This window comes from Salvia hispanica, chromosome 2, assembly GCF_023119035.1.
Source record: "Salvia hispanica cultivar TCC Black 2014 chromosome 2, UniMelb_Shisp_WGS_1.0, whole genome shotgun sequence".
NCBI classification, from domain to species: domain Eukaryota; kingdom Viridiplantae; phylum Streptophyta; class Magnoliopsida; order Lamiales; family Lamiaceae; genus Salvia; species Salvia hispanica.
Genome location: NC_062966.1, coordinates 12,867,802 through 13,009,137, shown reverse-complemented (window position 1 = coordinate 13,009,137; position 141,336 = coordinate 12,867,802). Strand labels below are relative to the sequence as shown.

The following is a 141,336-nucleotide window of genomic DNA, read 5'->3' as shown; positions in this document are numbered from 1 at the left end:
AAATAAACTCTGCCACTCAAATGGACGAATCATAGGGATGACGGACAACACCACAGCTGATAGAATACCCTTGTACAGAAACAAGAAAACAAAAGGTAGTTACTTCTTTAAAATGAGCAAAGGAGAACTCTAAGTTTTATCAATTTCAAGGGGAGAAATAGTACCAGGTTTGGGCACATCATAACAATTTGTTTCTCCAACAATACACCAGTGATCAAGGTAAGGATCTAGACAAGGAAACTCATCAGACTCAAGGAATTTCATAAACAGCATTAAACTTAACAAACATTTCGCAGTAAATCTAGCCAATTCTCATTGGAGATATCTTATTAGTATTAAAGGTAGTATAAGTGCTTAGAGTAATTCTGCTAGAAGTTTTCTGTAATTAGCATTTCCTTTGCAGAACATCGTCTTCCGGCATGATCTGAGGATCAGTAACGGTATCCTATAAAACAAAGCATTGCTCCTTCATGGAACATAGATGGAAAGTACTAAACAGTACGAACAAGTTAAGCACTAAAGAAAGGCCAGATCTTTTCCATTAAATTCAAGGAACTGGAGATGCATTTCTTCATCTCTGAAAATAAATATTGGTTCTAGAAAAGAATGACACATGTAGGTCTTGCAACATGAGAAAATTTGAATATTACAGAATGCTACTCTAGCTGCAATGAAGTCAGCAGTTTTTACCAATCATCTCTTTCCACTTAGCACCATAGCAAAAGGATCAATAAAACTATCATGTTAAAACTTCTTTTCATATCAAATTTTACTACACAATGGTTGTAAATATTCTAGTGTGAACATATTTGACTGTGTTGGAAGTTTCAATAGCTGAACCAAGTATTCCAAAATATTTGTGTAGCTCACTGTCGAGCATCTGGACGTGGGTAATTTTGTTGGATGTTCAAATCAATAATTGGAGTGTTCAGGGTTGTTCTACTCAGAAATCAGAATGCTCACTTAAATATATTTCATGTTTAAGATAACATTTTTTTATAAGGTATACTTCAAACACACATTCAAATTTATCGAAAACGTAATCGTAAAGATTGAAAGTTTAAAAGGAATTACACTGTCAAGAGAAAGAACTCGACATATTGTAGATATTGACCATAGAGAGAGTGAAGAAGCTTCCTCGGCATTAGCTAATTTTAACTTGACCTTCAAAATTAGAAAGTATTAGTAAGAATGGTTTTCTAATGCACAGGGAAGGTATCACTAAAAGCTGGATAATCATTTGACAATCTAACCTCAGAATCATCCTTCGAAACTTTCGTTATTTTATCAATATACTTATCAGAGTATCCAAGGTCAGAAGCGGAGAAACGTCGAAACTCAATGGGTTGCATATGCTCCAGCGGCTGAAAATTGATTTTGCTTCCTCTTTCAGGAAGATTAAGACGATGATAGCCACAAACTATCTGTAGCAAATCATTCTTATTTTCCTGACATAGAGATTTCAGAAACACCTGACTTGAGCATGAGAAGTCACGAAATGGCAATCTAAATACAAGATATATAGCTTAGGAAGCGTTCCTGAAGGCATTATAAACTCACCCTTGACCATTCCATTATCACATCATCAGTTGGATCTTCATCCTGGCTAGTGGAACCATCATCTGACGCCATACTTCTAGCTGGACTGCCAAAACAAAGTATATTTAAGAAAAAAATATTGAGAAAAACAAAAGATGGTAATTTTGTTTGAACTAACTCAAAATTTGGACAAATAATATTGTAGACAGGTGGGTGCATAATTTTATGGAAAACCCAAGTAAATTGTTCTGTCACCTAAATAAGGATTCGAGACTCCGAATGCTTGTTACTGATTGGTTTCCCGAATTCGCAGATGGACTATCAAAGTTCTTGCTAGCAGATGGACTATCAAAGTTCTTGCTACTATCCTTATCCAAATCCTTCATTTGGCAATTCTCTGATGCATCACTGGCCGTAGCACTCCTAGGAGAATTTTGACACCTTGATGATGCCTCCTTATCAGATATCATGCCTGCTGCTGCAGCAGCAAGAGTTGCTGCATGTTTAACAGGGATTGCAGAGGCCATCCAGTTTGTGTCACTTGCAGAACCAGGAGGCTTCGCATTTAAATGCTGTTTTTGCATAGATTGAGGAGGTTCAGTGGTAGCAAGAGCCATTTCTTCAACAAAGTTAGTAATCCGATTCAGACGATCTTGTGCAACCATGCTGCATACAGGCCACGGAACATGAAAATAATTACATAGTGGAGGTAAACAGAATCAAGAGTTGGATGTCCATTAAGTTACATAAGACTTCCGAGACAGAAAAATCCAGAAAGTTGTTAACACACATACCTGTTCAGTATCTGATAATGTAATCCGAACAGCGGCACCTTTGTCAAGATACAATAACAACGTGGAGCAGCAATCAACCACCTGCTGCCGACAGAATTTGGTTGAGGAAGAGGTGATCGAGACCCATATATGGCAGGTGGCCTCTGAACAATCTCTTGAACTCGCAAGCAAACACCATAAAGTGTTGCATTGCCTGCTACCTGCATTAGGCACAAAGAACGTCTTCATAAAACCTTGGCACACTCTAATACTAGGATATAGAGTCTGTAGTGGAGGAAATTTAAAAGAATAGTATTTGAGAAGAAACACTAATAGTATAATAATTCTTCTGTCCGTTCGAAACAAGCAATGGTAGGAGAGAAAATAAACTTGGACTTGCCTTTAGTGAAAATATAAATGAGAAATCATCTCTGGTCAAGTGTTCCTGAGGACAAATCAAACCAAACAAATAAATTTTGTTTCGTCATAGCAGAAGACGAATAACAAGTCATAAATTCAATTATTCGAAGGGAAAATCTAAATTCTTAAGTGCTAAGGAGAGTGCATATGAATGTATTTGGTGCATACCTGTCCATAAACAAGCCCATTCAACTCACTTAATGATGGTGATCTCTCCAGTACACGAGCCTAGGTGAAAAAAAGGGTAGATATTAGGCAACATAGTTAGAAACTAAACGAAATCGCACAACCAAAATAAGAAACTCCAGCAACTTGACTCGATGGGTTATTTGCAAATAAGTTCTTTACTTTCAAGGTCTAACATCTTATAAATTTTTTTTGGAATATGCAGGTATTTTATCTTCAAATAAGCAAAATCACATATGCACAGCAAAACCAACATAAAGGCTGGTTGAACATTTTGAAGTAGATATATCGACTTCCTTAGGAAATAGAAAAATAACTCCCAAACTGCATCTCAACAGTGGCAACCAACAAGAAATGTCTGTCAGCGCAGCCAAAGGTCTATATTGGTTTATTAAATGCACAAGAACTATTATGTCAGAACGTTAACGAAAATCTTTCATGTACAACAACATATTATGTACTCCAAACAACAATTGTATTCTTATTGGAAAGTATTGCTCTAATACAGAATGCGACTCAAAACAAAGATATTGATGTACTCCTCAATACATATATTAAGAGAACAGCCAGAGTTACAGACCAAGTTCATACAAGTGTGACCATAAATAAATGAATAAAACAAAGTTACCAAAAGTAAAGTGTACGACTGTCAAAGTGTTACATGTATTGAGTGACTTCAGTCATATCCGTAGTTCAAAATATTCCAAAAACTTAAGAAATCTTATGTCCATATTTAGAGGAGTTTGAGAAATCACATACCTTAACCCCTGAAGGAAAGCAAAATGCAGCAAGATCCTGTAATTGCAAATCCAACTTCTTTCTAGGAGGATACATAAAGAGCACCTATTGGATACAAATTGGAAAAAAAATTCATCACCCTAAATACAGTTTCACTCAGTAAAGCCAACACTAAGCACAATCAGTTTCTGAGTGAAGCATATAGGTTCACTGGATAGACGATACTTTGCATAAAATTTGTATGGTTACATCTACTGAGGGGGAGCTTCTAAAGTAGCATCAGATCAAAACCAAAGAAAAATGTATTCTCTGCGTAGACTACAAAAAAAGAGCAATCCAAACCCAGAACCATACATGAAATCGGTGGTGCTCATGTAGCATACTACAATTACTTGGATATTATTAAAGATTTTGTTACCATCCGTAAGCAACCAACCTGAGGTTCCATCATTGGGAATTTGGGGGGTCGAAGTGGCCGCATGTTGAATTCGCTTGTTTCAATTTTTTTCATTTGTTGCTCGAATTTCTTTCCTCTTATATATGCATCCTCAACAAACTCAAGCTTGGCATCTGGTTGGAGCCCCACAACAACAAAGTGTTCAAAAAGCGAGGATGGCTCTTGATACATGTCAGTACCCTACATTTAAACTCGTGTGATGTATCCTCAATCTTGACAAGAAGCAATCATGCACCAATAAGTACCGAATTACCAGTAAAGCCAACTACCAGGCATACACAAATATTATTATTGTAATCAAGATGGAAATATACAAGAGAACCATTGACACCATTATAGAGAAAATGGCTTTATGATTAAAACTTGTCCCTTCCAACATTATGCCTGACTAAGAGCTTTAAAATTCTGATAGTATAATTTTTCCTCAGACTAGAAACAGATCCAGAAGGCACAAAGAATGTATGAGTATGAGAACTTGCGGCTATAACTAAATTACATAAAATAACAAATTACGGAAATCCTGTTGATAGTATGGATAATTAGCAAATAATGTTGCAATGCCATAATAAGTAAAGGTAAAAAAAGTGAGAGAGGGATGAAGAGACCATAAAATTTTCAAGAAGTAGAGTGGAGTATGTTGACAACTAGACTAACAATGGTGCGAGGCTACATACCAATGCTTTAGAGTTGAGCTGATACCACTGCCTTTTCTGATTAGCCAGAATCTCAGGATCGAAAGATGAATACTGGCTATCATCACGTGAACAACGGCCACCCAAGTGCAAAGCCCTTTGCATATGGCCCTTCAGTCTTTGGAAATTACTGGAGCTACCGCTTGGATTATGACTTGAAGTGACTATTTCACTTCGTGCACGCCTATGCCTTGGTACTGCCTGCAAAGTTGGAGTATTAGCTGGACAGGCATGATGCCATGCCTCACCTGCCATTCTGACTGCCTCCTTGGACAACTGCTGCAACACCTCAATTGGTGATGGTGGTTCAGACCAGTCATCCTGAACAGCATCATTTTCTTTCACCCCCATTTCCACAATGATTTTGCCTCTAGTATGCAGTTATTATGAAGCAAGCATTCTCTACCATTGTTTCATACTTATGTCTTCAAAACTCAAACAAATTCCTCATCACAGAACTGCCCAGCCACAAAATTCTCAACATCCGAACAACTGATGATCATCCTTATTGTAAACGTTTTAGCAAGATCAATGTTTCACAATTAGGTGTGCATTGATTGCCCTGTTGCCAAGAAAAAGAAAAAGGTTGATCTTTACAGTCTCTGGAATCAATTAATTGCACAAGCTTTAGGGAAAAATATTAGGTTTAGCAAATTTTCATCCTGCTCGTACATTTATCATAAATCCAAATGATCATGACATCTCTCTCTCTCTGGTAATTCAAAAAGGACAGCATCAAATAAGAGATCTACGAAATTAGAAAAAAAAAATGCACGTAATTTCCCTGTTCATTCCACATCATTGCTTGTGGTGACATTTGGCTACATTTGAGTGTGTATTTCTCCTACGCTCAAAAAAGGCATCCATTGAATCCACAAAAAATGAATACGCAGTGGTGAAGAATGGCGATCTCTGTACCTTTTAGATCGTTCTAATTTTGGAATTCGGTTGTTGACGAATGGTTTCATTCTGCATATGTCATTTGATGCAAGTGTGTTTGCGCGCGAGAGAGAGAGCATGCAGAAGAGGGAGGTTATTTATGCGAAATGCAGAATTGCCTGAAACTCAAACTACATACATATTTGCAAGAAAAATATACATTACTACAGTACTGCTACCTCCGTCTCCCAAAATTTGTTACACTTTGACCCGACACGGGTTTTAAGAAATGTAATGGAAAGTGAGTTGAAAAAGTTGGTGGGATGTGGGTCCTACTTTTAAAGTATTAGTTTTATAATAAAATGTGAGTATGAATGAGTTAGTGGAATATGGAGTCCACTATCAAAAATGGTAAAAGTGAAGTGTATCAAATTTTCAGGGACGGACCAAAATAGTAAACTGTATCAAATTTTCAGGGACGGAGGTAGTACTATATAAATATAAGAGTAATAGGGAGATAATCAAAATTAGCATGTGTTTAAATCCAGAAATGCAGCTCAAATCTTGGCCTTAGGATTAGATGATATAATGGTTAATAATTAACCAAAAACACGGAAGGTCATAATTAAGTAGTTTTAGGTCATATTATAAGATTTAGGTTTATGTCATGTTAAGATCATTTTAGGTCATGCTTTGTTAGCATGACCTAAAAATAAACTAACTATGACCTAGATATGCCCTACGTATGACTTTGTTCTGCGTTTCTGTATTTAAATCTTGTCTTCATAGATCAAAACCCGTGGAGTAATATACGTAAACATTTATATAAGTGTAACTATACGTGTGCTTCAGTCTTGTTTGCATGTACGTATGTATTTTATATACCATAGATATTAGCATTATTAGGGACGTCAATCTAGCCAGAAATCCACAGGGCGACCCAAATTATCCGGTAAAATCATAGGGTTAGGGCTGAAAAATCGCAATCCATATTCAGAAGCGGGCTACACGGGCTAACCCCTTCGGGTCGACGGGTTATGCGGGCTGATAAAAATATAATTAAATTTTAGATTATATACTTATACGAAGTATATTTGGTAATATCAATATTAAATACAACATTGATATGAAAAATATATGGTAATTATGTCTTCTTTCTTAAATTGAAAGCTAGGGTTATATGAAATGCACGGTTTCCATTTAATTGTAGTCAGATTCGTATGTGCTATTAATTAAATGATATATTTTTTCTATTTTGTTTCAATTTTCAATTGTTATTATTTTCTTTCTCTTGATCACTTTGATAATACTTTACTATTTGCGACAATCTGCTTTTTAATAATTTAGAATATTGGATTGAATAGAAAGTGGAGTAACATATAAGATTACTATTGACCCGAATAGCCCGTGGGTTAGCTCGAAACCCGAAGATTTAGGGTTAGGGCCGAAAATTTTTAACCCGAAAAATTCACAGTCCAAAAAACCCGCACCCAAATAGCCCGACAACCTAAGTGGATTGGCCCGAACCCGAGCGGGTTAGCCCAATTGACATCCCTAAGTATTAGTATAGGATGAGTCATGGCGTGATCAATTGCTAACTCAATATTTAAATGCTACTACTATTAATTTCAAACTATAAGATTTATAGAGATCTTTTTTTTTCGAACTCCAATATAAAGGAGGAAATTACAAATAATGTCAAGAGGGTTCGAACTCGGCATATCTAAGCTCCTTGCTGCTAGGACAAAGGCTCTGAACTTTACAGAGATCTAGTGGTCTATAAATTGTCATGTGTAATTTCGTTTTATTATTATTTAAATTTAAAAAGATATTATATGAAAACTATCAAAATTAAGGTTTTGGATTAAAATGTCAATATAGTATATTAAACATATCAATATGATTCATTGAATATGTCAACACAATTTCATATTGACATTGTATAAAGTTTATAAACATTACATTGACATATTATGATAACTATATTGACATCAATATGTCTCTTGAAAAATATGAAAATTCAAGAATATTTTTCAAATTTTGATAACAGAACATATGTAAGTGAGATCTTGTTAGAATCATTATAAAATTATCTTTAATTTGATATATGTTATGTAAAAGAATAATTCAAATTGAGATAGTTATAAACATTTAAAATTTTAGGACATCTTTTAAAAATTAGTTATAATTAACTTTTTGTTAATTGATATTATTACCTAAAATGGTCATTTTTTGATCTTGTGCTTAATATAATGGTAACCTTTTTTCTTCTTCTTTTTACTTTATCATTTATGTCCCACTATCCATCACACAATTTCAACTATTTTTTCTCTTTCACTCTTACTTTACTAATTACATATTAAAATTTCACTCTTACTTTACTAATTACATATTAAAACTCGTGCCAACCCTAAAAGGTTTATTTATTTCTATAGGACGGAGGGAGTACATTCTATTGATACTCATAACTGAATAATCTTGTGCTTGATTTAATGATCCAGTCTATCATTTAGTCGTAGTTAGCAATATAACAAACCCGTATTTATAAAATACATGGTCGTTTTTTATTTTAGGATTTGAACGATATACGGTGACATGACCTCATCGTTTGGAATTTGGATCTTGTACAATATGTTGCTAATTTTTTTTGGACAAAACTGTTAAAAGTTAACAGTCAGCACTAAAAGATTTTACTGATATGTTGAGGACCAATTTACTGATATGTTCTCAAGACTAAAAAACACCCATTTTTTTTTTTTAAATAATTGAATTCAAAACAAAAAAAAATAATATATTATTGAATAAATCGTCGATACAATTGTAACAATCTTGATTCAAGATGAACTAAGAACATTTAAATTTGTAGAATCCTGCCTAAAAATGAGCACTTGGCCATAGGACCAGATCCTGCTCGCTCCTCCTGATGGCGGTGAGGTTTAGGGGAATGCACAAAAGGTGTTTGAGTTATAGTGCGAGGCATCAGTGTCGACAAATGCCTTGCAAATATCAAGTAGGTCTAGGTCACCCTTGAATCTTGCTCCGAAAGTTTAAGGTCCTGCTGAACAACGAACATGGTTAACTACATTCAACGAAATCACACATCAAAATTGCCAAATTTGTAGAAGGGGGAAGTGAAAAGGGGAAGACAGCAAAAGCAATGAGGGCTGAAACACAAACACAGAGCTAAGTACCTGTTGAACAAGGTCAGCTCTGGACAAAGGCTTAAGCTGGCTGCTTTGCATATGGGAAAGTAACTGAACTACAGTATCAAGATGAGGCAGACTGCAACAATAATTCTTAAGTGTCATGCAAAGGAAAGAAGAAAAAGAATAATTAATTAAACTGTAGAAGTAATAAAAATTCCAGTGATAACATTGTTGTTGGTTTCTGTTACTTCAATGGAAATGTTAGTCATTGCTACCAAAAATGTCGGATACAATCATATACCGCTGATGCACACAATATGAGAGGATACAGAGCTATATAATAGTTATAACTTCCACTCTAATGAGAATCTGCTAGACAATAAAATGCAATGTGTTCAAGCTTGGCAATGACTAGTTTAATCAGCATAACTCATCTGCCTACGAAAACAAAGAAAAGGAAGCTACCTTGGTTTTTAATGAATCAACAATTTAACCTCATGTTTGTGTGTACCATGTACGCCAGCCATTTGAGATTTTTTAATGAACACTTTTATAACTCAGGATAGGTCTCTAAATGGTAGCTGTACACACATTTATATTATAACCAATATTTCATCTAATAAAGTTTCACTCCTAAACTCAATGTAAAGCCTAAACAGACATCATTGACGTGTTAAACTGCCAAAAGGAGTTCTGTTTAGAACATGTTGCAGAAGCCCAATCACCACACATAATAAGGACCATGTACAAAAGCGCCAAAATGACTCTGCATGAATGAGGTCTTGTTTAGAATTTGATAGATCAAGAACACAAATCATATGAGAATGTTCAACTATTAGCGACCAACAATACACATGTCGGTGTTATATTGTGCTCCGTGGAGCATTACACTTATGTCATTTCTGTTAAGCCTCAAACAAATTCTTGACTTTCATTCATCCCTGGAGGTATGGGTGTATCGAACCAATCTGGAATACATCTTGCTACTTAGTTGTACATATGACATCACAAACACTAATCTCTTTGCCATATTACCAAAGTGGATGTTCAGAACTATTTTCCATACCCTCTCTGATGTGGTTTTGGGAATGAGCCAAGAGCTTTGTCAGTACCCCCATTCCCCTTAAATTTGGCATTTTAATGTCACGTAGTCGGACCTCATACATATAATATATTTCCTTCTCAGTCTCTTTCACTCATTTCTTGATCTTTTATATCCTTAGAAACATAATCAGATGTGAACCGAACAAACATAAGTGATTCTAAAATAGTAACATGTTCTATTAATGAAAGAACAGACTGAAGAAAGAGAAGTGGTTCTAAAGTGGCAAAATAGAGCTTTCAAACAATAAAAATGACTAAAGAAAGAGAAATAATTTTAAACTATCAAAGCAGACCATTGCAATCCTCTTTCAACATGTGTGTCCAGAGATGAAACAACTTGAGGCATCTGCTCCAATACCTGCATCAAATTCAAATAATCTAGGTATATTCTATAATGATCTCATTCAGATTCAAGTTCAGCTTAAGAAAATGCACTTACTGACTCTGTGTTTTTTATGGTGGAGGTCATAGACAGAAGATTTCTTGGGAGCTTCATCAGTTGAGCCTGAGAAGGTCTATAGGTTTTTACATTTGAATTTTAATAAATCTATAGCCAAGATCTCGAAACAATTTCACGTGAGAGAGCACAAGCACAGATTCACTAAAAGTTTAGTTATTGATTCAAACAAGGGCAAATCAGAAATTGAGAGAGAGAGACTGACGCGAGAGGGGGAGGACTGGAGCATGAGATGAAGAAGATTGGAGGTGGACTGTACAGACTGCGAGATTTGATCAGCCACAATTTTGGGTGATCCTTCTCTCCTGCCGCCGCCGCCGCCGGTCGCAGCCATCGGAGATGAGGGTGTGGTGGAAGGAATTGTATTTGACGGTGAGACCGTTCTGTGTTATTTGAATTACAATTAGTAGTATAGTTACGTATATTTAATTCTTTTTAATTGCAACTGTTCCGTGTATATATGAATTAGGGGCGGGTAAACGGTCGGTTCGGTTAATAATCTAACTAATTTGTCGATTAATCGATCCTAAGTCAAAAAACTAACTGAAATCGACTCGATCTCTAGTTCGATTACTTAACTAACCGATTCGGTTAGAGCCGATCGATTATCGATTAGAACCAAAATAACCGAATGATTCAAAGTCCAACACTTCAACTTTTAAATTTTCAATTTTCATCTATTATTATTATTGTTATTTCTACTTCCTAGTAATACATAAATTTGTTTAGGCACTTCAAAAGTTTAAACGTTATACAATCTAAAAAAATTTCGACGATAAACAAGTGAAGGGGTATCCTATTTTTAAAATAATGTTTAGGCATTTTATTGAATTTGAGATATTATAAATGAAAGTGACATAAATTAAAATAGACTTTGACAAAATTTGGAAGTAAATTACATTTTTTTTCTATTGTGACCTCACATAAAGAAGTGCAAAATCAATGTAATATAGATATGAAATTTTAAAAGTATAAAAATATTATACGATTTATTTATTAAAAATATGATCGAATTTAATTTCGGTTGTCGGTTATAACCGATAACCGACTTTGAGAAAGAAAAAAAAACCGGTACGGGCCCGTGAATTAACACCGAAAACATTTTACCCACCCCTAATATGAGTTGTCTTTATTGAAAATTTTGTTATACAAATATCACAATACAATAACGTTTGTTTTTTTAGTTTGGAATTGTGCATTTTTCTTTTCTATTCGAGTTGTTTCATTGTTGCTCGCTATTTTTTGTTTCATTCTAATCCAATTTCGCATACAAACACCAAAATTCACAAATTCGCACACAAACCATGACATCGAAAAATTCAAGAACTAAAGAAATAAGAGTGAACTGTAAGGTCGTGTGGAATAAAAGTACAACATATTAAATCCCAATTGAACCTGAGTAATTTAATATCCATCCCTGACAATTGCATGTTGAAGATACCCGATAACAAACGGGCAGGAGTTAGTAGGACTGTCAAAAAGAATAATGGATATTGGATACCAATATCCATTACTTTTTTCAACAACCCTACTAATTTTTGTAGAAAAGAATAAGAAAAATACCCAAGATAGGTTGGATGGCTTGAAATGAAATATGACTTAAGATAGTGCGCCAGAGTAAGTATAATTTATTTATTACACTATCAATTTACATATAATGAAACGAGTAAAGGGCATTAACAGAAAAATAATTAAGAATCAAAATCAGGATTAAACAAGGAGCTTAAAACTTAAAATCCTACTTCCGACAATCAATCATCAATCATAAGTACAGATCTATAGACGAACAATTAGGGAAACAGACCCTAGTAATTCTCCAAAAAGAAATAAATAGGGGACAAAAAAGAAGAAGGCATTAACAAAACAACCATTCAGAATATACACGCCAAAAAGAGGATACAACCTGATATTTACAAGCAAAAAAATGTGAATTTGTTGCTATTGCACAAAATCTGCATATGCACAAGACTACTCAGTGAAGTTATCACATTCTGCTCTATTGGAACAACACGGCCCCCATATGCGTACTGTATTATCATCACTTGCTGAAGCTAACATTTTGGGTCGCCTCGGGTTCCAGCTGACGGAATTTACAGTCTTCAAATGGCCAGACAGGATCTCGAGTGGGTCAGAACTTCTTCGGTTCCATATGTAGACCTGTTAACACACATTTTTAGTTACATCGCCTATCAGGGATAATGAGAAGTGTGTGTTAGGTGATTTATAGCTTAGATAGATGAAAATAATATAGGCTAATCCAACCACATACTATGATGGAATGAATAATTATGAGTTTGCTTGATTGTTTAGTCCTTCAAAATATTCGGTTAAACGTATTTGTTAATCTAATCTATCATCCAAAGCAAGCATTTTGATAAAACTTTGTAAAAGAGATGTCCAAGTACCTTGGAATCTTCACTGCCACTGGCAATGAACATACTGTTCAAACCCCCAAAGCAGGAACGAATGACATATTTCTGTTGCATGTGGCCGTTGTACTTGCGTGGTTTAATCCATTTTGTGGTAACGTCCCACAAGTGAATTTCTTGGCTATTAAGGTTGACGATCAGGTAGTTGCTATCTCCAGATACCGAAAGGGAGGTGATAGAGTGCTCCTCAGAAATAACACGTTCAGCATTGGTTGCCAAATTCAATATCCTTATCTCTTTGTCGGAGAAAATGCTGATGAGATTTTCCCCATCTGGAGTCACAGCAATATCAAGGACCTTTGGCATCCGCATACCTTTCCATGCCTTAATCTCATTACCTTCACAGTCCCACATGTAAATGCCCTTCTTAGGATCTGAACTGCCACAGACGAGGCGCTTGGAATCAGGAAACCAAGCACAACAACTAACAACAAAACCATCGCCACCAAATGTGTGCCTACATATGCCAGTTTCCACATCCCAAAGTTTAAGAACTTCCCTATTTCCGCAAGTGAGCAGCATGGTGTTATCTGGACTCCATGCCAAAAATGAAACTGGTTTTTCGTGGCTACGTAACACGAATCTCAGGGTTACTCTATTATCATCCTGCACCTGGGAGAAATATATTACAAGCGCACTCAGAAACAACATATGTGTAACAAGGTTTGATACATTGGTAAACAATAGATGAATGAGATTACAAACAGAAGATTACATTTCAATGTAGAAAGCATTAACTTGTAATTAAAAAGAAAAAAAGATACAACTGGCAACTACTGTTGAAGTTTCTTAACAGATAATATAACAAAGAGAGGATGGCAAGAAAGGTCGAAACATTTCATAAACTCCAGAATATCCTCTTCCTCTTACCTTACATGGCTTGCAGTTATCATGTTTAACTCAAGGTTATTCAGAGAGGAAGAATTTATTTGTTTATGAGATCAGCATTAGGTCTCCATCTATCTGTTAGACATATTACAGCATTAATGTAGCAGAATAAACACAATTCTCCACTCACAGAACAATAGTAGTAAAGCATCAAAACAGGAACCCACTAATATTTCTGGAGCTATCGAGCTTAGCATGTTTGCCTCACCTGATTTGGCAGTTGGAGTCACTCAAGCCTCTAAGAGATTAAGTGACCAACTTCACCAGAAGGCATGCTTAACAAAGGTTAAACTTCCTGAACAAGGGAAAAGAAGCCGCAAACATGGAGCAACTGTCAGTTCCCTAAACTCTGGACACGAGAACATATCATGAAATTTGTAAATCCAATACATCACCAGTCTATATGGTTTTCCATTTCAAGCAGTTGCTAGGACATTCAAAGTGATGAATAAAAGAGTTGATCCTTGTGAAGAAACATTTTTTCCAGTAAAAAGAACACAGCCTCCTGCAAGATATTCTAGCATCCTTGATAGAGAACATACATTGCACCATGCACCACAGCCACAATGCATCTTTATGCCATGGTTCTGCATGAACTTATAAATGATAACTATATTGAATTAAGTGCGTTGACAACTTAACATTTTCCTATTTTAGTTAAACTCCACTCAAAATATTATCAAAAAAATACCAACAACACAAAATAAATGTGCACACAAGACAATACTGTTGTTCTTCTAAACCTTTACTCCCTAATGAACAGGTGTGGAGTTTCACGGAGCCACTGAAAAAGTCAGAAGACTCAGGCGGCGGATTTATTTGATTGAAAATATTAACTAGATCTACAAAGATAAGTAATAGTTTGGGAGTGATGGTATGTTAGGCAGAAGAAAGCTTATATGTCGCCCCACCCAATCTTTTATACTATCACTTATCGAGGTAATAAGCATACACCACAATGCAACAGGACAATAATGCTCATAAGTTGTGTTCAGACATTATTCTTTACTATGTTGGAACCAATATATAATTTGGCAAGAACACATCTGAAGTGTCATCAAAACATAAACCCAATTCATCATCTAAGATATAGAGCTAATATCATCATCCAATCGAAGAATGAACATAATTACATTGAGAGATAAACAAGCTCTTGAAACACAAGATAAACCATACAGGGATTACTTATAGGGGCTATAAGTCCAACAAGCAACAAATGTGTACAACTTCTTCAGAGGTACTGAGGCCTGAGGTGCAGACATTTGTTTCAAATTCTGATTAGACTATTACATCTTCAATCCATTTATAAATAGTAACATTGTAATCATAGTTTTCTAAATTAACTCAGTTAAAATTAAAATAAGTTAATAAGTCTACTAACAGACTAATATTACTACTCTTTAGTAAACTGATTAGCATCTTCTCATGCTCACTGAAATTATATTACTAACACAAAGAATAAAGGATTGGAACTATTGCTTCAGCATATTGCACGACAATATCTATACTCCAATTCTCCAATACAAACAGCTTATCCATTACTGAAAAACAAGTTTCAGGGGCTGACAAAGATATAATCCTGGATAGATTTTATCTAATGTGAAAATGAATCTGTGAATGAATATGACAATTTTTAATTCACCTATGTAAGGACAGGTGCCAATAAACTCCCAAGAAACCAAAACATATAGTTAAATGTAAAGAAAGAAGATACAAATAGTGGACAGCCTTCCAATAAACTTAGCTTGAAATGACCATTTTCTTCAACTCTTAGTTTGGTTCATTCATCTTTAAGAATTACAGAAGCCTGAGTGCTCAAGACAAATTTTTGGTATAGAAGGTATACAAATAATAACCTGAAACTAAATTGGGCTTCCATAATGTGTTCTGCTTTTACAGTTTTTTCTTTCTTCTTTCCCCCAGTTTGTGACTTTTACTAAAATTAATTCGTCTTAAAATTATAATTGTCCTCTTCTGTCTTTTATTGATGAATCATTTTGAAATTCAGAATTACAATTGCATCAATTACTCGTCTACTAAATTCAATTTTTTTTCCTATTTAAATTTATTATTGTAAATAGTTAAATACTACTACAGTGACATTTATTGAAGACCCCAGATTTATATCTCAAAAGGTGAATGCATATTGCAAAGTTTTTTATAAAATAGAGGAATGTGCTTACTATGATGACACCAGCTTTATATCTAAAATAAAATGATGAGGAATCAGATCAACAAGCGCATACTCCATCATAGACAAATCAAATTCAACAATATGGGCTGAAGAAAATAATTACATACCATGTAAATGAGAGAGACTATACTATAGTTTAGAACCCTCAGGATTTATTTGAAAAAATAGTAATTGCATAACATGCTATTTGCTCGTATATAAATACACATCAGCAACAATACCCTATCAAAAAATATTGAAAGGAAGACATAAATACCGTATACCTTCCATATGATGGCTGTGCAATCTCTTGATGATGATGCCAAATACTCTCCGTTGTTTGAAAACTGAACAGACCATACTTCATGTTGATGATTAGTCAATATCTGAACAAAGATAAAGAATAGACATACAAGTTACAAACTGAAAGCAAGCAGGCTCATTAGGGCAACCCTCATTCGCCTCACACATAAAAAATTACTACAATTTTGGAGTCTACTGCTCATTGTTTGTCATGAATTAACATTACAATCCCTCGAGTTTATATTTCTGACATTGATAGAGGAACAATCCACAAAGCCACTTCAGAGAGAGAGCGAGAGCAGTTAACTTCATAAATGGAATTTAATATATAGTACTATACTAAACATACAAAACCCACTATATTTTAGAAAAAGAGCAATAAGTTCAAAACTAAGTCTTAAGTGCTTAAAGACGGGAATCTTTCAGTTTGCAGCAAAAGACAGTATAAGATTACCTGAGTGGTCTCCGTTGGAAACTGATCTCGATCACAATGGTGGTCTCTATACAGTGATACTGAACCAGATGAAGTGTGGTAAACGCAACTATCAACCCAAGCAGAAATAGCCATTTCGACCAAATGTTCCAGCCTTCTCTCAGGTAGTGTAATTGGTGGTGGTAAAACTTTTTCCAGATTTGAGATCAATTTTTTTCGCAAGTCCTGAACTGAATCACTATCAATACAACCCAGCCTCAATCCCTTCAAAGAGAGGAGTTCATAAGAAAGTCTGTGAACTATTTCTGCGCCAATTTTCAAAGATGAAAACTGTTTCCGCATCATGTCCAACGCCAGAGATATGTTCCCACAATCCAAACATTCCAACAAGCATTGCTCAAGAACGAGGAAAGATACTGAAGCTCTTGTCTCATCATCCAAACCATTTATTTTGTGAAGACACTCAATGCAATCACCCCAATTTCCATCTAAAATGAGTGATTCCAATAATTCAAATTCGGGGGACTTACATGTAATACTGGACTCAGATTCCAAACAGGCGGCAGACTTGCTATAACCTAGAGCATATAAACATTGAATAATGATTCGTACCAACTCCTGCGTCTTAATCAGGCCTCTTGGACCAATCACATCATCTCCTATATCATCCAATGTCTCCATAACAGCTGACAACTCCAAAATACATAAAAATGCACTATAGATCCTCCATCTCTTTTAGCCACCTTGTGATCAATTTCAACTCAATGTGGTCACAGAAGGGCAATGAATGTGTCTGTACATTGGCTTCACATAAATACCATTCAGCACATGATCAGAGAATACATGCAGGGAAATACACTATGAAATATATCACTCCCTCCATCCACCATTAAATGTCTCATATTGTCATTTTAGGATGTCCGTCATTAGATGTCTCATTTCACTTTTACTATTACTGGTAATGAGACTTCACAATCATTTAGGTCATTTTACTTACATTTTATTATAAATTACACTATAAAAGTAGGACAGACATTCCACTACCATCCACTTTTCTTTTACATTTCTTAACATCTGCGTGGAGTCAAAGTGGAACATTTATTCAATGGATGGAAGGAGTCTGTAATAGTAAATATTATTACGTGATGTTAACCAAAAATCATAGCAGCCATAATTTTACATGAAAATGGAGCACAGATGAGGCTGGCAGCCTGGCACCACCAAATGCAATATGCACTGCATATCAGTCATGGCCAACGATTACTCCTGCTATCCCAAAATATTGAAGAGATTTTTTATATGCTCAGCAAACAACTGTTATATGATAAATACTGCGATCTCCATATCTCCCTATTTGACAACCATATCTATTTCTCGCAAAACCCAACACAAAAGGCTACGGGAAAATTGATAAACCCATAGAGTAACTTCCTAGATACAGCAATTGCACACCAATTCATGAAGTAAAACCAAAAATTTGGGCTAACCTACCAAAACAATCAACAGAAATAAATAAAAAAAACTTAAAAATCATAATGAAAACTACCTGTCATGGATGTTCCAAGCGATTGATAGTGGAATTCAGGCAACGAATTTAGGGTTTGATCGAAACTCGCAGAAATCAATGGGGGTAAACAATTGTGATGTGATCAGTGATAACTGATAAGTGAGGAGCAGGCAGCAGCTATCCAAATCAATCCCATCGACGCATTTCTCTTGATTTTTTTTTATTTCTTTCTCAACTTATTTTCACTTCAATTTATAATTATTATAGGTATTTGAATGCATGCTTAAATTATGGTTATGTTTGGATAATTTCATAAATGGAGTGCGATATTTATATCATTTATTAAAATGGAAAGTATGGAAATAGTGAAACTGTTAAATATATTCGAATCAACCAACTAAATATTAAAAATTACTGTTGTTGGTTTGTTTTTGCTTTTCTAATAAATTTGATACTGTGATCTGGGTTTGGTGGGGAGTGATCAATTGCTAATTAATCATTTAATTGTTAACTATAACTAATTTAAGGTCACATGATTTTAAAAAACGGGTGGCCTACAATTTGCCACATGTAATTTTCGTTTTTATTAATTAAATTAAAAAAGATAAAAAGCCAAAAATTAGGATTTTGGATGAAAATGTCAATATAGTGTTTGAAAATATCAACACAATGCTTTGAGAATGTCAACACAAATTTAGGATTGACATTGTATATGTTTTATATTGATATATTATCTTATTATATTGACATTAACATATGTATTTAAAATACGAAAATTCTAGATTTTCTTTTTTTCAAATTTTGACGTCGGAACATATGTATGTAGTATATCATTGGAATCCTTATAAAATTATCTTTAATTTGATACGAAGTACATGTTATATGAATTTAAAGTTTTGGGATTTCTTTTAAAAATTAGTTATAACTAACTTGACATTAATACCCCTATTGATTTTTATTGGAATTAATCCTATAGCCATATTGACGTTTTTTGTTGATCGCATTGACATTTTGTGGTTGATGATTTAGGCCTTTAATTTAAATATCTAATGACTATTATTAAGTTATAGTTAACAATTAAGCATTGAGTTAGCAATATAACCCTCTTCGGGTTTGGTTTGTAAAAAAGATTGGTTGAATACAATATGATTGCAAAATGATTTTGTGTTGAATTACTTATTGGGAATTTGTGATTTGGGATAAGCTTCATTTTTTTAATCCTTATTAAATGTTATTAGCAATATTTTTTTGTGTAGTGTTTATTACTACCAAGCATTTGCAGAATCTTTTTTAATGGATAAAATATGTGAATCTTTCATTTTTGGTCTCACACAAAAGTCATGTACAGTACTCTATATTTTTATAATTTTCCATCCATATCCAGATTAACAACCAACAATGTTGCTGACCTCAACTCAACATGCTCTACTCAAATCCCCATTTTCCTCCCAATCGCCTTCTCCCTCTTCATTTTCTCCCAGGTATTTCATCTCTCTCTCTCTAACATTCTCACCGATACCTAATTTCCACCATTGATGTACGGATTTATTTTCTTTGCCGGCTGTTCAATTGCAGGTTTAGAATGTCTTCCGCAGGGCCAGCGCTGCCTCCTCTCCCCGATAATCGCATTGTTGTAGTTACTTTGTTTGCCTTCTTTTTAGATTTGAACCTGCTTTTCAACTATGATTCATTTATCTATGCTGCATCTCGTGGAGTAGACGATCTTGCAGTATCTATCGCTCATTTGCATATATGTTTGAGTGTGCAGGTAGGTTGTGGATCAGTTACGCTTGATTTTCTGGCTGCAGTGGCTACTTACCCGAAACCTGATGATAAGACTAGAAGCACCAGCTCCAAGGTACTACAATTTACTCAAGTCTATCTGTGATTGATAGTAGTACTATTTTAGTGTCGCAAGTGTTGGTCAACGTATTTCGGAAATTATATTTTGATAAATGCGGGCATGTGCACTTTGGAAAATAGGTCCAAGGAGGTGGAAATGCAGGGAATGCGTTGACGTGTGCATCTCGTTTGGGATTGCAACCTAGGCTCATTTCAAAGGTTCCTTGATTCATGTGTTTGCTCTTCAATTGAACTTGGAGATTAACGTATTATATAAGCAGACTGGATGTGGCATTTTTCAAGTAGGTTGCTGATGATTCTCAAGGTAAAGGGATATTGGAGGAGCTGGAGGCTGATGGGGTTGATTCATCATTTATCGTGGTAAGGTTTTGATTTCATCTCACGATACCTATCAAACTGACCTTTGCTTGCGTTAATCTTACTCTGCTATGTAGAAATTTTCTCAAACTCTAGTTTATAGTGGACAATTAACTAAGTTTGAAGGTTACATATACTCTAACTATACTATACCTTGATGCATCCTGATTTTCCTTCAGGTTTCTGAAGGGGGGAACTCACCGTTCACCTATATCATTGTTGACGATGAAACGTGAGTGTTTCTGCACTGGTCAGCTACTGTATGTTTTATTGGTTCCGCCATTATCTCAGTTTGTGGTTCTTAATGTTTTAGTCCTTATTCAGATGCTATTAGCTGTGAAATTATATGAGAGACCTGTACATCTGAATCATAATTGTTGTGGTAGAGTACCTGGTACATAGATTTAAATTAACGGTTTGTTGAAGAAAAGGGCAAGGGAATGTAGATGCACTTGCCAGTAAAGTTGCTATTACTTTTAATTTGTATTGAACTGTACACTTAATACATGCTTTCAGAGCTAACTTTATGATTATCTGGACATTATCAATCTATTGAACTGAATAGCTGTTCTGTTTCTGACTGATGGAAAAAGTATTACTCATATATTGTAGTACTTAGTACTCTTTTACTGAAAATTAATGATGATGCAATGAACTGTCAAAAGAAGACTTATATGCATAGATATCAGGTGTAACTTGCATTTTTTATGTGCTCCGTTCAGGAAAACTAGAACTTGTATTCACACTCCAGGATATCCTCCCATGATACCTGATGATCTGACAGAATCAAAACTATTAGCAGCAGTGGATGGAGCTAGGCTCGTCTACTTTGATGGAAGATTGCATGATACCGCTTTAGTTATAGGAGGTGATTGCTGCATCCATGCTTTCCTTTTAAAATTGTTTTCTTTCTAAAAATTTGATTTTAAAGGTAAACCTTTCGCATTGGTTTTCCAGAGCAGGCAACTCGCAGAGGTATTCCTATTCTAATTGATGCAGAAAGGAGGAGAGAAGGTTTGGATGATCTATTGAGTTTGTCAAGCTATGCAATCTGTTCCGCAAAATTTCCACAGGTATGTTGTGTTAAATTGTTTTGTTTAAAACAGCCATGTGACTGCATTGGTAAATTGGATAACATTATGCATCAGTAAGGCTGTCTTCTCTTTGTTGATGAAAGCAAGAGCTACCCAATATGTTTTTATTATCACTGTGTACTACAGTAGTTTAACATGTACTACCTCCGTCCACGAAAATTCGTCCCGGTTTGACCGGGCACGGGTTTTAAGAAATGTAATGGAAAGTGAGTTGAAAAAGTTAGTGGATTGTGGGTCCTACTTTTATATATTAGTTTTATAATAAAATGTGAGTAATAAAATGTGAGTAGGAATAAGTTAGTGGAATATGGGGTCCACTGCCAAAAATAGTAAAAGTGAAATGGGACAAATTTTGGGGGACAGACGGAAATGGAAAAGTGGGACGAATTTTCGTGGACGGAGGTAGTAACTTGTTTATCCTCTCAAAAAACATGCAACTTGTTTAGTTCAATATTAATTCATTCTAGGATTTTCAGTAAGATAATAGCTGACATAAGTGCAGATATGCTTGTAATATTAATACACTTAACCCTACAAGAAGTTATTGGTTTTAACCTAACAATATAATACAGTTACCTTAAGCCAGATTTCCATGCCTGGTCGGGAAGCTACAGGGTAATTCATTTTCCAAACTTCACGAGCTCGTAGTTTAGTAATTTTTATGATCTCTGTCTTGCAGTCATGGACAGGTGCTCCATCGGTCACAAGTGCACTTGTTTCCATGCTCATAAAGTTGCCGAATTTGAAATTTGTGGTAGTCACATTGGGTGAAGATGGTTGCATCATGCTGGAGAGATCAAATGGTGACGTATAATCACTTTACTCTCTTTTCTTTTGTTGCTTCTTAGATAGATAGATAGATAGATGATAATGGTAGTTTGATGTCTTTACGTTTGGCTGTTTCTTTTGTATCTCAATTATCACTTCATTCTTTGTAGAAAAGGGTTTAACTGAACCAGTTGATGTGGATGAATTATTAGTTGCTCTGAAGTACAAAAATGATACTAAGACTACCTTGCCTACATGTGTGGCATCGGTGAGTTTCTCTTGCATTAATGCCGTTTCTCTTTTCCATAACTGTTACTTTCAAGCTATTTTCACTACTTTGGTTATTGTTAATTTTTACCTTTGATATTTTGGATAGAGGAGGGACATTATGTCATAGATCGCCATTGTACTTTCGATCCAAATGAAAATCCCTATCTGACATACAATTATGAGCTTTGAGTGGAAATGTTATAATGTAGTGCTCAAGATGTGGTTTGTTATTCAATTCAAGAGAAGTATAAGCCAAAAGCTTTTGCTTCTTCACAAAAAGAAATGTGAAGGTGGCTCTTTCAAAATATCCATCTTGAATCTACTATGGAACATAGAACACTTTTACAAATGGATTTTCATGTCTAGAAGTTCCTGTGGAATGTCCTACATCATTTTACTTAAAATTGAAGATAAAAAAAAGTTATCGAAATTTCCTTTTTCTTTTCTTTTTTTTTTATTTGATTTGATTTTATGTTTTAGAGTGAAGTAAAATTGCATGCAAAGGGAATTGGCACTGTGGGCGGCAGGTTGCTTTTAGGAACAGCTGAGAATATTCCACCATCAGAACTTGTTGATACTACCGGTGCTGGTGACTCTTTTATTGGAGCAATCCTTTATGGTAAGTGAACCTCCTATGACCTATGTCCAGTTTAAATCTCACATTTCTGTAGGAATATGTGCTAGCCAATCTGATGCAATCGTAGCACTTTTGGGTGGTGAATTTTGCTTCCAACATGTCACAGAATGCCTTCATTTTTCAATATTTCCGCAACCCCTTGTACCACAACAAGATCTTGTATTTCTTAAAATTAAATTTTGTGAACTCATAAATCTGGATTGATCCTATATTTACACTATTGTTGGTTTTAACTCCATAGCTCTATGCACCAACATGCCACCGGAAAAGATGTTGCCTTTCGCTTCTCAAGTGGTCAGTTTAACTTTTTTCTATAATGCTTATATAGTTAAACTGAAAATTAATTTAGTAGTTGAGATATGAAGAAAGGTTGTGTGAATTTCAGGCTGGCATTAACTGCAGAGCCTTGGGAGCGAGAACCGGACTTCCACGACGCAGCGACCCTCGCTTGACTTCTTTTTTAGTGTAAAGATCCCAAGTGATGGCCAAAGTAGTTATGTGATAACAACCACGAAAATAAGCCGATGTCGTCAACTTGGTATATTTCTGGTAGTGCTCTTGGCAAGTTTTTTTTGGACGGATATCCTTGTATACCTATTGCAATGCCTGCATTAGATATCATGAATTTAAATACTCCGCAGTTTTTGTTTATTCTGAAGTATAAACATAATCTTATGATTTAGGATCATAATTTCAAAGCAAAGAATTAATTTATGTTACATTTCAAAGGATAATAAATTGTATAATATCCGCATAATGTTAGCTGTGACCCGTATCTAATATGGTCATATCGCATGTTTAGACGTGCAGACTGATGATGCATTATTCTCCGCTTGGTATAATAATAGTACTCCTAGTACTTAATTAGACAAAATCTCGAGTGGAGGCGCACCTAAAATAAGCAATGATCATCTTAGTCGACATTCTGCATTTAAAATAAGTTAAATTGGGCCAAATAGGGTATTGTTGACCTAGTTGATCGAGTTTTTAATTTCTCTGCATGGATATGGAATCTTCACGTACATACGTACATTTAGGTGGTGTTTGGTTTCCAAGATAAAATAGTATCAACATATAATCTAGGATTGAATTGTGAGATTATTTTAATAGAAGAGAGTTTGGCTATGATTAATTATCACATAATTATCCATCTGTGATTGAGTCGTGCGTGTGATTTAATATCATGAATCGAACACACTACATATTTAATCACGAGATACAATCTTGCAAACCAAACAACCATTATGGAAAATTCATGAAATGGACATAAGTGGGAACTCTATTTCTGAAATGGAATATTTTTTTTACTTTGATATTACACATTCTGAAAATATAACGTAAGATTAAGGGCATACCCTCCTTTCTTACTCCATTTTGCAAAAATCACTTTATTTTTTAAAACTATTTTCGGGCAAAAGTTGGAGAAATTCTGACCATTCTTCCAAATTAAGATATCTAGTGTGTTTTGTTGTAACTTCTAGCATTTATTGTTTAAAGTCATATATTTTGTGATGAAAATTATGTTGATAATTGTTTTAGTTAATTAAATTACATATTTTGGGTTATTGTTGCTATAAATAGGAGTGAAATGATAGTTTAGAACTTTAATTAAGAATAAAGATATACATTTTGGTTATACATTGCATTATTGTTGGTGTTTTTGATAGATTTATAGTTAGGGTTTGTGTATTAGTACGTGCTTAATTTTGTTAACATTATTAATATGTGCTCAATTTTGGTGATTAATAGACATGTAAATTGGTAAATAGGTACTAACACGACGCGCAATACCTATTTGTTTTGCAGTTCAAAAGAACCAAACGTGTTATAGTTGGAAGACCATTGGTATCAGGGAGTATTATAATTGGGCATGTGCGCGCGACCGTCCAATGCCGCAAATTGGATGGGAAAATTTTGGGGATACATGACGTATGAAATAGTTTTGGCACATTGAAAGGATGGACTTGAGCGGCGTGTATTATTACTCATCACTGTCTTGATTAAGTGATGGCGGATATATCGATTGAGACTACACAATCTATGATTTAGAGGGCTCATGGGGCTTAAAATAAACAAGTGACCGTCTTAGAACGCTTGATGGACGATACACATGAATCCACAATTAGAGTGGCCGGGAGTTGATGAAATCATTAAGATAGAATTTTTTTTGTTCAAGTGTTCCATTCCAGTTATCATTATCCTTTTGCTACTTAGGTAATGAAAACTCTTTTGTTACTCAAGTGTTTTAATATTAAAAGTCTCAGTTATCCTTTTTCATTTGTCCGCAAAAAATTGTCTCGTTTCACTTATACAATTTTTGGCAAGTAAATTTCATATCCCACTAGCTCATTCTATTTACAAACAAATCCCACTATTTTATTTTATTTTTATCAAATTTCTTTTATAAAGTCAAATAATTTCTTAAATTAAACCTAAGTTGATAAAGAATAAAACATTTATTGTTAGATGGAGGGAGTATTTCGTGAATACCTACACGGAGTTGAAATTGAATCCAATATCACTTGCTAAATAGAGTTTTTGTAATGCCTCAACTTAACCACTTAAATTGGGTATCATATCACCAACTATAAACCCTAAAAATCTTGCGGTTTTAACCTACAATTATAAACTTAAAGCACAAATACGTGACATGAAAATACTCCATAATATAGGGACTATACAATCAAGTTATTGATAATAACTATTGTGCTCGTTGTGAATGCTAGCAATTGTATACAGGTTGTATTGTTAATTTACAAATACGACTAAACCACAACTATTGTGCTTCCTATGAATGTAAGCAATTGCATATAGGTTATATTTGTAATTTAAAAATATATATACATAATAATTTTAATATAATACAGTATCATATAGTACCGTATTTACGTTTTCTATTTAGAAACTTATTGATTAATTATTGGGAAAAGTTAGAGATGAGTTGTGCCCACGTTTTTAAACTCCCTTTCCCTCGTGCCAGCTTATTAAACGTGTCAAATAGGCAAGTACTCCTAAATCCTAATACATTGTTTAAATAATTAAATCAATATGTTAACAGGATCTGTTCCAATTTATATATTTGTAAAACAAATATAGGTAAATAGATCCGTATTTGAAAACTCATCAAAAGATTAATCATATTGTGCTTGTTTGGTTGTCTAGATAAGACTATGAGTTATATGAATTATTTGGCTATTTGGTTGATAAAATAAGGTCAAGTTAGGTCATCAAAGTCTATCTTGACACGCTGAAGCTCGGAGTGAATTAGTTCAAAAAAATGGATTATTTAAAGCCCAAAAGAGTCTTAAAGTTCATCTTAATTAATTGTCTATGCTAATTTAACATGCCTACATTCTATTGTAATTGCGAAGAGTTAACTCAACAGTTGCAAATTGTTATCTAATGCGATATTTAATGGAGACATAAGTGGAACGTTTCAGGTAGGAAATAGCATTTGCTAAATATGCTCTCACAAGAAATATCTTGGAGTTGTTTAGTTCATAGGATATACGATATGACTGATTAAATAATTTAATTTAATTTAACTTAATAACTAACATATTTTATTACTTGACAGGTAATTTGGTTATTTAATTATCGTCCACTCATGATACAAAAATCTCAAAATATTTTTTTTACTACTTTTAGACCCTTCTTAGTACTCCTCTTGTATTATCTACGTTATTATATCTCTTACTTTACACTCTCTTCATTTAATATTTATTAACATTTTTTTAAAACGAGTGCTAAAATGAAACGCCTTTACTACAGTGCGTCAGTGAGTACTATGATTTAATGAAGTAGAGAATGAAATAGTGGTTCCTATTTCCATTTCATCTATATTTGACTGGTAGTATAATGAAATGAAATGGTTATATGATAAAATCAAAGATTGGAGTGTACTATAAATACGAAGAAATCGTCATTTCAGTCCGATCTTCGTTCCATTTATACCTTCATTTCATTTAACCTTATCAAGAAGAAAATTAATGCCCTGTATTATTATATAGGGGTAGATGTAAAATTTTGTTGGTATGAACTTTATTAAGAACATTCGCAGCGCTGCAGCTGCGAAGAGCTCGCCTTTGTGCTCATGCGCTTGTCGGCGGCAAGAGCACACGGGGGAGTAACACCAAACAACTTCTCCTAAAATCTCGTGCCACTTAAGAATGTGGACAACTTGAGTGGGTGGAGGAGTAATTTTTAATGTGATTTTTTATTTTTAGAATTTACATTATTTACTCTTAAATGTTAGTAGGATTTAAATTAGTAAGTTGTACTAATTTTTTTTGGAATTTGTAATGTTATTTTTGGGGTTTTTTAATGAAGTTTTATTATTACAAAAATGTTTTTATTATTCATGTTTTTTAATAAATTTTGTTATACTCAATAATATCTTTAATACACTTCAAAACTAGTAGTACAATATTAATGTAACTTAAAACTTAATTTATGTTATTATAACCTTTTGAATTATTTTTTGGTACTTTCTGTTTCTCATTTTGACATTTTTTCTTCTTTTATCAAACCAATTTATGTTATAATTTTGTACTACTATTTTTCTTTATTTATTTCTTAAATTTAAGTCCCTCTACAACTGTAAGATGGGTATGCATGCCCTACTCATATATGCATTTTTGCTAGATTATGACCAAAATCTGTTTATTTTCTATTTTTGCTTTTCTCTCATAATTCTCCAGTTTATTATCACACATAATAATGAACTGATCCAAAGAATTAATGAAAATATATAATCCAATCCCACTTTATCATAATAATCTTATTTATTCAACCCATTTAACGAAAATCTCCAATTGTATTTATTTGAAACCCAAACAATTTGAGTATAGAAATCACTTGGACGAAACATTATTGGAAACTCTTAAACTCCATGTTAAAATGCATATGAGGTCAAAGTATAAGTATTCCATTATTTAGCAATTTATATACATAAATACATATATAGGCAAAAGGCAATAATACAATAGTATAGATATTATACTGATTGCTTTTACTAGTCACAGATACACATAAATACACACGATATACGAAAATGGACATGATATAAATTCATAAAAAAAAATCTAAGTTTTGAAGATGGACTGGACATGGACATGATGAAAAATAGTTACAAAAACTAATTTTGAAGATGACAAAGCGATTTTTTTTAATTAATAGGTTGATGTTTTAAATCACTTCAAATGTGTGTGAATAGGTGAATAACTAAATATAATTCCATCTAATTAAATTATTAGGTTTTATAACACTAATGATCAGTAGTGCGGCCTAATGCATGAAAAAGATATATACTACTATAAAGAAGTACTAAATTTTTTTCCCTTAAACAAAGCTTAAAACCAATATTTGATGTATTCGATTCTGTGTTCTTTCAATTTATTAACATATTTATTATTTTATGTAAGAAATTTAATACAAGGCAAGGGAAAAAGGTAATTCCAAAATATAAATGGGCATTTTGCAAATATAAATAATGTTTAATGTATTTTGGGCTACAAAAGTATGAGTATCATTTTTTCAGAGCATAACTATCACCTTTATAATCATGAATTATAATTGAATATCATATTCATAGCCCATAGGAGTATTAAATTTTGCGCATTGGTATAGAAAGTCATGCAGATAATTATATATTCAATTTGAGGGGTTGATAACTTGATACTACTTGCACTTGAGTAATCCAACATTACAATTACAGTGATCGCATTAAAAAAATTATGAAATCCACCAAACCCACTATACTTAAAAAATAATACTACTAGAATATAGTACAACGCAATATTTTCGACATATTCAGCTATCAGCATATGATTATCCAAAAAATGTGGGAAAAAACAAATACTGCTCTGGACTATATGTACAAGTATATTTTAAATCAGATTTTGCTAATGTATGAAAAATCTAATTTTAAACCTTGACTTGCTACAGTAGTAAACTATAATTGCAATATTAAAATCTAATTATCAAAGTCGGGATTGCATTTTATCTTTTTTCCAGTAAATTTACAAAATTCTACTATTTGGTACTACTATTGGAAAATAAGATTTTGAGGGAAAAAACCAAATATTTAATTTAGAGGGGTTGATACTATTAGCATTCGTGTAATTAAAAATGACAATCACAATGATCAGATTAGCAAAATATACGAAATCCACCAAACTCACTACGCAAAATAATTGTACAACATAATTAATTTAATGCGTATTTTCAACATATTCATCCTAAAAATGTGGAAAAAACCAAATGTTTAGTTACTTTGGACTACATGTGCAATTAAATGTTAACTCAGATTTTGCTTAATATGGAAAATCTTATTTTAAAGGCTTGACTCGATATATAATTGGTTTATTTTCCTCATTTGCAATATTAAAATCTGATCAACAAAGTAGAATTTCATTTTATCTTTTGACTGATCTACTAGTAAATTTACAAAATTTTATACGATAGGAGACAGAAATGACAGTTTATTGCTTGATTTTGATTATCAAATGCGGACATATGAAATTGAGAAAATAATGTCATAAAACAAACACTGAGGCTAGAAAGATTTGAAATAGAACTAAGCAATAACAAATATATTTTGTAAAATGATAATCTACAATTTTCTGAAGCTGCAACGTTTATTTGTAGTAATTGAAATTGAAAGAATAAGAAATGGAAAAACCAAACTAGTCTTCCAATATTCGTTCTTACAAAATCTGAAATCGAAATTGAAAACGATGAAATTTAAAATGAAAATGACAAGAAGAGGCAAAATTAATTCTAAAAATAGGAATATTCCATTTAGTTGGAAGGGCGTGGGGCGCGTGAGTTCAATTAACCGTAAACAGCGGCAGGGTTGGCCCCACAACAATATAATTAGTTTCCGCGTTTGTCTTAATTGGTATCGTAATAAGGAGGATATAGGAAGGGTATTTACGGAATTATAGACCATTTTAGATAATTAACCTTAGGCAATTAGTAATTCAGTAATTACAGAATTCGATAATTAATAAGCGAATAAAGCAGGAAAAAGACCAAATCCCGAACAACGTGCGATAGAAGAGTAAGACTTTCCTCTGAAAAAGAAAAGGAAAAAAAAAAAAAAAATTCACTTTACGTTTACTTGCACTGCTAATTAAACAAGGGGTTTAATATTGTTTCTATTTATCTCTCTCTTTTGTTGTTTCTTAATACATATTCAAAGCTGAACGCCTCTTTCGATTTTTCCACTTTTCATTTGAAAAATCGGAGCGGTGACTAAACAAAGCTCATTTTGCTGTCAGATCTTAGTTTTTTCCCCATTTATATTTTTTGGCTGGCATATGTGAATGAATTGAAGAGCTTGTGCAAAATAATTTGTTGGAGAGAGTTTGTAGATTGAAGTGATTTGGTGTTAGATTCTGCATTCTCTTAAGTTGGAATTGCAGAGGTGTGTTTGATCTGATTTTGTCAAGTGTTGTTCATTTCTTTATTGATATTTGGCTGAGGATTGGCTGCGCTGATCGAGGTGGAACTGGAGTTTCTGATCTGGTTGAAGTTGTTGCAGCACAATGGTAATGAATTAGTAATATCTTTTTTTTATTTCTGATTTGTTGGGTTGTTGTTGAAGGGGTTGTGCCGAGTTTTTTGGAAAAAACGTTATTTGTTATCGATAACTTGAATTGATCTGTTTTTATTGAATTTATCATTTTGTTTCCTTCTGTGTCTGATTTTCCCGTTAATGACTTGGCTAGTTGACCGAATGCAAGGGATGATTTGCTGTTCCTGCGTAGAATGCTAGTTTGTTTGCCATCTTATTGCTGTATTTGCGTTTTGATTATAATTTATGAAATCAATGTGTACATTTGAATCTTTTGAGGATTTCCAAGTGAAGATGGAATGGATGTGTTTGATCCCCACTCATTCCTTTTCCATTGAAAATTTCTAATTTATCTTATCTTTTGGACTTATGGTTGCTAACCTCAATTCAAGGTATGGGAATGTTTCATTCATTTGATACCACGTCGTTTTGTAAAACTGTAAATTGACTTGTCAACTGTTCAATGCCTGGCATCCACATTAAACTGAAGAAAAAAAATGCAATTTTCTCCAACATGTGGTTGGCTACAAAGGAAGGTATCCATTTGAGAGCAAGATGTTTATGCTGCATGCAGCTTGTAACCTTGATTTTCACGAGTCTGGAACAGGCGATTTGAAATTGAATATGGGCTTCATGGTTTATAGTATTTGTGTTGCAGCGAGTCCTAAAACATAAATTAATGAGTCTGGTAACAGGTTTTTAGAATAAAATATGGACTTTCATAGTTTGATGTGAGTTTCAACTGTATAGAAGCGTTCTAAATGAGTGAAAGGGATTCTGTTAAATTGCGTGTCATGTCAGAATCATTCTAAAGGCTGAATGCTGTTCAATGCTGTAGGTTGCTTCAACTGCTACAGGAGTGGGCTCTCTTGTCTGGGTGGAGGATCCTAATGAAGCCTGGATCGATGGAGAAGTTGTTGCAGTCAATGGTGAAGACATCACAGTCCTTTGTACATCAGGGAATACGGTCAGTCATCATTAGTTTTTTGTCATCTAAAAATGTTAGTCTCTGGAAGAAGATTTTTAGTTCCCATTGCTTGCCCTTTTTCGTTTAGTTTGAAGAAACATTGTTCTTGTTTATATTGCTTTTCATGCAGTAAAACAAACTAACTCGTCTCTTTTCTTTTATAACACTTCATATTTCTCGATCCACTAATTTAATGATTTATATAAAAATGTACTTGTTGACTTTTTCTGCAGGTTGTTGTTAGGTCTTCTAATGTCTATCCCAAAGATGCTGATTCTCCATCTTGTGGGGTGGATGATATGACAAAGTTAGCATATTTGCATGAACCTGGAGTTCTACAGAATTTAAAATCTAGATATGACATCAACGAGATATATGTGAGTTCAGTGTTTATTTGTTCATCATATGATAGATCTTTGCACCATAGTTGTATCTTTGGTAAAGCTTGCCCAGTATAATTGAAACCAATTTTCTCACTCTTCAGACATACACTGGCAGTATATTGATTGCTGTTAATCCATTTCAAAGATTGCCTCATCTCTATGATAGTCATATGATGGAACAATATAAAGGAGCGGCCTTCGGTGAGCTGAGTCCACATCCATTCGCTGTTGCAGATGCTGCTTACAGGTGTGCAGTGCTTTGATTGATGCCAGCTTGTCCATTGATGTATCTCATTATTGACAAGACCAATTTACGAACAGGCTTATGATAAATGATGGAAAGAGTCAAGCAATTTTGGTTAGCGGTGAGAGTGGGGCAGGTAAAACAGAAAGCACAAAGTTGCTTATGCGATACCTTGCTTACATGGGAGGACGATCTGCGGGAGAAGGAAGGTCAGTAGAGCAACAAGTTCTTGAGGTAATAACTGCTTCATCATGTTAGATGCACCAATAATGGTTGTAATGATCCTGGTTTTGGTGTCTGAGCACATGACCTCATCATTGTTGCATATATTTGGTGATTTTTCTTGCAGTCAAATCCTGTTCTTGAGGCTTTTGGTAATGCAAAGACAGTGAGAAATAATAATTCAAGGTACTGATATTCTTTTGGTCTCTATTTTGTTCAATATGTAACTTTTATTTTATGCATCATTGCAACTAATCACTTATGCACCCATGATGCAAATTGTAGTCGTTTCGGTAAGTTTGTCGAACTTCAGTTTGATCAAAGAGGTAGAATCTCTGGTGCTGCTGTCAGAACATATTTGCTTGAAAGATCTCGTGTTTGTCAATTGTCTGATCCTGAGAGAAACTATCACTGTTTCTATATGCTGTGTGCTGCACCACAAGAGGTAATTGGACCATTATGGTTGTTGTTACGTCCCCTTGCCATATTTCATGATTTTGTACTAAAATGTAAAGCTTGATGATCTTGTTTATATTACTCCTTCCATCCCTTTAATAATGTCACAGTTTGACCGGGCACGGGTTTTAAGAAATGTAATGGAAAGTGAGTTTAAAAAGTTGGTAGGATGTGGTCCTACTTTTAAAGTAGTTTTATAATAAAATTTGAGTGGGAATAAGTTAGTGGAATGTGGGGTCCATTACCAAAAATGGTAAAAAGTGAAATGTGACAAATTTTTGTGGGACGGACGGAAATGGAAAAATGTGACAAAATTTCAGGGACGGAGGGATTAATAGTTACCCAACCAATCTTCTATTGATGTTCGCTTGGAGCTCAATGTTTTTGATGATTAGATCCCATTTGCTTCCAACATTCTCAGGAAGTTCAAAAGTACAAGTTGGGAAACCCAAGAACATTTCATTATTTGAACCAGACAAATTGCTTTGAGCTTGATGGAGTTGATGATGCCAAAGAATATATAGCAACAAGGAAAGCAATGGATACTGTGGGAATCAGTGTTCAGGAACAGGTATTAATTAACCTGAGTGTTTTAAGATGTCATACTATTTATTTAATATGTGCTATATTTGACTCTGCTCTTTCGTTCTTCTCTTAAATTAATGCTACAGGATGCCATATTTCGAGTCATTGCTGCAATTCTCCACCTTGGGAACATTGAATTTGCTAAGGGAAGAGAAATTGACTCATCCACACCTAAAGATGAAAAGTCTTGGTTTCATTTAAGAACATCTGCTGAACTTTTCATGTAATTCGCCTTCTTCAAGCCTTTAACTGACAGGACGAGTTGTCACTTCGGTTTTTATTTTTCATCCGGGATTTTCTTCTTTTAAGCAAGCAGCATTTTGTAGGTGTGATGCGAAAGCTTTGGAGGACTCGCTTTGCAAGAAAGTTATTACGACTCGTGATGAGTCCATAATTACGGATGTGGATCCAAAGACTGCTGCTTCTAGGAGAGATGCTTTGGCCAAAGTTGTCTACTCAAGGCTGTTTGACTGGTAAGTGTCACCTCTGTTTTTAAAGAGACGAGCATCAATAAGAAACCTTAAACGGATGGGGCTTGTCCTTCTTACTCAGATTTGTTGCAGTGATACTTACTATCTTTTACCGTTATCTGCAGGCTTGTTGACACCATTAATGTTTCAATCGGCCAAGATAAAAATTCAAAGTATTTAATAGGGGTGCTGGATATTTATGGATTTGAGAGTTTCAAGACTAACAGGTGCTTAACTGGTACGCTGTGTCTTCATTGTTGACCTGGTGTGATCCATTTCGTCAGTTTAACTGAGATGTACCCACTAGCCAAAAGTAGCATAGTTTTAGTTGATTACCGACCAGTCCCTGTCTTTCTCATTAGTCACTAGGGTGGTACTGTGGTGGGTGTCAGAAAGAAAGTTACTCAGGGTTTATTGCCTCTAAAATTTTGGCGTTGTGCTTTCATTTTAGCCTTTATTCATACTATTTGATACTTCCAGTAAGTGTATGTGTTTGTTTTTGCTTTTTGTGTGGAAAGGAACAGTCTTGATTGACAATGTTTACTGGGTTAGAAACAAGAATTTGTCAGACCTTTTCTATCATGTATATGTGGGCCTCATTGTAACTTCGTGGATGTAAATAAAGAATATGGTGTTAATGGTGGGTCCAATTAGAGTGATGATATATGTTTGAGCTTTGATGATACAGGGTTTATATAGGTTTTTGGGGGTCCAAAAATTCAAGAGGGTATTTCAAGTGAGAGTGGATTGAGACAACTAGGAGTATTTTAAGCGAGATTGTGTCTTGTCCTTTGTTTCTACATTTTTTCAACTGAATGATCAACATCTTAGATACCACACAGCGCACACACAACTGGAGGCCAAGGCAGTCTTACGTACTGTATATCCTATCTTTTGTTATTTTGTAGCTTCTTTATATTAAGTCATAGTTTCTCCTGAAAATTTAGAACCCATAATGGTATCCCTCTGTTGCTTACATAATATAAATCCATGATAATAAATGCTGCTCCACAAATATGTACCTGAATATTGGTTCCTCTCCTTATGCTAGTGGTGTGCCATACATAATGCTCATGGCAAATCATTTAAGAGCTATTTGGTTTCTTGATTTTACTGTAACAAAAGAAACTGTTGAATTTGGAGATTAGGGATGGTTGGGGGATTAGGATGCGGATTTGTGGTTCATATTAGGTTTCTGATTCTCTTATTATATTATGTGATGATGATGGTTTCATAGTATGTCCTGGTCAGTAGGTTGTTTAGTGAGGGGTTTACTTGTGTATTTTCTGGAGGCTTTACCATTTTGGATAGGGTAGTCCAGAAGACCACTATATGTTAATTGGACGATGCCTAGTCTTGACTATCGAACCTTTTAAATAGTTGCTCTTAAATGCAGTGTTTCTTTGACCAACAATGTGATTAAGTACAACTTTTTTCTCTGTATCTTTATCTTAAATATATACTTTTTTACCTCCTCAGCTTCGAACAATTTTGCATAAACTTGACTAATGAGAAGCTTCAGCAGCACTTTAACCAGGTAGCTAATTTTTCCTTTTTCCTTTTTTTTTTGTTTTTTTTTTGTTTTTTTTTTCTGTGCTTATTGATAGTTTTACTCTTGACATATTTATCTGTTGTACCTTACTTTTCAGCATGTTTTCAAAATGGAGCAAGAAGAGTATACAAGAGAAGAAATAAATTGGAGCTATATTGAGTTCATTGACAATCAAGATATTTTAGATATGATTGAGAAGGTTGAGTTTATTTTGCTACAACTAAATATACAGTTTTTGTTCCGAGATGTTCATTTACTTGCTTATAAGCTGTTGCATTTATTCATCTATTCTTTGTTGTGGTTTTCTCCAGGTAAATTGCTAAATGCTAACTATGTTTTTGTTAATAAGGACGTGCCGTCAGTTAGGAAGATGTTTTATATTTTGAAAGAAAGTAAAATTATTTCACATGACACATGTTTGAAAATTTCTAAAATAGTTTATGTTTATGGATTTTAGATAGAAATTTTGATATTATTGATGCCAACTCTGCTCTATAGTCAACTCACATAAACTTGTTCCCTAATATGCATGGATATTCTTTGAATTTTGCAGAAGAGGGGTGGCATTATTGCACTTCTTGATCAAGCCTGGTAACTTTATATCTTATAGGGACTCTTTTAAATATTCATTGACCTGTTACTGCAGATAATAATAATTCCTTCTTTGTCTGTCTTGCAGCATGCTGCCTCGTTCAACTCATGAAACATTTGCTGAAAGTCTGTACCGGGAGTTTAAGAGCCATAAACGCTTCAGCAAGCCCAAGTTAGCTCGTTCAGATTTTACCATTTGCCATTACGCTGGTGATGTGAGTTTCAACTATGTGTTCCTAAGCATTTTACGTGAAAATGTGTGCGGATTCACTGAGCAAGACTCTGCTGAAGTTCTGGTTTACAAGAAAGTTTTTTTTGTCAGGTAACCTATCAAACTGAGTTGTTTCTGGACAAAAACAAGGATTATGTAATTGGGGAGCATCAGGCGCTCCTGAATGCTTCTGAATGTTCCTTTGTTTCGGGCCTGTTCCCAGTATCAGATGAGGAGTCCTCTAAACAGTCAAAATTCTCTTCTATTGGCTCAAGATTTAAGGTATCAAATTGCTTTATTTATTTATTTAATTTCCATTTTTGAGTCTCATCCTTTTTGTATGTTACATAAAGATGCTAAGTTTTCTTCTGTTGATTCTTCTCGCAGCAACAATTACAATCTCTTCTTGAAACTTTGAGTTCAACTGAACCTCATTATATTCGTTGTGTGAAGCCAAACAACCTTCTTAAGCCTGCGATATTTGAGAATCATAATGTCCTGCAACAACTGCGATGTGGGGTAATACTTGTTTTAATTCTATGTGTTGGTTTCTTGGTTTGTGCAAACTTGGTTTTATATATGAATAGTTGCCTCTCAAACCAGGGTGTTATGGAAGCAATTAGGATCAGCTGTGCTGGGTATCCTACTAAACGACTATTCGGTGAATTTGTACATCGCTTTGGCATCCTCGCACCCGAAGTCTTAAAAGGAAGGTATTATAGGTGTTTCCATGATTTTACCTTTCCCCCCATCATAGTCATGGATGTTGGCCTTTTCACTTGCATTTTATTTATGATAGTTCTGGTGAGGCGGCTGCTTGCAAGAAACTTCTGGAGAAAGTAGGACTTGATGGATATCAGGTACTGAACCATTTCTCCGATAGAGGGTTTTCAGTTCCTCAGTTATAAACTATTTGGGTTAAAGTTTTCCACTTTTCTGCTTATGGCATACTACCTCCGTCCACAAAAAGTAGTCTTAGTTGTGGACGGCACGAGTTTTAATACAAAATTGGTAAAGTAAGAGAGAGATAGAGAAAAAAACTGGTTGAAGTGTTGTTATAGGGAAATAGGACTCACCTTATTAGAGAGAAAAAACTTACTAAAAATAAATAGTGACTAATTTTGGTGGGAGACCCAAAATGAAAAATATGACTATTTTTCGTGGGCGGAGGTAGTATGTTAGTATTTCTCTGGATCTTGGTTTACTTGTACTCACTAAAATTCCCTTCATCTGATGAAAATAAGTTTGATATACAAAAAATATTTTATCTGAAAGATTTTGCCATTTCACCTAGCTGCTCATAGGATCAAATATGGAATGAGAAATTCAGTACAAGAGTGATTATTAGTAGCATTGTTGATTTATTATAACCCGTATATGCATTTGTTCCATATTAAAGTTGAAAAAGATGTGAAGACATGTAAAGCAGTTAGGCATTTTGATTGTGTTCATGTTTGATAGTATTAGGTTTACTGTATAACTTGGTGGTTTTAGCTAGAAGGTGAGATTTTTTGTGGATTCTATTGAAGCCGCAAAATTAGTTTTTCATACTTCCTTTTGACTTCAGCTTGCCCTGTTCGTGACACACTGTATATGAGACTTTAGGATCAATATGCTTTTCTCACATCAGAGAAGAAAATCGTAAAAGAGAATAATATTGAATAACACGTTTCTGTGTACAGTACAAGTATTGAAGCCGCAAAATTAGTTTTTCATACTTCCTTTTGACTTCAGCTTGCCCTGTTCGTGACACACTGTATATGAGACTTTAGGATCAATATGCTTTTCTCACATCAGAGAAGAAAATCGTAAAAGAGAATAATATTGAATAACACGTTTCTGTGTACAGTACAAGTACAAAGACTCTGTGCATAGACGGAGTAGAAACTAGACTTCAATTTAATTCTACAGATAAAATTCTACCTATCATACACAGCCATCTAAATAAGTAGAGAAATATAGAAAGTGACGTAAAAATAATTATCTCCTGCTAAAACAATATTCTTGATGCTGCACTCAAGTTCGCTGCTTGTATTTTGATGCCCATTGCTGCATCTGTGACTAAGCCTCCTTCCTCAGCATCACCTTAAACAAGTACATGTACAATAATTTGTTATATTGGAGTATGCGCTATCCATGAATACATGTCTTTTTTAGTTGATTGAACTGTGTCATATGGAAATATCTGTGACTTTTCATGCACACCTCTGTTTTTCAGTGTGCATCCAATTTGATTTATAATAGATGTGTATATCTTGTTCTAATTCTTCAGTTTTTAAGTTGATCTACCATAAAAATGTGCCATTTGGACTTCAACAGGTCTCATTCTTGTATGCCCATTTCCGGTTTTTAGGATGCATGATAAATACCCCTTGCATATACAATTGCTTTTATTCATGTTTAACATAAATTACAGTATAATTCTTAATGTGGATTGCAACCATCTCTAATTCAGTTTGCTTTTGCAGATTGGTAAAACAAAAGTGTTTTTGAGGGCTGGGCAGATGGCCGAGCTGGATGCTCGGAGGACTGAGGTGTTGGGAAGATCAGCAAGCATAATCCAGCGGAGAGTCCGTTCTTATATGGCTCGTAAGAGCTTCATATTAATTCGTCGGTCTGCAACACTTATGCAATCTGTATGCAGAGGTAGCCTTTAGTTTTTGGTTTCTGACCTGACACAATTATAACAAACCGCAATATTTAAGATCTTACATGTGAAATCCTATATTTCTTACCCCAGGAGAACTTACAAGGCATGTTTATGAAAGCATGCGTAGAGAAGTTGCTTCTCTTAAGATACAGAAATATTTGAGGATGCATCTTGCGAGCAAAGCATTCCGAGAAATATGCTCTTCTGCCCTTTGCATTCAGACTGGAATGCGTGCAATGGCTGCTCGTAATGAACTCCGCTATAGATGTGAGACGAGAGCTGCTATTGTGATCCAGGTATCTTAACTCATGACATATCACCTGAGATATAGTTGTTATATCATTTTTGGTTTGTTTGGGCAAAGGAATTTTCATTTTCATTCCACATCTGGATTTGATGGATGACATTAATGATTGCAGAGTCATAGCCGCAAGTTATTAGCTCGTTTAGAATATACAAAGCTGAAAAAAGCTGCAATCACCACACAGTGTGCATGGAGGTCAAAGGTTGCTCGTGGAGAACTGCGTAAACTGAAGATGGTAATCACCCCCCCCCCCTACCAAAAAATTAACATAAATCTATAATAAAAATGAAAAAAGTTAATTAAACCAATGGGGGGAACTTGCTTCTCCCTAGTCTATTGAAATATGCCATGTGTAGATTTGTTCTCTTATAATTGTGACAGTGATAACCGAAAAGACCACAATAACCATAATTGTCGTGTTGGATTGTAATCCCCATGTATGCGACTGTATTTTTATTAGATGTTACACTTCATAATCAATTCTTGTATTCAGGCTGCACGAGAAACTGGTGCTCTGCAAGCTGCCAAGAACAAATTAGAGAAGCAAGTTGAAGAATTGACTTGGAGATTGCAACTAGAGAAACGAATGAGAGTATGTTATATATTTGAAGACATCTTTTCTTTTCTTCCTTTGAAAATTTGAGGTCAACCTATTTTATGATTTTTTTCACATGCATTCTTTCCATAGACTGACCTAGAAGAGGCAAAAATAAAAGAGAACACAAAACTGCAAACAGCTCTGAAAGAGCTTCAGCTACAGTTCAAAGAAACAAAAGACATGCTGTTGAAGGAAAAGGAAGTTTCAAAAAGGGCTGCTGAGCAAGTACCTGTAATTCAGGAGATTCCGGTGATAGATCATGAAATGATGGATAAACTCAGTGCTGAAAATGAAAAACTTAAGGTAAGCTGGTCTAAATGTTTGTGCTTGCACTGTTCAGTCATAACTCATAAGTAATGAATGATGCGGTGATGCCACTTTTTATGGTTGCATCTTCTCATGCAGGCCCTGGTTAGCTCTCTGGAATCCAAAATAGTTGAAACAGAGAAGAAATATGAAGAGACAAATAAACTTAGTGAGGAGAGGTTGAAGCAAGCCATGGACGCAGAATCATTGATAGTGAAGTTGAAGACTAATATGCATACGTTAGTATTTTTTAAATGTCTTTTCAAGGTTATATTTGTGTCAAAATTAGATATTCTTTGCGTTAGGCTTCTTTTCTTTTGAAGCAAAGCCATGTACTCATATTTGCATGCATATTGTTCTGAAATTATATTTTTAACTGTCTTTTCAAGGTTATATTTGTGTGAAAATTAGATATTCCTTGTGTCAGGCTTCTATTCTTTTGGAGCAAAGCCATGTGCTCATATTTGCATACATAAATTTGTTGCAAAATTAATTTTTTCTTTATGCGGTGCAGTCTTCAGGAGAAGATCTCTGACATGGAAACTGAGAACAAAATTCTTCGGCAGCAAACCTTGTTGACCGCTTCTAAAGGAGTGGCAGGACCTCCATCAGAGTTTGGTAACAAGGTGGGTTAATTGTTTGGGTTAATTGACTTTCTGTTATGCGCATGCTTGATCTCAGACTATTTCCTTAAACTTATGTGCAGGTATTGCAAAATGGGCACCATGCTAGCGACACAATCAGAGCCAATGTACTGTTCCTTTTTTCCCCTGGAAAATAATATGGAATTTGATTGAGCATGAACTCACCCTGCATCTATCTTTTTTGCTATTTACTTTATCTTGAATGTGATATCTTTACTGGCCACTGCATAATTGACACAGGATTTACCACAATCCCCAGCAAAAGCTTATGAAACCCCTGACAGCAAACCAAGGAGACCGCCATCTGACCGTCAACAGCCTGTGTGTTTTGCTATAATTTTGAGATGTTCTTCATAAATCATACATTATAAGTTGTTATCTACAGATTTTAATAATTGCAAATTTTGATACAGGAGGATGTTGATACTCTCATGGAATGCGTGGTAAAAGATGTGGGATTCAGTCAAGGAAAACCTGTTGCTGCTTTCACAATATACAAGTCTCTTTTACACTGGAGATCATTTGAAGCAGAGCGAACCAGTGTGTTTGATCGTCTCATTCAGATGATTGGTTCAGCTATTGAGGTAAGTGGTCTTGTGTTCAGTGATATATTAATTGGGATGGGGGATGATCATTTTGCTTGAATGTGTAGTCAAAATTGTCTAATACGCTCCTACACAATTGGGTGTTATTTGCAATAAAGTTTTAATGTTCATTCTATGATAGAGGTAACTTTTGGTTTAATACTATTATTAGTATTATCTTTCTTTTAGTCAAGTTGAGGGGTGTGGATGGCATATCTGTTTTGTAGAACAATAAAATATAGCTATATGTGGAGAAGTATATAGACATAGTAGAGAAGAGTTTTAGGTGTGTATTTCATTACTCAACATAGGCCACATATATATATATATATATATATATATATATATTTATATATTATATAGTACAAGAGACTCAGCTAGACTATGTCACACAACCAATGTGGAATACTCGTATTCTATAACATATTTAATTGTACATGCAGTCATGCCTTATTCAGGACAAATCTGTCTAGGTTCACAAATATTTTGGAGAATTTAACTGAAATAGTTTGTTCTAGTTTCATTAGCTACTTTTGAAGAGTTGTGAAATCATTGAGCATGAACTGACTGCAGGATCAAGAGAGCAATGATCATATGGCTTACTGGTTGTCAAACACCTCTAATTTGCTGTTCTTACTCCAAAAAAGTCTAAAACCTGCTGGTGCAGCTGCTGCAACTCCTGTCAAGCCGACCTCCCTGTTTGGGAGGATGGCCATGGTATTCATTTTCTTTTTGATTTTCCATATGAGTGATGGTACTATTGGATGACTTGAATAATATAAATACTTTGTTTACAGGGTTTCCGTTCTTCACCTTCAACGGTCAGCCTTGCTGCTGCTGCAGCAGCACTGGATACAGTGCGCCAAGTTGAAGCCAAGTATCCTGCCCTCCTTTTCAAGCAGCAGCTCACTGCATATGTTGAGAAGATATATGGAATTATTCGAGACAACTTGAAGAAGGAGTTAAATTCACTGCTTGCTTTATGCATTCAGGTATATTTAGACCATCGAATAATATGTGAGCTTTACTTGAAAGTTGATAGCACAGAATATGAAGTGTTTTGTTGTTCTCTCTTTTTACTCAGGCTCCAAGAACCTATAAAGGAAATGTGCTAAGATCTGGGCGATCCTTTGGCAAAGATTCTCAAACAAATCACTGGCAGGGGATTATCGATTGCCTTAACTCCCTTTTGACCATACTGAAAGAAAATTTTGTATGTCTGCAATTGTGCTGAAGTTTGATGCTGATTTTTGCAAGATTTATTATGCTTATATTTATTCACCATTTCAGGTTCCTCCTGTTCTCATCCAGAAGATATATGCTCAAGCATTTACGTCTATAAATGTATCACTGTTTCACAGGTGATTATGGAGTCTTTTATTATGTATGAAACCTTGTATACTTCTATTGGGTTTATGAATCACTAATGACTAATCACGTCCAAATATATTACTTGTAGCCTTCTATTACGCCGTGAGTGCTGCACATTCAGCAATGGGGAGTATGTCAAATCTGGATTGGCAGAGCTGGAGTTGTGGTGCTGCCAAGCAAAAGAAGAGGTACTCCCACATAGGTGTGAAATTAATAGTCGTTCAGTTTTCAAGGCTAAAACTGACTATCTGTTATTCTTCTACCTTGTTGAAATGTTCCTGGTTCTCAGTATGCTGGTTCGGCTTGGGATGAACTGAAACACATAAGACAAGCTGTTGGGTTCCTGGTAAGTTCATTTCTGTTGAAGTATGCTTTCTGTTAGGTCTATTAATCTTTTAATGTACACTTTTGGAGCTCGCGCTTATCCAACCTTCTGTTTTGGTCCTACCTGTAGGTTATACATCAGAAGTACAGAATATCTTATGATGAAATCACCAATGATTTGTGTCCTGTAAGTCATCGACCTCTGCATCTGATTCAGCACAAAAGAAAAGGAACAAACAAAATGAACTAATAATTGAATTGGTTACAAGAGAATTCATCAGAGAATTGTGTTATAAATTAATATGATATAGGAAATATCATCAATATTATCTCACATCGAATGTCATTGGCATCTCAGATTTTGAATGTACAGCAGCTCCACAGAATATGTACATTATACTGGGACGACAACTATAATACTCGTAGTGTGTCCCCTGAAGTAAGTCAATTTTCATTGTCTTCTACATTCCCCTATCATCTTGCTGGCATTCTAATTAGAGTGAATCTGTGTTTTTTTTTACTTCAATTACAGGTTATAACCAGTATGAAGGTGCTAATGACAGAGGAGTCGAGCACTTCAGGTGGCAGTTCATTCCTGTTGGATGACAGTTCCAGGTAACTTCTGTTTTTCTTAAATAATTAGCTTGATATAAGGACCGTGTGTTTCTAGAAGTCCAACCATAGGAAGGCAATTACTTATTACTACTAATTTGTCTTTTACTGTAGGTGTAATTGATTAACTTTTAATTATTTGCCTCTATTCCTAAGGTTTTTCAGCATAACCCATTATTTCTGGTAGAGGATTATTGTCTGTACATAGATAGGACTTTAAATTGAATCTGGTACTGGTCATCCAGATTCTACAAGGAAAATATGAGTCTTGTTATAAATTCTCTGTATTGTTAAAAGTAGAAGTAAAAGCATATTTGTAGTTGCTGTTAATTGATTGATGATGCAATTAATTTTTCGTTATGTTTTGAAATAAAGTTGTTATGCTGCATGTGGTTAACTGGTTTTGCCCTGCTGTGCTAATTAACCCACATGGCTATGTATGTAAATGCAGCATCCCGTTCTCGGTGGACGATCTTTCCAACTCCATCGACATAAAGGATTTCTTAGATGTGAACCCAGCACCAGAACTTCTTGAGCATCATGCCTTCCAATTTTTACACAACTGAGGCAGTGGTGGAACCAAGATGACGGGGGGTTGGACATCACATAATGTAAATTCGTCCGAACCTGTTCAATTTTTGTTTCTATAAATCACAAAAAATTATTCTTTATATGTTGTTTTTTAGTTTGTTCAAAGTTTCTCCGCAGTTGGGGTCGCAGGGAAATTCATTCAATGTGCAAAAATGCCTTGTATTTTTTGTATGGTTTTTGTCCAGCCAAATTGGCAGCATTCTTTTTTTTAGATTAGTAATATATTACCCTTTTCGAGGTGGTTGAGGATTACCACGCTACATTTCCATATAATGTAAGCCGTTGATGTCATACAAATATAGTGAAAAAGAATGTTTATAGGTTGTTGTATCTCAGTTTTATTCTCCGATTGCATTTCATTCATATTCTTTGTATCCTTCAACAAGAAAACTATTGTAAATTAATCACAGGCATTGATGAGGAGAAATAATCACTCTGGAACCAGAAAGTTGGACTTTAAAACATTATTCTACACAATAATCAATCAAGTTAAATACAACACTAATAATTCAATCTATCAATTTTATTTATCTCTGTCCTTTCCCTTACTTCAGTTGCTTCTATATCTCTGTCCTTTTTCTTTGAAGTTAAGTGCAAAAAATGAGATTAGTTTGTTGTTGAGGCTGATATATAATTACTTCGAAAATTGGAGCAGTTGGTTCACATGAATTTCATTTAAATTCTGTGTTAAACTATAAGTATTGCTTGCAGTAGAGGCCCTAGAGGTGAAGATAATCCTTCGAGTCCGTTGTCTCCTATATTCAAGATGGCCAGCTTTCGACAGGGCACACTTATTCAAATATGGATAATTCGACCACTGGATGAGGAAGTTGGGAACACAACACAAGTATTCTCGCAGGAAACTGAAGTTCTGCAAAGTTCTACACATATTAACGACTACAACATTCAGATATTAACTAGTATTACTACTAAAGTATTCAAATATTAACTACTCCTACATATTCAAATATGTTTGCCGCAAGTTAGTCATCCATATAATAGTAACATCCAGTGGACTTCTGCTCCAAATGGAGAGTCGACTCAGGTTTGTTGATTCTAGGTCGGAAATTTGTGGGGTCCCTTCTACCTGTGATATCCAGGTTCTACATATTACAAAAATGGAGTACTGGTTAATAATACCATTGTGGAAGAACTTTAAAAGAAAAACAAATGTGATATGGCTTACAGATAAGAAGATGTTCATTCCAGTCACTAGTGGTTGAGGTGGATTGGCAACACAATTAATGGAAGGCACCCCCTGATACACAATTAACCTATCAGCAAGGTATGTTGCCATGATGAAATCATGCTCCGCAACAAATGCAGTCTTCTTTGTTCGGCGTATGAAATTTTTTATTACTTTTGAAGCAACAATACGCAGCTCTGAGTCAAGAAATGCACTTGGTTCATCTATCAAGTATAAATCAGCTGGCTGCAGTCACACCAAAAGAAAGCAAAGTGTAATTAACAAGCAAAACACCAGAAAGGACCCATAGAATATTCACTAGGAACCTCACCTTTCCAAGACAAAGAGTGAGAAGAACCCTCTGTAGTTCTCCACCAGAAAGATCCACTAGCTTTTTATTCACCAATTTTTGAATCAATAGAGGCTTCATCACATTGGATACAAACTGAGGATCCTTGCATGCACTTTGAATAAGTTTATGCAACATGCTTTTCACGGTAGCTTCACTTTTGGAACCCATTTTCTGTGGCTTGTAAGAGATCTCGAGGCTATGAATTTCAAAATTAGATCCTTCTACTGGATCAGGCATCAAAAGGCGACCCTAACATTTGGAAGGACAGTCAGTTTCAGCATATATTAACATGTTTTAAATGTATTTTCAAAAGTAAACAAAACTATACAGATGTACCAGCATCTGTAGGAAGGTCGACTTTCCAGTCCCATTTTCTCCAAGCATCACAATTATTTGTGAATCAGTGAATTCACCCTCCACAACCTTGAGCCTGAAATTTTCATAACTCTTAGTCATGGTTGGATACCTGTGTGTTGCATATGTTTCAATTTCCTCAGCACTTTCCTGTGGAGTGTCAGCAACCTGAGAGGAGTAAGTACATTTCATGGGAATTGGCATCTCAGTTGCCCAAACACTACATGTTAGCAGCAATAATATACGACTTACCTTAAGTGTCAAAGATTCACCTCTAAACCTAAATTTTTCGGTTGGCACATATCCATCCAGGAAAATATTAATTCCTTCTTTGACAGAGAATGGAAGGGTAGCTGCCCCGTGGCTACCAGGTTTCCCATAAAAGCAGCATATGCAGTCCGACAAATAATCAAGCACAGTAAGATCATGTTCTACCACAATTACATAGCTGAAAACAAAGACGACAAGTCATAACCACGTAAATTTTCATGCTTGGATAGTTAACAGAAAAAAAAGAACATCATGGACATATTAGGTAGAAGCAAGGATCTGATAACATGGGCAGCTTTTAATCTTTGTTTAACATCAAGATAACTTGATGGCTCATCAAACAAATAGACATCTGCATTTTTTACAGCAGCCATAGCAATTGCAAGCCTCTGAAACTCTCCACCCGATAACGATTCCACATTACTATTCATAACCTGAATTAACTCAAGGTCAGCAGCAAGTTGTTGTTTCATATCTCTCTCATCTACCTCAGTAAGGCATTGCCCAACGTTCCAATGAACAGCTTTAGGGACAAGTTTGCCTTGACGAAATTCAGGGATACATAAGCCATTCTGGGACTTGATGGTTGTCTGAGAAGAAACGAATCACAAAGAGATGTAACAAATTAATAAACTAGAGAAAAATAAAGACATGGAAAATATCAATATGTTGACATATAGAATAGAGTAGGGCAGATGAATTAAGTTGCAGGTAGTCGAGAAATTTGCATTTGCATTTAATAGTATCAACTGCTAAGGGAAAAAATTCCATCATCATTATTATGCAAATAAGTAAAGATTAAAAACTTAATATTTAAGATAATACCTTCATTTTATGTTTAATAAGACGGTAGAAGTAACAGTGCAGCCCGTGCAGCTCAGATTCTATAAAGAAATTAAAAATTTCTTTCCATTCAGGAGGATCCTACAAAAAAATAAAAGCAGAGAGAAAATGCCAAGGAACGTGTTAAGCAAGGGCAGGTGAATAGGCAAAGAAAGTTACATGAAAGCGACCCAAGTTAGGTTTCAGCGACCCAGACAAAAGTTCAATAGCAGTAGTTTTCCCAATTCCATTTCTTCCCACGATTCCCAGAACTTCGCCAGGTCTCGGTACAGGTAATCTGTGAAAATGTTCACATCAAGTTAGAAATCAACAGAAACAAGCAAGTTGCGTATGAAACTGCGGTTTAATGAACACACCTAAGCAATCTAAAGGAGTTAGGGCCATAATGAAAGGATGTATCCTTGACGGAGGCGATACGCTTATGTTCCTGATCCGCCATCTCTGTTCAACGAGATTAAAACTTGAAATCAAAATCACAAAACGTGACCCTAATTCAACAGATTCCTGATGAGATTAAGCTTGAAATCGAAATCTAAGAAAAATCGTAACCCTAAATCAACTGGCTTCTGACATAATTATACTTGAAATTGTAAAAAAAAAAACGTAATCTTAATTCAACAATTTTCTGGCGAGATTTAAACTTGAAATTATAAAAAAAACCGTAACCGAAATTCAACTTTCTGTCTATATTGGCATATGAAAAGGCATCACCTGCGTTTCTGGGGAGAGTGAGGGCGACTATAGGGTTCAAACTTCAAAGTGGGAATCTATGCATACTTGTGTTTTATCAAAAACATATATATAGGGGAGCCCTTCAAAAATAACTAACTACTTTAATTATTGCTTAACTGGCACGAATTTTAAAAAATGTAAAGAAAAATTAGTTAGAAAAAGTCGGTGGAATTTGAGACCTACTTTTTTATATTAATTTTTTAATAAAATGTGAGTGAAGTGAGTTAGTAGAATGTGGGACCTACCTACCATTTATAATAAAAATAAAGTGTAACTTTTAATTAGGGACGGACCGAAATGGAAAAGTGTGGCTTTTAATCATGGACGGAGGGAGTAGATTACAACATCCTTCCATTTTATGCCGTCAGAGCATCTCCAGTGGCGCCCTTCCCACTAGGACTTCCCACAAACACTTCCTGCCACGTCATCACTAGGACTTCCCATCCCACTGCCACATCACTAGGACTTCCCGCAATAAAATTTTAAATTCACAATTAAAATTAAAATTTACAGAATTAAATTTCGATACAAATACGAACGGGGAAATGCGAATATTTCATTAAAAAAAACATACAATATTCGGAAAAAAAAATTACATAGTAGATTAAAAAAAAAAAACACATCAACGTCGATCCCTCCGCATCCAAACCTCTTCGATGATATCCTCCTGAAGTCGATATGGGCATCTCTTTGCCGCATGTCGGCAAATGCGCGCAACCGCCCAACCTCTCCGTGAGGTACCCCCCATGTTCACATTCGCGCTGGCCACGCCGTGGCTTGGACCGGCAACCGTATCATCTTCGTTGGTCCACTGAGTCAGTTCGTCACCTTCACTTTTGACAATCATGTTGTGCAAAATGATACATGCGTACAAGATGTCGCCGATGTTGGGAATATACCACATCCGTGAACTCACCATCGCCCATCGACTCTGGAGCACACCAAATGTCCGCTCAACATTCTTGCGCGTTGCCTCCTAACGGCTCGCAGAGTAGGACTTCTTTGGTCCGATCGCATGCTTGATCGTCTTCACAAAGACGGCCTAGTTGGGGTATATCCCATCCGCCAAATAGTATCCCATATTGTCTTGGTTGCCGTTGGCGACGAAACTGATGGGGGAACCAACGCCATTGCACTGATTGTTGAACAGGGGCGACGACTGGAGGACGTTGAGGTCGTTGTTCGACCCGGCGACTCCAAAATAAGCATGCCATATCCACAGCCGGTAGTCAGCTACGGCTTCAAGGATCATCGTGGGATGTTTGGCTTTGAAGCCGGAAGTGTGGATCCCTTTCCAGGCGGCGGGGCAATTCTTCCACTTCCAATGCATATAATCTATGCTGCCCAACATCCAGTGGAACCCGTGCATATTTATCGCAAATGGCAGTCTGCGGGCTCGGACTCCGAAGATAGCGATCCCCGAATATCGCTCTAACGCCCGCGCAAAAATTCTGCAGACACTCGACGGCTGACGACTCGCCAATGTGGAGGTACTCGTCGAACATGTCGGTCGGGCCTCCGTACGCCGGTTGTCCTGATTGCGGCAGTGCACTTCTGTAAGGGCGTGTGTCCGGGTTTGCCAGCCGCATCCTCCCTGATCCTGAAATACTCGTATCTTCTCTCTAAAGCACCCACGATATGCATAAACAGCGGACGATGCATCCTAAAACGTCGCCGGAATAAGGCATCCCCAAAACGCGGTTGCGGAGCGAAGTAGTCCTGAAATAACCGAATATGTGCAGCAATGTGGTCCCGGGGTACATGACGTCGGCGATGGATCGGCCGAGGTACCGCCGCCTGCTGCTGCCTCTGCCGTAGCAATTGATCAATCGCCTCTTCCACAACGAGATCCAATTCATTATCACTATCACTATCACTATCACTAGCGCCCCCGCCACTACCACCCGCACGACTACTAGCCATTCTAGATATACTTGAAAATAGAGTTTAGAGAGAGAAACTTGTCAACACAAGTGGTGTGAATGAAATGAAGTTCAACAAGCCCTATTTATAGAGTTTGAAAAAAAATTTAATTTTTTTGTCGGACGTCCGAGCTCGACGTCTGACCCCACGCCATAGTGGCGGACGTCCGCCCGCCCGTCGGTCGGATATCCGAGCCCATCCGACGGGCATACGGGACGTCCGTGTCCTACCATTTTCCTCACTATGGTGGACGTCCGCAACGTCCTGCCGCGATGTCCGCCGTTGGAGATGCTCTTAGATTTCAGCGCTTCATAATTAGCCACGTGACATCTAAAACAAATCCAAGATATATGAATTTATGCGTGTAAATTAAAGGTAGTTGAATCAATCTTATTTTGAACGTTATTTTCTTCTCCCTTATTACTCGCCATTATCTAATCTAACTATACGGTAATTTATTATTTTTATCTTATATTCTCTCATTATAAAATAATCTACATACAATTTTTTTTTTATAATTCTGCGTGGTATGAGTTCAGAGTTCAACAAATCTTAATGATTAAAAAGCAATCAAAATTTCAAGTTGATTTTTTTTTTAATGCATTATGAATTTCTGCGATGCAAAGTACGTATATAAATAACGCATAATTTTGTTTCTATTATTACCATAATGTACAGTTTGCTGAAATTGAATGTTAATTGACATAAGATTGCATTTTATTGTTGTTCAAGTTGCATAACTAAAGTAGCAATTAGTAATTTTTATAAAACGATACTATATGTCTTTAGATAGAAAAATTTGGAAAAAAAAAAATACCAAAATGCATAATGCACTATGGTTAACAGAAAATATATGCAAAATAACATATCACTGTTATAGCGACATTGAAATGTAATAATGTTATTTCCTTCTCCCTATTTTGAACCTCTTACCCTCGGGTTTATTTGTCGCATCATCATGTTTCTCCCCTCGTCTATGTCGCTTAATAACTGTTGATCGAATAAGATTGATCAAGTTTTTGGCAAAAATTGGCACTTTAAGCACATTCTGAAACAAATTATGCAAAAGTAGTGATATCCAAAAAATTGCAATACGCAACAATTTAACCATATTAAGCATGTTCGAGGCCAAATTAAGCACACGATTAATCATACAATTATCCATCGTTGGCCACATTGCTATAGTTTACACATATTAAGCACACCAAAGGACAAATTTAGCAACATAATAAGCACCATCAAATACAATCCCGACTACAGATGCCCAATACACACACCAGCAAATTTGACACAAATTTGGCACATTCCAAAACAAACTAAGCAAAACTTTTAATAGTAATATCCAAAAAAAATCAATAAGCAACAATTTAACCGTATTAAACATGTTCGAGGTCAAATTAAGCACAGAATTATTTAGATAAGTATGCATTGTCGACAACATTGATATAGTTTACACATATTAAGAACGATAAAGGAGAAATTAAGCAACATAATAATCACCATCAAGAACCAGATGCAACACAGCGTTTACAAGACACAATTTAGAAAACTATATTCGGATAATCCCAAAAATAATTCAAGAATAATACATAATTAAGCGGCAAAATAAACAATTAAGAAATTATCTGAAATCTCCAACAATGGATGCCCAATCCATGCAGAATAACCAATTATGTACAAAGTCGAACAAAAGCACGGAATTAATGGCCAATCACCTTAATTAAATAATTTTGATTATAAAATAATGCATAATACATATTACATACACATAAATAACTAATCAATCACTTTATATATGAACTAATATTTACAATTATGTAAATTAAAGTAATTAATTCTAAGAGACTTACTGACACTTTATATATGAAACTAATCTCTACAATTATGTAAATTAAAGTAATTAATTCTAAGATAATAATAGACAAACAGAAAAAATATTAATTCTAAGATAATAGTAGACTAACTGAAAAATAATAGAAGGCCAAAGTCAGGCTAAGGGGAATTGAATCGAACTTGGTGAAAGAATGTGCGAGGCATGGTGGCTTGCCAGCTGCGCTGCTAAGTGATTATATAAAATTTTCGAATATACAATATATAAAGGAAATTGGGAAATTGATGGGGGTTCAATGAGTTCTCCAAAACCAATATTTTAAAAATCGGACTGGCAAGCGAACCGACGAAGCTATTGATTCACGGTTCAGCTGGTCCGACCGGTACAACCACTGATCGGGCCGTTTTACTGTACCATATAATTAAATATATTAAATATATTATATAAATACTCAAATATATCATATATAATAAAATGCAGTTTTGATCAAATTCATATAATAAAATGTAGTTGTTGATCAAATTTAGTGAATAATAAAATCATATTAAGCTTAGTCGAGGATAAGTATAATTAAATTTTAGTGAAATAAAATTATAATTGTATAAATATATACCTAATATATTAAAACTTATATTTAATTAAATATATGTATAACAATATTCAAATTTAGTGTGATAAATTACTATCAAAGTTTATTAGATAACAAGTATAAATAATATATTTTTTATTTAAAATTAATCATAATTAATTAATCAATTTACAAAAATAATAATAAATTATAGAATGAATGAAAATTTATTTATTGATTATAAGAATAATTAAAGTTATTATTATGTCAACAATTGAAGTGGTGGAGTGGTAACGGAATTGACACCTTTATATGGTGAACCGAACCAGCATGATCACTGGTCCGACCGGCCGGTCCAACTTTTTTTTTTTTTAAAAACACTGCCCAAAACCCTATGTTTGAGATGACAAGAGATCAATTTGAAATTGCTGCTAATGCAGGATGCGATCTTGGATTGAAATGGCTGAAACTTCTTGACGAGGAAGAGAAAAAGAAAACCGGGACGAGCTCTTAATGCCGGTTTTTTCTTTAATAATTATGGTCCTGATAGTTTATAAAAACACCTGTAAGGCTGTTATGAAATTGTATTTATTTTGTAGAAAAATAGAATGAACAAAGTAGCTTGTAAAGCGAGGTAGTGAATTTAATCCGACCTTTAAAATTTTTGTTTATTTATCCAATAATAAAGACGCTGAAGTTCTTTCTATCAGCTAAATGTAGACTTGATTTAGATTAATATTCTCACATTCAATACATTAAAATTACCTTTGAAAAATAGTTATGTATTTTTAAATGAAAAATCGAAATATAGTATTTACAGATTTATTAATCTTTAAAAAAATAAAGAATTTTGACAGACACGTTTCTTCTGAAATTCAAATGGAAATCCCCGTTTTTCTGGTTTCACAAAACCAAAAACCCTAACTCTCTCTCTCCTTTTCTTCTCCGGCGAGAATTTGCCGTTCGACCACCAAACGCAGCTGTCCGACGGCGAGCTCAAGCCGCCCACACTTGACGATTCCAACAGCCGCCGTCTAACCCAACCGCGCGGCAGCACAGACGCGCCTCCCTTTCGGCCGACGCCCGCCACTTCTCGCTCTCAGCTCGGTTCAAACACAATCCAAGGAGCGACATTATGTGCTATACCTATAGCCGTGCTGTTGGTCGATTCAGGCTCTTTCCTTTTGAATTGAACGAAGAAAATTTCGACACTATGATTTATTTGGATTTGCACTCAACGAAGAAGATCTTGATAATGATGATTTATTTGAACTCGATGAGGAGGAGGAGGATCCTGATGATTTATTTGAACTCGAGGTCGAGGAGGGGAATGAGTGGGAGGAGGGGATAGAAGAGGATGATTTGTTCCAAATTAATACCGAAGCACCTTCCAGCTGTCTCAGTTGTCTCAGTTGCCGCCCACAGATCCGGATCCGCCAAGCCAGTTGCCGCCCACAGATCTGGATTCCCCAATACTTCCTCTGGCCAGAGTTCCATATCGGCAGCGACAAGTGATGATCGGGATAGCGATGGTGGTGGCCATAGCTTTGGTTTGGTACCGTAGATAGGTGATGAGTGTAGATAGGTGATGAGTTGATTGAAAGGTAGAAAAGCTGTCGTTTGGTACCGTAGGATGAATGTAGATAGGTGATGAGTTGCAGAATGTAGAGTTTTAAATTCGTTAATGGAAATTAAAATCTTTCTGATTCTATTTTGGAGAATTTAACTGAAATAGTTTGTTCTAGTTTCATTAGCTACTTTTGAAGAGTTGTGAAATCATTGAGTAAGAACTGAATGCAGGATCAAGAGAGCAATGATCATATGGCTTACGGATTGTCAAACACCTCTAATTTGCTGTTCTTACTCCAAAAAAGTCTAAAACCTGCTGGTGCAGCTGCAGCTGCAGCAACTCCTGTCAAGCCGACCTCCCTGTTTGGGAGGATGGCCATGGTATTCATTTTCTTCTTGATTTTCCATATGGGCATGTGACAAGATAACCATGCGCTCTTCATACTGCCAGATTGTCTGTGGAGACTTTAGTGGACTTCTGGCCTGCGCTCGGAGAGGAGACTCGGCTATCTCTTTTGAGGATGAAAGAAGAGGATTTCATTGAAAGACTTATGTACAGGTATACAATCCTGTTCACTACCGATATCTGCTTGATTATCTTGAATCCCTCCAACTAAATTATGAATCAATGAGGCACAATAGGTCCAAAAAGGTATACGTATATAGGTGATGTTGGCTAATGTCAGACTTAAGATTCTTTTGAAAATTTTGAAATATCTGTTGGCATTGCGGTGTGTGTGCTATCATTAATAGTATTGTATCAGAAGTCTCCTGATTTGAGTACTTGGATCTAGATTGTATTTCTTAGCCAACTAAACTCATTGAGTAGTCAGGGATGTATGATCACTCAAAGGCTCATTTGTTTGAATTTGGTGCTTGTAATAGACTCTGTGCATAGACAGAGTGTAAACTAGATTTCAATTTAATTCTAAAGATAAAACTCTACCTATCGTACACAGCCATCTAAATAAGTAGAGAAATAAGGAAAGTAACTTAAAGATAATTATCTCCAGCTGAAACAATATTCTTGATGCTGCACTCAAGTTCGCTGCTTGTATTTTGATGCCCGCTGCTGCATCTGTCACTAAGCCTTCCTCCTCAGCATTACCTTAAACATAGTGCATCCAGTTTGATTTGTTATAGATGAATATGTCTTGTTCTTATTCTTCAGTTTTTAAGTTGATCTATCATAAAAATGTGCCATGTGGACTTCAACAGGTCTCATTCTTGTATGCCCCTTTCTTGTTTTTGGGATGCATGCTAAATACCCCTTGCATATACAAATGCTTTTATTCATGTTGAACATAAATTTTATAATTCTTAATGTGGAATGCAACCATCTCTAATTCAGTTTGCTTTTGCAGATTGGTAAAACAAAAGTGTTTTTGAGGGCTGGGCAGATGGCAGAGCTGGATGCTCGGAGGACTGAGGTGTTGAGAAGATCAGCAAGCATAATCCAGCGGAAAGTCTGTTCTTATATGGCTCGTAAGAGCTTCATATTAATTCGTCGGTCTACAACACTTATTCTATCTGTATGCAGAGGTAGCCTTCAGTTTTTGGTTTCTGACTTGACACTATTATAACAAACCACAATATTTAAGATCTTACATGTGAATTCTATGTTTCTTACCCCAGGAGAACTTACAAGGCATGTTTATGAAAGCATGCGTCGAGAAGTTGCTTCTCTTAGGATACAGAAATATTTGCGGATGCATCTTGCGAGCAAAGCATTCCGAGGAGAAATATGCTCTTCTGCCCTTTGCATTCAAACTGGAATGCGTGCAATGGCTGCTCGTAATGAACTCCGCCGTAGATGGGAGACGAGAGCTGCTATTGTGATCCAGGTATCTTAACTCATGACAATCACCTGAATATAGTTGTTATTTTCATTTTTGGTTTGTTTGGGCAAATCAATTTTCATTTTCATTCCACATTTGGATTTGATGGATGGCATTAATGATTGCAGAGTCATATCCGCAAGTTATTAGCTCGTTTAGAATATACAAAGCTGAACAAAGCTGCAATCACCACACAATGTGCATGGAGGTCAAAGGTTGCTCGTGGAGAACTGCGTAAACTGAAGATAGTAATCAACCCCCCCCCCCCCTCCAACCAAAAAATTAATATAAAACTATAATAAAAATGAAAAAAGTTAATTAAACCAATGGGGGGAACTTGCTTCTCCCAAGTCTATTGAAATATGCCATATGTAGATTTGTTCTCTTATAACTGTGACAGTGATAACCGAAAAGACCACAATAACCATAATTGTCGTGTTGGATTGTAATTTCCATGTATGCGACTGTATTTTTATTAGATGTTACACTTCATAATCAATTCTTGTATTCAGGCTGCACGAGAAACTGGTGCTCTGCAAGCTGCCAAGAACAAATTAGAGAAGCAAGTTGAAGAATTGACTTGGAGATTGCAGCTAGAGAAACGAATGAGAGTATGTTATATATTTGAAGACATCTTTCTTTTCTTCCTTTGAAAATTTGAGGTCAACCTATTTTATGATTTTTTTCACATGCATTCTTTCCATAGACTGACCTAGAAGAGGCGAAAATAAAAGAGAACACAAAACTGCAAACAGCTCTTAAAGAGCTTCAGCTACAGTTCAAAGAAACAAAAGACATGCTGTTGAAGGAAAAGGAAGTTTCAAAAAGGGCTGCTGAGCAAGTACCTGTAATTCAGGAGATTCTGGTGATAGATCATGAAATGATGGATAAACTCAGTGCTGAAAATGAAAAACTTAAGGAAAGCTGGTCTAAATGTTTGTGCTGCACTGTTCAGTCATAACTCATAAGTAATGAATGATGCGGTGATGCCACTTTTTATGGTTGCATCATCTCATGCAGGCCCTGGTTAGCTCTCTGGAATCCAAAATAGTTGAAACAGAGAAGAAATATGAAGAGACAAATAAACTTAGTGAGGAGAGGTTGAAGCAAGCCATGGACGCAGAATCATTGATAGTGAAGTTGAAGACTAATATGCATACGTTAGTATTTTTTAAATGTCTTTTCAAGGTTATATTTGTGTCAAAATTAGATATTCTTTATGTCAAGCTTCTATTCTTTTGGAGCAAAGCCATGTACTCATATTTGCATACATAAATTTGTTGCGAAATTATATTTTTTTCCTTTATGTGGTGCAGTCTTCAGGAGAAGATCTCTGACATGGAAACTGAGAACAAAATTCTTCGGCAGCAAACCTTGTTGACCGCTTCTAAAGGAGTGGCAGGACCTCCATCAGAGTTTGGTAACAAGGTGGGTTAATTGACTTTCTGTTATGCGCATGCTTGATCTCAGACTATTTCCTTAAACTTATGTGCAGGTATGGGAACCATGCTAGCGACACAATCAGAGCCAATGTACTGTTCCTTTTTTCCCCTGGAAAATAATATGGAATTTGATTGAGCATGAACACACCCTGCGTCTATCTTTTTTGCTATTTACTTTATCTAGAATGTGATATCTTTACTGGCCACTGATTAATTGGTACAGGATTTACCACAATCCCCAGTAAAAAGCTTATGAAACCCCTGACAGCAAACCAAGGAGGCCGCCATCTGACCGTCAACAGCATGTGTGTTTTGCTATAATTTTGAGATGTTCTTCATGGCTCATACATTATAAGTTGTTATCTACAGATTTTAATAATTGCAAATTTTGATACAGGAGGATGTTGATACTCTCATGGAATGCGTGGTAAAAGATGTGGGATTCAGTCAAGGAAAACCTGTTGCTGCTTTCACAATATACAAGTCTCTTTTACACTGGAGATCATTTGAAGCAGAGCGAACTAGTGTGTTTGATCGTCTCATTCAGATGATTGGTTCAGCTATTGAGGTAAGTGGTCTTGTGTTCAGTGATATATTCATTGGGATGGGGGATGATCATTTTGCTTGAATGTGTAGTCAAAATTGTCTAGTACGCTCCTACACAATTGGGTGTTATTTGCAATAAAGTTTTAATGTTCATTCTATTATAGAGGTAATTTTTGGTTAATAATATTATTAGTATTCTCTTTCTTTTAGTCAAGTTGAGTGGTGTGGATGGCATATCTGTTTTGTAGAACAATAATATATAGCTATATGTGGATTGTGGAGAAGTATATAGACATAGTAGAGAAGAGTTTTAGGTGTATATTTCATTACTCAACATAGGCCACATACATATAGTACAAGAGACTAAGCTAGATTATGTCACAACCAATGTGGAATACTCATATTCTATAACATATTTAATTGTGCATGCCTTATTCAGGACAAATCTGTCTAGGTTCACGAATATTTTGGAGAATTTAACTGAAATAGTTTGTTCTAGTTTCATTAGCTACGTTTAAAGAGTTGTGAAATCATTGAGCATGAATTGACTGCAGGATCAAGAGAGCAATGATCATATGGCTTACTGGTTGTCAAACACCTCTAATTTGCTGTTCTTACTCCAAAAAAGTCTAAAACCTGCTGGTGCAGCTGCTGCAACTCCTGTCAAGCCGACCTCCCTGTTTGGGAGGATGGCCATGGTATTCATTTTCTTTTTGATTTTACATATGAGTGATGGTACTATTGGATGACTTGAATAATATAAATACTTTGTTTACAGGGTTTCCGTTCTTCACCTTCAAACGGTCAGCCTTGCTGCTGCTGCAGCAGCACTGGATACAGTGCGCCAAGTTGAAGCCAAGTATCCTGCCCTCCTTTTCAAGCAGCAGCTCACTGCATATGTTGAGAAGATATATGGAATTATTCGAGACAACTTGAAGAAGGAGTTAAATTCACTGCTTGCTTTATGCATTCAGGTATATTTAGACGATCGAATAATATGTGAGCTTTACTTGAAAGTTGATAGCACAGAATATGAAGTGTTTTGTTGTTCTCTCTTTTTACTCAGGCTCCAAGAACCTATAAAGGAAATGTGCTAAGATCTGGGCGATCCTTTGGCAAAGATTCTCAAACAAATCACTGGCAGGGGATTATCGATTGCCTTAACTCCCTTTTGACCATACTGAAAGAAAATTTTGTATGTCTGTAATTGTGCTGAATTTTGATGCTGATTTTTGCAAGATTTATTATGCTTATATTTATTCACCATTTCAGGTACCTCCTGTTCTCATCCAGAAGATATATGCTCAAACATTTACGTCTATAAATGTACAACTGTTTCACAGGTGATTATGTAGTCTTTTATTATGTATGAAACCCTGTATACCTCTTTTGTGAATATGAATCACTAATGACTAATCATATCCAAATATATTACTTGTAGCCTTCTACTACACCGTGAGTGCTGTACATTCAGCAACGGGGAGTATGTCAAATCTGGATTGGCAGAGCTGGAGTTGTGGTGCTGCCAAGCAAAAGAAGAGGTACTCCCACATGGATGTGAAATTAATAGTCGTTCAGTTTTGAGGCTAAAACTGACTCTCTGTTATTCTGCTACCTTGTTGAAATGTTCCTGGGTCTCAGTATGCGGGTTCGGCCTGGGATGAACTGAAACACATAAGACAAGCTGCTGGGTTCCTGGTAAGTTCATTTCTCTTGAAGTACTATACTTTCTGTTAGGTCTATTAGTCTTTTAATGTACATCTTGGAGCTCGCGCTTTTCCAACCTTCTATTTTGGTCCTACCTGTAGGTTATACATCAGAAGTACAGAATATCTTATGATGAAATCACCAATGATTTGTGTCCTGTAAATCACAAAAGAAAAGGAATGAACAAAATGAACTAATAATTGAATTGGTTACAAGAAAATTTATGCAGATAATTGTGTTATAAATTAATGTGATATAAGAAATATCATCAATATTATCTCACATTGAATGTCATTAGCATCTCAGATTTTGAACGTACAGCAGCTCCACAGAATATGTACATTATACTGGGACGACAACTATAATACTCGTAGTGTGTCCCCTGAAATAAGTCAATTTCATTGTCTTCTACATTCCCCTATCATCTTGATGGCATTCTAATTAGAGTGAATCTGTTTTTTTACTTCAATTACAGGTTATAACCAGTATGAAGGTGCTAATGACAGAGGAGTCGAGCACTTCAGGTGGCAGTTCATTTCTGTTGGATGACAGTTCCAGGTAACTTGTGTTTTTCTTAAATAATTAGCTTGATATAAGGACCGTTTGTTTCTAGAAGTCCAACCATAGGAAGGCAATTACTTATTACTACTAATTTGTCTTTTATTGTAGGTGTAATTGATTATTTTAAATTATTTGCTTCTATTTCTAAGGTTTTTCAGCATAATCCATTATTTCTGGTAGAGGATTATTGTATGTACATAGATAGGACTTTAAATTGAAGCTGGTAATGGTCATCCAGATTCTACAAGGAAAATATGAGTCTTGTTTTAAATTCTCTGGATTGTTAAAAGTAAAGGTAAAACCATATTTGCAGTTGCTGTTAATTGATTGATGATGCAATTAATTATTTGTTGACATCTTATATACTGAGTGCCATATAATATCTCATACAACAACATAGTTTTAAAGTTTTGAGCTGTGGTTTTATTTATATTGTTTCGTTATGTATTTGGGTAACTTTGAAATAAAGTTGTGCTAATCAAAACACATGGCTATGTATGTAAATGCAGCATCCCGTTCTCGGTGGACGATCTTTCCAACTCCATTGACATAAAGGATTTCTTGGATGTGAACCCAGCACCGGAACTTCTTGAGCATCATGCCTTCCAATTTTTACACAACTGAGGCAGTGGAACCAAGATGGCGGGGGGTTGGACATCACATAATGTAAATTCGTCCGAACCTGTTCAATTTTTGTTTCTATAAATCACAAAAGTTATTCTTTATATGTTGTTTTTTAGTTTGTTCAAAGTTTCTCTGCAGTTGGGGGGTCGCAGGGAAATTCATTCAATGTGCTAAATGCCTTGGTATTTTTTGTATGGTTTTTGTCCAGCCAAATTGGCAGCATTCTTTTTTTTTAGATTAGTTAATATATTACCCTTTTCGAGGTGGTTGAGGATTACCACGCTACATTTCCATATAATGTAAGCCGTTGATGTTATACAAATATAGTGAAAAAGAATGTTTATAGGTTGTTGTGTCTCAGTTTTATCCTCCGATTGCATTTCATTTCATGTTCTTTGTATCCTTCAACAAGAAAGCTATTTTAAATTAATCACAAGCATTGATGAGGAGAAATAATCACTGTTTAACATCAAGATAACTGGATGGCTCATCACACAAATAGACATCTGCATTTCTTACAGCAGCCATAGCTATTGCAAGCCTCGGCTGCCTGAGAAGAAATGAATCACTTAATAAACTAGAGAAAAATAAAGACATGGAAAATAACAATTGTTGACAAATAAAACAGAGTAGAGAAGATGGATTGAGTTGCAGGTAGTCGAGCAATTATCGCATTTGCAAATAATAGTATTATGACGAAAAATAAAGATTTAAACCTTAATATTCAAGATAAGTGATTTCATATACGATCATAGGTCAACATTCATTCAAATACAAGCTTATAATCTATAGACCTAATATTTTAAAAGCCAACAAAAAGAGTATAGAGATATTAAACTTAAATATATAGAAGTTCTCTAAAAATCTCCAACAATGCAATAGGGTGTTTTAGCAATTATATTGAAGGAATGGCAGATGATAAGGAGATATATACTCCAGTATAACCTAAGATTGACAATTACTATAAGAATTGCAAGAATGAATGAGACTTAAGAAGCCAAAACTATGAGCTAATACCTTCAATTTATGGTTAATAAAACGGTTAGAAGTAATCTAAATGACTAAATTTGACTCTTCGCCCTTTCCTACCCTTTAACTTTAAATTATTTACGGTTAGAAGTAATCTAAATGACTAAATTTGACTCTTCGCCCTTTCCTACCCTTTAACTTTAAATTATTTTTGAAAGGACGTCATTTTGATTTTAAGTTATTCTCAAAAAAACTATTAAAATTTGACCAAGTGTTATCAAAGGACCCAAGTTCTTTTCACATTTTTACTTGTTTGAATAAAAGTACTCGAAATGGCAAAAATATAGATATAGCGAATGATTCCAAGAAAGATTCCTCCATCACATAAAAATAGTCTTATTTTTCCACTTCGAGTCGTAACCCAAAAATAGTCATCTTCCATTTTTAAGGAGTAACTTTTTACTCTTCATTATCTACTAATAATATTCCAATAATTTCTTTTATTTATATTTCTATCTTACTTTACCAATTTGAGTATTAAAATTTGTGTCATCCTAAAATTTCTATTTTTATGTGACATATACATTTATTGAAATTCTGGTGAATTGAAATGTTATACTGCACGGACTACATCAGAGGAATTGAAATTCTAGGATTTGAGTATACACATATTGGGCCTATGAACATTATCCCAGCGCAACTTATGGTAGTGAAGCCCAAAATGCAGCTCAGCCCAAGCAATCCCTTACGTCTTTTCTTCTACTCCCTCCGTCTACCATTAAATATCTTATATTTGATCGGCATGGATTTTAAGAAATTATTTGACTTTATAAAATAAAGTGGATAGAAAAGTTGGTGGAATGTGGGGCATACTTTTATATATTGATTTTATAATAAAATATGAGTGGAATGAGTTAGTTAAATGCATGACCCACTTACCAAATATGGTAAATATGAAATGAGACATTTATTAACAGACGGAAAAAAAAGAAAAAATGTGATATTTAATAGCGGACGGAGAGAGTATATCTCTGTCCTTTTCTGGGAAGTTTAGATGCAAAACTTTGTTGTTGATGCTGATATATTATTAATGCAAAATTGGACCAGTCAAGAGAGTTGGTTCACATGAATTCTTTGCAAAAGGAAGAAATTCCATGCCATCTCCCTATTGCCAAATGGTCCCAACTTAGGTGGATAAAGTGTGTTGGAATTATTTTCTTCAGACTTCAGAGTAAGATTGTTACATATACCTCACATTCGATTATATTTATAGGTATATACTATGCATAGACCAAATAATTACCAAAAAATATTACTAGTACTTAAATGTTAATTTAGTATAGCATCTTGAATTTTAATTGACGCCACCAGATTAAGATAGGTTGAAACTTGAATATATAAAATTTAACCTTCAGCGTGGAATACATAGTTTTGCATATAGTATTTCCATTTACTTTCACCATCAATTACACCTCTAAATAGTATACCGGCCATATGATTTATAAGATAGAGGGATATAACACAAAGTGTCCACATATTTATTTCATTTAACAATTGCAATATTGAAAATTAAAATCACATCACTTATTAAAAAGGAAATAAAAAATAGAGTATAGTGTACCACCATTTGAGTCGATTGAAATAGTTTGGTTGCTTGTAGTATTCCACACAGGAACCCCATCTTGGGTGCAAATCCGTGTGGGCCTTTAATAGTTAGTATTATTTTTCTTCTGATTTACTACTACTATTATTAAGTAGGAGTATTATTTATCTTAATTATTACAAAAGACCAAAAATAGTGGGAGCCGCCTACGAAATTATTATTTGCAGACAAATTTTCCTATTTTCTATTTTTAGATAAAGTCCTGAACTACAAATAAAGTATCTTAACCTCGTTTCATTTCTAGTATTTTTTTAATTGTTTTACTAAGCTTTTTTAATAAAAGAATAAAGATTTCTGGTGCCTTTTTTTCTTTTTCTTGTATTTTACTTAAAATTGGCATTCTTAAAGGTATAGCGAAGCGCGTAATCCCATTACTAAATGTTGTTCGTTAACAGTTCTGATATCATTATATACTAATGCACTAGAGTTTAAATATCCATCAAATTATTGGATATTGATAGTTACAAGCAAAATTCAGTGCATCTGATTACTAGTGTTCAAACTAAAGGCATTTGTAATTCAAATCATAATGCTTTGATTTTTATAGTACAAATTAAACAATTAAACTACCAATGTTTTCATTTGAGTTGACACTGTTAATTAACACACATATATAATTAGACGGCTCTCTAAATCATACCAAATTTAAAAACTCCCAAACAGGACAAGTCATAAAATGAAGTTAGAAATAAAAATATTTGATGTTTTAGGCACAAAAATGTTTCTAATTTGGTGACTTATCCCTTCACAATAAGTTGGACAGAATTTGAGATAGGAAAAGTAAGCTATCAATTGATAAAAGTCATTCAAATCACTCATTTGAAGTAATTTGCAATTTCATCCCAAACTCTCGTTTTTTTTCAATTGAAAATTCTCCAATTGTTTTGATCAAACTTCATAATTTCAATGATAACAAAATGAAAAGAAAAGAATATTATGCTAGCCATTCTGATCGAGTTTAAGTATTACTGACACATTTATGTTTTCTCACTAAATAACACAATTATTAAATATTAAGTCAAGGGATTTGGTCAAATTGAAATTTTAACATGGTCCAATCATGATCAAATCATATATTGACGACATGTTGATAATTAAGGATGCCATGTGGCGTTATACCACCAATGGGTATAATATATATGATGCAGTTTTTGGTCAAAATCAGATAATTGGAGGCTTATAATTAATTACTACTAATTAGTTAATTAATAAAATGAAAGAGGACAAATAATGGCAATATTCCTTGAAACCATTAATTAAATAAAACGCGACAAATGTTGTTTGGTAGCAAATTAATTAGCCCTCATTTTTATACCCAAATATAATTTCTTGGCACACTTACTTCACTACCATATACATAGGTATATACCCCAAGGCCTACGAAACCAGAAAACATTATGGAGAGATTTATTAAAAAAAATAGTTGTAAATTTGCGTAATATTTCGAGGAAAACAATAAGATCACTACGTAGAGATTAAAATACAGCAACACATATGTATAATATGTGGTTAATGATGTAATCAATTTTTCCTTTTCAATTTATCGAACTTTAATAAATAGTGGAATTTAAATTTGTTAGAAAATAATGCACTCAACGGCTTCCAATAAACAAGTCAACTGCATAAATGATGAATTTATGATTGCAATATGAATTATTTGTGAAATATGTTCACTATTACAATCTCTTACAATTAAGAACCCAAAGTTTAGTTAGGTGTTAATTATTTGGAATAGTCAATATCTCTGTTGATACCCGTGAAGAATAAATAGTCGAATTCAAGCAAGTTTATTTGCACTTTTTTTTAATCAATACCGTATGACCATATTATGAAAGGTCACTATTAGATAACACAAAGTTCATTACTATTTTTAGTTAATTACGAAGTAATATTTTCTATGCAATATATATGACACTCATGAAATGAATGAACCATAACATGAAATCTTCTAAAATGAACTAAAAACAAACTAATAATCCAACTAATAAACTCTGTATTAGTACATAACAATAACCTCCTTTTTATGATTTTGCATTCTGCATTTAAAACTAAATTCTGACATATATGTGAATTGGATAAAACAATTAAACAAATACTATCTTGTTTTTGTGAAAAGTGAAAAATAGAATTGAATGTACTATAAAATAATTTCATTTATAGTAAAAATTAATTGCACTGAAAAAAAAAATTCACCAATTTTGAGATTCAAAACATTTTATCCTATAAATGAAATGTATTAATAATATTCACTATCTAATAGCAAAAATAAATTTTAATATTCTAGGATAAAAATAATTTCTTTGAGTATCTTCTTATATACATAATACATCCATGTTGTCATAATGAGACAAACTTATTGACACACTAAATACAAAAACTATTACTACAACACATTGAAAAACTACATATAGTTTCAACGCTATATAACAAATCTAAAAAAAATGTTATCATATTGAAGAAAAGGCTCATTATCAATGTATAACAAGTTGTTGATCTAGACTGTAGAATAATTCGAAGAAGAATAATCCTGAAATCGACTCGAAATCTAAATAAAATCAAACCTAACTACAACGACTCGACGACAATAAATAAAAAAAAAAAAAAAAAAAAAAAAAAAAATAAAAAAAAAAAAAAAAAAAAAAAAAAAAAGAAAGTAGCGACACCATATCTTCCCTACAGAACCTCACAGCAACAGCAAACAAATACTTATATGACCTCACATTTGATAAGCATGTCATTGGTCTTGAGTTTTGTTTGGAATATGAACAAGGCATGAAGCTGCAACCAGGGTGGAGCAAGATTTTTCTATGCGAGGTGTCCTTGTGTAGCCCCACTCATGATTCTACAAGTTTCAGTTAATTGGTTCGAACTCTCAAGTGTAAGTTGCTTAGTCGAGACCCGAGCTCAGAAACCTTAAAATTATTAACAATTTTAAGAAAAACATGAAAATATTAGAAAATCATTTTATGCTTATAAATGTATTTTTTTAGCATGTATGTTCATGATATTAATTTTCCCAGGTCCCCTCATAGTATATAGGTTCGAATATATAATTCCAATAATTCCAACTCTATTCTCTCCTCTCTACTTCCACATAATTTAGATTAAGTTACATGATCTCTTTAAAGTCCTACGTGGATCTGGATAACATTTACTTCACCAACAGTCACCAATGAACTTTATTAATACATTATTTCCATAGGCACAACGCTTATATAAAAATGTTTGTGATTTAATTATTAAGTTTGACTACATTCTGCTAAGTGCTACCATTTGTTTGACTAAACTCTAATTATTCCATAAGTGCAGCTAAAAACGGCTAATCCATGTGGTTTCATGTGTTTCCACAATTTTCTACCACTTGGTCAATCCTATGTCATCACACGGAAGTAAGTCCTACTCAAATTCTAATTAAATTTTACTTTTATTAATAAATACTAGGAGTATGTAAATTGTCTAATTTCAGTCCAGTCAGCTATACCAATTCATCAAAATCCTACTTGGACACTCACGCACGCACACGTGTAAGTCATCGAAATCATTTTCCATTATAATTCATTACCGACTTACATTTTTATTAGAGTCATACTACTAGTATAAAATAGTCTTTATACAAAATTAACTACTAATTACCCAAGTTCAAGTATTCGAACTTTTTATAATGTATACACTTATTTGTTTTAATCTCGAGTACTAAGTGATTTTTTATTAGTTCTCATGAATTTGTTATCTGTCGAGCCCATTTAAACCTTATATGAGTAGTAAATAATAAAAGAAATTTTAAACTTTAAGTTTAACGTGCATATTTATTTAGAAATGAGGTTAGTTTAAAAAATAGGAGCAATTATTTTATAATCTTTTAATGGAGTATAAGTTATACTAGTAGTACAAGTTTAACGCAAGATTGAAGATTTGAAACTCGATATGGGTTTCAAGAATTATATATATATTTAAAATACTATTAATTACAACTTTCCAAAAATATTTTGGCTTTATATCCACGAACCAATTGTTGCAATTGCATGAACTGTATTAAAAATGCTACTCAACTTTTCCGTTGGGGCATACAATGTTTACAATGAAAAACCAAAACAATTGATAACGTTAAGGTTTAATGGTTTATCATGGGGCTGTTGAAATAACGTCCAAGCCAAGAAGAAATACAGTTAGTTAACCGTGTTGCCCTAATTAAGAGTCACTTCATTTAAGCAAAAGATATTGATATTATTAACCAAAGTCAGTTTCTTAGGTTTGGTTTAATAGGATTGAAACATTTTAATTTGGTTTATTTCTGTGGTCCAAAAAGATTGAGCTTGGCTTGGATAAAGCCCAAGGCCCCGGCTTGTGGCACTGGCCTCAGCGAGGCGGGTGGCAGTGGCGCACGTGTGAGCTTTTATAGCCATCTCTTGTGATAATTTAGCCTCTTAACAAGTTTTGATGAAGGATATTTTTTCCAATATGAGATTAAATAACGCATAATGTAATTAATCTCGTAATTTCATTTTATCTTGATTATTTAATTTAATCCATGATTTCTCGCTCTCTGGGAAGCAATTTGTAAAAAATGAATATACTACTATCGTTTACTCTGAACTTATATTGATTCAATAATATTCAATTTCACAAAACTACGTATACCGTCAAGTGATTTGTGAATCCTTTTAACAATTCATCTAAACTTTTCTAAATTAATGTTGGATGTGGCAGATGAATGAATTGCAACATAACATCTTGAATCCTGGATCATTCAAACTCTTTTACCGACCTGGTCATATGATATCAACTCCAAGCATTGTTATGTAAACATGAGTATTTGGATTTAATTAAGACAATAAATGCGCAAGCATATGCAATTATATCATTAATTATTCAAATATTGAACAATACGATTTAACTTTTTATTTAACTTTTTTTTTCATCCATGTTCTCTGCCATGTGGCCTCACAAGAATTCGGGGATCCTCAGAGCTGATCAAATATCTTTATGCATTTAAGTTTCACTTTTATATTTATATTTGGAAATTTTAGCTATTCTTTTTATCCATCTAGAAATAGAAAACCCATATATTAATTTGATAAATATAATATTCCATGATAATTATTCTATTCCTCATAATAGTGTTATTAGCGTATAATAATATTGAAAGCACTCATTGTCGTTGAAAAGCTTGTGATTTCTTTGGTCGGTTCGATTGTTTTATTCATTTAGGTTTTTTTCCAAAGAAAATAATGTAGAGATTGTGACATGGCACCTTCAAGAATAATCGATTTTGTTTCTGATTAAGTTGTTTTACACCGTCAGGAGAAAATAAATTAAATTAGAAACAATATATTGATTGCGCCAATAAACATTAATTAGGTTCTTGTATGTTTTCCCATTTATATATGCATTTTTTTTTATCGTTACACCGTTTTAATTTATTCTTACTATTTTTTTGATTAGTGACGATGGGTCTTGTGTAATTACTAATTACCTTCTATGAAGAAATACTAGTACACTTTTGGGTACCACTATTAACGAATAATTTGGGTACAAAAGTGTAATACTAACAATGCAATTATTCTTTTAAATTCTCGTACAAAAAATAATTTATATAAACCACCCTTAACCCTTTGGTTTTTAACCTATGACAAAAGTGTAATAATTACAATGCGTGTTTTTATAATTCTCGTGATAAAAATATTTTATTCAAACCACCACATATATATAAATTATGAATAATTTGTCTGTAAATTCTAAACTTTTGTCAAATATGGTTTCGCAATCAGCTTTAAAATTCGCATATAAATTAAAAATTAGTGATTGTTTTCATTTTGCAATCAAACTTTGAATTTTTCTAATATTTTTATAATAAGTTGAGATTTTGATGCAAATTTATAACTTGATGGTTTATATACGTGGTATTATCGGATGTCAAATAAAACTATGTCACATTTTAAGTAGCGTAACAATATCAACATTATACTAAATTAAATAATTCATAAAGTTGTGATTAGTGTCGAACTAATTTTAAAGATCGAACTAGATACCAAATTATGACCATTAGATCTAGTTTTTTTTATGAGATTTGCTGATGGGTCGATCTTCATTACAAGCTCATTTTACTTCATTCTAGTAGGTTTATTACTTCAATATTCCGGTACGCAATACCTTGAAATTACATAATGTTTTTACTTACTTCCCGTAGATTTTGCTTCATTCGAATTCATTGAACTGAGTTTCTACTTTATTCAATTTAAAAAATACAATTCATTCTTGTAGGTTGATTACTTCATTAAAAAACGTTATTACTTCATTGGACAAAGTTTTTACTTCATTCTAGTAGAACTTCAAATGCTTTTGCACATACTTCATTCAAATAGTTTATTGCATCATTCCATGTAGAGCTGCCCAAGGTTTACCGAACCGGCGGTTAAAACCGAAACCGTAACCGGTGGTTACGGTTTCTGAACCAAAACCTCAAAAAATATTCTGAACCGAAACCGAGAATTTTAGAACCGCGGTTCGGTTCAGGTTCCAAATTTTTTGAACCGAAACTGCGACCGAACCGCCGGTTCCGAACCACCGGTTAACCGCACTTCACGGTTCCGAACATCCAATGCAATGATAAATTTAAACACAGTTAATCCTTATATTAAACTATACTCCATTATGGTAATAACTTTATAATACTATTTCTCTAACTCAACTTAAATTTGAAAAGTCTAACTTTAAAAGTTTAAGTTGAGCTCAAGCCCTCTTCAATTTTTTCTTTTTTCCCCCATTTCATGTACTCCATTTATTTGTTTACGTTTAGATGAGTACGACACTTGTAAATTATATCACTTTGTAATTTGTTTGTAAATTATATTCACTTTGTCCCATAAAAATACGGGCAATGCATATGGCACGGGAATTAAGACAAAATTGATAAAGAGAGAGGAGGAGAATGACATGGTAAAGTAAGAGAGAGGAGGAAAATGATAGTTAAAGTAGTGTTAGTAGATAGTGATACCTACATTATTAAATTGATATAACTTTCCAAAAATGGAATGACATATTTGTGTGGGACGGACGAAAATGAAAAAGTGTACATATTTTTATGGGATGGAGGGAGTATCACATTGTAATTTGTTTGTAAATTTTATCACATTGTAATTTGTATATGTAAATTGTAAATTTGATATCATTTTCACCTTACTCGTCTTAATTCAATTTATACTATTTATTTCCTTGTTTCAATTTATTTTATAATTTCAAACTACATGGGAAAAAAATAAGAAAAAAACGGCGAAACCGCGAAACCGAACCTAAACCGCTATGAACCGTCCTAAAACCGGCGGTTCAGAATCGAAACCGAAACCGTGAAACAGCCTCACGGTTCGGTTCCGGTTCCATACCTCCCAGAACCGGAGCCGGTGGTTCCGAACCGAAACCGCCGGTTCATGAACCGTGGGCAGGTCTATCCATGTGATTATTACATCATTCCATTAGGATATCCTACTGGAACGAAGTAATAATCCTACTAAAATGAAGTAATAACATACTGAAATGAAGCAATATAATATTCTGTAATGAAGTTAAATTCTCATAATATGTTATGATTTTTTTGCGCTGGGATGAAGTAAAATAGGCTTGTGATGAAGACGGAAATAATTTATACATTTGCGCATCTCATCCATAAAAAATTAGATCTAAAAACCCTAATTTAGTCTAGTTCTGCGGTTATGCAATAAAGAGTGCATAATGAGACTCTATATATATATATATATTGAATTATGATTTATATCAAACCATATTATAAGAGGCAAAATTTTGATTTGTGCAAAATTGGAACAAATAAATAATTTGATTATCCAGATTTTATAGTTTGTAAAACATGCATATGCCACTAAACTATGTTTAAATTGAATTTTAAACACGGATGGGATTATCAGTCCTTGACAATTACCTTTCCCGAATTAAAGCGTGATCTTGAGAATATATCTCAACAATTTTTATCGAGTAGCACATGTCATGAAGAATATAGATGAAATCATTATTAAAGCTCAAATATTCTTTGCATTATTCACGGAATATTATATGATATCGAAAGATTTAGTTGAATCACTCAGGAGAGAAATTCAAAAGTTGTAGATGATCTATATTTATTGTAATCTTTTATAAATTTCGAATACGACCGATTAGATATTCAAAGCTCATTCAAACTCGTTAATTATATATAAAACTGGATGTTTATTATTCTTTCAAAAGACTGGGTTAGTACCATGTGCCATAATTAGTATACTCCTTAAATTAATGTGTAATGTTTATATTCAATCAAAAAATGTGTATTACACTATCTTATATATTCCGTGACGAATTACTTTTGCTAGTAATTTTAGACCATAAGATGCTGATTTTATGAACCAGATTATAAGTAGTTGTTTGATGTTATTACACTATCCTATATAGTTATACGTGTCGGATTATGTTAAGATGACAACCCTTTTTATACGTGCCGGATATCAAGGTACACCACGTAGTATTATCAAGCAATATGTAGAAATCCATCTAAAACGCTTACTATGATATTGCTGGATAAGCCCCTAATATTGATGTATAGCATGTCACGTGGCAGCACGAGGTTAGTGGTGCGTTGTCACTTTAACTATGATGGCACCCTAATACTCCCCTATATGTGCCATTATTTATGTATCTCTATCTATTTACGATGACCTTCTTATGTCCACAAACTTTTATTTAATTTATATCTTTGATAATCTTTAAAATTTTAACATCTCTATCTTTTAATTTGTATAGCAAATTAATTATATCTAAAATTTTCAGGTCATTTAAAATCATGTATTATGGATTACAAATTTTGGCTCCATAGTAAAACTTATTGCATTATTTGTTAATCACCCCTCAAGACATTTTTGAACCAAAATGGAACAATATTGTCTTCCTCCATATGCGCCATTGACCATTCACCGATTTTAATCCACTTGATAATTAAAGTTATTGAAATTGGATGTCCCTAACGAAAAAAATCATGACCAAACTAAATCCATAAAGAATTGACTAAATAATGAAATAATAGTAAATTTTGAATTTTTTTTTTGCAATATTAATTAATGTATACTATTTAAATTAAGTAAATATGTTTATAATATTATAATATGATTAGCAACTTCCCACATTCTTCCTTTCCTTTATTTAATTAATTATTTATTAAGTATTATGTACCAAACCGACTAACTCATTTTATTAGCATAAAGTTTAATTACGAATTATTCGGAAATAGGTTGGAAGATAAAAATTGCATAAGTGTTGAATTTGATAGTCCCTCCCAACCGAAAATTAATAGAATTTAAAAAAAGTCTCTTCACCGTCTCCTGCATGCAATTACGTAGAATTTTCTTTCCAACAATATTGGTCATACTTCACATCATAGATTTTTGGTTCTTCAACACCTCAACTTTCAAACATTACAACCATAATCAAGTGAAGCATTTATTCCATTCATCACCATCTTAATTGTGTATAGTATTTGTCGTCTCTTTAAAAAAAACGTGATTTATTTCTCACTTTTATATTTGCAATTGTATATATTCTCTTCCACATCTTCCATTTATATTAATTCATAATAGTTTTGTTAATATTTCCTTCTTCAGCCTTTAGAAAAATATTCCTACCATGCACCGAATTAGAGAATTATAAGATATTTTAATTTAAACATTAGGCATGCTTTGAACTTTGAATTAAGAAAGGCTCATTAATTGAATGGAAAAACATTGTATCACTAGAAATTGAAGGAAATGTGTAATCAAATAAATGTAATTGATATTCATCATTGTCGATTTTTTTGAGCATTTCATGCACCCAATTGGAATTATTTGAAATTTTAACGTGCATCAATATATAAGTTTGTATTTTCCAAACAAAACATTAAACCGACTACTTTTCACTTAAAACCACACAAAACGCTAACTAATTATAATAACATATTTATTAGAATTGATATGATATTAATTGTTAGTATTTATTTTATTCATAGTGTGCACATTTCTCTTTATAGAGTATACATGTAGCACCGCCAAAATGGAGTATCTCGATTTTTAATTAATGAATTAATGCTGATACTGAGTACATACAAACTTTATGCGCTCATACACACACATAAAACTCACTTTATGAGCTAAACCTAGAACTATAGGAAGAAGTGTTAAGTTAACGATCACATGATAATAATTTAATGTAAATATTCTTTTCTCTCAAGGAACCCTTTTCCCTTCACGCGTGATCACACCACCTCATTAAACATTTCTATACACCTTTTTTCCACTTAATTTAATCACCACAACCCAATAAAGTATTTTGAATATTATTAATAAGTAGTATAACTAGAGGATGAGGTTAGGTTCAAGGGAAACTAACATGAATATGTTAATTTTAAAATCATTATTATTATATACACAAAATATATATCATTATTATAAAAGAGTTACTACTATATAACAATGTAAAATGATACTCCCTCGCCCATAAAAATAGAGACTTCAGTGGCAACAAAAGTTTTAATGCACAATTAATAAAATATGATAGAAAGAGTAAAAATAATAATTGAAATAGCGTTACTAATTTTAAAATCAATCTTAGTATTTTTATACCAAGTGTTTTGACTTAAAATATAATTAAGTACCTAAGCATTCTCAATTACGAGGTCAACCATAGGATTTAGTAATTTTATACGCCCAACACTATAAATTAACGTTCTATTCTATATAACAATACATCTACAAGTGTGTGTTTGTGTGCGCGCGTGTATTCTTCCAAGACGCGGTTGCTTGAGAGGTGAAAGGTAGCATAGCCGACCTCTACACATAAAGCATTTCTTTACATATATATTGCTGCAAAAGGGAGAAAGAAGGAGGAATTATTAACTATGTAATAATAATATTGTAAAGCTGTAGAGTTAAATAATTAATTCGTCAATTTCGGCCTAATCCAAAAGATGTATACATTACACACCACTATTCTACTTCTACAACCTGGCTGTGGAGCATACTGAGCTGCCAATACTACTACTATAATATCTCTCTCACACGCAAATCAAATATTCCTGCACGCCCTTATACAATTTCTCATAGTGATTAGTGACTACTTACTAATGAAATGATGGGTTGTTTGTTACTTTGTTTCCTCTTGTGGTTTGATTGGATTTATGGATTGATCATTAATTTGAACTCACTTGATCATCCCATGAAAATAGTGATTATATTTTGTGGATTCCATAAGTTTTAATACAATATTGATAAAGTAAAAAAGAGATTAAAAAAGTTGTTAGTGTAGAATAGGGTTCACCTCATTAGAGAGGGAAATTTGATGCAGACTAATTTTGTATGCCAGACCACGAAAAAAAAAAGACTATTTTTTTATGATGGTAACTAAATGTAGATTTGACAGGTAAAAATTTCCAAAATGAAATTGGCTCAACTGTGTTTTTTCAAATACTAATATAATTTAAATAGATTTTGCGTGTGTGTACATATCATAAAGGTAGGTTACAAAAATCTGTCTCATTTAACATGTCAGGAGATTAATTAGACTTCCCAAGTCCGACCCAAAACAGTGGTGCCGGCGCAACAATCACCATCCACCTTCAATCATTCCATTTGTATGCGCAGTCACAAATCACAATAACAATTAATTAATCAAGGTTCTGAGTATCCAAACAATTATTAAAGCCGCTAAACCCTTACTAACCACAGCCAAATCATCATTAGCATAACTAGAAATGGAGCTAATTATCTATTATTAAGGGTTTGGAAAACAACTAAGCAAGTAGTATTACTTTAATATTGGTTACTTGGATGTAAATGGACTTCCTAGAGAGACCTCAACTAAATTAATTGAGTTTATGACCGCTGTGCTACTGTTAACATTCTCAAATTATTTCTCTGCCAAAACAGGCAACTATAAATCTATAAATTCATTTTTATATATATGGTATATAATTACATGTGTATAATAAGCCTTGTATTGACTACTACTGCACTTCAATTGTACTACTCCCTCTGTCCCATAGTAGATGTCACACTTGAAAATGACACAGGATTTTAGGAAATGTTTTTTTGTGTGTTAAATGGTGAGGGAAAATAATACTAGTTGTAATTGATGTGAGAGGAAACTTTTTTCAAGAGAAAAAAAGTGATATCTTTTGTGGAATTTGTGGAACAAACTAAAAAGGAAAGTGTGAAATTTGTTATGAGACGGAGGGAGTACTATATAAGGTAAAATAAGCAGTACTTAGGTGAATATATCTAATATTATGATATACAAGAAATAAATTTTGTTGAATAATAAATAACATGTCAATTTCATGTAACATCAGTTCCTTTTGAAAGAGTTCTGGAATGTATACCTATAGCAATATAAGTGTGAAAGTGATATCATATGCTATAAACATATTATATTCATATATAGACTGGAATAGTATCTCCAACTAATTTAAGCCTAGTTGACATTATATATTGAATATTAGTTCAGAAAAATGGAAAAAGCAAAGTGCAAACAATTTTTTATGCAATCTCTTCTTCTCGTTGTTTTTAATAATATAAGTCTAAAGCATCACAAGTGGAGTATATCTTTCCGCATACCAATTATTTTGATTATCTGATTCTTCGCATATTTTCGTTACTTATTTTTACGTGTTTGTACGTTTATGGCCTTTTCTTCAATTGTTTAAATTATGTGTTGTCTAGAACTATTTGGTTTGTATACTCCCTATGTCCGCAAATAGGAGTTTCATTTTTTTCATTTTGGTTCGTCTGCGAATAAGGGTCCCAGTTCATTTAAAGTTAGGAGTCCCATTTTTCCATTTTGGTCCGTTTACAAATAGGAGTCCCGGTTCATTTTTACTATAAATAGTAATAGGCCTCACATCCACTAACCCATTCTACTCACTTTTCTTTATATTTTTTAAAATCTGTTTCGCCAAGAAATGGGACTCAAATTAGCGGAGGTAGGGAGTATCAAATAGACGAGGTCAACCACTGGTGGCTAGCGCTAGATAAAGTTGAATCGACGACAATGCGATACCATAAATATAGTATCAAGAGTCTCATTTAGTCTCGTTGCCGCACCTCATATATGATAATGATTGATCTTAGGCATCATTGTATTGATTGATTGAACCTTATTCGCTTTTAAATTTTCTAGGAGCGGTTAATTAGGGTAGCGTATCGTACATTTAATTTTTAAAATTTTCGAATGGTGCAACATATATACGACGCATTTAAATTATCAAAAACAACTTATTGGCGTAATTTAAGGCTCGACTGTAGTTGTTGTTTACCTCTGTGAGTTTATGTTTCTTGCTTTTGTGGTTCTTTGATCCCCTAATATACTTTCAACTTATTCGGCTTGCAACCGCTACGAATTTAGCTGATAATGCTATAATAGTACGTGTTTTTTTATTGTTTCTTGTGTTTATCTATTGCTTTTTTCTGTTATGCATCTGCATATAATGTTTGCTTTTATTTATAAGTAAATTTTCTTAGCACTCTCATGTTCCAAGATAATCGAAACACTTCTTTTGGGTACGTGATTTAAGCTTGATATTTGAAGAGTTAAAAGTAGAGAGAGTAAAGTATGAGAGAGAAAAAAAGTAGAGAAATAAAAAAAGAATAAAGTAAATGAATAATAAAGTATGAGAGTGGATTTTTTGTTAAATGAATAATAAAGCTTGATATTCTAAAAAGAATTATGACTCGCTTATCTTGGGATCGAGGGGATATTATTTTTCAGTTACGTTTTTATGCTAGGACTATTTCATCAATTTAGAGTATGAACATTTCATATTGAAGGTATTAATCTGGAGAATAATTGCCTGTTTGCCACACGGAAGTGGGGGCCAGCCGGGTGCTAAAGAACACGATGTAATGAGTTGGCCAGGATGGGCTTTGTGGGCCGAAATAGCCACATCAGTCACACTCTCAAAGTTGGGGTCCAATAACCAGTGGGTAACGTTGTTCGACCCACCCGTACCCGGTCCTCCTCTCCACGTGGCTTGCCACCTCATCACTGAAACTTCTACTGTTTCTGTGGGCCACCTCACACGTCACTTTCATTTCTCCCAAATTTTTGGCAGATCTTTACTATCGCCTTGTTAGTTATTTTTTACCTTCCATGTAAAAAACTCCGTTTTATAATTTTAATTACCAAAAAAAGATTTTTACTAGTTTTTATTTCATTTTCTTTTCTTTTCTTTTCTTTTTCTTACATAGTACTGATTAATTAAAAAATATTAGTTGGTCGTTTCTTCTTTATAATTTAAGGTATTGAATGATTAATTTTTTTAAATTATTAGTGATGATAGATCATATGACCCGCGTAATCATATGGATATAAATTATAATCATCTTGCACTTTCACATTTCTTCTCTTTCCTTTTTGCTTCGTAAGAAAAAAGTTATTCCTCAAAAAAGGAAACAATTCAATATGTTAGTCAAGTTAATCAATACTATTATTCTTCAAAAAGTTATTTCATACATAAATATATATTCATTCACACCATTACTTTATGAACATAAACTATATTACTTGGAGGATGGAAAATTCCTTCGCTTATCTCTCACCTACATATACTTTGTAAGTATTAAACATACGTACGATTCCAAAAGCCATAATATGAAAAGGCAACCTCAAATATTTAAGACCCGAAAGGGCCAACCCCAATTTGATATTTTTTTTCAATACGCCATAATCAAGTAAGACCTTAAATTTAAGAACAATCAACCCGATGATTAGAATAATCGAAAAAGAAATTTTGGCTTAATTATGATTTGAAAAAGAAATGGGCCCCACTTCCCAATGTCATTAACTATCACATGCAACTCACTTGAGCCTTGGACACATCTCTCTATTTAAACCCTCCTCTCCCCCCCTATTTCTCATCATCCATTCCCAATCAACAAGATTTCCCATCAACAAAACATACACAAAAAACAGATACTCCTCATCCCTCACTCAAACAAAAACCTTCAACTTATAACCATCAAAAAATCCATCAACATTCCCGAACACAACACGAAAAATGTTTAACTTCTCAGATAGTAGCAACACACTCTCCCGGCGGTGCGTGTGGGTGAATGGCCCAGTGATAGTAGGGGCCGGCCCTTCAGGCCTGGCCGTGGCGGCCGGCCTCAAAAAGCAAGGCGTACCGTTCGTGATCGTGGAACGGTCCGACTGCATTGCCTCCCTATGGCAAAAGCACACCTACGATCGCCTCAAGCTCCACCTCCCCAAGCAATTCTGCCAGCTCCCGGACTTCCCCTTCCCCGACCACTACCCCCGCTACCCAAACAAGCGTCAATTCGTCGAATACATGGAGTCCTACGCCGCCCACTTCGACATCAAGCCGCACTTCAACGAGTCAGTCGAGACCGCCAAGTACGACGAAGCCTGCGGCCTCTGGCGCGTCAGAACCGCCGGAATCGGCGGCGAGGTCGAGTACATCTGCCAGTGGCTCGTCGTGGCCACCGGCGAGAACGCCGAGCGCATCATCCCCGACATCCCCGGGCTTGACGAGTTCGGCGGCGAGGTCATCCACGCCTGCGATTACAAATCCGGCGACAAATTCAAGGGCCAGAGAGTCCTCGTCGTCGGCTGCGGAAACTCCGGCATGGAAGTCTCCCTCGATCTCTGCGATCACCACGCCAAGCCAGCCATGGTCGTTCGTAGCGCGGTGAGAAAATTTCCAAATCCGATCAATTTTTTTTCAAATCTACTAATTTTTTTTCAATCACTAATTTTTTTTATATATATTTTCAGGTTCATGTTCTTCCGAGAGAAATAATGGGAAAATCAACGTTCGAGCTAGCGATGCTGCTGATGAGATGGCTGCCGTTGTGGATTGTGGATAAGCTAGTGCTGTTTTTGGCGTGGATGGTGCTCGGAAACATGGAGAAGTACGGGCTGAAACGGCCCTCGACAGGGCCGTTGGAGCTGAAAAACAAGTACGGGAAGACTCCGGTACTCGACGTGGGGGCATTAGAGAAGATCAGATCCCGGGAAATCGAAGTGGTCCCCGGGATCACGAGCTTCTCTAAGGCCGGAGTCGAGCTCGTAACCGGAGAGAAAAAGATGATCGACTCTGTAATCCTAGCCACTGGTTACCGCAGCAATGTCCCTTATTGGCTACAGGTGAGAAATCACTTATACTTGATTTTAATTCTTGTATTTTAAATGGAGTTTTGAGAATTAAATGCTAAATTGTTTATATTAATTTTTTCAGGAGAATGAGATGTTTGGGAAAAATGGATTTCCTAAGAATCCATTTCCAAATGGCTGGAAGGGTGAAGGTGGGATTTATGCAGTTGGATTCACAAGGAGAGGGCTGGCTGGGGCATCAGCTGATGCAGTCAGAGTTTCACAAGATATTGCCAAAATTTGGAAGGATGATTTGAAGCAGAAAAAGCTAAAGGTTCCTACTCACAGGAGATGCATTTCTACATTTTGAGTTAATTAAATTCTTTCTTTTTTTAAACCTGAAAAAAAATTGAATTCTTTGCTTCTTTTATACACAAATTTATTCATGTAAACAAAAGTGTATACCAATGTAGCATAGATAATCAGCCCTTCTCGAAACGCCCAAAGAGATTTTAGAAATTTGGGCACTTTGTATACCGAGATGACGTGGCTCTATTTTATCTTTCAATTTTATTGTTTCAAGAGTTGTACACATGGAATATTTTCCATTACTTTCAATTGAATAACTACATTTTTTTATTACCTCTAGTCTCGTTCAAATTCATATGTTTGATGTACTATTTGATAGGGTAAATTTTTGTCTAAAACCGAATCCTGCAATAGGAATGCAATCTTAATTATTATTATTTTTATCATGAAGAAAATGACAAAACAGAACTTGGAAATTCGGTTGTATTAAACCATGAATTTTTGTATGGGCCACAAAGCAAATTTTTATATTGGGGAATTGTAAATGGAAATAATTATTGAAGGAAGATAAGATGATAATTAATTGAGAACCAACGTAATTTTAGATGAAGATAGTATGAGTCATATCTTGTGCATATAATCTTAAATTCAAGCTACCTGATATTATTGAGACTTTTATATATACATATATATATATATATATATATATCTCACATTATTATGCATAACTTCTATTGGCGTTGACTATGTTACTATTACTATATAATATGAGTGTGTTTATTTATAATGTTACATTAATAGATCGAGTAGAGTTAGTTCCATGGGGTTGACTATAGATGCCATGCGTAGATAAATTATCGCTGACAAGCACATGGATAAGATGAGGACTCTACATTCATTCTTTTCATGCAAACCAATTTAATTACAAGAAAAAGCTACTTATAATTTTATTTGCTTAATATGAGGCGTTACAATTTTATTATGTTTAGCTAATTTTGATATACCCCACTGGCTAATTTGGCCTCAAAAACTTACCCTTCGATAAAAATCAAAGGCCACTCAAAATTGCATGTAAATACGGATTGATGGCTGCAAATTTGGCTTTGTTATCAAATAAATATCCAAAAGCTGTTATTATCAATGCAAAATGTAAAATTGCAGTGGAAACAAATTTGAAATGGAATTTGTGATTCTCATGTTTAGTATGTATGTTAGTGGTCCGCCAAAAAACTTTCTACACATTTCTTATAATTAGACAACATGAACTAATTAGATCTAGTTACTTCTAGAGTTTCATTTTGATTTTGACAGTAAACTTTCTGCATACTTCTTATAATTTTGATTTTGCTAAATACAGTAAATTTTTGCTCTCCGATTGTTTCATCTAGTGTGCTTAATTATGCAGGGTCATAGATACAAAAAATTTCAGTAGGGAAATTAGAATTTTAAATATTGAGTTTGAGATCATAAGGAGCCAAAAAATTTTTATTATTGGTGATGGCTTTGACACAATAATCCACATAAAATACAGATAATTGACTATTATTTACAACAGGTTGACAAAGAGAGGATATCAATAACACAAATATTTTAATAAATCGATTAATCATAAAAAAAAATATAAATTCAGTCTACAACAGGCCGGGATGCTCAATGGATGCATGCTAACACATGTTTGTTGGCAAATGAAACAAAATATATATAATAAATATTCATATTGATGTCAAAAAACATAATTTACTACTACATTAAGTTCCTATTATCTCTATGTATACATATAATGCAAACTTATATATTGTACAAATTCAAAACTCCTCAACACAACACAGTGTAAAATTTCAAGATTTTAATGTTAACATAGTATCAATACAATATCAACACAACATCATTCATTGACTACCGTTGAAATTCTGTTGACATTTTCCTGTTGATGCTTTTTTGGTATCTGTTGACATTTTTCAATGGTCCGGATCATAGTTTTGAGTTTGTACAATATTTAGAGTTTTCATTTTATCACATTCCTATCTATATATCACTAATTGATTTAAGGATGAAATACCATAAATTTCTTCTTGAGTATTTTTTTTCTTCATGTGAAATTTAATCACTAAGTTGCTAACTAGACAAAATAATTGCAATTTGCACTAAAATTTATTTCCTCCATTCATTGTTATCTAAGTGTATGCCCACTCAAATCAATTTTGGGGTATAGATATTAGGTGAGTGAATTTATTATTGCTAATAGAAACTGAGAAATCTCAATACTAAACTGATGATTTAATGATATGATTTGGGGAAGTGATTTTTATACATATCCACGGTTCATTGCATTTGCATACAACTTCATAACTTCACGCGAAACAGAAAATTAAATATGATTGCATGGCTTTATGCAATTAATCATCACTATAGATTTGTGGTGCTTCCTTGATTACTTATTAAAACAAATTTAAAATTAAAAAGTCATAGCTTTAATAATCAATTTAATACTTATGATATAGTCTCCAACTTACTACAAAAAAAAAGGAATTTGTAGTTCATCAGCAGCATGCATATGAGCTTAAAAACTGATAATGTGATGTGCCATTCATTGTATATCAACATAAAACCAATACAAACCAGCTAAGTTATGCTTTGATTTACATGTATTGAGGCAAAAATCAAATGAAAATAGATATAAATAATAATGTCATGAGCTGGAGATGCTAAAATTCGTTTTCTTGAATGTGATTTAACCTATATCTTGAACTAACAATTCCTGACATAAAACACATTAATTATAATATGAGATGATTAATCTTGTACAGAACCATTGAACACATATATAATGTACATGGAGTTCTAGATCCATATATATAGTTGGTGGAACAAAATTTAGGTGATTAATTTTGAACTTTTAAAATGTGTTTCCGAACTATATACTTAATCTTTTGTCATATGTACATGTATGAAATTTGTTATCCACAATGTTACTTCTCTCACTTTAATTCTTAAACAAATTATTAATCCTTTTAGGTGGCGTGCGAGTCTCAACTCGGATATCGTATATGCATAACTTTCGATCCAAGGTTTACCAAATTAATGGAAAATAATTAGCCTTATTTTCATTTCATTCAATAATACTACTCTTTCTTATGAATCATTAATTATTTCATTTGTAATCATATTCAATTTCTATCCCACCATTTTATTATTACCTTAATTTCATTCCCCTTTTCTTTTCCATTATATCATGTCTTGAAACATATAATAATGTAACCAATAAATATGCATAGCCGAAGCACCCCAACTCACCACATGTCGTTAATGCTCGTTTTAATGTCAATGCACTAACAATTCATTGTATATCAATTAAAAAATGATTTCATGCAATTAATCATTTATATTCTCCAAATTATTCAAGTAGCAGTATAATTTTGCGGGCTGGGCTGCACACGCAGTGTTGGGCTTAGACGCAGACACCAAATTGACTGTAAGTTGTAACTGAATTGGATTTTTAGGTTAAAAAAGAACAATTAGAAATTGAGTGTAGTAATTAAGATCTAATTATGATTGTAAAACTGTAGTTGACTTGACTTTATTGACTCCACAAAAAATGTGACACCTTTTTTCGCAATTGGAGTAATATTTTCTCCAGTAATCACTGCAAATTTCGCAATCAGAGCGCAAATTGATTCTTGAGAATGGCGTTAATGGCTGCTGCCCCATGGAACAGAGGAGCGTTGGAACAAATTTCGATTTCCCCTCCTTCAATTTGTTCTGGAATCGCTTCTAGCTTTACCAATCATGCATTTTGTGGTGCCCAAAGCGTCCCCTTATTTACCAGGAGCGGCCCGAGAAAGAAGGGCCTCGTCGTGGTTCGGGCCATGTCCGCTACATTTGGGGCCCGAATGGAGGAAAGCGTCAGGAAGACTGTTACTGAAAACCCTGTTGTTGTCTATTCCAAGACTTGGTGCTCGTCAGTTTCCAATCAATCATCCATTTCTTTTGTTTATACATCTATCTCTCGTCTTTGCTTTTTTTCATAATTTTGTGCTTTTTTATTGTGAAGGTACTCTTCTGAGGTGAAATCTCTGTTTAAGAGGCTTGGTGTGGAGCCGCTTGTGATCGAGTTGGATCAATTAGGTATGTTATGTTTTTATTGTGTTGGTTAATTATTGGAATGTTGTTCTAGTTTATAAATTATTACCAGTGTAATATTAGTATGGACTGCATTTGATTATGATTTATGAGGGTGATCTATGTTAGAAGCAATAAATGGCTATTATCACAAAAATATTCACTTTGATCCATGAGTTTTTTTGTTGTTTTAGTTTTGTTGTTAGACTTTGCATTTCAAAACATTGCAATTTGATGATGATAGGGGCATGGCGATCTTTCAATTTTAGGATTTTCCATTGCATTGTAGTGGAAGTGTTGATAAGTGTACTCATTATAATCACGTTTGATAACAAAGCAAAAGAAACTTACATACCATTATCCCAATACATTCCTTTTCTTCAAAAGAGCTAAGAATCATCTTGTTTGGTCTCTTTTCAATGCAACCTTCGCTGAGGAGGCGCTCTTGCTTACAAGACTCTTGTCGAAGGGTTTGCTTGTTATGTTTCTTGAAGTGCGTAAGAGATGATTCCCACTTTCTAGGGAAGAAGAGACACAGAAGTGATGCATGTTTCTTACAGCTTGCAATTCTACTGATGGCCACGTTAGATGTGTCAGGCACTTGTTTCAGTTTAACCCGTGCATATTATTCTATATGTCTCTGATTTGTTTCGCTTTTGCAGTTGTACTAATAGCTTATTCTAAAAGACATTTTCTAGAAATTTCAATTCAGCGAGACACTATTTGTCTGGTTCAATTGTATGTTACTGCAGGATGCGTGATCATTTAAACCCCAATATGAAAATTGAAGTGTTTGTTCGCCATTTAACCTCTTGAATTAGTATAACCTTAGACTACCGCAACTGCTCTTATTAATTTCTCTCAGGGTCTAGTAGTACTGAGATGTGATATTTGAATTACCAGCAGGCTTAGAACTTAATAGATACGCTTTCTCATGTTACTCGTATCGCTTACAGGTCCCCAGGGACCACAACTGCAGAAGACTCTGCTAAGGCTGACTGGACAACACACTGTTCCTAATATATTCATAGGTACCAATTCACAAGCTTACTTTTGTGATGTCACGAATTTGTAACTTCAATGTTAGAATTTACTATGTCTTTGAACAATGATTAAGTAATATTGGGATTAACAAAAAGTTGTGATGATTGAATGTGGTTAGTTTCAAGCTTCATTGTTTTGCTTGCTAGTCTCTTCTTTCGGAAATCTTCTTTTTTTTGTAACAAGTCTGATATTACTTTGAACGACAGGGGGCAAACATATCGGTGGTTGTACAGGTACACACCTACAAACACATGCCGTGATGATTGTCTAGCTTGTCTTTCTTAGAAAAATATGAGTTTCATTGATATAGACATTTGAGCATCGCATATCAAGTTGCCAACAAGATGAGATGTTTTGTGTTGCAGATACCATCAAGATTCACAGAAAAGGGGAGCTCCAGCCTTTGCTATTAGAAGCTGGTGCGATGAAGTTGAAGAGTTAGTTTGTTGGATTTATTCATCAGATGAAAATCGGGCTAATTTAACAGTCAGTCGGTATGTTTACTCATCCCATCTCTTACTAGAAAGCTTGGGATATATGGCTAATTGGTTATGGGCATAAATATATTAGCATTCAAATTCGTCTAGTCTTCTTTGTACATTGTTCCTATAATTTGTGCGTGTTCTTGTTTGCCTACCATCACTTCATTCAGATGGAACAGTTTCAAGAAACTAATTATGCTGTAGATGCATACAAATGTCATTGAACCTCTTCATCTCTCTGTTATATGTAGCACCTGTTTTGATCACATTGTAGTACAAATGCTATCCTTTCGAATAATTGCGTGGTGCATTATACAACTAATGAAAATACAATTATACTTATGATGTAGTAGATCTTGATGTAAATTGTAAAGTGGTTGATATATGAGCTAGTTGTGTTGAGTGCTTGTGTAGGGAATAAAATCAATCAAAGCCATATTTATATTTCTGATCATTGTAAAATACACACGAACAGTTTAGATAAGGTAAAGAGCATTATGTGATTGATCACTTTCACTTCATCCAAAGCGTATTTGCTGTTTGAACTCGATGCCCCAACATACACATGTAATTGTAATAGACAACACCCTTCATTCCAAATTCAATATGGTAGTACTTGAATTCTACATTGTACAAAAATTTGACCATCATGCTAATATTTTCACCCATACAAAATTGCAACTTAAGTGAGATTTCCCAAGTGTTACTAATAAAGTAGATATATGAGCCGACGAAAAAGTGTCTCAATCAAGAATGGATTAAGTATAGGCCATGGGTAGATTTTTCTCTCAAATAAGGAGTATCGTGGTAAATTATACTATGTCTTAATCGATCCCTAAATGCATTATTTTGCTGTTGAATTATAAGCATTACTTAATTGTAATCCCACATGATTTGTAGCCAGCCAAAATTATGTTTACTCAATTGTAATCCCACATGCTTATAAAAAGTCTTTTTTGAATAAAAAGTTTTTGCATAGAATTTTTTGTTAATTTTTATTTGATATGTATAGTTTGATTCGGTTGATTTCACACCCAAACTTGTATGTGCATATTCGATATGTTTGAACTGAATTGACTTAATTCATACCAAAATTACCATACATAATACCATAGTTTTAATGATAATAAAAAGAAATTAAATATATAAGACGACATTTAGTTAATTAAACAATGGATACTCAGAAGTATTGATGCCTCAAAATTAATTAATCATTGATCCCGATTTAAGTTCTATTGAAAATGCTTTGTACTGATTGGTTTGTATTTTTTATTATACCATACACGACCCATTAATCCCACATGATTTGAAGCCATCCAAAAATTGTATGTTTATTTTGTCATGGATCGGGTTAGCCATAATTAACTTTCCGGTTCAATAAATTTTTGAACAAACATGAATTGATCAAGTCGTGAAACAAATATTATACATATAAGATTTGAATTGAATTGTTGGAAGAAAATATGTTGATGACAATTAAATGTGAGAACAAGCACAAATAAGCTCAATATGTCTAGCAGCAACACAGGTTGCGCAATCATCTTCGTCGTCGTCTTCGCGTGACCAGTTATTTGTTCGCCGATGGTGTTTGCTACAAAGCAACCGTGACTGACTAAGCAATGGATTCAACACCCAAATTTGTCGCAGTTCCTCTATCAATTTTTTGCAACACAATCTCACTCTTATTCCATCTTTCTTAATCTTGGCAATCATTCCAATCCCCCTCTTGTTCCCACTTAAAAGCATCAAAATGCAGCATAGGTATAGGGCTTGTACGTGCCCTGCTTCAGACGCCATGGTGAATTTTCGGAGAGCTAGTGCATAGTTTTTCTTGGTGAAAAAATCCAACTGTCACGCCAATCAATTAAACATGTTAACTTATTTTTCCTATTTCAAATTTGATTAGTATATATTTTTTGTGTAGTTTAGAAATATATACGCACCAGTGCTTCCCTATACCAGATTTCAGGATTAGAGCTTTCTTTGCATTTGTTGAGAAACTTTTGTTTCTTCTCGCATAATGGACTCCATTCAACAATTGGAAAAAATTTGTCTAAACTTGCATGTCGATAAATGTATGAATCTTCAGCAATTTCACTTAATTCTTTACAACTGCGGCTCAAAAATAAATGCATCATTAATCAAGTAAAGTTAATTACGAGTAAATAAAAAATAAATGCATCATTAATCAAGTAAATGCATCATTAATCAAGTAAATGGATTATGATCCATTCTAACTTTAAATATTAAACCACGTTGCAATTTTCATAAAATTGTAGTTAGAGATATTCAAGATAGTAAAATAAAATTAGCCAACTTTGAGAAACAAGTAAGCAAATCAGCCGTGAAAACTAAGACATACCTTTGCTTAATGCTAGAGATGTCGGCTGCGGAAGATGCTGCAACTCGAGACAGAATATGCATCGTCAAGTCGCGAGGAATGGTTTGAAGGTATGAAACTTTTTTCTTCCTTGGATATCTCCTCATCCTCATGACTGATAATTCTCTGTGTTTTGGCGTCTGCAACTTGTATAGGGACTACGTTTTTATAGATGGTTTGTATTAGTCTTAATTAGGGATTGATTCCTAATCCAACTCCAACATGGAAAATAGTTGAGTTTATTTTAGGAAATTTACCTTTCGAGTACTTATTAAAACTCATGCAGTTTGTTGTGGATTTGTACATGCATATACTATTTTATTTCCTTATTTCAGATCGTGGATGGTAATTCAACAAAGAGAAATTTCTAGAATGAATTTTTAATATAAATTCATAGACGCTTGTATTAAATTTTGATTTTGATTTTGATTTTGATTAGGGATTGATTACTAATCGAACTCATGGAAAAGTTTTGGTGGTGGGTTTATTTTAGGAAATTCAGCTTTTGTAAGATATTGTAAATTTGTAATTTTGAAAGCTCCGCACTTTAATAATTATGGAATCTGCAATAGTTTGTTTCCTTATTTGAGAACGTAATTCGACGGTGTAGACGGCAATTCAAATTCACCTCATATGTTTCTAACTCCCGACATATTTCGAGAATCCCTCCGTCCGAACTTAATTATCACTCTTGGAATGGACACGAGTGTTATTTAAGACATGTAAAGAAAAATTGATTAAAAAAAAGTTAGTGGAATGTGTGATCCGCTTTTTTATACTCCCTCCGTCCCGCTTTAGCAGTCCCATTGACTTTTCTGCACTCGTTTTGTAAAAATGATAATAAATAGTTAAAGTGGAGAAATAATAAAGTAGAAAAGAGAATAATGTAGATAAGACTCTTCTCTATATTATTCTCTTTTTTACTTTATTATTATCATTTTCACAAAATAGTGCAGAAAAGTCAATGGGACTGCTAAAGCGGGACGGAGGGAGTATTAGTTTTATTATAAAATATGAGTGCAGAGAGTAATAGGACACTTTATGAATGACACAAATTTTAATATAGAATAAATAAAATAAGATAGAAGGAAAAAAAAAGTAAAAAAGAAATAATGTTTAGTTTAATATGTAGGGTCCATATATGTGAAAGAAGTTGTTAAAAAGATTTATTGGACAACAAACAAAAAGTGACAAATGTGGCATATTTTTTTTTTTGGATGGATAGAGTAGAAATTAATATCCGTCGACCTCATTTGGCGCCTAAAAATGGGTGTCGATATATTAGGGCTTCACATTAAAAAGATGAGGATTCAAATTATTGAGGAGCAATGAGACGAAGGTTCAAACCAAAAACTGGATTTCCACTTACCAAGACTACCGGAGACATCGCTCGAAATCGTCGATTCCAGAAGCCGTCTGGTACAACCATTTCTATCCAATTACTTGTTCTTTTAGTTCATCTTTGAATTTCTCGCAGTTTTATGTAGCTTCATCCTTGATCCACATCTTCCTCGGCGTAAATACCGTAGAACAGAATTTCATTCCGCTCCCTGTTACTTGTCGTTTTCAATGAATCAGTGTTATTGATTATTTCTGTTGTGTTTTGTAGAGATTAGTAAGGCTAAGAGAGTGAGATTCGACGATGCTGAAACGGATGATTCTTCTGGAGGGAATGAAGCTGCTCAGTCTCCGAAATGTTGGTCCTCTTTGAGCACACTTCCTTCTAATTTCTGTTACTTTGTTGTTTTGGGTGAAAACTTTGATTCGAAATGAAAAGGTTCCGAATTCACCCAAATCAGTGCTGTTTTTTATATTTTTCTGATCACTACAAAGGTAGAGACTGCTGGATTCCAAATCAATCTCCATCCAAATAATCGTAACAGATTTGCCGTTTATAGTTACAAATTCATGGTCAACTTTATTGCTTTCGTGATCGTTCTCTAGAAATATGTGTTTATCCTCAGCTGTGGAGCATGCTGAGGGATTCATTACTTGTGACTGATGAACACTAAGTTCTCTTTTTCTGTGTATGTATGCATTTTGAAGGTGGTGGTCCCAAAACTTCAGAATATGCATATTTTAGGAAAGTGAAGGAAGGTGCTGTTAATGGTCAATTCCATGCACTGCATAAAGAAAATGAACGGTTGAAGAGCTACAAAATCTGCGATCTTCCTAGAGGTTAAAATATTTGGTTGTAACCTTAAAGTTAATGCTTGCCATTTGGTCCAAAGAATACTAGCATCACTTAAGTGTTGAAGATTTCTCACGTGGCATGAAACAAATTGGATCTAAATGGTGAATAAGGTTGGCTGAGATTGATCACAGCTGTTATGATGTTATTCTAAAATGTTATTTACAGTGACTAATAAGGAATCGGAAGAGCTTGATCCTGGCATTAAAGACCACAACTTGTCCATTTCTGGAGAAAGTGCAGGGCCATCTGGCCATAAGCCTTTTGTTTCATCTCCTGTCAGCAAATATGGTGAATCTAATGAGATTAGAAGTAAAGGTTTGCCATCTTTAAGTTCTGATCTAGTTTTATATGCGATATAGTTATTGCTTTCTAGTTACAGTATCAATTGATGCAGAGCTGACTCACAAGACCAAACAGAGGTCATCATTGCTTACTGAGAAGTCATCATTGCTTACTGAGACTGCTACACCTGTCAAACAATTTCTGATCTCGTCCCGGTTGAATCAAGCAACAGAGAAGTCAGGTTTTCTCTGTAATTTGGCTTCCAAAATTCTTGCATTATCATTCACTCAATATGCTGCACATTTCATCACATGAATCCTTAGTGTCAATATAGCACTGGAGCAACACTTTTTTTCAATAATCTGCTGAAATATCATTTGCTTTTTGTTGGATCTTGTTCTCTATTCATCTTTGGCCTAAGAGTCATCTTTGGATCTTGTTAGCTGCCAAGAGTTAAATTCCATGATCTTATTATTAGAACTCCCTCCGTTCCTTCATAGTCGAGTCATTTTTCCATTTCAGGAAGTTCCTTTATAGTTAAGTCATTTCCATATATGGGGAGTAATAATTAACTCACTTTTTCTTTCCTAATTCATTCTCTCTCTTACTTTATTCTCTCTACTTTATTCACTTTTCTATCTTATTCCCTCTACTTTTCCTTTCTCTTACTTTATCTACTTTGTTACCCACCCACTTAACACATTAAACATGCATCTCTTAAACTCCGTGCCCAAAAGAAGTGCCTCAACTATGAAAGAACGGAGAGAGTATTATTTTGGCCCCATCTCATCTATCAAATGTATTTCTGTTCATACATTCAACATCTCTTGTTCTAATATGATATTACATCATACAATCTGAATCCCAATTCCCATCATATAAATTTCTTCTCAATATAGTTATTCACTGTCCTCTATGATCTTGTAGTTTTGATTTGCCTTGTCCAGAGGATGAATGCAATGAGAAAGGAATTTTTTATGAAAAGAGAAAGAAATTACGCCAGTGGGTTGCTCATGCTACATCTTCTGAAGATGGAAAGCTCCATGGAAAGCGGTAAGATATGTAATAACAGATGAATCTTTTGTCATCATAAAACAAATTATTTTCCTTCAACCGTCTGTGTTTTCTCTCAGGTCTGATTTGGTTTCTTCCCTCATGTCCCGGCTGATCCCTAAGGGGAATGAGAACAGTGTAAGCTTGTCTATCTTCTCTTTATAAACGGTTGTTTATCTACTTTTTTTGTGTTAAATTATTATACTCCATCTGATTAGCATTTATTTCCAGTATTCATCAAAAGAAAATGCTGATATTAGTAGTGAATCCCTCACAATTTATGAGCCTGACAACATGGTGAAGGGACTTCCTTTGTCCCATAAAAGCGACTGCCATAAGGAACTCCCGAAAGTTTCTTCTGAAAGATCAAGTGAGATTGTACGAAGAGAATGGGATAGGTTTGACAATGGATTTACTTCCAATTGTCGTGAAGAGGGTGATCTTCAATTAACCATGGATCGCTGTCGAAGATCAAGTGAGGTTGTACTCAGAGAATGGGATAGCTTTGACTCTGGATTTCCTTTCAATTATGGCAAAGAGGGTGATCATCAGAAAACCATGGATCGTTGTGGAAGATCAAGTGAGATTGTACCCAGGGAATTGGATAGGTTTCACCCTGAGTTTCCTTCCAATTACTACAAAGAGTATCTTCAAAACAAAACCATGGATCCTGATCAACATTCAAGCAGTCGTATATGCAACAGTTATGACACACGGCGTGGTTATTCTTTCTGCTTACCTTTTGAAAGCTTTAGATCATTGGGTGCCTTTCATTTCAAAGATCCTGATGAAAGTGGTCCTATAGTTGGACGTGGAAGAGAGGAACACTACAGAAACTCACTGGAATGGGATTTTGGATTGGAAAAGGGTAGATTTGACCATGGTACCAGGCAGGATGTGTGCCACAGGCTAGCCAATGATTGGAGACAGCAGGGAATAATGGATAATGTGCTTGATACCGAAGGATTTTGCCCCTCGCCCTTATTTTCAAGCTGTTGTTTAATCAAACCATTGCCAAATTATGTTTCAACTGGCTGTTTAATGCGCGAGGTCCAACCAATATTCGATGATGTGAAGTATGGAATGGTAAAACCGGGGCAATTTTCTCTCTCTTTTCCCAACAGTCCAAAACGTATCACTTTGGCGGAGGATAAAAATGCAGATAATGATCTTCCTTACAGCACCATTCTATCGTCTTACAGAGACCCAAGATTGCCTAAGAAGGTTTTGGATTGCAGGCCTCATAGCGAAAATTGGTGGAAGTACTCGTCAGCTCCAGAGTTCTTTACAGAAGATCTTCCACAGGGCATTCCTGCTTGGCAGTTTCCACAAACTAAGAATGATTCGTTTTCCCTTTCTTTGCTCAAGGAAGCCCCTGCAGAATCATATACTACCTCTTTCTCTGAAGGTGCATTCGACCACTATCCCTTTTCCTCTACTCTTCACTCACCTCTTGATACATTCATGAACTGCCCTTTGTTGCTCAATCATGCTAGCCAAGATATCCATGATCAAGAACTATGTTCTGATGATTATAGCAATGAAATGGAATACTCTAGATATATGTAGGCTGACCTCTTTTCTATAATTGTTTGTAAATGCAAACACATCTAATACTTCATATACTTAATCATATGTTAATCAATATGATCTACTCCTACTACACAAGGTAAGCACCTTTGGGATGTCAATCATGTCACTGAAGTTGTAGAGAATTTTTACATAGTGAGTGAGTTAGGCCCAACACGTGTTTGAAGAAGTTTAATTGAAAAGCCCATTCATCATGCTGATAATTATTAAAAGAAAATTATATAATTTGTGGAATGCGTCTATTTATCTTGCCACTGACTATACTATACATCCAGCTGCTCCATTGGTTTTGCATTGAATGCTGATGTCTATTATATTGTCTTATTCAGAAATAAAATGTAACGACAATAATAAATTTTGCACCGGTGAGGAAGTACTGGACCGACGTCATTGAAATAAAATCTTGGTGTTTTTTCATAATTATTCTAAAGAATAAAGAATTAATGTGTGGATGGAGCAGTCCCACTTGTGATCCAACAGCCAGTTGATCATTTTTGCCTGCAATTGATTTAATTGTTTTAAATCCTTTTACATTGTTAGTTCACAAATCCCTATTTTATCACTATTGTCACAATATTTTCTTGACACCTTGAAAAAGGACTCAGAGCCATGTAAAACTCGACTAAGCAACATTTAAGTTAACTTATTAAATACTTCATCATTTCAAATTAATTGTATTAGATGCATTTCAAAATAAAGTTAAGAGCTAAGGAAATTATTGTCTTATGGAGTAGTATTATATGACTATATCACCTCTCTCTTTTTTAAAATTACTATATCGACATAATTAAGTGCATTGTCTTTATTATACTCTTATTTAACGTTGTTGGACCCCAAATCCTTTGAATTTTCTCCAAACCCTCCGCGTTTGGCATTTGCTACCACTATGCTCTTGGAAATAATAAATTGCTAAACTTTTGAAATATATAATGATGATAGATTTAACGTTTAGATATTAAGAATAAATTAGTTTGTCTAGTTTCGTTTGTTTTGCTGTTGTTTCTTAATAAAATTGGCTATAAACATCAATCATTCCCTTAGTAAGTCCAACTGATCACAAGTTAGGAATTAAGAACTGCATGTGTCTTTTTGTAAATGGAAAAAACTTTAATGATTTTTAGTATTTTAAGATTAAAAGAATGATCTTTCTAAGCAAGAAATTTCAACTGATTTTGATTAATCACAGTAGTATATAATAATGATCATGAGAGCCGTTGTCTCTAAACTATTCCATGTTGACTTATGCAGGCATGCATGTATGAATTCTACCTGTCTTTGGTTAAGTCCATTTTCAACTTTTCATGCAGTGTTTTTATATTTTTCCCCTTTTGACATATTATTTTTATAATTGAAGAATCTCATCCATCCCCTTGTCAGCATTATCTATTTATTTATTCCGTTTTGGATAATATAGGGCATCACTATCTTGCCTCAACTTATCATCAATTTATTTACATTTATGAGTTCAAAATTCAAATAAATTATTTTCTTACTAATAATTCGAAATATTAATACATTAATAAGTTTAAGATTCGAAGTGTAACTATTAAATGAGTAAAGAAACCCATTGCCGCATCCGAGTTTAAGAAATTATGTGCTCATTTTACATGACTTAAACAATTAAAATATAAATACTATAATTGCATTGGTTGAAACTTATCAATTACTATTATTATTGCATTTGGAATCTACTGCTCTGGACAACATCAAAACGTGGAGGTTTATGGCAATTATAAAGAAATCATATTTTGCAAGAAAAGTCAGGAAAACGACGGTAAGATGATATAATTATTTAATTTTCTTGTCTCTTATAGAGTAGATTATTTATATGTCACAAACACGCAAAACCCACTTTATTATAACATTTCGCGTGTTTTGTTTGTGATATAAGTATAAATTATCTAAATGAAAGTGTTTAATTAATAAAGTTAACGTTCAAGACAAATACCAAAGGGGAGTGGTATTTAAGATTATCTAAAGCTGAAACATATACATAGGGCAGTACAAAAGTGGAAATTAACCTAACTTATTTATTTATGTATTAATCCATTTTAGTACTGTACTAAATATATAAAATAATTAATGAATTGTGTACGGTCGGACAAGAATGTTAAGATGTTTTATTTTAGGCTCGATAATTTATGATGCAAGTAATATATAACCTTGATAGGCTATGATAGAGTGAGTAAGACTAATTCAAATCTTGAATGTTTACAGTTGTAAATAATGCAAAATCATAAAGGGTGGGGATTCGTTGTCCAATTCTAAACGAGGACGAATCTTTAAGCAAAGAAAATGAAGCCAAAATCCCTCATTATACGCATTCAATTGTTTGTTTTATTAACAATTAAGAAAGCCCATCATTATTTATTATTGGGGGGGAAACATTATTTGTGGAACCACTCTTTGTAATTTTGTGTATACTACTACTACTTCTATAATTGAATGGGAAATCCCCTGCACCTAATCTTATTGTATTTTTTGGCACATTGCTCCAGCTGTCAGCTGGTGAAATCGGTACATAAATGGACAAATAGGTTTTTAATAATGGAATTGTCACATCCACAGTTTTGGTTAGCAATCTAATTTGAGGTCGAATTCTCATATTCTACTTACTTAATAATGACAATTGCGCTGCCTTAAATAATGTATTCGACCTAATTTAGGAATTATATGAATTGTAGGATACTGCATATAAAAAGTCAGATGTTATGTTTAGATTTTCATTAGTACTAGAGGAAAAGTGAAAGGGTGCCAGTTTTAGTATGGTATTGACTCGACTTATTTTTCCGGCATTGATTTTATTATTTATATTAAAAATTGAAAGTGTGATAATATAATTGATGATTTAATATGTAATGATCCTCTTCTATTGGCTTTTATTTCATATGTTGTTGGCACATTAATGATAACGTTAGTGCAATCGTTCCGTATATGATGCAATAAATAAACTAATATAAAAACTAACAATATTATAAAATTATATTCCTTTACCACAATTTCTTTGCCCCAATCAAATTGTACCTACTCTATATCTTTGAAAACGAAACAAGAAAGAAAGTGGCCGAAAAAGCATTATAGAAGCCGGAGTGGAAGTTATGGATTTTAGGTCACTTATGGAAAAAAAAATTATTTTATTTTATTTTATTTTAAGTGGACAATTGAATACACGGTTTCCATCATTATACTATTATTAGTAGTAGTAGTATTTTAATTTTGCAATTGAATTCAGGTCCCATTTAGGATGATAAGAAAATTCAGGCATTGTCTAAAAAGGGTCGAATTTGCATATAAGCGTCCATGAATCTTGTAGCTGAAAATGCTGTAAAATTAAGAACCTCTAAAAAGGTACAATTTCGTTTTTTACCATCTCCAACCATTTACATCAAATTCAAATCTATTTTTGAGTATATGTCGTATCAAATTTTATTCCAACCATTTATATCAAATTCAAAATTCACACCATTTTTGAGTTTTTATTTCACAAAAATTTTGCAGTAATACCATATTTGGTGTTGTTTCACAAAAATTACCAAAAATGAATTTGCAGTGAAACAAAATAAACTTAATTACTCTTGAAGGTAAAATACCATGCTGTCCATGCACAATAGGGAACTTATAACTGACTAGGTTGCTTGCATATTACTAGAACACATTAATTCTTAATTATTTCTTCAAAAATAAATGATATAATTTTTAAGCAATCAATTAATTAGAAGTAAGAAATAAAATGTGATCATAAATATATAGACCAATGACATACTACAACCTAGATAAGGGTTTGGTCTCCATTATTCTCAACTGGAAAAATGATGAAAAAGGAAAAATCTTAGAAATTACCTTACAAATGAGTAGACTCGCTTTTTAAAATCCACCTACTTTTTGTTTACAAATCACTTGTATCTTAACATAATAGTAACATTTTAATAACTTTAATCCTTAAATAGTTGCGATTTTATTGCGAAACAAAGTCGATCGCTGTTTTGAATCAAATAACAATTATGCCTTATATATATCAATGGATTCAAAGACCCAATGGTATGCAATACATAATAGTAACATTTTAATGACTTTAATCCTTAAATAGTTGCGATTTTATTGCGAAACAAAGTCGATCGCTGTTTTGAATCAAATAACAATTATGCCTTATATATATCAATGGATTCAAAGACCCAATGGTGTGCAATACATAATAGTAACATTTTAATGACTTTAATCCTTAAATAGTTGCGATTTTATTGCGAAACAAAGTCGATCGCTGTTTTGAATCAAATAACAATTATGCCTTATATATATCAATGGATTCAAAGACCCAATGGTGTGCAATACAGTATAAAAAAAACAATCTTTTTAGGGACACTAAAATTGAGATGCAATCACTTGCGTTGGAAAGTTTAAAAATATATATAATAATAATTTAGGATGCAAAAAAAGTTTTCCTAAATTAAGAATAAATTGACTTAATATTTTGAGTTTTTAGGATGTTTCCATTTGTGTCCTCTAATTTTAGTTGGGACACCAATAATAAGGACGTTTTTTGAAGTGTTGGTGGTATGTTTAGAGCATCTCCAACGGTGGACGTCGCAGTAGGACGTCGTGGAAGTCCGACCGGACGTCCGCCGTAGTGAAGCAAAAACTCGGACACGGACGTCCTGTGCGCCCGTCGGATGGGCTCGGATATCCGACCGACGGGCGGGCGGACGTCCGCCATTGTGGCGTGGGTCGGACGTCCGACTAAAAATTATTATTATTTTTTAAAACTCTATAAATAGGGCTCGTTGAACTTCATTTCATTCACACCACTTGTGTTGACATGGTTCATTTTTTATTATCTACTATGTAACTTTTCTTTTTTCGAATAAAATATTTTTCGATTTTTTATTATCTACTATGTAATTTTTCTTTTTTCGAATATTTTTTAATAAAATATTCGCATTTCCCCGTTCGTATTCGTGTCGAAATTTAATTCCGTATATTTTAATTTTAATTGTGAATTTAATTTTACTGCGGAAAGTCCTAGTGGGAAGTCCTAAGAGCATCCACAATGGCGGCTAGCGCACCGACTAGCCGATTCGCGTCGCTAGCCGGTCGGCTAGCCGAACCATTGGAATCGGCCAGCGCCTTTTCGGCGAGTAAATAGGCGAGCGCACGCCGATTTGCGAGCGCTGGCCGCCATTGCAAGCTCGCGATCGGCCAACGCTAGTTTTTATTATTTTTTTTGAAATTTTTTGAAACACTATATATACGCGATTTTAGTTTCATTTTCATTTGCACCACTTGTTTTAACGAGTTTTTTCTCTCTCTAAATTTTTGTACAAGAGCAATATAGAGCGATGGACAACAACAACGAGTTCAGTCCGGCGACGAGCGGATCTCAGACTCCCACGGTACCCGTGTGGTTTGGAAGGGGGCAGATGGGCGGGCAAATGGGCCAAGGGTACAACAACCCTTGGCAACAGTTGATGGGGTTGATGGCGGGCGTGCAGGGGGGATGCAGGAGGGGATGCCGGGCGGGGGGCAGGCAAAGCCGGGGTGGGGAGATATGCCTCAGATGCCGCAACAGATGCTACAATAGATGATGGGGATGATGCCGGTATGGCAAGGAGGGATGCAGCCCGGGATGCAGGGGTCACCGGGGGGACACGGTCTATCGTCCCACTCTTGATTTTTTTACGGCTTTGTCTCACACGTCGACCCCAGTGGGGATGACCGTTTCTCATTACATGAGTTGGGGATCGATATGGGGGAGGCGGACACTACCGTTCCGGCGGGGGGAGTAGGGGGTAGTTGGGCCGCGCCGAAGAAGAAGAAGAGCAAGGGGAAGAGCAAGGTGGTCGGCGAGTCGTCGCAGCCGGCTGTTGACGACACCCCCACACGGAGGAAGTGGACGGAAGAGGAGTACGTCGCCTTGGCCAAGGCGTGGTTGTCGGTTTGCGATGATCCGCTGGTTGCGAACAACCAGCGGATCGTCAACATGTGGGCTAAGATTAGAGCAGCCTACAAGAGGTACTGCCCGCACGGAAAGGACTACAGCGGGGAGGAGTGCCGGAAGGGGTGGGAACGCATCAGGGCCGCGGTCGGCCGATTTTCGGCGTTGTACGCCAACGCCCTCCGCATGATGCGTAGTGGGCAGACTGGGGAGGACTGCCGGAGGATAGTGGAGAGTCAGTTCCCCAAGCCGGGGGTTTATAAGGAGTTCACCTTCTGGAACTGCTATATGGTGCTGAAGGACTCCGAGAAGTTTCGGGCGGGGATCGACGCTGGGTAGCCGAAGAAGCAGAAGCTGAACTATTCGGAGATTACAGCGGCAAAAGCGGGCGGCGGTTCCCACGACCTCCCCCCGGATGTTGAGGAGTTTCCGTCCCCTCCATCGTTTGCGACCCGCACTAGCCCGATTGGCCAAAAGCGGCGCAACGGGCAGCGAGGGGATCCTCCCCTCTATCGCCCCGGGAGGTCCAGTCGACAACCCCCGCCCCCACCCCCGCGTACACCTTCTTCTCGCGTAAAAAAACGCGGGAGCAGATGTACATGGTCTTCCAAGATTGGAGGGCCGCCACTGACCCCACGGAGAAGAGGTTTCTTCACTCGATGCTCGAGAGCATGCGGATCGATTTGGATGCCGCGAGGGCACATATGGGGGCTCAGATGCCACCGATGAAGAGGTCCTGGGTGGCGGCGGCGACGACGATGAGGAGTAGAGAGAGGCGGGGCTCGTGTGTGGAAGCCCGGTGTTTTTTTTTCAATTATGTACTTTTTTTTTATCTATGTACCTTTTTTTTATTTAAATGAAATGAATGAATTTTTCCGTATATGTCTCGTAAATTTAATTTCGTAATTTATCATAAATTTAATTCCGTAAATGTAGTTGTTTTTTAATTATTTTTATTGCGGCTAGCCTGTGGCTAGCCTTAGGCTAGCCTATTTGATTAAAATGATGATGTGACAGGTGAATTTTTAATGCTGATGACGTGGCAGGGAGAGAGAGTGGCTGGCCTATTGCCATTGTGGATGCTCTAATGCAGGGGAAGTCCTAGTAATGTGACAGTGGGATGGGAAGTCCTAGTGATAACGTGATAGGAAATTTTTGTGAAAGTCCTAGTGGAAATCTTAGTGGGAAGGGCGCCACCGGAAATGCTCTTAGAAACACAAATTAGCATCCTTAATTGTATTAAAAATATTCGTTTTAACAGTTTTTTTTTGTTACAGTGGTGGTGTCATGTGTTAATTCAAAATATTATTTTAAAATATGAGGATAGTAATGTTATTTTTTATGTATTGTAATTTTTTTTATTCTCGTGATGTCAATAATTAAATTTTTTACCCATTAACATGAATGTATCAACACATTTAAACTGACATTGTACATGTATTAACTTTTTATGATTTGTGTTGATATATAGATTGACATTGCACATGTATATATTGACATTTTAGGAATGTTGGCATTGATCTGATTATTAAAATAAATACTAATCATCCAAGCATATGCCATTGAGATATATAGTTAAGATTCTTATAAAATTATTATATTTTTATTAAAAATAATATAAACTGATATAGTTATATATATAAATTTAAAGTTTTGAAATTATTTTTAAAAGAGATGATATGATTTGCTATAATTAATAAAATTCAATTTCCAATCATATCTCTATTGACTTTTTTAAATCTTAACCACTTATTTTGAATTCCAATGAATTATACTGGTTGTAGTTATAAACTAAGGGATAATTATCATCCTAATAAAATCTTACATGGATATATCATATATGTAACCATATTTATGTGAATGGAATATATCATCCCTGGATATTGACTTATTTTCTTGGTTTTTTGTGTAATAAATGTGTATGTAAAAAGATGTGAGAATTATATCATCCTTTGATGTTGACTTATTTTTTTAGTTGTTTGTACAATAAATGTGTAATGTAAAAAGATGTGATAATTGCATTATTATTGTACTGCAATGTGTAAGTAAAATGCCCATTCAATATTCAGTGTGAATTTACTTAAAGTTAAATATTAAAAACATGCTTGCATGCTTAATAAACATAAAATAAATACAATTGCAAGAGGAAACTTATAAAATTTAATTCCTGATATAAAATAAAATTGTAACCTCAATTTGAAGGTAGTCGCTCAATCGAATTGTATTGACATAGATGAGCTAGGCGCATGGACATGAACATCAGTAAAAAAAATAAAATTATTTTTAATTACAGTGAATCAATTTCGTATATGAGTCTATGAATTGAATACACTCGTGATTGTGTTGTGAATTGAAGACACTCAGAGATTATGTTCACTATCTCTAGATTCTCTACTTTAACCAATGTATAATGGCCATGGTTTTGGATAATAAATTATGTACTAGTATAATACTCCCACCGTTCCATGTGTTTATTTTCAGCACGGAGATTAAGAAAAATTGTTATAGGTGAGTTAAGTAAAAGAAGAATAAAGTGGAAAATGAAAAAGATAGAGAGATGAAAAGAGAGTAAAGTAGGTGTGAAAAAATGTGTTGACTTTTACCATAAAAGGGAAATGAATATATTACTGTGGAACATACCAAAATGACAAAATGACTCTATTACTATTAAACAGAGGGAGTACTTGATATGCAAATAGGGGATGAGTAACAATGTTATTCGGGTTAGTCCAGCGGGCCCAGGACAATCCTATTTGAGTTATGTTAATCGATTTGTGATTTTTATCAGTTATAAATATTCAACTATAATCCTAAATATTGTGATTTTGGGCTAGTCAAACGAGCTAATCAGACTACTATTGATAAAATAAAAAATGTGACCTACGATACATAATAAGTAAATTAGTCATAGTCATATTTGTAGGATGTAAAACATTTGATAACATTAACGCATGACACAAGTTTGTTAGGGAGTGTTTGGTTTTCAAGATTGTATTCGGGATTAAATTTGTAGTGGGTTTGATTCAAGATATTCAATCCCACAACTCAATAATTAGTCATAGTTAACCCCTTATTACTAAAATAATCTTACAACTCAATCCTAAATTATATTTTAGTACTATTTTATCTTGAAAATAGAACACCATCTAACAGAATAACTTATCACACGACAATAACCTGGATACTACACGATGATTTTTGAACCGGATCGAACAATACCCGTCACCCGATATCCGAAGTGACTAACTCTTTTTTTTCTGCAATAAAATTAAATTAGCATCAAATCAAGATGGGTCCGAATGAATTAACCACGAAACAACAAGGACCACCCAAGAGAAATATCCGAGGAAATAAGTAATGATTTATTTAAAACTGTTTAAAGTTTTTTAGTTAAAACGGTTTCTATTTTCTGTAAATTACATTTATTTAGAAATCACATAAACAAAAGGGGCTGAGTCCGACACGGAGTCGGTGGAGCAGAAAAAAGCTAACCTCACTCCTCACAAGCAAACAAAACTCTCTCTCTCTCTCTCTCTCTCTCTCTCTCCCTTTCTCCGGCGACATTTTACCGGTGTGTAAGATTCCGGCGATTTCGACGCGTTTTTCCACTCCGACGCGTATGTGGAGCTCCCCGCCGCTGTTTGCATCTAAAACCGCTGCTGCTTCCGTTACAAGATAGATTGAGCGATTCGTTTTTTTCGCGTTCGCATTGCTGGAGCTAGGCGTTGGAAGAGTCAGTAATTTTAGCCCTTGATGTTTATTGGAGTCTCTGCGGTGCTTCATCTACGACGCTCTCGGTTTTGTACTGTGTCGGATCTCGATTTCTGGAGGTGAAGAAATGAGCCGAATCTGACTCTAGCTTTTGTGTTTTTCTTTTTGATTCGCTCTGTGCAGCTTTTTTTTCCAATGATTTATGAATAAAGTCATGAACTTTCGGGTTTTATTTCAATTAATGTTCAATTTCTTCCATATACCCCTTTCCCGTTAGCTTATTTTGCTGAATAATTAATGCTTAAGCTTCTTTAGCACTAAAGGCGGTGTTCCTCGCGTTGATTTTTGCCTTTTGACTAAATTTGCTTATGATTTAGGCTCGAATGTGAGCTTTCAAAAAAAAATTGATCGGCAAATTGTTCGTATTTGAAGTTTTTTTTGGTTACTCTTTTCTTTTTGTGTTGGTGAAAAAGTGGTGCAGCCTCTTGATGTAAACATTTCGTAAGCTTCATTTTATTTTCTTCATCACACGCGATTTGCCCCCCTTTCCTTTCTCTTTAGCATTGCCAGTTTTGGTGTTCAAGATTTGATCTTTTCAAGACAAATCTTTTAAATTTCCGTTCGATTTGCTTGCCAAATTTTCTTTTATTATGCTTTTCTTTTAATCTCTGGGTGATGTATGGGGTAGCTGCGGTGGTTAAATTTTTTCTAAAGTTGTTTTCTGTTTTCAGATTGAAAGCTGCAGATTCCTGAAGTCCTTTCCTTGCTGGACATCTGCCTTTTCTTCTGGCTATCACTTTTTCGCTTTTGAGGTATTGTGATGTAGCAGGGGAATCAACTGTTTCGGCCTTTATACTTTACCTAATTATCTAGTACTAATACTATATGGGTTTAAATATTATTTGACCAGGTATTGAGATGAATGGCACTTCAAACAATGGCAAAAGTCGCAACTTTGAAAAGACACATCCAGGGTGCTTGGGAAGAATGGTGAACTTGTTCGAGTTGAACATTGGTGTATCTGCAGATAGGCTTCTCACTGATAAACCGCATCGAGATGGTGTGCACTCGTTCTACTTTAATTTCTGTTGCATAACTATAATTTCCTTAATGAATTCTCTTTTATTGGCCCCTTAATTTGGTTTTCCTGTGACTTTTTCTTCTGGTTGATTTACGTTTATGATTATTACCTAATTGTTTTTTAAATGCCTAAATGGTTGCTGGATTTTAAATTTGTTGCTGATATGATATCTCATAATTTGAACATCGAGTTTTCTGGGCGATATGCCTCTCTTTTTTGGCCTACCTCAACTTAATTTAGTATTCCATAATGTGATCTTGCTAAATGACATATTTCAATTTTTTCACAGGTTCGCCTGTCTCAAGGAGCAGATCAGATGTATCAAGTATGAGTCCTTTTGATCAAATTGAAGAAAAAGCGGTAACTGAACTATCACTTTGTAATTAGCCACAATGTTTTCCAGATTTTGCATGGACAATGTTTAATTATGTTGTGTGGATTGCAGATTGTATCTGAATATCCAGACACATTTTCAAATAAAAAAACAAATGTGAAGCCTGTGAAGATGCTCATTGCGCAAGAGATGTGTAAAGAAGTGGACTCTAGACGTAGTCCACCAAATTTGGTTGCAAAGTTAATGGGGCTTGATTCCCTTCCACAACAGGAACCTGGCTCAGCAACTCAAAGAAACCATTCTAAAGGTCATCCTCGGCGTCATTCAGAGATACCTATGAGTAACTGGGAACAACAGAATGGATTTTTTCATTATGTAGAGCCAAATGAATTCAAAGATGTTTATGAAATATGGCAGCAATCAAAAAAATCAACACGTAAGGGGAGATATGATGAACCTACAAAGGACAAAAAGATGGCTTTTGTTCGTCAGAAATTTGTTGAAGCAAAACGCCTGTCTATGGATGAAAAACTTCGTCAATCTAAGCAATTCCAAGATGCGTTGGAAGTTTTGAATTCCAATAAAGACTTATTTCTTAAGTGTCTGCAGGAACCAAATTCTGCATTTTCACAGCAACTTTACGATCTGCAGTCCATTCCGCCTCCTTCTGAGACAAAGCGTATCACTGTTCTTAGACCTTCGAAGATGGCTGGTAGTCATGATTTTGCTGGAGCTGGGAATAGAGAAGAGAAAGAGATGGAAAAGTGTGCCTTTGTTCAGCTGAATGGCTTGGAAAGAGGCCATTTGGGAAATTCCCCTTCTGCAAATTGGAAGAATTATGAAAATCCTGCTCAACCGACTCGAATAGTTGTTCTCAAACCAAGCCTGGGAAAAATACTTGATGATAAGGTTGTGGGCTCTCCACAATCCCAGTCAGCGAGAGTACATGATGAAGAGTTTTATGGGGACGAAGAAGACAATGAAGTTCAGGAATCCAGAGAAGTTGCAAAAGCAATTACTCAGCAAATGCGTGAAAAACTTGGCAGGCACCACAGAGATGAAACCTTGATTTCGTCAGTCTTTTCTAATGGCTATGTCGCTGATGAAAGTTCATTCAATAGATCAGAAATTGAGTATCCAGCTGGTAATCTCAGTGATTCAGAAGCTGTGTCACCTGTATCTAGGCACTCGTGGGATTATGTCAATAGGCTTGGCAGTCCATTTTCATCCTCTTTTAGTAGAGCATCTTATTCTCCAGAGTCTTCAGTTTGCAAAGAAGCAAAGAAACGTCTTTCTGAAAGGTGGGCTATGATGGCATCTAGTGGGAGCTGTCAAGAACAAAGACATGTTCGGAGAAGCTCCAGTACATTGGGTGAGATGCTTGCTCTTTCTGAGACAAAGAAAGTCGCTTCATCTGGGGAAGAAGGCAGTTCCAATCAAGAAACCAAGGATGCAAATTCTCCTTTATTCAGTGAACTGAGGACAGACAGACCTGTGGATAGTTCAACAATAAATCTCACCAGGTCAAAGTCTCTGCCTGTATCATCTAATAAGTTAGGAACTGGGATACATGCTGATGTTCCAGTTTCTGGGAAGGATAAAATGGAAATTTCGAAAGAGGACAGAAAGGTAAGAAGTTCCAAATCATTCAAAGGGAAAGTTTCAAGTTTTTTCTCCTCGAGGAATAAAAAGCCCGGTAAAGAAAATTTCCTTGCATCTGACACCAAAGATGAATGCCGCTCTTGTCCTGGAGACATTGTCAGTAATAAAGCTGAAAGTCTTATTGGCAAAGGGCAGGACTATGTACCAGCTGATCTGCTCGAGACATCAATTAAAGCATCTTCTTCAAATCTTATATTCAAGCAAGGGCTGATATCTCCGGAGGTAATATCATCATGTAATATTATTGATTGCTTCAACTGTTTATCAACTTGATGCATGAAATGTGTAGTTACTGGTGCAGATTAGTTACATGAAATGTGTTACACACAGTTTTTAGCTGATGCCTAGGTGTATAAATGCTTCTTTTGACGTTTTACACCCATTTTCTATAAGAATCTCTTAAAAATCTTGAAGAAAATTCGTATGGCTTCCATCAAGATGATAATTGTGCTATTTCCCGGAGAGCATATAGAGTTTTTACAAAACTCTAACTGGCTTGGCTACTATGAAGTTTGATCACGATGGAGAAGTTAAAGGGGGGAAATTGGTTAGAGAGCCTATCAACATGGTGATTGAGCTGTAGCTAGTGAGAAAAGAAATACACAGAATCCCTCAGTAACTTGTGATGTGTGCTTATTAGATTTGCCTATAAGCTTTACCTTATTGGTTACATGTAATTTGTTGGTATCTGTCAAAAGATCTTCTGCATGATTTTTTCTTGTGTCTCGAGTACTTAGTATTACAGGGTTATACTTCTTTTTATCTTAATTTATTTATCATCTTATTTTATTCGAACTGCCAACTAGAGACTTATCATGTGTTCCAACATTTGCAGCCGGACTTGTCTATGTCAGAACCAATTGTATCTGGAAATCTCACTGAAAATCAGGAGCAGCCGAGTCCAATATCCGTCTTAGATCCACCCTTTGAGGAGTGTGGTCACATAACGAAAGTGTTTCCTCATTATGACAAGCCTGATCAACATGGTACAGTCTCTGTTGCCTGAATTTTGCAATGGCTGCATTTTTCCTTCCTGGTGGTATTGGTTGTTAATTATTTTGTCCGGGTTTCTTATTCAGGATATGAGTTGCCACACAATGCAATTAGTTTGAGCTTGATTGACAAATCACCGCCTATTGGCTCTATTGCTCGTACCCTGTCATGGGATGATTCATGTATGGACACAGCTTCATCATACACCATCAAGGAATCCTCAACTGCCCAAGGAACAGAGGAAGGAGAACGAGAATGGGTTCTTCTAGTGGAGACATTACTATCTGTAGCTGGGTTACATGGTGAGATGCAATCGAACACATTTTTGGCAAGATGGCACTCGCCTGAAAGCCCTCTGAACCCATCATTAAGAGACAACTACATTGATCTAAATGACAAGGACATAGTGCATGAGGCCAAGCGGAGGCAAAAGAGATCAATGCAAAAGCTTGTGTTTGATTGTGTGAATGCAGTGTTAATGGATGTAGCAGGATACGGAGTGGGCCCCGCCCAACGTGCCATTCCCAACAAGATGTTGGATAGTGCATCATCAAGAATGTTGGAGGAGGTGTGGGCTCGGATGAGTGCTTGGTTTTCTAGTGAGTTGAGATGCGATGGTGGGGACGACAACAGCCTGGTGGTTGAGAGGGTGGTGAGGAAGGAGGTGGTGGGCAGTGGGTGGGTGGATAATTTGAGGCTGGAGGTGGATAATTTAGGTAAGGAAATTGAAGTGAAGTTGCTGGAAGAGCTTGTGGAGGAGGCAGTGGTTGAATTGACAGGTAGAGAGTGACGAGGCATTTTTATTCTTTTAGCAATATGTATTTATACTCTCTTTTCTATTGTTTTTTTGTATTGTGTTTCACACTACAATGGTCCCCCCAATCCCATCTCCAATTGTTAAAGCGATGCAACTTGTCCCCAATATGCATATCCCATATTATGACCTCTTCTTCTGTATATTGTATGTATAACTGGTTTAATAGTGATAGCCATATGATGTGTTTGGACCTAGACTCGTTTTTATCTCTATTTTAGATGCCACATTTGTAAACGTCTGTTGAGGTCATTATGTCAGAATGCAGATTTTATAAACTATAAATATGTCAGTGGACGTGCGTTTGAAGCATCGATCGCTTACTTAGAGCCTCTCTCTAGAAGCATCGGACATGACTCGGGTTTGCGTTTATAAGAGCATCTCCAATGGCTTTAGGCCAGCCATAGGTCAGCAATAACCTAGCCAACAAACTCCTCCAGCCACATCATCTAGGACTAGAAACTGTCTGCCACATCATCAGGACAAGAAACTAGACAAGCAATAGCTTAGCCATAGGCCAACAAAATTATAAAAAACAAATAAATTTTGAACATGCAAAATACGGAATTAAATTTACGACACAGATACGGGAAAATGCGATCATTTTATTAAATTTAAAAAAAGTACAAAAAAAATTACACAACTAAAAAAAAAAAAAAAAAACCATCCTGCTTCCACATACGATCCCCGCCTCACTCCCCGTCGCCGCTGAGTCCCCCTCGTCTCCCATGGCCCTACGTACGTGGGCCAAATCAGCCCGCATACTCTGAAGGATCTCAAAAAGAAACCCCTTCTCCACAAGGTCATCTGCCGCCTTCCATTGATTTACGATTTTCCACATGTTCAGCTGCATTTGTTGACGCGCGAGATGGGAGAGCTCGGCTGACAACTTGCCAGTAGGGGGATGCCGACTGGACCTCCTGGGGGCTGGGACCCTGGCCGACTCCCCTAGAAGCCCGTTGCGCCGTCCTTTGACCAACCGGGCGAGTGCGGCGAGTAAACGATGGAGGGAACGGGAAATACTGAGCATCATCGGGGAGGTCATGGGAACCACCGCTACTGCAGTAATCACCGGCAAGGTTCAGCCGCTGCTTCTTTGGCCAGCCAACATCGATACCCGCTCGAAACTTCTCAGAATCCATCAGCACCTCATAGCAGTTCTAGAATCTGAACTCCTTATAAACCCCCTTCAAGGGGAGCTACGCCGCCGCCATCCTCCTGACATCGTCGTCAGTTTGGCCGTTGGTCTTCATGCGGAGTTTGTTGGCGTACAACCCCGCAAATCGGGAGACCGCAGCCCTGATTCGGTCCCACTGCTTTCGGCACTCCTCCCCGTTGTGTAGCTTCTCGTCCGGGTAAAATCTCTTGTAGGTTGTTGCTATTTTAGCCCACAAGTTGATGATCCTCTGATTGTTCGCCTAGAGGGGATCATCGCAAACACTCACCCAAGCCTTGGACAAGGCGACATTCTCCTCGTCCGTCTACTTCCTCCGTTCCTTACCCGAACTGCCGTCATCATCCGGCTGCGACGACTCGCCGACCACCCCTTTGCCCTTGCCCTTCTTCTTCTTCGGTGCACCCCGACCCCGACCCCGACCTACTCCCCCTGTTTGAATGGGAGAGTCCTCCAGATCTATCCCCAACTCTTCTTAGGAGAAAGTTTCAACCCCAGTGTATTGCGTCTCCGCTGAGGTCGATGTGTGGGAAGAAGCAGTCAAAAAGTCAAGACTGGGGCGATAGATTGTCCCCCTCTGGCATCCCTTGCTACCCCGGCTGCATCCCCGGCTGCTACCCTGACATCATCTACATCCCCGGCATCATTTGCACCCGCTGCCCGCCCTGCCTCCCCTGCCCGCCCTGCACCCCCTGCCACTCCGGCATACTACTACCCCGGCTGCCATCCCCGGCATCATCTGCGGTCAGCCATACATATTGTAGTACCCGCTCAACGGACCCCATCCACCTCCCACAGGTACCATGGGAGTTTGCGACCCGCTCGTCACTGGAGGAGAGTCGTCGTTGTTCTCCATTTCGCGTTATTGCTCTTGTACATAAATTAAGAGAGAGAGAAACTCGTTAAAACAAGTGGTGCAAATGAAAATGGCGTTCAGATCATGTATATACAGAGTTTCGAAAATTAAAAAAAAAATGGCGTTGGTCGATCGGGCGCCTACAATGGCGACTAGTGGATCGGCTAGCCCATCGACCAGCACCCGGGAATCGGCGTGGGCTAGCCGATTGGCTCGCTGATTTGGCGCTCGCCGGTTACAATGTTCGGCTAGCGGATTGGCTAGCGCCCGGGAATCGGCTAACCGACCCGCTAGCCGCCATTGGAGAAGCTCTAAATGAATAAAAGTAGAAACACAAGGCATAAGGGCATCGGACGAAAAAATCAGTCCCAAAGTTCGCCGTAATCCATTTATCAGTTGTTAGATCTCCATTTTAAATTTCAGCCCTAAGACCTACAATAGTACCAGCCCCATAATCGATTAGAACTTTTTTCACCATTTTTCATATTTTGTTATTTAAATTTTTTAGTAGAAAGCAAATAATATCGATTAAAGTACTACTACAATTGTGGAAGAAGAATGAGGGTATTTAAAAATAGAATAATGTATTAATTTTATTTTTTTTAAATTGCAAATAAAAATGCCCGCCATTGCTCCTCAGAGCCTACTGATTGCTGGGTGGATAGCCGCAACTGCGGGTGAGTGCGGCACTTCACCATTTTTCCACCTATAACATAGCCCCAAAAAGCGCCGCCACGCGGCCGGTCAATTTTGAGGCTCTATTGTGGTCTGTGGATGCTCTAGATGCGACAATTTGCATAAACTTCAAGTTCTAGTATTGTATCTACTCATCCTTGTTATACACAAAAAAAAACCCATAGAGGAGGTTGTTAATCGAGTTGAGTCCAGGTTTGTAGGAGATTCGTGAGATATAGTCTCGTAATCTTAATTCCTCTTATTATGCGATCGTTTCACACAAGATTTTGTTGTTTAGTTTTATAATTATTTTGTTCGAGTTTGGACTTATCACAAAAGGCATTGCAGTATTTTTATAAATATAAAGAGTGAAGTACATAAATGATACGTTCTATAGTAGAATTATTTCCCTTTTTAGTAAAAATATCTCCACGTCGAAAAAAATGCCCCTACTGCTATAGAACGGCGGAAATAATGATTTTAATGTTTCTACATTTTCAAATTGTTTTAGATCCTATTTTCTTAAGGGTCTGCCCTATCTTGTAACAAAAAAGAAAATTAGATCAAAATGCCCCTCATTCGTGAAGGGAGCTTTTTCTCCAAATACAAATTATCCACTCCCTCAGTTGGTTAGAAATATTTACAAAATACATGAACTGGAAATATATTATTGGTTTGAAACGAGCCAAGTAAGGTACATTGAAAAATTGATATGCCTGGAAATAAACTACATACGTTGCACTTATGATATACTAAAACATCAGCATACTTCATTAAAACAATTGCATGCAAATTCGAAAACATACTTAAACATTACAAATTAATCAGCGTTATGTACATTGAGTTAGGATAACCATGCATAACAATGCGACGAAGAACATTAGCTATAGAAATATACAAATTAAATTTCCATGCAATTTTTTTGTCAGACCATATGCAATTTAGATTTCCATTGAATCTACGTACAACTAGGACTCCATCAGTCGTTGAAAAATAATCTCATTTCGTATTTCTGGGAGTCAACGAAATATAGTCCTATTTAAAAAATGAAAACTTTTTCCCATACTTTACCAACTCTTTTCTAATTTCTCTCTCATATTTTATCCATATTTTAATCTCATTGTCTTCTCTCTCATATTTTATCCACCTACTTTTCTAATTTCTCATTCAAACTTTTAGTACTATTTGTAATGGGAGTATATGGTATGGGAAAAGAAAATTAAAATTGAAAAAGCTATGCAATATAAAATTTAAGTTTTTAAGATTTTTTAAAGATTTTTATGAATTACCACTAATTTATCCGTATTGTAATGGGATATCGAGACCTAATATCATGGAACTTTCAAAAAGTTGGATTTTTCGCACAAACTTCGAAATTAGCAAATAATATCACAAACTTTACCCCGAGTTTGTTATTTCCCACCAATGAAAAAAATTCTGGCAAATAATATCATGATTTTCAATCTTTGAGAGTTTTAATATTTGAGATCTAAGATTTTCAATCTTTGAGAATAGTTTTTCTTGAAGCACACCCTCCAAATTTGTTCTTCAATCTATTAATATAGCTGAAATTTATCCAATGGTGGGAAATAACAAACCTAAGGCAAAGTTTGTGATATTATTTGTCAATTTTAAAGTTCGTGAGAAAAATCTAACTTTTTAAAAATTTCATGATATTGGAGCATCTCCGAAGGGAGATGTAAATGGAGAGAAAAGTTATATAACTAACATATTTACCTTTTTTTCATAAAAAACTATTTTTCAAGGGGAGAGATATTTAAGAAGATATCATACTTTTTCCATTTTGAAGAAGTATCTTATAACTACCATATTTGCCTTCTTTTCATAAAAAATCATTCTCCAAGAGGGATGTATGTGAGAAGGTATATTACACTTTATGTATTTTAATGCATTTTATACTAGTATTATTTTATTTTTTAAAAATCATTTATTTTTCTATATATCTTTCTCCTTTGAAGTGTGTTATTTTTTGACCGTGTATATTTCACTTTTTAAAAAGGTAAATAGAATATATAGCTTTTTCGTTTACTAGATGCTCTTAGTTGGCATTATCCCTTGTAAATTTTATGACCATATGGCGCAACCCTAATCTAATAGATCAACATTAATTTTGACATGAAAATGAGCTTTGGGGTTAATGCTACTGGTGGTTGTTGGTAGAGCTGGTCGAGCATTAAATCAAATCTATTTTGGCCTCTGCTTTATTTTGCTAATAAGCCCTAATTCTCAAAATCGAACTCCAATTTCTATTTCAACTAATTCCACCAATTCTTCTCCATTGAAGGTTACGACCCCATTACTTTGTAACGCTTAGATCCGAGGATTTTACTGCTCTTAGATAACCTATTTTCATTGCGAGTATGATAATGAGTAGCATATAGTCGGCGATTAGAAACTAATTGCTGTTTTGATGCAATTATTTTAGGCGCAGCTGCGATTAGCCATTATCGAGCAGTGTGCACTTGCAAGGGGCATAATCTAGGAACGTGGTTGTATTATCCCCTAAAAAGAAGAGGATTTTGATGGTTTGGTATAAACAAGCCGAACTCCAGCTTCTTCTCCGGTCCGCTTGATTCATTTATACTACAGCCCTAGCAACGGATGCCGGGCATACCTCTCGTGGCTCGTGAAACTGCGTAAGCGTTTCTTCTGATACACACACGCGGAAGCATTAATGGTGCATTGTGTGGTTGTGAGATTCTTTAATTGGAGTTTACTTTCTGTGCCCATTAAGTTGCAAATAACGCCAATCATATGGAGTACTAGCTTTTATATCTTTGATATTCCATGAAACCTTTACGGATGCTTGGCAGCTGCAAGGTCTATAGGCCACTTGCTCAATACTGCTTCTTGTAGTTTTGTTCATTTGTTGAACCATTGTTCAGTTTGCATTGTGGTTAACAAGAAGTTGTTATTTATGGTGTCCATGCTCTCATAGTATATTGGAAAATATGTTGTCTGATGATTGAATAATTATGTCCAAATACTGATCAATTGAATTGAGATCCTCAACTTATTATGTGAACAGGGAATTATGTATTCCCCTAAGTCTTTAATTTGACAAATGTCAGATAGATTCATAAATTTGGCATCTAATTTCAACCAAGTTGACTGCATTTAGAAATGCCATTGTTAGAGGCCAACTAGGATATCCTGTGCATTCTAGTTATAGTTCATGGAACATCAAAATCTAATTATTAGGGTCAGCTGGGATCATCAGTGTAATCTAATTCTTGGAACAGGAATTGTGTTTGCAATTGCAGTTACTCCCAAGGTGCGGACCATATGTGTCGTCAAGATCCCCGTGCGCATTTGTCTCCAGAAGAGCAAATTGCAGCTGAGGAAAGCCTCTCAATTTACTGCAAGCCCGTTGAATTGTACAACATTCTTCAGCGCCGTGCTGCTAGAAACGTAAGATTCTTCCATCTTGCTGCCTCCTCTTCCTCTTAGTCCTGCTCAGTTGCTCATGTTATTTCATTTTTCAAGAAATATTTTTAAAGCCTTTTTGGAAATTTGGATATGATGATGGAATTGTCTGGTGCTATTTGTTGAGGAATTACTTCATTTAGTACTGACATGTCAATACTCAATAGTGGATTTAGATGATCAGCATATGCACACATTAAGTACCTAGTTATTGATTTTTTGGCTATTTTTTAACAGCCTTTTGCCAACAATAAATTTTAATCTCTTTCATGTACTCTCTCTGGCCACGCTACTTGGACACATTGGGAAAATGATAATAATTAGTTAAAGTGGAGATAGAGTAAAGGAAGTGGGAGAATAATGTAGAGAAGCTACGGAGGGAGTATATGTTTATTGGAAAATGTATTTTGGATAGAAATTTCTAACTAGAGGCAGGTTTCTACTGCAGCCATCCTTTCTTCAGAGATGTTTACGGTACAAAATACAAGCAAAACACAAGAAAAGGTAGAACTCTTTATAATATATATATTGCGTTTTGTCAAGATTTCTTTTTCTGCAACTAATTTGGAATTTTCAGTTGCCGTGAGAAGTTAGGAACTGCTCTCACTATTTATGAAGCACTCACAAACATTTATGTTGTCCATGTTCCTACTACAGATTTAGGAAGCACTCACAACCAATTATATTGTTATGCATGAACAATAATGTTCCTTATCCCACATACACTTGCTTGGTACTTATCAACTTTTTGTAAAACCATGAAGTATTGGAATCCCTTACGAAGATAAATATTATGTTGTCGCTTTTCTCGACCTTGGTTCCTAATTCCTTAATTCTTTTATTATAAGCATTGTATGGTATTGGTATCCTTGGACTGGGTAGACCTATAAAATTGCCCTTTTTTACCAAAATACTGATTCGGTGTGAAGGTTCATCACAATGGACAATCTTGACATATTTACAAGAATGCGCTGTTTGGTCATCCCTCAAATATTACCTACCACTACCGATCCATTTTCATCCTAATTTTTTTTATTTGTTCTTTTTCAAAGTCTCTCGAGTTGATGTATGCTTTATAGTTGGAATCTGGGATGCATATGTTGTCATTCAAATTGCAATACTGATGTGGTTTACACTTTACATATGTATTGCTTTCTTTGTAGGATTCAAATGACAATCTCCCTACCGTCAACTGTAAATGATGAATCTCAAATTCGAAGTCTATTACCTTTGTGTATAATGTTGGCAAGGCCCGTTTATAGTCCTGCAGTTGTAGAGGTTGAGTTCTGCTCAACTCATTAGTTTTTGTTATGACCTTCAGTTGCTCTCTCTACCTTTCTGACTTCTTATTGATGCAGGATTCTGCAGTTTATCGATTCAGGCGAGAGTGTATATTGACTAAATGTACTGAAGATGATGCAATGAACCAAGATGAAGCAAATTTCATTCTTCCCGAGATTAATAAACTATTAGCTGAAGTCAAATCTGGCTCTCTTACAATTTTGTTAGTTAGCTGTGGTATGCTTTTTCCATATTTGGTGTCTACATTAAGGGATACAATGTTTACAAAAATTCATGGTTTGCTACTCTCTTGTAGCTGAATTGTTTAAGGAGCACACAGATGGACCATCGTTTCCAGGTGAGTTGAATATGTTGGATGGATTTGTCCCATTAGATTAGGATACTTTTTTAATACTCCACTATAGTTGTTGAAGTCAAAGAGATGGCATTAGCATTTGTATTTCATTTTGATCCTAAACATACGAGCATTTGACCATTTTGGTCCAAAACATTATGTTTCCTAGCTTTAGGTCCTAAACATTATGAACTTTGGAGGCGAAGCTAGCGCCTGAATTCGCGCATGCAATTTCGCTTCTCAAAATTTATGATACTATTAATAAACTCGTAAACATTACTATTAACTACTTCTTTTATTTAGTTTTGAAAATTCTAACCCTTCAACCGTGCCGACACTGTCATCGATAGCTGCGCCACTGCCTTATTACACCATCCTTTCATTGATAAGGTTGTCGGTGTGGCCAACTATGAGCCGTTGTCACATGCTCGAATTCAGGCGCTAGCTTTCCATTCAAAATGTGCCATCGATGTGTGATTTTATGGACGGACATCGAAGAGATTTTGAACCTTAACATCATCAAAATTGAACTACCGAGTCAACTTTTAGCAAAATATGGATAAATTTATAATGTTTAGGACCCGAACCTAGCAAACATTATGTTCTTGACCAAAAGCGCAAATGTTCATATGTTTAGAACAAAAATGTAAAATGCTCATATGTTAGGAGTACCAAAAAAGGACTTCAGTTTACTGGTTAAGGGTTTCACATAATAGTGTTTAGGTTACTAATCGGGCCAAAATTGCTTTTACCCTCAAATTTAACGGCTCCATCACTTTTAGGACAAAAAATGGACCAATTCATAATGTTAAGGACCCAAAGCTATCAAATATAATATTATGGATCAAAATCTTGAATGGCTATATGTTTAGGACCAAAAAAAAGTCTTTATCTAAATAGTGGGAGAATCTCTTTAGATTTCCTTTTAGTAAACAAGTGCTTATAAGCTGCAAGGCTTCATGTTCTAGACTTCTTATTCTTGTCATATTCATCTAAACAAGATTAAGTACACTTGAAGGGGGATGTCACATCAAACTTGGCTCTATTGTTTTCCTGTGTACTCACCTATAAATAATCACTCCCTCTTTTCCATGTTAATAGAGTCATTTTTCTATTTTGGGAAGCTTCAAGTTAATTGAGTCATTTCAATTTTTGGTAAAAAGTAATTCTACCTTTTACTTTATTCTCTCTTCATCTCTCTTACTCCATTTAACACACTATTCTTAAACTCTGTGCCGAAAAGAAATGCCTCTATTAACAAGGAACGGAGAGATAAGTATATAACCAATCTTTTAGAACTAGGTACATTGTTTGCGGCTGACAAATTTTCTTTAGCTGTTAGTCATGTTGAGCATATGCCAAATTTCCAACCATTGTTCCATGGGTATCCGTTGTATTGCAATTTCTTATTAATGTGGCGTTAAGTTTTGCCTCTCATAATATGCATTTTCTTCTTGCTTGTAATTTCTTTTCACTAGAAGCTGTCTATTTTATTTTCTTTTCATATTGCAATTTATTAATGAGGCTTTAGAATTTGTCCTGTCCTATCTTTCTCTTTCCACTTCTTGTTTCTTCTTTTTGTTTGTCTGGTCATCCTGCCTAAGTGTTTCCTTATTGATGATAGCTAATGTTGGAGGTCACTGTTTCCTGGGTAAGATTCCAATGGAATTGCTTCACTTGAGTAGTGGGGGGAGAGCTGAGATGTTGTTGCCTGTTGACTTGCATTCCTGCCTCCTGAAGGTATGCAGTAATTATAAAATAATGAAACTGAAATATGGTGATCATATACTTCCTGGTGTTTCTAAAACTTGTAAATGTGTTGTTCACTTGTTCTTATTTTTCTTTGGAATTGAATTTGCTACAATGGGGACACCTTTTCTTTATTGGGTTGCTCTTATCGTAATGAGTAGTCAAAGTTAGCCGCATTCCTGAGAAAAGATCTAAGAAAATTCATTTATTTGTCTTCTGTATATATTTTTGTAAAGCCATCATTTAAGCAAAGACATGCTCTTTTTTGTTGATACAGTAGCATGAATGGGATAATTATTATGTTCGTTCCTCATATATGTATTTTAATTTTTCTCCGTTGATGCAGTAGCTATATTTTGCGCTGTTTCTTTGAGGTGTCTAGTTGTGACATAGGTCCTGACAAGGCCTATGGTGGCCCTTGGCCATCCATATACCCTTTCACCAAAGAAAAATATTAGCCTCTTTATTGCACCTACGATGGTGCTAGGCCCTGATTTACTGCCTGCCTAACCTTAGTGCCTGTTATAACATTGGAGGTGTCTTTGTAGTCTTAAGGGACCATTTTGGTTGTGTTGATCATTCAGTGCATAGCAGTAGTTACTTTATGGGTACTCAAGGCTGTATTTGTTATTCATGTAATGCAGATGTCTTCTTGAGGCCTTAAAACCTGTAGTTTCACCCTCAATTCGTACCATATTAGTTTGTTATGACTCTTGTATTCGCTTAGTTGGATATTTCTGATCACTGTCATATGTCTCACTCCCTATTGGATTTTTTTATTACTCCCTCCGTCCCACTTCAGGAGTCCCGGTTGACATTTTTTGGGTGTCCCACTTTAGTAGTCCCACTTGAAATATTCGATATATGGTAATAGTCCCCACATTCCACTGACCTTTTTCCACTCGCATTTTATTATAAAACTAATATATAAAAGTAGGACCCACATTCCACTATCTCTTTTCACCCACTTTCCTTTACATTTCTTAAAGCCCGCACCGAACTCAAATGGGACTCCTAAAGTGGGACGGAGGGAGTAATATTTTAACTAAAGGAGTAATAAGTTTAACTTCGTAAATTAGTCATCCTCATCATTTCTCTCAGTTTCTATTTCCTTCACCTTTTCTCAACTAGTTCTTTTTCACAGACGGGCTGTTTTGGAGAAGATAAATGCCTTTCATTTCACAGTCCCCATGCTGGAGCTATGGTATGTTCCCATTTTACAGAGAACAGAATTTTTTACACCCAGAGAAACCCTGTTTTAACATTTTAGTGATCTACCATTGAATAGTGCTTTTTTGTTGATTGTTACTTGTTTGTCTGCTTTACCAAAGGATTTGTCTCAACAACTGCAAGTCCGTGTTGCAGCAGAAGAAATTGGGCTCAAGCAGAGATCTCCTTATGATTCATTCTCATATTATGACGTTCCCTCCTCCACTTTGCCTCAGATTATAAGGTGAATTATTGCATAACCACGACCCAAACATTTAATGTATTTCATGCACATTGTCTGACAAAAGTAGCCAGAGTCGCATCACTCATCTGAGTATAAAAGCAAATAAGCAATTAGGAATTTGTCTCAGTGTTACCATATACCCTGACTTCATGATGAACATCTCATGGTGTTGCTTACTCTGACTACAGTTCATCACAAGTACTACCTGGAAATAGTTACATGTCAACCTAAGGGGTGGTAGACAGATGGGTTGTTTAAGGGCCTGGATCCTACTCTCAGCGTTTGCAAATATAGTTGGGTTGTCCTACCAAAAGCTTGAAGACCGTTTTGACATATTGAGCTAACCAAAACCTTAGCAACCATACTTCTGATCTCTAAAACTGTAAACTGCTAAAAGATGGAAATGCAGCTTGTTTTATTGTAATTCATGCTACCTACTGTAAATGGTATCTCACAATAAAATCTTGTAATAAATATGGACTCTGCTAATCTTACTATGTTTCTGGATATTGCTCTACTGCTATAATGAGCCATGTCTGAAGTCTGAACCAACCTATTTCATCATGAAAATGAATTGATGATTAATAAAATATATTCTTGTTTGTTCTGCATCATGAAAAACATATTAATTGACAAAGTTAATGCTGTATGAAATGGTTGATAACAATGTGATGGACTCTTTCTCTTTACTTTGTAGTATGTGAAGTTGTGAACTGTGGTTTTATCTACCTGTAGTTGCAACCATAAGATTGAACGAGTTAAAAAAGAAACATGACTTAAACGAGTACAAATAAATATAATTACTTTCTCCTTTCTTCCTGCAGCAAATGCATCATGTCATATCCTTCTTATCTCATTGCCTCACACTATCCTATTGATTGTTGCCGTCCAGGTTGAGGACTGGAAATGTTGTTTTCAACTACAGATACTATAATAACAAGTTGCAGAGGACTGAAGGTATTAGCTTGCCATTGTTGACCATTCTTGTAGAAGAGGCCTCTAGTTTCTCTCCCTGCATGATTTGCCTTTGTTTCAAAGAAAGATTTGTTTGTTTATAAGACCCATAGCCAAACATAACTCATCTTTGGTTTTAGTTACTATTCTGAATTGCATACTCCCTCTACCCCAGAGACATGTTCATCACTTTTAATGGCACGGGTTTAAGAAATTGTTAGGTGACTGTGTGATGAGTGGAGAAAGGGTCCTACTATGTTATAGTGTTATTATAGTGATGGGCCATGGATAGTAATATTGTGAATAAGTTGGTTAAGTAATGGTAAAACATAAAGGGATTATGGTGGGGTAGTGTCCAAAAATGAAAACTGAATGTTGTTGTGGATATACCAAAATTGGAAAGAATGAATGTTTCTCTGGGATAGAGGGAGTATTATTCTTCAGAGTATTTCTGACTTGTACCTTTGTGCAAGCTGTGCATTTCATCCTTATTTGTTGCTGCACGTGAAAAGGCTGACTTGAAAATATGTATACACAGTAACGGAGGACTTTACATGCCCTTTCTGCTTGGTCAAATGTGCAAGCTTTAAGGTACTGTAAAATCTTATTTTCTTTATTTTGTTCAAGTGCAAAATGCTCTCCGGACTATGCATTGATTCCTGAAGTTTATTTATCAGGGTCTCAGATTTCACCTGCCCGCCTGCCATGACCTCTTCAACTTTGAATTTTGGGTTGGTAAACTTAATGTAGGTCACTGAGCTGACAGTATACCTAAAAAACTATACTGATTCCTGAAGAAATTGTGTAGGTAACAGAGGAATTTCAAGCTGTCAATATATCTGTAAAGACCGATACATGGAGATCTGAGGTCAGTATGCTTATTTTTCTCTGGCTTTGACTAACCATGTTTGTTAGTGTTTTTGAAGCTATAATTGTGTGCAGTAGTAATGGTAGTATTGGGATGTAATCAAATGCAAACTATAAATATCATACAAACTCCAAACTATGATCTTAACCGTTAGAAAATGTCAACATGTGACAAAATAACATCCACAGAATATTAATGGCCGACGGTCAACGCTGTGTTGACACTGGGTTGAGGAGTTTGAAGTCTGTACAATATTTAGAGTTTGCATTTGATTACATCCCAGTGTTGTTAGGGGCGTGGGGCACTCCGGGGCGATTCTATAAAATCTGTGGCGCGGGGCGAAGGGGCAAGAGACCCACGAATCAGGGCGACCGATACTTAAAAAATAGGATTAGTACCTCTGAATTATTTTTTATATATATTTTATATAGATATATAGGTGTATGATGTTTCTTATACTTCCCCTGACCCATTAAAAATGAAACGTTTCCTAAAATGGAAACATCTCTATCTCTACTTTTTCATCTCTCTTACTTTTCTCTCTCTTCATTAACTCACAAAATAACACTACATAAAAACCCGTGCTGATTCCCAAATGTTGCATATTTAATTAGACGGAGGGAGTACTAATTTGTAGTGCATGCAGCTGATTTTTTGTATAAATTTCCTAGAAGCATAATACTATAAATAAATACTCCCCTCCGTCCCAAGATAAGCGATAAGCAAGTCATATTCCTTTTTGGGATGTCCCACTACAAGTGAGGCATTTTCTTTTTTAGCAAAAAATCATCTCTCTTACTTTATTATCCACCTACTTTATTTCTCACTTCTCTCTCTCTTTCTCTCTCTCATACTTTACTCTCTCTACTTTAACTCTTTAAATATCAATTCCTTAAATCTCGTGCCCAAAAGAAGTGCTTCGCTTATCTTGGGTATTATCAGTAGGCGCCTATAAGAAGAGAGATTTCTTTACTAAATGCTTTCTCTATTAGAGAGAAACAGAGAGATGACTTATTTTATTTATTTAATTGACCTAAAAAGCTGCACCACTGGGACTAATAGTTTTCTTTAAGACACCTAAAAAGCTGTGCTTAAATTATAACGTTAAAATATGAGTGACCCCTTCATCTTCCTTATCCCTTCTTCCCTCTTTATTAAACACGCCGGAATTCTGAGCATGAAACAGCCGACTCCCCACCGTCGCCTCGCGTGCGCTTCAGCCGCCCAAACCACCCTGGCTCGCCCCAGCCCGTCCCATGAATATCGTTCGGCCCAGGGTGGCTGGGGCAACTACAGCTGCGCCCTGACCGCCCCACGCCCCAAGCGCGCCCTTAGCGCAATTTTTCACAACACTGTTACATCCCATGTATCTTTTTGGCATTGATGTTCCCAAGCCTGCGAAATAGATCTTAATGTGTAATTGATGTGCATAGAGCTATGTGATGTCTCTCAATTGCAATAAGGAATTTGACTAACATATATACTTTGTTTTGTGCAGAATGTTGCAGCTGGTGTTGATCCTAAGCAACAAACATTTTTCCTTTGGTATGCCTTGGGTGGACTAAATATTTTCAGAATAAGCTGTTTGGGATTTTAAAAAGTTAAATGTTGTGAAATAATGTGGGTGCAACACAGTTCAAAGGCACCACGGCGCAGAAAAACGAAGAGCCCAACGCAGAATCCGAAGTTTGTGCATCCTCTTGTCTTAGATTCAGAAATGCCGGGATCAATCATTGAGCTTAGAGAAAAGACTGTTGGTAATTCATGCAATATGTATCTTGGTTATTTGTGTTATTTTCTCTTTCGTGCGTATTTATAATTTATTTATATATTTAACCATAGCAAGAGATGGTTGTAGGACTATCAGCATCAACAATTTATCCAGCAGAGTAGCCTTGTTGCTGAATCATTACTAGCTACTTCTTCGTTTGCTGTCATGCTGTAGTGTAAAGCAGTTGATTTTACTCTAAACTTCATAAGTGATGAGTTTCTTGCATTTGGTCCCTGAATCTCAGATTCTCTGAACAGTAGTGTAATTGTGTAAGAATTGTGTGAAACTGACTGCATTGATTTCTGCTTAATATAATGTAAAAGAAATATTTAAATATAACCGACTGGTTTCTGCATAACGAAATATACTCACTTTTTAGGTTGCTTGCTTGGCCATTGACCTCCTTATATATGCTATAGCCTTTACATGGATGCGAAACTGTACATGGTATGAGTTTTCCCGGCAGCATTCCTTTAGCTGCCTCCAAGGGCTAATTAACTACAAAAGTTAACATGTTTAAAATACTACTCCGTGTAAATATGCTTAGCTGTCTATAAACTTGAAAAGAAAATTACATCTGACATTTAGTTGGTGTAGAAGAGAGTGCAGACCGTGATGCATCCAGTCCCAGAGCTTCATCTGCCACTGCTCATTCATATGCAGACCCTGAATGTGTCCAGTCATTACCTGGAAACATTGCGCATCCAGCATTACTACAGTTTGCAAAGACAAGGAAATTATCTGTCGAACGCTCTGATCCTAGAAAGTAAGTGAAGTCCTCAGATTTAGTTTAAAGACTCAAAGAACTCATAATTACATTTTTAACATGATATGCTACCTTAAGCTTGATTTGACTCTCTTATCTTTTTGAGCTACCTGGTTTTTTTGACATTTATATTATATTGAAGAGTGACTTGTTTTGTAGATAGTTTTTCGACATCTATATTTATACTACAATGTGGTTTCAGAGGAACTTTCGTAGAGTCATCTTGTTGAACACCTAAAAAACAACAATAATACTCTGCGCTTTTGTTACTTGGATGGTATTTTCAATGAATTGTTTTAATACGTTAAATGACATCTATTATATACTTCAGGGGTGTAGCTGATTCTCTTTTTAGCCAGCTAAACAGAGTTCATATTTCATAGTTGTATTAAGCAGCTAGATCTTTTTCCCCACTGTAATTTACCTGTCGAAGTGATATGATCACTGACTGATTATTTTATTATTTCTCTTTTTTTGGCTACAGTCGTGCACTCTTGCAGAAGCGGCAGTTCTTTCACTCTCATAGAGCTCAAGTGAGTGGTTCAATGATCATTTTTATCATATCAACTTTTGCGTTTCTACATGAATGTATGTCATATTTTTCAGTTTCAACCCACATGTAATGCAGTACAGTTCTGTTGGGTCCAATTTTAATGTGTCTAAAGTTGTTGGATAAACTGTTCAAATTTGTTTTCTACAAATAATCGGAGTTGGGGTGTGTAGCACTTAAAAATAAAACATTTTTTATTAATGTTATCTTGTCTGTGAATGTTATAGTCTTCATGCTGTCAAAAGCTTGTTGCCAAGTATAAGAAAAAAGGTGGTGAATGTATCATGTATCCTTTGTCTTTAGAATGTGTGTTGCATCACTAGTGCTGTACCTGTCTTTTGATGACTTGGCTTGATTCAGTCACTTTACGATGTTAAATTGTCCTAACTTTGAGGCTGGGTTATGCATGTCTGAGAGGTATACAGTGTTGCATTTTGAAAACAAATTAACACATTGAGAAACTAGTGTGACATGCTATGCTTAGAGAATCTCGAGATTTAATTTTATAGATCTGGAAGTAATGATTTGGTAATTTAACAGCCCATGGCCATGGAGCAAGTCTTATCAGATCGGGACAGTGAGGATGAAGTTGATGATGATGTTGCAGATCTTGAAGACCGAAGGGTATGCAGTCTCTCTGACCATTACTTGTTTATTCTGCTCCAAAATTTGCCTGTAAAGTGTTTCAGTTTGAGGTTCAATTTGCTTTGGTTTGACAGTTTGGTTGTGTGTCAATAGGCAAAAGCCCGAAGAATAACGGTAACTTATAAATTATAAGCAACATTGGCCTGAATTGCTTTTTTACCATATACTGTAGTACTATATAGGTTGAGTCGCCCATGTATTTTGTGCTAAATTTAGTGGATAGAATCATAGAAATCAAACATGCGAATATGCAATGAACACTGCAACTGTAGCTGATAGTCCCATTAACATTTGATATTTATATGGTACAATTTAATTGTGTTTATCAGGCTCACTGGGTAGCTAATTGCATTTGATGTAGTGCAAAGTCCTTTTTCGCATCAGTAGTATAGGATCTCTTGCAATACGTCAAGTAAGATGACAAACAGCCTGGTGGTTGGTTCTTCAATTCTCTGCCCTGATCTTACTAAATTGGGTTTCTGGTTAAACTGGATTTTGTTCTAGGATATGTATCCTTTAATTGATATTAGCATTTAAGTCACACTTTTTTCTTCACGGCCTTGAGCACCCGCAACCTAGGCACAGTATCACATCACATCAGTTAAACTCTTTCTGCTATCCACAGTATCACCATGTTGTTTAAGTTTTTGGAGATTCATCATATTGAGTTTGCATATGCTTTCCTGATGTGGAGCAGATGCTGGATGACTTTGTGGATGTCACAAAAGATGAGAAGCGGTTGATGCATCTTTGGAACTCTTTTGTCAGGAAGCAAAGGTCAGCAACTTATGTTTTTTAACCTCTTCCATTTTTACCATCTCATTATAATCTGCTCATAGACCATGTTATTATACATGGACGCAGACACAAATTTGTTAAGACAATTCATGGATAGAAATATAACTCATATCCAAAAAGCATATGGCGCTACATGTCTGCAACTCTGCAAGTGTTGTTTGACTCTGTATTGATTTACTGTTGCATAGCAATGATAAATTATCTTTCAAAGAAAGAGCTTTTCTATCTGTGCTGTTGCCTTGAGAAATGCATCAATCAACTTGGTAAAAAATAACTGAAAACTTTCCACCTTTTCTGCTTGCAAGCCAATTCTTTAGGTTTAGAGATGATTGCCAAGTTCTTTTAGTACCTGCTGCTACCCATGGGTGTAGATTAAGTGTTTTTTTTGGTGCCTTGTTTGTCCAACATAGGTAATCCACTCTACTGCTACCGTACAAATATGTTAAGTACATAAATTAGGAATATTACAGTACATGGTATTGAAAAGTTTTAGTTTGGATCATCTATTATTTTGCAAAGCTCGAGCTTAACTTATCGAACATATGGAAAGGGCATGTCTGAATGAGTTTATTCAAGCTTAATCGAGGCTCAGCAAGTGTTGTCAATCTATATTCATATTCAAATATTTATCCTTTCCAAGACAGACTATTTCTTTTCAAACAAATATTTTATGTACTAAAATTCATAGTTTTTTCATAATGGAACAGGTTGATTAGATCATTACACACTTGTCACTAGTATAAGTGCGAAATGTAAATGGCAGTAGCAGTTTTGTAAACTCATCCTAGCTTGTGGATATATTATCAAACTTGCTCACAAACCAATGAGCAAGTATTCTCACACTAAAGCTTGAGTAGTTTATGATAATGAGCCTCACTAAAAGAGGTAGAATTTGGTTTTAAAGAATCAATCTCCAAATAGCTCCTAAGTAACTCGATCCAAATACACGTAGTGGGTGAAATATAATTTTCTTGGTCATGAAGATGGGCTGTCAACTGCTCTCAATGCTCAGTTAGTTTTATTTTCTATAGAATGCCTCGGGCTGCTGCTGAGTGGAGCAAAGTTTTCTTGGTTGAACTGTAAACTCTTAAAAGAACTTTTTAGGATTCAGCACAACAGAACAACTGCAGCATAGTTCTCTTTCTAGCTACATTAGTATTAAACTTCTCAAGGAAAACAGCATGTAGATCAGGATTTATACATTGGCAAAAATGCATAAGCGGTCAATACTTTTTCGTATTTAATTTGTTCCATCATGATGGCAGAGTATTGGCGGATGGTCATATTCCTTGGGCGTGTGAGGCTTTCTCCAAACTGCACAAGCAGGATCTTGTTCAGATACCAGCACTACTTTGGTAACTTCTTCTACTGTGCTGAGTTTGCCTATGAAAACCGATTAGCTTTATTTGCTATATTCCCCAACTTTATTTTCTCAGAATGAATTTGTTGGTTTCACAATCCCGTTTTGGTTGATTCTGTTTCCTTGAAAAGTTATTTGTCTTTCAACCTATTTAATTCCTTCTATATATGCTACAAGCCTGACGCTTGGTCAGCAACAAGTGTTTATGCTCACTGCTGTTTAGGATTTGTAGGTTGTTACTATTGATCAATTTTGCCACATTTACACCGTGTCTTTGCCAGTCATTGTATTCAACTCTTTTCTTCCATCCTATACAGGTGCTGGAGATTATTTATGATCAAACTCTGGAATCATGGTCTTCTTGATGCTCGTACTATGAACAGTTGTAATATAATCCTCGAGCAACCACTAGAGGCAGACATGGACCAAGGCCCAGACACATGATATACGCAGTGACAGTGTTGCTGCTGCGTCTCGAACAAGTGTCTTCCTTATCTTTAGACCGGAGAAGTATTATGCAAATTTCAGTTGTTATCCATCTCCTTTTCTCTCAACAGATATCCCTGAATTTCACTTGGTTACTGGGGACCAATTGTTCTTTCTCAATCCTAATTTTTGAAGTGTTATTGAATTATTTATCTAAAATGTAAAGACTGTTGGTACTTGGTAGTTTCTTCTATGTATGACATCTCTGACCATCCAAACTTGGATTGTAGTCCATGATAAATTCATCATATGGCTTTGTTTTGCATCCATTGAAGAGTTACTATAAAGCTTATCTACGAACTTAAAAAATGCAAAACATATTTCATCGTATTTTTGTGTAAGTCTTATCTGCATTATTCTTTCTTTTATTTTAATTTTCTCCGCTTTACCTTTTTTATACTATTATTTTTCAAAAATGAGCGCAAAAAAGTAACGCTCCTCGCTTATCTTGATACAGAGGGATTAGTATTTTTGATTTAACAAATCATTCTATTTAAGTTTTGGACTTTTTTTTCAATTTTTACTTTTTAGTTTTAATGGATATTTTAGTGTTTATATTAGTACTATCTTTCTTTCACCCCTCTCTCCTTTTTACATTTTCATTATTTATATATTACTATTTATTTAATAACTTATTTATCTCTCTCATTCTTCATTTATGTTAATTTAATACTAAATATTTAATACACGCACCAAACTAAAGATGATAACCAAAACTGTGATCATGTAGTATATTAAACTAAAGTAACAAACTATAAATGCTCCTATTTTGTACATGATCATTTTGATAACATTTATTATTATGTACATAAAAATACTTTTTTTGGTTATTTTTAATAGTAAAAGTAGCTACGAACACTATTTTTAGAATGCATTTTAGATAAAAAAATATTTATTGTATAAAAATATATTTGCAAACTTATCGAATATAATCCTTTATTTTTAATTTTTTTAAATAATACTATGTATCAAATTAATTTTTTTTATTTAATTGATGTGGATTGATTTTTATTATTAATAATAAAAATAAATGGACAATGAGAGAGGGAGGGTCCCATTACATGCAAATCAACTTCTTATTGCAGAACCATAAAACTAGACCAAATTAGAGTTTTTAGATCTAGTTTTTTATGGATGAGATGCAAAAATGTATAAATTATATTCGCCTTCATCACGAGTCTATTTTTTATTTCAGCCCAGGACAAATAAGTCATAACATATTAGTAGGATTTAACTTCATTCCAGTAGGTTTTTACTTCATTCCAGTACATACAGTCGGTTTCACCGTCGTATACCATTCTTTCTCTCTGCAATGTCTATCACCGTCGTCACGGCGCTGACAACAAAATGAAATGATAGCCTAATTGAATGGTGTAATAAGCACATGAAATAATGTAATAAAATATTTGAATGAAGTATGTGTAGAAGCATTTGAAGTCCTGCTGAAATGAAGTAAAAACCTTGTCCAATAAAGTAATAACGTTTTTTAATGAAGTAATTGTTAGGATTGGTATACTGAAATTCATATTTCGAGCATGTTGCACGGATATAATTGCTTGTATACAATATATTCTACAATCCACTTTTAACCCAAGGCGAGAAAAAGTAATTTTATCGCATTGGTGTTTGCATATGCATTTATAAGATGTTTCTCGAACATTTAAATGTGTAAGAAGTAAACAAGTCTATTTTTTCTACATAGTAGACTGGTCGTGAACGATGTTCGCAGAAGGTGACGTAGTCGGTCCTTTGTAGAAGAGAAATAGAATTTCATAACCTAGATAGACTTTGACTATCTATCGTAAAAGATTGCAGTGTCATTCCGTATGTTTCCTTACCTTAAGAAATAAACGACACTGGTGTGGTATAGCGCTGAAGGATCTAACAGTTGAGATAAGTCTTTCTTGCTAATTACTGAAAAATGAGATCTCGGTGATTATTATTTCTTAATGATTGTTGATATAACATTGAGCATACGATATTAATTATGCACTACTTTGATTTATCAAATGGTGCGGATTTTTCGCAATCCAAGAATCATGATATCTTGGGTAGTGGTGATCAATGTTTAGAGGTGCTAGTTTTGTTATTGCAATGAATCGTGTGCTGGGTGAGTCCAGTTTGATAATATCCTCAAGAGGTGTTCGAAAAAGGTTATATTATTTAGAAACCAAGTCGGTTGGAATTTATTCCAGAATAATAGATAAAGATTTTGAACTAGACAACTCTTGGAAAAAAGATACTCCCTCCGTCCCGGCTAAGATGTTACATTACTTGGCCGGCACGGGATTTTAGGAGTTATTGGTTAATGTGTTTAATTGGAGAGAGAAATGTGGGTGTAGGTATTAAAATAGAGAGAGAAAGAAAGATGGATATATTAATAGGAGTGAGAAAAAGTGGTTGAGTGTATTAATTAGAGAGAGAAAGTTTCCAAAAAAGAAAATGTGTCATAGTAGTTGAGACAAACTAAAAAAAATGTGTCATCTTAGGTGAGACGGAGAGAGAATTAATTAATTAAAGTTAAATAGCAGACTTAAATTAATTAATGGATATTTACATCTTAAACACAGGAAATAAAAGCCCGGATTACTCGTAATTTGGGATTGGACAGACAGTTAATATTATTTTACTGTAGTGGCTGATAATAATATTCTGTCGGACTTGTATTAAATTGAGGCTCAATTTAATTAGTAAAAGTCCAACAGGTTTGACCCAAGTCCAACCTCCATGGATCCCTAGTCTGAAAAATCACTTTTTGACAAAACTGATATTCTTTCTTCTTTCTAATGAAGCCCTTTTCGATTCTCACAAGCTTTGCCCACCCAAAGGTCAGATTCTGAGTTCGGGATACAGATTAGAAGATTCTTGGTTGAGTACGAAGATCTTCATGTGGAGAAGGCGCAAACTGTTCGGTAATTCTAAATCATAGGAATTCATGAATTAGGGTTTTTATTCCTTGTTCGTGATTATATGTGTTCTAGCATGCAATTGATTGTTTAACATGTGATTAATTAATCCCATAATTGGTCAAATAGATCCATCCGTATATGTATTATTTATTTGTGAATGCATGACTTTCGCTGTGCAAGGGGCACCAATCCCCCATCAATAATAAATCTACTGGAATAAATTGAGTGAATAATGTAAAAACCCAGTGAAATGAATTCGAATGAAGCATGTGTTGAATCATTTCAAAATGTGCTGGGAGTAAGTAAAAACATATTGGTGTTACGTACCGGAATGAAGTAATAAACTTGCTAGAATGAAGTAAAATGAGCTTGTAATGAAGACCGAAATAATTCACACTTCAACAAATTTCTTAAAAAAAGGCTAGATCTAGTGACCCTATTATGGTTTCTAGTTCGGTCTTTAAATTTAGTTCGACATTGATCATAACTCATGAGAGCCTCGTCCCAAGGAAGTTGACTTTTTCCTTGGATGACACGAGATTTTATGCAGTATTGTTTTGTGTGTTAGGTTAGAGAAAATAAAGTAGAATTAAAAGAGTTTCTATTTTTAGTAATGGGCCATCTTGGATGAGACAAACGAAAAAGGAAAGTGAGTCATTTTAATAAAATAAAGGAAGTAATAAGGAAAAAAAGTGAGAGGAAGATACTACTAATACTATATTTTTTGTTTAGTATTTAAATACTTAAAAAATAAAATTTTAAATTTTGATATTTTTTTTAACTCATGAAAATAAAGTTGTTAAAAATTATATTTCCATGATTCATTTCATAAGAATCATTTTCTCGGTTAATTTTACTTTTTTCTTTAAACAAACATAACTATTAAATTTTTCTTGATATGAATTGAATATTATGAAATACTCTCCATGTCCATGAATAGGAGTTCCGTTTTTTTTTATTTTAGTCCGTTTGCGAATAGGAGTCCGCGAATAGGAGTCTCGGTTCACCTTCCACTAACTCATTCCACTTATATTTTATTTAAAACAAATATATACAAGTGAGATCTCTATTCCATTAACTTTTTACATTTACTTTTTTTAATATTTCTTAAAATTCATGCTGCCCATAAATAAGACTCTTAATGGCAATGGAGGGAATAGTACTATAAATCAGATTTCCTTTACATCGATCAATCAATCTTGAGGCTGCTTTTTTATTTTTTATTTTTTTATTAGTTGTCAGATTTTGATTCTTTTTTAACATAAGTTTTAAAAAATACAATAAAAGATTAAATTTAAAAAATGAGTTATACAATAAAAGATAAATTTAAAAAATGAGTGAAATGTGAATCATATTGGTATGTATTAATATAAAATAAAAATTAATATAAACATCAGTAGAACGTGTGTTTTGTTACACGGACTAATAAGAAAACCAGTGACAAACCAAAAACGATCGAGTTTGAGATTAAATGCCAGAAATAATTTGAATTACAGAGTTATATGTGTGAAATGGAGGGTTAGAGGGGCGCTTGTGCAGATACCTTTCCCAGCTCCATCCACTGCCGGTGTAATCGGAAAACACCAAATTTTAACTCTACAATGCCGAAATTACTTGATTTATGCATGGCCGCTATTGCCGATGAACTTCTCCAAGGTTATTTCATTAATTTACATTTATTTGCAATCTATTTGCTGAAGAATATCGTGATTGGTTGCAGGGGAGGGTAACGACGATTTCCTTTCGGTTATTTATCAACTGCCGCAAGAACTGTTTGATGCTCTGCTGCCTCAGTTGCCTCCATTAGCACTGCACAAATTGCAAGAAAAATTGTGAGTGATGCTTAGTTTCTAATGAGAAATAATGATCAGTGCTGGCTCGTGCTTATTCGCGAAAACAAAATTAGGGGGCAATTATCATTATCTTTCCTTCTAAGGTGCTATTTACTAGAAAGTTTAGCAATGGATTGAATGATTATTCCATGGCTTGTTTCTGGCAAGTTTCTCGCTTTACATTATTATCAGGAAAAACCTTATAGAAAAGTTGTTTACCCTGCCATTTAGAATGAATTAGAATTGATAAGGTCAAATGAAGGTGTAGATGGTTCTGAAGGGCTTGTGATTGCATAGAACTCATCTTAGCCCTACCCTTTGTCTTGATACAGACCAACCAACTTCATGGAAAGCAGAGAGCATGCCTATGATGATACTAGCGACTCTCAAAAACGTAGAAGGTTGGCAAGAAAGGTGCTTTTGGCATTTCAAAGTAAAATTTTTAATTTGTTACATTGTTAGGGAAAGAACTAGTATAAATGATCACTGGGCTGTTGTTTGTGCAGATGCGACATTTTAGATACAGTGTGGCGTGCACTATACAAAGCTCGTTGGCCTAGTCTTGATCAGCAGAAGAAGACTGTGGCTTGGTTTGATAGAAATAAGGAAAAATGTGAAATAATAAATGATTGGCAGCAAAAGTACTGGGAGACACATTTGCAAGAGTATGTTCTATAACCAAATGTTTTGAGTCATAAAATTTTAAATAGTTGTCATCAGTTACATCATTATGGAAGAGCTGACCTTGCTATTACTTCCAGTTGTGTTGATGCTATAGCAGAAACAGCTTTGCTTCCATCTTATGATGGTTCTATAGGGGATATACAAATTCCAGGTTAGTCAAACATGTTCCTTTTGATTCTTCAAAATACCCTTGCTGGGCAGAAACTTCATTTCAGCAGAAAATAATTGGACTGATGACAGATTACAATATGAAAAACAGAAGTTAGAAGCTTAAACATGTAATTGTATTAATCTTTGTATGGGTACTTTTTTCTATCATCTTTTTATGCATTGGTGTTCTATTATAAATTTGGTACGGACTTTTCTGTTCTTGCTCTTATTTGAATTTTGTTTTGTTCTTTTATGCCTTATCTCGAGATGTTGTTTGTATTAAAGAAATGTTATCAGTTGAGAAATCTAAACCCTTAAGCAAATTGCCTGTATTTGATATATGCAGATTGTATAATGGAGCAGATTGGTTGCAAAGATTACTTGATTAAGTTGCCACTCGACTCTCTCAAATTTTCTCGTCACTGCCAGCAGTTTGGAGCTTATGTCAGGTAGCCCACGATCATGCACAAACTATGCATTACTTACGTTCGTTTTACTTTCAACCACTTTACAGTGAGGGGCTTTTCTTCCTCCCCCTACAAACTGATTATGGACAAGTATCTGTTGTTCTTTCCTGGTCCACAGTTGATCTCTTATTCTCTTGATCCAATATTAGAAGACTAGGCTTTTTGAAGTGACACTGTTTCTGTTGCAGACGGCTAAGGCTTCCAAATGCATTATGTTCTGCAGAAACATGTGTAAGTTCCCCATTCCTATTATATTACTCAAATGATCTTCCATCTGCCACATGTAAGTCAGTTTCTTCATGGTTACTAAGATATCATCTTGTATCCTTATCACTATCTTATAGGAGTTGTTTCAAAACAGTAAGTTGGGAAGTCTCGAGCTTCAGTGGATTAAATCCAATGACCATGTGAGTCTTTGTTCTCGTTTTCTTGTATTCTCATGTTTTGTGTAACCACATGTCATACAAAGGAAATAATGTGATGTAAGAGGTCCATGCTAACAAGATTTCCCATGTATGCATGCATAATCATTTAGCTAACCAAAAAGGAAGATATCCCTGCTTGTTTTGCGTACTTGTAAGTAACTGAATTAAGCTTCTTCATTATGAATGGTGTTTACTGAAATATTCCAGAGCATCACAGACAGCAGCTAACTTAGTTGATAAGATTTAAAATTGAATGACGATAATAACTGATGTGCGTCCTTTTGAGATGCTTACAGAAACTCATGGATTAGAGTCACTGTATCATGCTGGAACATGATTCAAGATGCTCCAACTACGATTATGCTATAACAAAGTTTACCTGCACACATCGAGTATATAAATTTCTTCCTCTAGGTTGGAATATGAGAAGTCAGAAGAGCAATGCAATACATCAGCAGTCAGCTTGAAAATTGTATAAATTCACTGGTTTTCACAGCATTAACAATTGCTGCAGTATGACTGTATTATTAGATCATGTTGTTACATACAATTCCAATATTTTTTCTTTCTTCATGATAAAAACTACTCCATTAGAATAGATGTTCTTCGTCATCATTATTCTTAAACCTGTATGATTATTGAATGCTATTAAATAAATTATTTGAGTACATCTTTTGGTCATCGGACATGTAAATTTTAGGAATTAAATTTTTAGTTTCTCATATTTTGGCTAGTCGTTCTGATATGCCCGACCCGACTTCTCAGGTTGAGGGATTATGTAAACTTCTGAACCAGAGTACTGAGACTTTAAAATCAATTGAATTTATCCATTGCAAGCTTTCTCCAGATTTTGTCAATGCAATATCCGATTCATTGCACATGACGGGTCTTCAAGTGCATGGAGTTCAGCATTTCTCAATCAAGAGATCAAGCTTTCTCCAGGCTGATTCATCTCCCATTCCAGCCGGACTGGCGTCATTCTTAACATCTGGGAGGTACACTTATATGTGATTTGTTATATTCAATTATAGGATGATATATTGCAACATTGAACGATTGAATACACTATCTCAACTAACAATATCAAATCCTTTAGTATATTAACACAAAAGATGAATAATAGTTTGTTTCCCCTACTTTCAACATTTTCAAAAACATGTCCCCACTTTATGTTTCATTGGAAACCATCAACTTTGGTAAAGATTGATTTATGACCTGGCTTACAAAATCCGGCAACGGAATGATGAATCACCTCTCAAATTCTTAAGTGGATTCATAGGGTTCAAGGTTACTCTGCAATTTTATGTACGTAATGTAGATTTTGGCTGGGTGACTCATTATTCTGTTGCCGAATTCTGTAAGTTGGGACATAAATGAAACTTTTTCCAAAGTTGAGGGTTTTGCGAACTGGAAACGTTAGATGGGGACATTCTTGGGAAAACCATGAAAGTTGGGGATACAAATTAGGATTAACCCTAAAAATCTAAAGAGGGCTCGTGGATTCGATATATGCTGTGAGTTATCCAAAGTCCAAACTTGTATATACTATATAGGAGACTAGAGACCATTACCAGGTCAATGTGGGACAACAAACAAGGATCAGAGAACTCCCTGCATGTGTGGGGGCTGGAATGATCATCGAACTTCCCACACATGAACCAAACAAATCCATAATCAACTTGGGTCTGCCTTGATACCATGCAGAAAGTGGCACTCTCCCCCTTAAAAGGCCTTATAAGAGGGGATTGTTGTCCAAACTTATAGTATATAGGACACAAGATCATTACCAAGTCGATGTGGGAGAACAGATAGGGATCTTAGCATTGAAACTTGCTTCTGGCATACACTAAATTCTTATACTTGATCTAGAATCTACAATCTAGAAATTTTCTTTTCTCTTTCTTGTTATCATTCATTCATCTGGACCTAAGCCAAAATTACTCTTGGCAGGTCCTTGCAATCATTAACTTTATGTGATGGCCATCTGGGCCGAAATTTTGCTAGGGGGATTTTTAATTCCCTCCTTGATTCCTCATCCAGTCTTTCCAAGCTAGACCTCTCAGAAAATAGTGTCAGTGGACCTTCACTGGTTATTAAGTATTTACCTTGCATTGATTCTTTGGTTGAGGAAAGAGCATGATTTTAGATGATTTGAATGAATGCAGATCTCGGGATTCCTTTCTCAGTTTCGGTGGAGACCATCAAGTTGCAACAAGTCATTGCAGTCAATACGAGTTCTCAACTTAAGGTGATTTAATAAGTTAACCCAAAGTACTTTGATAATTACTACTCCCTCCGTCCACAAACAATAGATCTATTGTTGTTTGGCACGGGTTTTAATGTAGAATTGGTAAAGTAAGAGAGATGAGGAGAAAAAGTAGGTAAAGTAAGAGAGATAGGGAGAAAAAGTGAGTAAAGTATGAGAGAGGGAAGAAAAAGTGGGAAAAGTATGAGAGATAAACTTTCCATTTTTAGAAAGTGATCTATTTTTTGTGGACGTCCCAAAATGGCAAAAGTGATCTATTTTTTGTGGACGGAGGGAGTACTAATTAGTAGCATTTTTTCTGGATCAATTTATTCCGCCTATCATTAACTCAGCAACATTTAAACCTTGCCTACTTTCACGAAGATGTATTTGAGCTGTTTATTCTTGTCAAACAGATCATTATCTGTATATCATAGATAATTAGAGAAGCAAGTGGCATTTACTTGAATCATAGAGTTCACTAAAATTGTTAGCAGTTTAAATATTATACTCTGTACGAGATTGTACGTGAGAATGATCAGAGTAAATTTGTTGCATTAGTTAACAAGAGCCTGTGATATTAAGTATCAGAAATTGAATGGAAGGAGACAGTTTGAAGCAACTCCTCTGCAAGCATGCTGAAATGATTGCAAATATAATATGTCTATCTTCGGGAAATATCAGAGCTTGGAGTTGCTGAGAAAGATCCTGCTAAGACTTTGATTATTTACTTTTCTGGAAAGTACAAGATAGGAGAAAGATGAAACAGGCCCTACACTCTGCTCTCATAAATCTGATCCTGGTTTAATAAAACAAAGCTAAAAATGCCCAAAACATTTTTCATGCATTTTGTTGTTTTTGTCTTGGAAAGAGATACGATATTATTTGCCGAAACCCTTGATAATGTATAAGAGAGGTTGAAGTTCTCAGTAGTCATAAAGGTTTTGAAGAACAAAAATTTAATGATACCGATATGCCATAGTAGAGACTGGAGTAGGATGATAGTAGAATAGGTTCTCGAGGATGTTTGATAGGACTTCTTGCACCTTGGTGTAAGTCTACTCAAAAAGAACTTTCTTTTATATAATTCTCCTTGACATGTATCTATGCTTGCCTGTATCCCTATTTTGTTTTGCCTTCCACTCTTCCCTTTAAAAATATCTGGACCAAGACTCATTGAGGTGATCCAAACCCCTAATTCTTCTAGATGTTCACTTACTGTATTCCAAATGAAAATGTTTTTAGCAAGATGCAGTGGGAGCTAGATTTACATCGAGTGCATTAGTTATTTTTTATATTAATTTCCCTCTCTTTTTTCTGATCTTCAGGTCATGTAACTTAGAACGGGATGATGCAGAGTCTCTCAGGCACGCACTGAACTGCATGCCTAATTTAGATAGTCTTGATTTGAGTGACAATCCAATTGAGGATGGAGTCGGGTAGGCTGGCTATCTCATGTCTCCCCTACCTTATATTAAGGGCTACTGAAAAATAATTATTGGTATTTTATTTTTTCTTCAGGAGCCTGGCCACCTATTTTACTAAGATATCTAGCAGAGATGTACCCTTTACGAATCTGAAGCTTGAGAATTGTGACGCTTCATGCGAACAAATGGTTGAACTTCTTGGAGTTCTTTCAACTTTGAATGAGCCTCTTCATGTGCTTTCGATTAAAGGCAATATGCTTGGCAGGTATGAGGTATTTTTGTCTGAAAGTTTTGCTTAAGACTCTACTGTATCTTTATGCCTTATGAGTGAAGAGCCATAATTGTTTGCTATCCCCAGTAAAATTGGGGCACCCTTGGGTAAATTTTTGTGCACAGGTGTCTTATCCCTTGATGCCGAAGACATCGGACTTGGTTCTTCTGGTTTTCTACAAGCTGCCAAGGAAATATCAGTAGAATTGAAGATTGCTTACATAAACATTAGGTACACTAAGTTGACACTTTTTTTTATTACTACTATTCTATCTACGTTATTTCTGAAGGACTTCAAGGGTGGACATGAGTTCATCTACACACTTGAATTATTAACGCTTTTCTTGTAACTGAGTCTGAAGTGATTTTGATGGATTTGAGCATTATTCCTCTTCTCAAATTAAATCATTCAATCCAAATAAACTCTTTAAGTCCTTTCTGCTTTTCATATGTTACATAGATGCGCACACATAAATACTTGACATTTTTCTGAACTTGTTGCAGCGATAACCAAGGTGCACTTGGAGCTGCAGAGTTCATAGCGAGCCTCGTTAAACATGCTAATGAAATTGCTGCAATTGATGCAAGATATAACTTAATGCCTATGCATTCTTTATCAGTAATATCCTCTGGCTTGAAAGATTCAAAAGGTGGCTATTTACGTACATTCTCACTGCTATACTTGGGAATCTTTATTCATTTATTTTACTCAGTATATCCATCTACAGGAAAACTGAAGCATCTGGACTTAGCAGGGAACACTTTCTGTCATCAAATTGCTGATGCAGATTTTGTTTCGGCTGAACTCCAAATCCATGGACAATCTGGCCTTAATGTTCTATTGTCGGTTGCCCCACATATACCATACGACAATGATCCTTAGCTGCATCACCGGTACACTTCTCGAGCCTCAAGTCTTCTTTTGTTTCAGTGGAAGCGGTTCAGGACCAATCTGGCTATGCTTTCAAGCATGTAGGCAACCTGTATGCATTCAAACATTTTTGTGTTTAGATATATTACTCTTTTGTATTTGCAGAACTAGTAATCAGTTTGAACATTTTGCTGAGTGCTGCCTATCAGTTTTAAATATATTCAGTGTTTGTTATTTTACTATCTGTTTCTTTTCATTATTGAATCTCAGCGCTTATTTTCTGACATGCAAAAGTGTTTAGTATGTAGGATTGAATCATAATACTTTAGTTATCATAAACCAATATATTCAAATCCAACCTGTAAAGATCAACCAACCATCTCTATTAAATTTGTTTAGAGGACAAACTAACATAATGAAGTGAGACGAAGTTGACAACAATGCTTATTTTACTTAGGTTATGTCCAAAAATAAGTGGTTGGTGGGGTGGGTTAGTCATGATAGTTGATTTCATTTTGTGTATTATTGCAATCATATCTATATGTCCTTGCAATAAGAGCTTATCCTGATTCAACAAACATGCCTAAGAGTGGCTATTATTTCTTGGTGTGACTAATCATCCTTGTAGTTGAGTGGATCTTGTCAACATTGTTGCTCAGAAATCAAGCTCATACATACACAAATTTACACTTAGTTTGTGGGGTTATGTTTTCTTTAAACCTTAAAGTTTCGAGTAACCGACATAAGCCGGGACAAATTTTTGCCGCTAATATTTGAAAGGATTTGTTCACTTAACGATGAGAGATCTGCATACGAATTTTAACACGGAGAAAATAAAAACGTTTGCCAAATTTAACTCCGGGTTCTTTTAACTTGGACAAAAAAGTTTGCACGCCACTCCAAATTTTGCGTTTTTTATACATTTTCATTTGTTGATCAATAGTGTGAAAACTTGACTTATGCAATTGTGAAGTAAAAAAGAATGACTACCTCGAAAGATAAAAATGCATATATCGAAGTATAGATTTTTTAGAGTGGAGTTGAGGCAAATATACCATTCTAAGCTTTCAAAATGAAAAAAAAAGAAAAAGATATAGACCAAATAAAGAAGGTAGCAATCATGCTTACATAATTATCAAAATTCGAATTTATTAAATTGGATATCATCAAAATATATATTCGTCCAAAAGTCTTGTGGAGAAATTTCTTACGGATGATAAAGTTGGTTAAAGTGCAAAAAGGTGATTAAAGTAACGTGCAACTACGAAAGTAAGCTTAAAAATTTTGAGATTCTCTCATTGATTAAAATTAGTATGAGGATCAATATTCGGATTATAATTTGGATTTACTGACATATTTATAATTTTATAAAAAAATGTGTAAGGTCGTTTTTTGGTAAGACGGGTCAAGATTTTGATCTAAACTCATATTTTGAATAGCATGTTTTAAATATATTTCAAAATATAAATATATTATACGATTGAGTCACATTTGGACTAGACCATCTCACAATAGTAAAATTGTTGGTGTAACGTTGCACTTATATTCGAATCTTGGCTTATTTTATAGATTTGACCGGTAAAGTAGTCAAAACAGTTATCCCTCCTAAATTTACTTTAGGTTGCATCTTTTAAGCTAATAATGACTGGCATAGATTAAAGCCATAAATCATACTTAAGTTATTAATTACTTATTTTACACTCTAGAACTAATTATCCAGGTTTATAGATATTCAATGATCGGTCCCCAACTTCAATCATTGTTTTCTCTAACTTTTGTTTTTTATGTACTAAGTACTATCTCAATAAAATGTAATAATGCGTTTGTTTGCAATTGTTTTATTTAAATCATGATTTTATGTTGACTTTTAATTAATCCTAAAATATATGAAATTGGGATATAAATTATAAATTTTCAATTTTTTACAATTGTGTCACGATATCATAAATCAAATATGATGTGGAAATAAAAACATATCGTTTCAAATAGTATACCTGTGTTGTTTTAATTAAAAATCATAAATAAATGTCGTGTTGTCCAAAACAACGTCATTTTTGTTGTCGCAACATATTTGAAAATTTCATATTAATTTCACTTTTGACGATTATGTTGTTGGTTTCTGGATTACAAGAGATGACCGAGCGTAATACAATCCAAAGAAGGAATACAGAAAGTAAAGAACTGAAACAAAATTACAACGGAAATTGAAACAATAAACCTTGAACAAAATTAGCCGAGTCGAGGAGGCCTCTTTCTGCAAGACGAGATACGCCTCGGTAGTGCTCTTCGAATTGACATTTCGTCCCCAAAGATAAAACGGTTACGTCTCTGATGAAGCAGCACCGCTATCAGCAGAGCTCCGACGAACTAGAGCAAAGCTTTCGACAGAAAAACAATGCAGAGAGAGGAGAGAGCGTATGATGCAAATGCTATGTGAATTCTAGTTTCTGGTGTATAGAATGCTAGAATGACTAGCCTATTATAGGCTTAGTCCACCTGCAGGGGTCAATCGTCATGATGGCTGTCATCATTGCAAGACCGTAACTGCCGACCGTTACAAGGCGTTACGAGAGTTGGAGCTGAGAGGACACGTGTCAGCCACGTTGGCTTTACCGCGTCATACTGACGAGGTGTCATCCCGCTTGGCTCGCTGACGTGGAAACGGTGGTGGTCTAAAAAGAACTAGACCCGCTAGCCTTGGGTCGAACCCAAACACCAAGCCCACGACCAGGCCCAAAGAACAACCCAAAGACCAATTGCCAAGATCCAAGGACAAGGGCACGAGCACGGGCTCGAGGCTCGCGGCGGGGCGGGCGGCGGCGCGCGCGCGTGTGGGCTCTACAGCCCATCTTAGTCCACTATAATTATTACATGTGATAATCCTTCTTATTAAGTACTTGATTAATAAGGTTGTAACTTCCAATGTTGGATAATTAACTCTCTTAATTATTCTTATATCTTCTCTCATAGCTCATTTAATTAGTTTGCAATTTTGCACAACTTTAATCCATTATTTGTCACTCAACGGGAATCGGATTTGAGAAAGTGAATATACCACGGCCATCTACTCCGAACGCAGATTGACGCTATATCATTTAATTTCACAAAATTAAATGTCACGTTGAAATTATAATTGACCGGGCATAGATTCCAACAATCCCCCACATGAGTGGAAATAGCCAAATGCATATGCATGCAGACACAAGCTCAACCCTCGAGAGGTATATAAGCATAAGGATAAGTAGTTTTTAGGTTTGAACCTTCCATAGTCAACGCCATCGGATACACAGGCGGCCTAGTAGCGCGATGCTTTGAACTAGTCCCCCACGGCGTGCACCGAGACAATGGTGTTAACACTTAAACACCTCAACCTCATCCGTTCTCACGTTTTGTGTCCTTTGCGGCCTTGGACACCACTTTGGATTCATAAGTGTATAATTTGA

At 35.0% G+C, this 141,336-nt stretch overlaps 13 protein-coding genes and 1 pseudogene across 37 annotated transcripts in view; 9 read left to right on the top strand and 5 right to left on the bottom strand.

Annotated features, from left to right (window-relative positions):
• The window catches only part of LOC125207846, a 7,967-nt gene extending 2,129 nt beyond the window's left edge, over nt 1-5,838 (bottom strand). The window contains exons 1-13 of the mRNA XM_048107345.1: nt 5,724-5,838; nt 4,788-5,367; nt 4,093-4,293; nt 3,678-3,761; nt 2,901-2,960; nt 2,713-2,757; nt 2,334-2,533; nt 1,795-2,205; nt 1,561-1,645; nt 1,254-1,448; nt 1,075-1,164; nt 165-227; nt 1-69 (exon numbers count right to left, since the gene is read on the bottom strand). The exon at nt 1-69 is cut by the window's left edge and continues 6 nt beyond it. Of these exons, the coding sequence (XP_047963302.1) occupies nt 1-69; nt 165-227; nt 1,075-1,164; nt 1,254-1,448; nt 1,561-1,645; nt 1,795-2,205; nt 2,334-2,533; nt 2,713-2,757; nt 2,901-2,960; nt 3,678-3,761; nt 4,093-4,293; nt 4,788-5,156 (1,872 nt within the window). The 5' untranslated portion in view covers nt 5,157-5,367; nt 5,724-5,838. The remainder of the gene's footprint in view (nt 70-164; nt 228-1,074; nt 1,165-1,253; nt 1,449-1,560; nt 1,646-1,794; nt 2,206-2,333; nt 2,534-2,712; nt 2,758-2,900; nt 2,961-3,677; nt 3,762-4,092; nt 4,294-4,787; nt 5,368-5,723) is intronic.
• A 2,616-nt stretch (nt 5,839-8,454) lies between these two features.
• Nucleotides 8,455-10,788, bottom strand: LOC125204083 (tobamovirus multiplication protein 2B). 2 transcript variants are annotated; one of them, XM_048102631.1, is made up of 5 exons: nt 10,597-10,788; nt 10,374-10,439; nt 10,228-10,292; nt 8,876-8,966; nt 8,455-8,742 (listed from the first exon to the last, which is right to left on the bottom strand). In XM_048102631.1, exons 1-5 carry the CDS (start codon nt 10,723-10,725, stop codon nt 8,701-8,703), a joined length of 393 nt encoding a protein of 130 aa, XP_047958588.1. In that variant the 5' UTR covers nt 10,726-10,788; the 3' UTR covers nt 8,455-8,700. The 2 variants fall into 2 exon arrangements, with proteins under 2 accessions (XP_047958588.1, XP_047958589.1); XM_048102632.1 differs by having other exon boundaries at nt 8,455-8,739.
• A 1,458-nt stretch (nt 10,789-12,246) lies between these two features.
• LOC125205414 (WD repeat-containing protein WDS homolog) lies at nt 12,247-18,349 on the bottom strand. Of its 6 annotated transcripts, none has more exons than XM_048104323.1 (6): nt 18,164-18,349; nt 17,798-17,853; nt 16,639-17,421; nt 16,166-16,267; nt 12,797-13,432; nt 12,247-12,548 (listed from the first exon to the last, which is right to left on the bottom strand). In XM_048104323.1, exons 3-6 carry the CDS (start codon nt 17,296-17,298, stop codon nt 12,360-12,362), a joined length of 1,587 nt encoding a protein of 528 aa, XP_047960280.1. In that variant the 5' UTR covers nt 17,299-17,421; nt 17,798-17,853; nt 18,164-18,349; the 3' UTR covers nt 12,247-12,359. The 6 variants fall into 6 exon arrangements, with proteins under 6 accessions (XP_047960280.1, XP_047960283.1, XP_047960279.1 ...); XM_048104326.1 differs by having other exon boundaries at nt 16,639-17,410; XM_048104322.1 differs by lacking the exon at nt 17,798-17,853.
• Nucleotides 18,350-19,469: 1,120 nt separating this feature from the next.
• Nucleotides 19,470-23,764, top strand: LOC125208037 (ribokinase-like). 5 transcript variants are annotated; one of them, XM_048107583.1, is made up of 13 exons: nt 19,470-19,605; nt 19,700-19,754; nt 19,893-19,982; nt 20,108-20,185; nt 20,273-20,347; nt 20,524-20,576; nt 21,067-21,212; nt 21,302-21,417; nt 22,118-22,241; nt 22,377-22,474; nt 22,957-23,095; nt 23,340-23,407; nt 23,499-23,764. In XM_048107583.1, exons 1-13 carry the CDS (start codon nt 19,523-19,525, stop codon nt 23,580-23,582), a joined length of 1,209 nt encoding a protein of 402 aa, XP_047963540.1. In that variant the 5' UTR covers nt 19,470-19,522; the 3' UTR covers nt 23,583-23,764. The 5 variants fall into 5 exon arrangements, with proteins under 5 accessions (XP_047963540.1, XP_047963542.1, XP_047963539.1 ...); XM_048107585.1 differs by having other exon boundaries at nt 19,700-19,757; nt 23,355-23,407; XM_048107582.1 differs by having other exon boundaries at nt 19,700-19,757.
• A 7,757-nt stretch (nt 23,765-31,521) lies between these two features.
• Nucleotides 31,522-44,687, top strand: LOC125203678 (myosin-6-like). Its single transcript, XM_048102078.1, is given in 38 exon segments — nt 31,522-31,659; nt 31,893-32,036; nt 32,144-32,289; nt 32,364-32,520; nt 32,636-32,694; nt 32,794-32,953; nt 33,386-33,535; nt 33,636-33,772; nt 33,876-34,022; nt 34,145-34,246; nt 35,499-35,556; nt 35,669-35,770; nt 36,125-36,162; nt 36,251-36,377; nt 36,485-36,655; nt 36,761-36,892; nt 36,977-37,086; nt 37,173-37,233; nt 38,842-39,019; nt 39,114-39,319; nt 39,443-39,562; nt 39,821-39,919; nt 40,016-40,228; nt 40,331-40,470; nt 40,746-40,857; nt 40,938-40,982; nt 41,116-41,196; nt 41,289-41,459; nt 42,033-42,176; nt 42,257-42,451; nt 42,544-42,672; nt 42,750-42,820; nt 42,919-43,018; nt 43,120-43,176; nt 43,285-43,341; nt 43,513-43,593; nt 43,687-43,769; nt 44,218-44,687. Coding segments are annotated over 38 exon segments (4,536 nt in total). The 3' UTR covers nt 44,333-44,687.
• A 500-nt stretch (nt 44,688-45,187) lies between these two features.
• On the bottom strand, nt 45,188-48,141 carry LOC125203680 (ABC transporter E family member 2-like). 7 transcript variants are annotated; one of them, XM_048102081.1, is made up of 11 exons: nt 48,074-48,141; nt 47,719-47,803; nt 47,522-47,639; nt 47,345-47,443; nt 46,778-47,109; nt 46,502-46,697; nt 46,232-46,417; nt 45,875-46,144; nt 45,718-45,789; nt 45,544-45,615; nt 45,188-45,460 (listed from the first exon to the last, which is right to left on the bottom strand). In XM_048102081.1, exons 2-11 carry the CDS (start codon nt 47,799-47,801, stop codon nt 45,341-45,343), a joined length of 1,548 nt encoding a protein of 515 aa, XP_047958038.1. In that variant the 5' UTR covers nt 47,802-47,803; nt 48,074-48,141; the 3' UTR covers nt 45,188-45,340. The 7 variants fall into 7 exon arrangements, with proteins under 7 accessions (XP_047958038.1, XP_047958036.1, XP_047958037.1 ...); XM_048102079.1 differs by having other exon boundaries at nt 45,544-45,789; XM_048102080.1 differs by having other exon boundaries at nt 45,544-45,789; nt 46,232-46,399.
• Nucleotides 48,142-54,221: 6,080 nt separating this feature from the next.
• On the top strand, nt 54,222-61,048 carry LOC125203679 (annotated as a pseudogene).
• A 17,223-nt stretch (nt 61,049-78,271) lies between these two features.
• LOC125203090 (probable indole-3-pyruvate monooxygenase YUCCA9) lies at nt 78,272-80,090 on the top strand. The gene is made up of 3 exons (XM_048101373.1): nt 78,272-79,044; nt 79,131-79,502; nt 79,594-80,090. The coding sequence occupies exons 1-3, from the start codon at nt 78,394-78,396 to the stop codon at nt 79,816-79,818; spliced, it is 1,248 nt and encodes a 415-aa protein (XP_047957330.1). The 5' UTR covers nt 78,272-78,393; the 3' UTR covers nt 79,819-80,090.
• Nucleotides 80,091-83,364: 3,274 nt separating this feature from the next.
• Nucleotides 83,365-85,744, top strand: LOC125203091 (glutaredoxin-C5, chloroplastic). Its single transcript, XM_048101374.1, has 5 exons — nt 83,365-83,715; nt 83,809-83,882; nt 84,833-84,907; nt 85,127-85,153; nt 85,286-85,744. Exons 1-5 carry the CDS (start codon nt 83,441-83,443, stop codon nt 85,360-85,362), a joined length of 528 nt encoding a protein of 175 aa, XP_047957331.1. The 5' UTR covers nt 83,365-83,440; the 3' UTR covers nt 85,363-85,744.
• Nucleotides 85,745-86,878: 1,134 nt separating this feature from the next.
• LOC125206309 (putative F-box protein At1g67623) lies at nt 86,879-87,895 on the bottom strand. The gene is made up of 3 exons (XM_048105581.1): nt 87,765-87,895; nt 87,346-87,514; nt 86,879-87,250 (listed from the first exon to the last, which is right to left on the bottom strand). The coding sequence occupies exons 1-3, from the start codon at nt 87,893-87,895 to the stop codon at nt 86,879-86,881; spliced, it is 672 nt and encodes a 223-aa protein (XP_047961538.1).
• A 1,144-nt stretch (nt 87,896-89,039) lies between these two features.
• Nucleotides 89,040-93,052, top strand: LOC125204517. Its single transcript, XM_048103195.1, has 8 exons — nt 89,040-89,201; nt 89,392-89,478; nt 89,829-89,960; nt 90,142-90,291; nt 90,371-90,494; nt 91,186-91,311; nt 91,392-91,449; nt 91,543-93,052. The coding sequence occupies exons 1-8, from the start codon at nt 89,111-89,113 to the stop codon at nt 92,878-92,880; spliced, it is 2,106 nt and encodes a 701-aa protein (XP_047959152.1). The 5' UTR covers nt 89,040-89,110; the 3' UTR covers nt 92,881-93,052.
• A 9,216-nt stretch (nt 93,053-102,268) lies between these two features.
• On the top strand, nt 102,269-107,622 carry LOC125205055. Its single transcript, XM_048103854.1, has 7 exons — nt 102,269-102,660; nt 103,273-103,353; nt 103,452-103,601; nt 103,912-103,982; nt 104,068-105,840; nt 106,454-106,604; nt 106,698-107,622. The coding sequence occupies exons 3-7, from the start codon at nt 103,460-103,462 to the stop codon at nt 107,399-107,401; spliced, it is 2,841 nt and encodes a 946-aa protein (XP_047959811.1). The 5' UTR covers nt 102,269-102,660; nt 103,273-103,353; nt 103,452-103,459; the 3' UTR covers nt 107,402-107,622.
• A 4,655-nt stretch (nt 107,623-112,277) lies between these two features.
• On the top strand, nt 112,278-126,882 carry LOC125205529 (polycomb group protein EMBRYONIC FLOWER 2-like). 7 transcript variants are annotated; one of them, XM_048104535.1, is made up of 22 exons: nt 112,278-112,435; nt 112,577-112,787; nt 113,415-113,562; nt 114,026-114,081; nt 114,741-114,855; nt 114,936-115,095; nt 115,175-115,216; nt 116,838-116,953; nt 118,107-118,166; nt 118,294-118,415; nt 119,308-119,372; nt 119,908-119,960; nt 120,047-120,115; nt 120,178-120,237; nt 121,736-121,782; nt 121,873-121,994; nt 122,597-122,774; nt 123,259-123,307; nt 123,865-123,948; nt 124,667-124,746; nt 126,033-126,122; nt 126,445-126,882. In XM_048104535.1, exons 2-22 carry the CDS (start codon nt 112,753-112,755, stop codon nt 126,569-126,571), a joined length of 1,878 nt encoding a protein of 625 aa, XP_047960492.1. In that variant the 5' UTR covers nt 112,278-112,435; nt 112,577-112,752; the 3' UTR covers nt 126,572-126,882. The 7 variants fall into 7 exon arrangements, with proteins under 7 accessions (XP_047960492.1, XP_047960496.1, XP_047960493.1 ...); XM_048104539.1 differs by having other exon boundaries at nt 113,394-113,562; nt 122,672-122,774; XM_048104536.1 differs by having other exon boundaries at nt 112,279-112,435; nt 113,394-113,562; nt 120,047-120,100; nt 122,609-122,774.
• A 4,119-nt stretch (nt 126,883-131,001) lies between these two features.
• On the top strand, nt 131,002-138,132 carry LOC125204047. 3 transcript variants are annotated; one of them, XM_048102586.1, is made up of 17 exons: nt 131,002-131,178; nt 131,243-131,354; nt 131,687-131,755; nt 131,861-132,019; nt 132,116-132,189; nt 132,535-132,637; nt 132,844-132,886; nt 133,000-133,062; nt 133,846-133,858; nt 133,928-134,075; nt 135,031-135,151; nt 135,246-135,328; nt 136,654-136,764; nt 136,847-137,017; nt 137,111-137,254; nt 137,527-137,672; nt 137,751-138,132. In XM_048102586.1, exons 1-17 carry the CDS (start codon nt 131,124-131,126, stop codon nt 137,903-137,905), a joined length of 1,770 nt encoding a protein of 589 aa, XP_047958543.1. In that variant the 5' UTR covers nt 131,002-131,123; the 3' UTR covers nt 137,906-138,132. The 3 variants fall into 3 exon arrangements, with proteins under 3 accessions (XP_047958543.1, XP_047958542.1, XP_047958544.1); XM_048102585.1 differs by having other exon boundaries at nt 133,846-134,075; XM_048102587.1 differs by having other exon boundaries at nt 131,004-131,178; nt 131,687-131,768; nt 133,846-134,075.
• Nucleotides 138,133-141,336: the final 3,204 nt, after the last annotated feature.

Excerpts from the sequence above, each read along its gene's own strand:
- LOC125204083 (XM_048102631.1), bottom strand. The coding sequence starts at position 10,725 with ATGGCTGCGACCGGCGGCGGCGGCGGCAGGAGAGAAGGATCACCCAAA. Across the intron at positions 8,967-10,227 it reads GTTGAAAGAGGATTGCAATG|TCTGCCTCATCTTGATACTG; the intron begins GTCTGCTTTGAT and ends TTATTGTTGCAG. Across the intron at positions 8,743-8,875 it reads GAGCTGACCTTGTTCAACAG|CAGGACCTTAAACTTTCGGA; the intron begins GTACTTAGCTCT and ends TTCGTTGTTCAG.
- LOC125205414 (XM_048104323.1), bottom strand. The coding sequence starts at position 17,298 with ATGGAGACATTGGATGATATAGGAGATGATGTGATTGGTCCAAGAGGC. Across the intron at positions 13,433-16,165 it reads GCACAGCCATCATATGGAAG|GTGCAGGATGATAATAGAGT; the intron begins GTATACGGTATT and ends TATTTCTCCCAG. Across the intron at positions 12,549-12,796 it reads GTGGCAGTGAAGATTCCAAG|GTCTACATATGGAACCGAAG; the intron begins GTACTTGGACAT and ends GTGTGTTAACAG.
- LOC125208037 (XM_048107581.1), top strand. The coding sequence starts at position 19,523 with ATGTTGCTGACCTCAACTCAACATGCTCTACTCAAATCCCCATTTTCC. Across the intron at positions 19,761-19,892 it reads CCGATAATCGCATTGTTGTA|GTAGGTTGTGGATCAGTTAC; the intron begins GTTACTTTGTTT and ends TTGAGTGTGCAG. Across the intron at positions 19,983-20,107 it reads CTAGAAGCACCAGCTCCAAG|GTCCAAGGAGGTGGAAATGC; the intron begins GTACTACAATTT and ends TTTGGAAAATAG.
- LOC125203680 (XM_048102079.1), bottom strand. The coding sequence starts at position 47,801 with ATGGCGGATCAGGAACATAAGCGTATCGCCTCCGTCAAGGATACATCC. Across the intron at positions 46,698-46,777 it reads TCCTTGCTTCTACCTAATAT|CTATGTAATTGTGGTAGAAC; the intron begins GTCCATGATGTT and ends CTTTGTTTTCAG. Across the intron at positions 46,418-46,501 it reads GTGAATCTTTGACACTTAAG|GTTGCTGACACTCCACAGGA; the intron begins GTAAGTCGTATA and ends TACTCCTCTCAG.
- LOC125203090 (XM_048101373.1), top strand. The coding sequence starts at position 78,394 with ATGTTTAACTTCTCAGATAGTAGCAACACACTCTCCCGGCGGTGCGTG. Across the intron at positions 79,045-79,130 it reads CCATGGTCGTTCGTAGCGCG|GTTCATGTTCTTCCGAGAGA; the intron begins GTGAGAAAATTT and ends ATATATTTTCAG. Across the intron at positions 79,503-79,593 it reads ATGTCCCTTATTGGCTACAG|GAGAATGAGATGTTTGGGAA; the intron begins GTGAGAAATCAC and ends TAATTTTTTCAG.
- LOC125203091 (XM_048101374.1), top strand. The coding sequence starts at position 83,441 with ATGGCGTTAATGGCTGCTGCCCCATGGAACAGAGGAGCGTTGGAACAA. Across the intron at positions 83,883-84,832 it reads GATCGAGTTGGATCAATTAG|GTCCCCAGGGACCACAACTG; the intron begins GTATGTTATGTT and ends TATCGCTTACAG. Across the intron at positions 84,908-85,126 it reads TGTTCCTAATATATTCATAG|GGGGCAAACATATCGGTGGT; the intron begins GTACCAATTCAC and ends TTTGAACGACAG.
- LOC125206309 (XM_048105581.1), bottom strand. The coding sequence starts at position 87,895 with ATGAGGATGAGGAGATATCCAAGGAAGAAAAAAGTTTCATACCTTCAA. Across the intron at positions 87,515-87,764 it reads ATCTCTAGCATTAAGCAAAG|TTGTAAAGAATTAAGTGAAA; the intron begins GTATGTCTTAGT and ends TTTGAGCCGCAG. Across the intron at positions 87,251-87,345 it reads TCTGGTATAGGGAAGCACTG|TTGGATTTTTTCACCAAGAA; the intron begins GTGCGTATATAT and ends TTGGCGTGACAG.
- LOC125204517 (XM_048103195.1), top strand. The coding sequence starts at position 89,111 with ATGAGACGAAGGTTCAAACCAAAAACTGGATTTCCACTTACCAAGACT. Across the intron at positions 90,495-91,185 it reads TTGAATCAAGCAACAGAGAA|TTTTGATTTGCCTTGTCCAG; the intron begins GTCAGGTTTTCT and ends ATGATCTTGTAG. Across the intron at positions 91,312-91,391 it reads GGAAAGCTCCATGGAAAGCG|GTCTGATTTGGTTTCTTCCC; the intron begins GTAAGATATGTA and ends GTTTTCTCTCAG.
- LOC125205055 (XM_048103854.1), top strand. The coding sequence starts at position 103,460 with ATGAATGGCACTTCAAACAATGGCAAAAGTCGCAACTTTGAAAAGACA. Across the intron at positions 103,602-103,911 it reads TGATAAACCGCATCGAGATG|GTTCGCCTGTCTCAAGGAGC; the intron begins GTGTGCACTCGT and ends ATTTTTTCACAG. Across the intron at positions 106,605-106,697 it reads TGACAAGCCTGATCAACATG|GATATGAGTTGCCACACAAT; the intron begins GTACAGTCTCTG and ends TTTCTTATTCAG.
- LOC125205529 (XM_048104530.1), top strand. The coding sequence starts at position 112,753 with ATGCCGGGCATACCTCTCGTGGCTCGTGAAACTGC. Across the intron at positions 118,167-118,293 it reads GTCCCCATGCTGGAGCTATG|GATTTGTCTCAACAACTGCA; the intron begins GTATGTTCCCAT and ends GCTTTACCAAAG. Across the intron at positions 121,995-122,596 it reads GCTTAGAGAAAAGACTGTTG|TTGGTGTAGAAGAGAGTGCA; the intron begins GTAATTCATGCA and ends TCTGACATTTAG.
- LOC125204047 (XM_048102585.1), top strand. The coding sequence starts at position 131,124 with ATGCCGAAATTACTTGATTTATGCATGGCCGCTATTGCCGATGAACTT. Across the intron at positions 132,887-132,999 it reads TATGTTCTGCAGAAACATGT|GAGTTGTTTCAAAACAGTAA; the intron begins GTAAGTTCCCCA and ends ACTATCTTATAG. Across the intron at positions 135,152-135,245 it reads TAGACCTCTCAGAAAATAGT|ATCTCGGGATTCCTTTCTCA; the intron begins GTCAGTGGACCT and ends GAATGAATGCAG.